Source organism: Pollachius pollachius (assembly GCF_949987615.1).
Source record: "Pollachius pollachius genome assembly, chromosome: 2".
NCBI classification, from domain to species: Eukaryota; Metazoa; Chordata; class Actinopteri; order Gadiformes; family Gadidae; genus Pollachius; species Pollachius pollachius.
Window position 1 is genome coordinate 37,226,875 of NC_136935.1, and position 137,500 is coordinate 37,364,374.

At 43.3% G+C, this 137,500-nt stretch overlaps 6 protein-coding genes across 9 annotated transcripts; 3 read left to right on the forward strand and 3 right to left on the reverse strand.

Annotated features, from left to right (window-relative positions):
- Positions 1–15,262: 15,262 nt before the first annotated feature.
- Positions 15,263–29,632, reverse strand: gtpbp1l (GTP binding protein 1, like). The gene is made up of 14 exons (XM_079730543.1): positions 29,563–29,632; positions 29,135–29,329; positions 28,590–28,701; positions 25,105–25,285; positions 24,679–24,862; positions 24,055–24,219; positions 23,507–23,630; positions 23,071–23,185; positions 22,228–22,372; positions 21,204–21,386; positions 20,344–20,479; positions 19,860–20,038; positions 19,592–19,726; positions 15,263–17,599 (listed from the first exon to the last, which is right to left on the reverse strand). The coding sequence occupies exons 1-14, from the start codon at positions 29,620–29,622 to the stop codon at positions 17,489–17,491; spliced, it is 2,025 nt and encodes a 674-aa protein (XP_079586669.1). The 5' UTR covers positions 29,623–29,632; the 3' UTR covers positions 15,263–17,488.
- A 3,651-nt stretch (positions 29,633–33,283) lies between these two features.
- On the forward strand, positions 33,284–36,756 carry lgals2b (lectin, galactoside-binding, soluble, 2b; the record flags this gene model as incomplete). The annotated part of the gene is made up of 4 exons (XM_079730334.1): positions 33,284–33,301; positions 35,016–35,089; positions 35,510–35,669; positions 36,610–36,756. 4 exons carry the CDS (start codon positions 33,284–33,286, stop codon positions 36,754–36,756), a joined length of 399 nt encoding a protein of 132 aa, XP_079586460.1.
- A 1,012-nt stretch (positions 36,757–37,768) lies between these two features.
- uts2r4 (urotensin-2 receptor 4) lies at positions 37,769–38,908 on the reverse strand (the record flags this gene model as incomplete). Its single annotated transcript, XM_079730544.1, has 1 exon — positions 37,769–38,908. The coding sequence occupies one exon, from the start codon at positions 38,906–38,908 to the stop codon at positions 37,769–37,771; it is 1,140 nt and encodes a 379-aa protein (XP_079586670.1).
- Positions 38,909–40,708: 1,800 nt separating this feature from the next.
- LOC307071534 (arf-GAP with dual PH domain-containing protein 1) lies at positions 40,709–50,768 on the reverse strand. Its single transcript, XM_079730545.1, has 11 exons — positions 50,347–50,768; positions 49,551–49,681; positions 48,611–48,702; positions 47,156–47,238; positions 46,794–46,906; positions 46,142–46,288; positions 45,746–45,829; positions 45,509–45,571; positions 42,623–42,694; positions 41,957–42,188; positions 40,709–41,606 (listed from the first exon to the last, which is right to left on the reverse strand). The coding sequence occupies exons 1-11, from the start codon at positions 50,432–50,434 to the stop codon at positions 41,578–41,580; spliced, it is 1,134 nt and encodes a 377-aa protein (XP_079586671.1). The 5' UTR covers positions 50,435–50,768; the 3' UTR covers positions 40,709–41,577.
- Positions 50,769–63,970: 13,202 nt separating this feature from the next.
- LOC307071529 (uncharacterized protein) lies at positions 63,971–95,518 on the forward strand. Of its 4 annotated transcripts, XM_079730537.1 has the most exons (26): positions 64,446–64,530; positions 65,124–65,145; positions 65,284–65,413; positions 68,404–68,568; positions 76,198–76,335; positions 76,551–76,702; positions 76,854–76,957; positions 77,073–77,268; positions 77,441–77,572; positions 77,742–77,885; positions 78,063–78,198; positions 78,732–78,882; positions 79,441–79,577; positions 82,073–82,184; positions 82,728–82,791; positions 82,911–83,114; positions 86,007–86,152; positions 90,991–91,109; positions 91,205–91,329; positions 91,454–91,551; positions 91,659–91,795; positions 92,906–93,030; positions 93,128–93,273; positions 93,519–93,621; positions 93,880–94,022; positions 94,237–95,518. In XM_079730537.1, exons 2-26 carry the CDS (start codon positions 65,131–65,133, stop codon positions 94,349–94,351), a joined length of 3,237 nt encoding a protein of 1,078 aa, XP_079586663.1. In that variant the 5' UTR covers positions 64,446–64,530; positions 65,124–65,130; the 3' UTR covers positions 94,352–95,518. The 4 variants fall into 4 exon arrangements, with proteins under 4 accessions (XP_079586665.1, XP_079586664.1, XP_079586663.1 ...); XM_079730539.1 differs by lacking the exons at positions 65,124–65,145; positions 65,284–65,413 and adding an exon at positions 63,971–64,284 and having other exon boundaries at positions 64,406–64,530; XM_079730538.1 differs by lacking the exon at positions 65,124–65,145 and having other exon boundaries at positions 64,403–64,530.
- A 21,220-nt stretch (positions 95,519–116,738) lies between these two features.
- LOC307071531 (uncharacterized protein) lies at positions 116,739–134,350 on the forward strand. The gene is made up of 25 exons (XM_079730542.1): positions 116,739–116,896; positions 117,281–117,410; positions 119,122–119,292; positions 119,658–119,795; positions 120,037–120,188; positions 120,339–120,442; positions 120,590–120,785; positions 120,993–121,124; positions 121,232–121,375; positions 121,560–121,695; positions 122,962–123,112; positions 123,887–124,023; positions 124,171–124,282; positions 124,666–124,729; positions 124,868–125,071; positions 125,392–125,537; positions 125,806–125,924; positions 126,020–126,144; positions 126,250–126,347; positions 126,472–126,608; positions 127,227–127,351; positions 127,459–127,604; positions 127,803–127,905; positions 131,573–131,715; positions 131,934–134,350. The coding sequence occupies exons 2-25, from the start codon at positions 117,281–117,283 to the stop codon at positions 132,046–132,048; spliced, it is 3,228 nt and encodes a 1,075-aa protein (XP_079586668.1). The 5' UTR covers positions 116,739–116,896; the 3' UTR covers positions 132,049–134,350.
- The last annotated feature ends 3,150 nt before the right edge of the window (positions 134,351–137,500 follow it).

The window sequence follows — 137,500 nt, forward strand, 5'->3', positions numbered from 1 at the left end:
TGTTTCCAGTCTTTTTTGGGATCGTAGACACCCAATCGGAATGCAACCCTGGCGTCCGGACATGAAGTTTGAATTGCTGTAATCCCCCCAACACCTCAACGCCCTTCACCTTAAAACGATACAGCATCCCAATGCTCAAAATTTTCCATCCTAACAGAAAGTACATCAAATACAAACTAAGCATATATTCTCTCTCTGTGGTAAGTTAATGCATCCTCAAATGCACAGTACATCTGCCTTTTTCTCTTTTGGAAGATTCCCCAACCCCTATCCCAAATCTGTGGCTCGGCTTTCAAATCAGCACCTCACTTTCGGGGTGAATTCAATCAGGAAATGAAGCCAGTAACTCTACTGCGAATGGTCAACGATCCCAGTTATGAGGAGCACTGAATTGCTCTCTATTTCAAACCCCACTGGGGAATGTACTGAAATGACACACCTGTGAAGCACAAAAAAAAACATTTGTGGGAGGAAACCTTAACCAGAAAGACAAGAAAGTGAAGAGTTGAAGTGAGGCCCAGAAGAGGTGTTTACCGCCTGCTCGGCGGGCATCTGGCGGTGGCTCAGCATGGGAGCTAGCTGTGATCCTAACAGGTATCCCACGGTGTTTGTTTTCATTTCTGGTTCAATCTCCGCTCAATCCGACACTCGCTGCTGGCAGAAGCGGCAGTTAGTGTTTTTATTGGTTTAATAACGCCAGTAACATCTCTGTCTCTCCAAGCCGGTGTTTCGCCAAGATACCGGCCTGTTTGTCCGTTTGTATTTTAAGCGTTTGCTTCTCTGCTTGTCTCATGGATGATAGTCAGAGAGGGCAGCCATAGAAACCTATTTTCATTAATACCCGGGGTTTTATCTACATACGCCAAATTCACAATTTCAACAAAGAGCAAAAGCCTAACTTCAATCGCCACGTTTTATGACTCAGATAATAAAAAGTGTGCGAACATGTAATGATACCATGTGGATGCCATGTCATCAGCTTCACAGTAAAACATAATGACCTAAGAAAACTATTCTGTTTGTTTCTTATGTTACTTGAGAACAACCCTACTGAACTGCACCGCACTGGCCTCTGAAGAAGCAAACAACAGGAGGAACACAGGTCTTGGGGCCTTGGTGGATCTGAAGGGGCCCAAAGGGACTACAACAGGGTATTTATACAGTGCTTCTCTAATCCCTACCACTCCTGGAAGTGCTTTACAATGATTGCTTCGCATTCATCCAGTCATACATCCACACTCAATCACACTTCTGTAAACCCTGCCTGTTCTATGGTGATCAGGGTTTTTGTGTGCCTGTGTGGAAGTTGACTCACCCAGAAAAACCTAATTAAAACCCATCCCTTTGATTCACTTCATCCTCTCGTTCTCTCCCTCCCTCTCTCTCTCTCTCTCTCTCTCTCTCTCTCTCTCTCTCTCTCTCTCTCTCTCTCTCTCTCTCTTTCCTGCCTCTTCACCCTCCTCTATCTCTTCATCTCTCATTTCCTATTTAATCTCTTCTCCTTTCCATAAATATTCTCCCCCTTGTCGCTCTCTGTCCCGCATGCTCTCTCTCTCTCTCCCCTCCATCTCTCATTTTCTTTTCATCTCTTTTCCATAAACTCCTTATTTCATCCTACGTTCTCTCTCCCTCTCCCTTTCTCTCCCTCTCTCCCCTTCCTATACCTCCTGGCTTCACCATCAATAATTCACCACCTTCTGGAGCAATGGAGGCCTGATGGACTGATTAAACATCTGACAGAGAGAGAGCAAGAGGGAGAGAGGCTAGAGAGATTGGGAGAAGGGGGAGGTAGAGAGGGAGAGAGATGTTACAAGAGGGGGTAGGAGAGTAGAACAGATGTAGACAAAAGACGACAAGAAGCGGACAAGAATTGTAATGATTGGTATGGGAGTCTGTGGACGGTGTTTCCAACACTGCCAATGCTGTGCACACTTTTGCATCAGGCGCCCAGATATGCACTTCCTGGCAGCTGGCAAGGATTGCCTGTTCATCTCATGTTTTAGGTCAGCGTCCCCCAGGTGAATATATGTGATGTGGTTCAGATTCTCAAGCAGATTGAGTGGAATGCTTCAAATTCCACTGTTTTGCTGTACGTTTTGAAGGCGTAGATTGTGTGTAAGTGGGCGTGTGCCTGCATGCGTGCGTTTGTGTGGGCCCGTGTGCATGCGCGTGTTGGTGAGGGTGTGCGTGCAAGTGCACACCAGGTGGATACAATGTAGCGTGATAGTGTTAATATTAGGATTGTGATCCACAGTTCACACACCATAACTCAACATGCCCCGCATTTAAAGGGGCACTATGCTGATGATGTGCCTTCCTAACGAGACGATAAATTAATAATAACATCCCCTCTCCTTAAATCTGTCAGCACAACTCTGTGCCCTTCCTTCACAGATAGAGGACAAAGCCAGGGTCAGGGACTCTGGCTTTAAATCTACCGTTGCCATAGAAACTCATCAAGTCAGCCTGATACTTGCCATGCTAGGAACAGGCAAGGAAAATGCTGGCAACAGGCTAGAAACAGGGCAGCAACCGGTTAGCAACAGGATATGAACAGGCTACTAACATAACTGGCTGGTAACAGGATGCTAAGAAGCTTATACAGGCTAGTAACTGGCTAGTAACAGGATAGCAAAAGGATAGTAACAGGCTGTTTAAAGGATAGTAACTGGCTGGCTACAGGATAGTAACAGACTAGTTACTGCCAGACCATCCAAAGCTCAACCACAAAATTAAGCACCAAACCGTATTTACTAAACTAAACTATCCCAGGAGAAGGAAATGCCTAGTGGTTGAGGTGTCTGACTGCAAGCAAATGAAAGGTTCTGGGTTCAAACCCCAGAGTCTACCTTCAGACCTCCTTGAGCACCTGCGCGATGATGATGTCAATCCAAACACAACACCTCCACCGTACGTCGCTCTGGATAAAAGTCTGTGCAAAACTAATTTATGAATACTGTCAGTACCGCATCTACTGCGGCATCACACCGCCGAGTGTTGCTAGAGGAGCTACATTTAGCTGCGGGCTACAGCATCTCATATGCTCCAAACAAAATAAATGTTGCTAGCCTTTTGGTGGCTCTGTGACAGATATATAGCTTGTAATGGTTGTGTAACTTACTCTGGCATGGTTCGGCAGGTGGAAGTGCCACTAATGAGGTATTTAACACCTCCAGGATGGAATATTTATCTCCAGCGCCCAGCTATCTGCACTACATGATAAAGAGTAATGGTTCCTCTTACCTCGTCCTGTTCCGGCAATGTGACGGTTAATAATTCAGCATACACACCTACATAATATTTGAAACACACACACGCACAAACACACACACACACACACACACACACACACACACACACACACACACAAACACACACAAACACACACACACAAGCATATCTCAAACACACACACATACATAGCGCCATTTGAAAAAATCACAAGCTGAAATACACACACAAACTCATGCTCACTCTCTTAAATGCATAAACACATACAGACACACTCCCACACTTACTCACACATACACAACACACAGCTACTAACCGTTTCTCCTGGTAATCCATTTCCCTTTGCTTTCATGTTGGCTGCAAATCACTTCACACCAGGCACCGCATTGTGCTTCTCACACACACACACACACCACACACACACACACACGCAAACACACACACACACACATACACACACACACACACACACACACACACAAACACACACACAAACACACACAAACACACACACACACTCACACACACACACACACACAAACACACACACACAAACACCCACACATACACTCAAACACACACACACACACACACACACACACACACACACACACACACACACACACACACAGCAGCAGCAACCATAGGCTGCAGAAGTTGTGGACTTAGCACCCTTGAGGTTACCATAGTGGTTCACACACTGCGCTATGACGGTGGACATTAGCGTTTTACAGACCCTGGCAATTCTTTGCAACCATTATGGGAACTGATCCATACTGGACACTGTGTACACAGGTCCTACTGCAACCACCTCAAGGCCATCAGAGGAACTAGGTGCTGGTCGCCTACACATGAGCCTCACAAACACTCCCAATCTCTTTCTTTCTCTCTCTGCCGGCCCTCAGAGACCTGTAGTACTCTCCTCTGTAATACTGTCACCCCGGAGCGCCACTAATTATGACCATCAGCACCGGGTAGACCCTTTCACATGTGATGCACAAGGCGCGCCACCCAACTGTTTATCTGCACATTTACACAATCCATGTGCAGAGGTTGATGTCAAAGTTGTGTGTGTATCTAGTGAAAACCAAGAGCTTATCAGCTATCCATATGATAAATGGAGGTGTGTGTGTGAATGTGTGTGTGAGTGTGTGTGAGAATGTGCATGTGCGTGTGTGTATTTAAGAATTTGTGTGTGTGTGCATGTGATTTGTGTGTGTGTATTTGCGTGTGTATAGTTACGGCGAAACCAAGAGTTGAAGATAGCTGATGCTTCAGCTGTCAGCATCTATGGGTGCAGGTGTGTGTGTGCCTGTGTGTGTTCATTTGTGTGTGTGTGTGTGTGTGTGTGTGTGTGTGTGTGTGTGTGTGTGTGTCTGAGAATGTACAAGTGTGCACACGTGTGTGTGTGTGTTTGTCGAGAAAGTCTGTGTGTGTTTGTCTAGAGAGCTGATGATAGCTGGTGCTTCAGCTGTCAATATTTATAGGTGTGGTGGGTGCGTGCATGCGTTGGAGCGTGTATGTGCCTGAGAGAGAGGGATGTGTTCTACCTTGACACGTGTTCAGGTAACATGTTTATTCTGAGTGTGTCCCCTGCAGGGCCTTCTCAGTATCGACCGCCTCTCAGTCCTCGTCAGCGATGAGCAGAGTGGGTTGCTGGTCGTCATGAGAGGACCCCCACGCGAGGGGGTATTGATCCACGGCCTTGGAGGGGGTTAAGAAGGGGTGATCAGGGAGGAGGGCTGATTAAAAAAAGAGGGTGATTAACAGTAATTAATACAAATAGTCATAATATTGTGGCTGATAATGCTATTTATATAAACAGTATACAAGTGTGAAAAGTCCTATGGAAATAGTCATAGACCTACTAAATAGGAAATAGGAAATAACAAAAAAATTGCTAAATTTAATCAAAAAAAAAAAAAACTTATTATAGAGAGCAAAATAATTAAGCTTATAAAAATGTCATGTGCGTATGTGGACTGGTGAACTGGTTATTTTATATATGGTCATTATTTTCATGGTTTCACTGGAATATATGTTCTGTGTGTCCTTTCATAAAACATGTAAGCCTTTCTAATGAGGTTTCTTTCCCTGACTGCCGACATTACCCATAGAACACCACTGTTCCCTATTGGAAGGTGAATTTATTTGACGTTATTAAGCATGTGGTGTTTGTTATACCCTTGCTCAGGGATTGGGTACTGCGGAGTAAAGGGTCAAAACCAAGAACCTTTTGGCAACGACTCAAATGCGCTGACCGCTGGCCTATCTTGCCCGCATGATTATTGGATAAGGGTTGTTTGTGTAGTTCTTGATGTTGGCTGGCCAGACCAACCGTATTCTGTATGGTTTTCAATGTAAAGTCACACTCAACTCTCAACAACTGAAATAATTTCACTCTATTTCTCTCCCAAAGTTTCCCTTGTTACCTCTTTTCTGACGTCCTTGTTGTATTTTAACACCAACAGCCGAGAAATTTACTCATGACTCAGACACAGACAAGAGATCAAAAGAAGATATCATCTCACTCTATCAGCCGCCTCTAGATCTTGTTTCCGAAAGCTCCAACACGCCACCTGGCAGCTGAAAGGCAGCCTGGGCTCAGAACAAACAACCTACGAAGAAGTCTATCAAACATGAAACCCTAACCCTAATCCTAACCCTACCCTACCCAAACCCCAAATCTAACCCTAACCTCCTTTTCTAATCGATTTGCCACACATACAGTAGGTTATTTCCCTCTTTAGATGTCGCTGAATGTGTCCGGCCGTCCTGATTCCACCTGCTACCTGAGGGTCTGGACCACACCCAGGTTTTCTACACCCCTCGTCTAGTGACACCACGCTGCCTCATTAACGGGCTGCGGGCCGCCCGGCCCATTTGGAAAGACATTCATATTTCAGACTTTCATCCCTAGATTATTCACATGGACAGAGACAGTAAGTAGTTGGATCAAATTGTACGCGTCAGTCTCTCTGCTTGGTGAAAGCTCATCTACTTTTGAAAATATTTTCTAGCCCCAACCCCTAATTTAGACCTGAAGTTAAAACCATCTTTTATATTCAAACCTTTTCTCAACCTCAACTGGCTTGTTTAAAAATCGAAGCATTTTGAAAGCATTTTATAAACACCTAATCTGAGCGGCATGAACACATTTCCTTTGTTTTCTTCTTTGTTTCTTTGTAATGGTGTGCGTAGCCTTATTGTGTATGTATCTGGGTCCTGGTTTATGAACATGCGAAAGAAAAGTCTTGTTATCTGACCAGCCCTCTGTCACAATGATGATAATCTGAGGGCAACAGCACTCCTCCACTGGGCTTCTGAGGACGGCCCCTCCACTGGACCCCACTGCGCTTGACTGCATGCTGATGTGAGTGTGTGTGTGTGTGTGTGTGTGTGTGTGTGTGTTGTGTGTGTGTGTGTGTGTGTGTGTGTGTGTGTGTGTGTGTGTGTGTGTGTGTGTGTGTGTGTGTGTGTGTGTGTGTGTGTGTGTATGTGTGTTTGTGTGTGTGTGTGTGTGTGTGTGTGTGTGTGTGTGTTTGTGTGTGTGTTTGTGTGTGTGTGTGTGCGTGTGTGTGTGTAGCAGGGGGGTGTTTATGTGTGTGTGTGTGTGTGTGTGTGTGTGTGTGTGTGTTTCTGTGTGTGTGTGCATGAACGTGTGTGTGATGGTGTGTTGGTGTGTGTGTGTGTGTCTGTGTGTGCAGATGCGGTCTGTGTGCATATGGGGATGATAAGTGCTGAATCAGGAGAAGCAGAGCCAGCAGAGGATGCTGGGCCTGGTCTAATGAAGCCCAATAAACACACACACACACACACACACACACACACACACACACACACACACACACACACAGACAAACACACACTCACACACACACACACACACACACACACACACACACACACACTATACCATAACCCCTTTCACACATTGTCCCATGGCCCTCAGACATACTTACAGTCCCATTACCCCCCCCCTCCAACACACACACAAACACCTTCCCATAACCCTTCCACACACACACACACACACACACACACACACACACACACACACACACACACACACACAAACTGTGCCAACCCCCCCCCCCCACACACACACACACACAGATACACTGTCCCATAAACCCACACACACACTGTCCCATAACACATGCACAGTCACATAAAACCACACACACACTCTCCAATCTCTCAATAACTCTCTCTCCCTCACTGTTCCATTGCTTTCAATGTCCCATAGCCGACTATAGCTCACTCTCTTTCATCTCTCTTTCTATATAGCTCTGTTTCACAGCCAACTATATCTCTCTCTTTACCTCTCTCTCTCTGCCTGTTCCATAGCAAACTATATCTATATCCCACTCTCTTTCTCTCCCTCTGTATCCAACCAATTTTTTCTATATCTTTCTTTCCTTCTCCATCCCTCTCTCTCTAGCTCTGGCTGGCTCTCTTGTATCTCGTCTCCGACTATCTCTCTTTTTCTCCTCTCTCTCTCTCTCTCTCTCTCTCTCTCTCTCTCTCTCTCTCTCTTCTTATGTAATGGTCTTGACTGCAAGGCAAAATATTTGTTTGAAATCCTCATCAACACCCAAACATACATTTGATGTTCAGGGAAAAACCTATGGATGGAGAGAGCGATCACATATTCAAAAGCTTGAAGATAATACTATTGAATGGCGATGTGCCAAACTACCATCTTCTCATGAAACCACACTAGTGGTAAATATGAATGGCTCGTAACCGGACCGCCTTCTCTGCTCATTCCTACACAACAGCGACTCCTGGTGGAACAAAGACATCCGGGCGAAGATCATCTTGAAAAGCGAGTTTGGGTTGCGGTTCACCCATAGCCTTCTAATGAATGTATGTACGCATATTGTAAGACGCTTCTATGGGCAAATGTAGCAAGTCATTTTTTACTGAGTGACAGATGGTTGTGTTTTCTCTGTGTGTCAGCCAGGGACTCAATGTATTCACTGTCCATTTAAACCAAAGCCCCAATTTCGTTTTGCTTTAGCGCTCTACGACATCTTTGTCAATCTCTAGCATAATGTAATAATAAGCATGAAGGCATGAAGGCATCCAAGCTGGAAGCAAGAGTTGTTTATAGCATACAACTAATGTCAAAAAAATTGTTGTTGTTTTTAACATTGCTTAGGCTATAAATATCTTCCTGTGGGAGTAAAGCACAGCAGATAATATATGGTCCACCTTGGCCTCTGACTCACTGCAGCGACTCAATGCAGTGCTTTTAGATTATATGTTAAAATGACAAAATGCCAGCAATTTAGTCTGTATGGAAACCGTTCGTTTCCACGGTGTATCTCAATTTAAATGAATCGTATGCCGTTGACAGCTCCTGGACTCAAGCTCCGTCTCTTTTAATTAGGATGAAGTGTTCACATCCGTTCAGACTCACCGGAGAGAAAAGAGAGAAAAAAACACGCATTTCGGAAGGCAGTCAGTTAACCACAGAGACGTAGGAATCGGTGCTCTTGGTCGCTCATCCATATCCTCGACAACTCTCAAGAAAGTTTTTCTCGACCAAAGTTACCCCGGGAGTTTCTTAGCGACTGGCTATAGCTCCCAGCCTCGCCTTCATCTCCCCCACCATGTGTCCCAGGGGTCGGCTTCAGCTCTTGCTCCCTTTGCGTCCCCCCACACATCCCCGGCTAATTATCGCCTTCCCAGTTTCATTCCCCTGAAACCCTTAAACTGGTCTATATTTGTACTTAATAATGAGTGGTTCAGCATATGGTATGACTACTATTTTTCTTTCTTTCGTTTTGAGCGTTTAGCCCGAATGATTCATTTGTTCTGTGATGTGCCTTTCTATCATGTACGGGCTACTTTTAATGAGCACTGTGATTTAGATCTGATTGACACTGTTTTTGTTACACTTTGTTGCCTCATCCTTGTCGAGAAAACTACTCGGGTCGACTATTTTATAACCACCATTCATGTCTCGCTTATTTTAATTATCCTGTCTTTGTTTTTACACCCTCTTGCATAAGGCACAAAGTGTTCGCTCAAAGTACAAATGTTCATTGATGTCAAATTAACAATTTAAACTCTTTCTCTCCCTCCCTTTCTCTCTCTCTACCACTCTCGCTCTCAAGGTGTGTGTGTAGGTGTAAGAATGGCTAGTAAGAATCTGAACACTTTAGACCCGGTAGGTCAGCTGGAGCAAGTCCGGTCCATATTTCACACATATAGGTCTGGTAGACAGACAATCAGACAGAGAAGAAGACTAGTAATGGGAAAGAGAAGTGATGGGAGAATAAAGTGATGTGATGAGAGAGTGACTACATGAGAGGGTGATGTGATGAGAGAGTGATGTGATGAGAGTGATGTTCTGGGATGAGAGGGTGATGATTGAGCAATCTGATGAGAAAATGACTTGATGAGAGGGTGATGTGATGAGAGAGTGATGTGACGGGGTGAGAGGGATGTGATGAGAGTGACTTGATGAGAGAGTGATGTTATGTGATGAGAGAGTGATGTTATTGGATGAGAGAGTGATGTTATTGGATGAGAGAGTGCGGCGGCTTGCCTCTCCGTCATTACGAGGGGGGCCCAGCTGGTGATCCCCAGCCACATCAGGAGAGCTGAAACCCATCTTCCGTCTCAGACGGAAAACTCTTCTGCTCAGACTACATCTTGGCCTATGAAATTATCCTAAAATAAAATAAATAAAATTAAAACAAATGTAAAATAAATAAGATACTTTCTTGTGTTTCCATACAGAGTGATGTAATAAGAGTGATGTGATGGTCCAAGAGAGTGATGTAATCAGAGAGATGTGAAGGTACAACAGAGTGATGTAATGAGAGTGGTGTTAGGGTACAACAGAGTGATGTAATCAGAGTGATGTGAAGGTACAACAGAGTGATGTAATGAGAGTGGTGTTAGGGTACAACAGAGTGATGTAATCAGAGTGATGTGATGGTACAACAGAGTGATGTAATCAGAGTGATGTGATGGTACAACAGAGTGATGTAATGGGAATGATGTGATGGGCCAAGAGAGTGATGTAATGAGTGATGTGATGGTACAACAGAGTGATGTAATGAGTGATGTGATGGTACAACAGAGTTATGTAATGAGTGATGTGATGGTACAACATAGGGATGTAATGAGAGTGATCTGATGGCACAACAGAGTGATGTAATGAGAGTGATGTGATGGTACAACAGAGTGATGTTGTGAGAGTGATGGTACAACAGAGTGACGTAATGAGATCGATGTAATGAACAAGATGTGATGGTATAAGTGTGCGGCATAATGAGGGTAATGTGATAGTACAAGAAAGTGATGTTCCATTTTGCAGGAACACCCATACTAATTAACAGCACTCATTAATAACAGTGTTTTTGTTTGTTAGTGTGTGTGTGTGTGTGTGTGTGTGTGTGTGTGTGCGTGCGTGCGTGCGTGCGTGCGTGCGTGCGTGCGTGCGTGCGTGCGTGCGTGCGTGCGTGCGTGCGTGTGTGTGTGTGTGTTGATGAGAGACATACAAATGTTTCTGGTTCTTGTATTTGGTTTTAGAGTAAAGTTCTAGGTTAGGGTTTGAATTAATACAAAGGTATAATGTTTGATTCTTAATGTCTTCGCAAGTCTAATTCCATTCTACCTATGAAGTGCAGTTCAAATGAGTCCACTCAAATTTGAAGTGCACTTAAGTAAAAGTAACACGATAGGGCACCTTAATAAGTAGAATCGAGTTTGACTTCTGAAGACTCCTTTGTACCTTCCTGCCGGCAGTCAAATGCCTTATAGCGACTTGGCTATCAAGTCTGTTCCAGCCTCTTTTTAGTATGCTACTTCATCTATTATTTATAGATCACTTTATGAGAAAAATGCTTTTACGAGTACTATGAAAAAAAACATGGGACCCGAGTGTTTACGTGGCTTCAGAGTGACTTATATTCAAAACAATGACAAAGTACAGATACTTTTTAAAATGCAATATGTTTCAGGAGACAAAAACTTTCCAATATTGCCAGCCATTCATATCATTATTAAGTGCTAAAGCCAATCGAAGTTCTTCTGTTAGCATAAACCACTTTTCACAGCAGTCACCAAGTCAAAGATCTGTCAAACTGTGAGTAGTGTTAGCAGTGTGCGACTATACAGTCCCCAGCCCGATGTGTGTTTCATTAAGTTATAACAGGCAGAGGGGGCAGCCGGTAATGACTTGGGTGTCGAGTCCTAAAATGACAAACTTCTACTCAGCACTATCGCATGTCAATCACAGGCTACCATACAGTGGCAGGCTCGTCCAGGCAAATCACAAACACATGATTCTGACAGTTAGACAGAGACAGAGGGAGAGGGAGAGGGGGGGAGAGGGATAGAGCGAGAGATAGAGCAGCAGATCTTGTGGAACTGATACTGTGGAACAAAAGTATGGAGATACAAATATAATAAAGTAGTCATCTTTTAATAAAAGTTTTTATTTTTCATCACAAAAGAGCAAACTCGTCACTTTGCTGCATTGAAGGGAAGCAAAGTATCTATCTAGTGATAGAAAACTAGCACGATGGTGCAAACAAATCATCTTACAAACAATCATAAGAGACAGGGAAAATAATGGGACCTCATTTCACCAGGGGCAACATGAATACAAGAGACATATTGGATTGTGGCGCAGTTTTGATTCTTAAAAGATAAACTGCTGTCAACGTGGGTTATCGGTCAAATGTGGCTTACACTTACTCATAATCAGACAGCTAAATAAATATGTCTAAAAACAGACAAGCAAAGGTGTCAACAAGACAAGCAGTGAGCATGATCCAATTTCAATTCTGTGATGTAAGTGTCTTCTAAGAAGCGTTAGGTGGCTATTAGCATGGTGGCTGTTTCCACACGCCACCTACCGCACCCTGCCCGTATCGGCCCGCCAGCTGGACAGCTGTTCTGCACATCTGCCCTGCCGGACTCATCGTGCTGCATCAACATCCAGGGTCCTTCCACCCCTGCTGCGCTATATCTCCACTACCATCAGCCATACAGGATGTAGGCCTGGGATATGGTGACTTATGGATGATACATGTACAGCATATGAGCCTGGTTGAATATAGATCAATTAATGAATTTCACAGTATCTCAGGATGCTGTTAATGCAGTGATATATCGCCTTATACAGTTGTATGATGTCTTCCAACACAATCTTACGACAAACCTTTTTAGTTGAGCTTTCTTCAGAGGAAGTAGCGTGTCATCTCTGGTTTGAATCTCCCCCCCACTCCCTCCCTCTGTGACTGAATTTTTAACTACATTTCTTGTTGATTTGTTGGATTTAGTTGTTTCCATTGATAAGCACATTTAAATGCTTATTTGCATGAAAAGTGCCATATCAATAAAATTGTATTGACTCATTGGGTTGATGGGCCTTACTATAAGATAAATACAGAAAAAATAGTTATTGAAACCTGAGGTACTCTGAGGTTGAACCAGGGGAGTGTACTTGGGTTTGGAGTCTTGGTTAGCAATAAGGGTGGAAGGATTACTTTTTCATATGAGGATACGACGGTGTTTGCTCCACAAACCCTTAAATTAACATTTCAGGTGAAAAAAAACCCTGCGTTAATCTCATGCTTTTACTGCCGCCTGCCAGCAGCTCTTGTTTTTCCCCCTTCCTACAATTAAAGTGGAATATTCCATCATTGTGTTCTATCTATGCGCTGTGTTTCACCGAGAATACACTGGGTCTCGGTAGCTATTCAAGACCGTGTGAGTCTTGAATTCTGATCAGTGTTTTGACCAGTCTTTTTAATGAGCAATCATTGAGTGAAATATGCGTAGGCATACTTGCGCATGAGGAGCAGAACATGAACGATGAGAAGGTCAAGACGGCGTCCCACGCACACTTCCTGTTAATGTTTACTGACTGTCTGGGGACAGGTTTATCGTCATATGCACATTAATGGAATAGTCACTAATGGCAACCACAGGCTTCCACAATGGTGCAATCACATAAAAACAGTACGTAAAACCTTTTAAAATATTAAAAAACATCATTATTTACAAGCACTGCGAGGTATAACGTCTGTCCACAGACAAAGCTGGTCTCGGTTAAAGACTTATATTGGAGAGGACAGTTGGTTTCATTCTCCAGAGGGCAAGCCGGTACACTCTGGGTGAATGGATACGGTCTTGTAACCTATGGTACCTCTCATTATACCGTTTTTGTATCCAAAATGGTTATACTGTAATAGTTATCACATCAATGCATCCTTACTGGGGGTCTGAAGTTAAGGGAGGATTGAAAATGAAAATCATATTTTCTTCCGATGATGTTCGCCTTAGTGAAAAGCGATTTGCATTCTCATTCAGGAGAAGGGGGCTGTAACAAGCTAAACATGCTAATATAAAAAGCATATTTATAAAGGCCAAATTTCACCTGCTGCCAAGAACGCATGCTGCGTTGTGTATGGCGATGGACTGAGGCAAGAACTGTGCAATAGCTTTGACGCTTATAACAGCAAAATATTACAGGAATTGACCGGTTTTAAAAGAATAAAGAATACAAAAGAAGAAGATGTTTTGAAACATTTGGAAGAACCTATTTGACGCGGTGACTAAGCGTTGCTTAACGCATGTCTGGAAACAGATGTTTGCACCGGTGACAGAGGCCTCACATCTGTCGTCTGCAGAGAGAGGCAGGCAAAATAAATATGCTGTGGAGCTCTGCAATTGATCATCATCTGTCAGATTCGGACATGACATTGACCAAACAACAACAGCTCTGCTCCTTTGAGTACTCCGTCTTCCGTCTCGTATCTCCCATCTCTTGTAGGTAGTTAAATAGGATTGAGCGACCATTTTGTCATTTGTGTGAAATATCACGAGGACCTCGATGGATGCCGTCTCTGACCTCGACTTTAGTTCATCTACGGGATGATTGAGAGGCAGGGTGTTTCCCTTTGTGAAAAATGAAGAAATACGATTCAGGTCACTTGAGGGGCACAAATAGTGAAGGAAAAACAAAAGGGGCATGCTAGAAAAGGGGTACAAAATAGATTGTTGGCAGGAGAAAGATGGAAATAGATGCAAAAATGCAAAAATGTGGCTTCCTCATGACTGCCTCAAACCCCAGACGCTGCATCAAAGAACGCTTACGGGGGTTCCGTTCACCATGTGTGAACGCCATGGCTTTGAAAAGGGAGGTAGCACCGACGGAGACTTTGACTGGAGCAAAGCCAGAGGAGTTAGAGCAGAATATAATATAACAAAAAGCTCTGGTATTTATTGAGGCTGGGAGGGTCATCTGTTGCTCGCTCAGATTTCGAGTACATTTGATTTGAAGCATGTGTCAATATCTGACGTCACATAAAAAATGCTTGTTCAAAGCATCTTCTGTATAAAATAGGATTCAGGTGGGTTGCCCTGAAGTCGTAAATGTAGACCTTAGACCATGGCCTGGGTGAGTTTGATAATCATTTGCTTAAGGGGTGTTGGTTGACTTTCGATAACTGCACTTAACTAACTTGTTATTCAATGCATCAACATCTATAAAAAGAAAATCCTGCTATGAGTAGATTTATCTTTTAATTTGTATACTTATATTCACTTCATCTTTTTCACTTAATTGGCTCTGTAATATCACTCATTGTCCTTGTCAAACACATTTACACAATTTATGGCTGCATCCTTATGCATGCTGCTCTGCTATTGGTCACCAGATGGTTTTCTGTACTACTATTGGACACTTGCTATTGGACACAACTGAAAGCATGCGTCCTCTTCTCATTGGAGATTGAGATTCTAATTGCTCCAAATGTTCAATGAGCTTTTATTAACTTTTAAGTTTTTACATACCATTAACCTAACATTTGATTCAAAGCCGTTTACAATCATAACCGTGTTGAAGATTATATTACATATTACCCAATTCAAACCCTTCATCCCCATGGTGGAGGTGACATAGGTGTTGTTGCTGTACCTCAGACAGTAGGACTAATCTACTGAACCTTTGCTATGAGTGGGGAATGACTCTCAATACACACACACAAACACAATGCATATTCTCAAAGTCTTTATTTTAACATTTTGTAACAACACAAACTGGCACCACTTCAGGTTAAATGGCCTCTTTTCTTCTTACTTCTTTTGTACAGTTGAACTTTCTGTACATACAATAACAAAGCAAAAAAAAAAAAAGTCGCTTCAAAAATGAAATAATTGACTATTAGTATATCTTCGAAATAACAAAATGAGGCGGGGGGTGAAGCCAGTTACTCTACAGACGCACTGACTGTTTCCAAGGAGGATAAATTCCTCACAGGTGAAGCATCGGATGGCCTTAAGTTCCAACCTCACCGTGGACGTGGGAATCAACGACCGATTGATTTCACGTTTAGGGAGAACAGGACCAAGGAGGGCTCTTGGAGCAACCACACGGCCGAGATAAAGGGGTCTTTAAGAGATGGTACAGCGCCTCCAAACCGCGCGGGCAACCCACCGCATTCAGGACAAATGGGGGCTTTAGTACCGTAGCTTATTAAGTTTGAGAACCAGAGTGTGAGACGAAGCCACAGCATAGAGTCTTAATTAGCTGGAACTCGTGCCAAAAATCACAGACCTTTGAAGAAAACAGTGAAAATACACCATTTCAGAAACCACTTAACGATTGCAGGGACTGAAGTGTTTGTCCGAGATTACTTTGTCACGACAAAACATGACTTCCTTATTGCAAATTCAATAGTTTAACTTCTGCTGGAGCAGACGGCACCCTCAAAAAAAGTATTTTGAATAGATTTACTCTGATGCCACACAAACACGTGGCATATGGTTATCTTCAACGACTCCAAATTTTCTATCCGAATTCAGTTTTCTTTTCACAGAGTGTTGGAGCACACCGACATAAGGAGTCATGCGTGTGCAGTAAGCAGTAGATGCAAAGTAATTTGGGTTAAAAAAAGGTACCTTGGGTTGATTTACTAAACTGACTGCTCCCCTTTACCCAGTAAAAGAATGCGCTGTGGAAGACATTCAGTGCTAAAGCATTGTGTTTCGTTTAAAGAGACGACAAAGACTACGGAGAAGTACACACACAAACACACCAAGCAGGAAAGGCCCCTGCTGTAATAGTCTGAAAAATAAATAAAAACCAACCTCCACCAATGATGGTAGCCGGTGCCTCAAGAGATTTCAACCAATCAAACGCAGACCTCTTGAGATCCCAGCCAATCAAGAGAGTACTGCGCCCTCGCCATAATCACACACCGATCTGTGTTCCACCCCGCTGGGTTTGCTTGCACTGGTGTTCATGGGGTGGGGGGGGGGGTGGCCAGGGCGACGGTTCAACTGATAGCGGTTGGAGATCAGATAGCCGAGCCCTTCTCGTTCAGCGATCCACGCGGGAGGTTCATTTAACCCGACCACCCGTCAATGCAGGGAGGGGGCCGCAACCAATGCTTAGTGCCAAGTTCTGGCTGCGGCCCCCGTAATCATGGTGCTCCGCCTCCGCGGCTCCCCCGGGTAAGGGCCACATTAAGCCCTTGAGATTGCCTTGGTCTGGATGGATAAGACTGCTGAGCCGAGCCTGCAGGCCGCCAGCGTCAGCGTGGATGGGAAACAGCAACACAACCCATGGTGGTTAATCAGACGCGGCAATAGGCCAGAGAACGAGCCGGGGAGAGACGGAAAAATAAGAGAAGGAGAAAGGTTGTGTTCTCCAAAGGGAAAAACAAAAAGTCCCATTAGCAAATCTTAAATTCTGAGGGAATAATTGAATGCATGAACTTGGGGCGGCCTGCTGTTTTCCCTTTCTCATTTTTTGCTGAAACAGGAACAAATCTGTGGTGGGTTGGAATTTGAACGGCCCATAAACGCACGGGTCTGGTGACAAGAGGCCGCCATGGAGACACTCTATGTATCATTCATCAGCGCCGAGGACAATCCCTTTATTATCTATCAACACATACTTTTGGACTTCCTTATACATAACTGGGAGGTCTACCCCCCCCCGCACCTCCTAGCTGCTTGGAACGCCGTTAACTCGCCAAAGGGGAAAAAGTCAAATGAAAAAATTAAAACTAATGAAAGCTTTAAAATGGAAAATAACAGGTCCTTCACTGCCGCCGTTGCCTTTTTGTTTTGTGTTTCGACACCAAACCCACCAGAGGGAGCCAGAGGGTTTAACGTGTGCTCCTCATATGGTGGAGTTCAGAGTTCATCAGCGCGTGCGTCTCCGCTGCCGGGAGTAGGGTCGGCTTGGTGGAGGGGGGGGAGGATTATGGCGTTGCTAGGCGGTTCCTGCCGCTGCTGGGGGAGTGGTTGCCGTAGGGATGGTGGCATTGAGACCCTTGCCACGGTGTCGCTGGCCGCCTCTTCTCCGACCGCTGCCAGTCTTGGGCTGAGGGTGGGGAGAAACATTCAACTTACTATTCATTAACGATTCAACAACCTTTCAACTCCAGTCATTGACGATGTAACAAATATTTACCTTTAGGACATTGACTCTTAGTCATTGACAAAGTAACAAACATTTATCTTTAGGACATAAACAATGTTACAAACATGAAACTTCCGTAACTTATGATGTAACATGCAGTTCTCATGCAACAGAATAATTAACTTTTTGTAATTCATGATGTAATAGAAACATTAACTTTTTGTCATTTACGATGGGACAGACTGGTTCACACTTTAAGTTTTTTATCTAAAATGACTTCCATGAGAGGCTGAGGACAATCAAAGCGTACAATGAATAGTAGAGTAGCTACAAAAAAAGTCTTAAAACTACACAATTAAAAGTGGGTAGTCAACGATAAGAATAGCACAATAAGGGACTCAATGTTTTCCCTCCAGGCCATGTGGGAAGCAGCAAAAAATAAAGATATGTTGCACAGATTCACAAAAGCAAGTAAAATAAATTCTATATGTTATACATACATATATATAAAAATATATATCGGCACTTTCCATTACCTTGGTCTCATTGTTGCCATCTTTACAATGCACCTCCTTATCCCCCTCTGCCCCAGTCTAACGCAGCATGTGGGAATAGAGGAGGGAGGAGAAAGGAGGGAGGAGAGAGGAGAGAGGAAGGAGAAGAAAGGAGAGAGAAGAGAGGAGGGAGGAGAGAGGAGGTGAGGAGGGAGGAGAGAAGAGGGAGAAGAGAGGATGCAAGGAGGGAGAAGAGAGGAGGTGAGGAGGGAGAAGGGGGGAGAAGAGAGAAGGGGAGGGAGAAGAGAGGAGGCGAGGAGGGAGAAGGGGGGAGAAGAGAGAAGGGGAGAGAAGAGAGAAGGGGAGGGAGAAAAGAGGAGGCGAGGAGGGAGAAGGGGAGAGAAGAGAGAAGGGGAGGGAGAAGAGAGGAGGTGAGGAGGGAGAAGGGGGGAGAAGAGAGAAGGGGAGGGAGAAGGGAGGAGGCAGAAGAGAGGAGGGAGAAGAGAGGTGGTGAGGAGGGAGAAGAGAGAAGGGGAGGGAGAAGAGAGGAGGTGAGGAGGGAGAAGGGGGGAGAAGAGAGAAGGGGAGGGAGAAGAGAGGAGGCGAGGAGGGAGAAGATAGGAGGCGAGGAGGGAGAAGAGAGGAGGCGAGGAGGGAGAAAAGAGGAGGGAGAAAAGAGGAGAAGAGAGGAGGTGAGGAGGGAGAAGGGGGGAGAAGAGAGTAGGGAGAAGGAGGGAGAAGAGAGGAGGCGAGGGGGGATAAGAGAGGAGGGAGAAGAGAGGAGGTGAGGAGGGAGAAGAGAGGAGAGGAGGAGGGAGAGGAGGAGAGGGGGGATAAGAGAGGAGGGAGAAGAGAGGAGGTGAGGAGGGAGAAGAGAGGAGATGAGGAGGGAGAGGAGGAGAGGCGAGGGGGCAGAAGAGAGGAGGCAAGGAGGGAGAGGAGAGGCGAGGAGGGAGAAGAGAGAATGAAGAAGAAAGGAGGCATGGAGCGAGAAGGGACCGTTGGAACAGAAAGGTATGTGATGGGAATTAAGTGAATGGTATTCAAAAATAATAGTGTATGTATGAATGAAATGTGTTTGGACCAGGGATTATACCAGGGAGAGAATGAATATTATTTGGTTAGGGCAGAGGGAGGGTGTGAGGTAGGACAGGAGAGAGATAGGAGTTAGCTGGAATATTTGGTAGCATGAGTTAGCAAGCGTAAGCTGTAAGCATTAGTTAGCTATTAGCCATAGATGGCGGTTAGCCGGAGTAAGACATCTCTTGGCCAGAATTGCCAATGGCCATAATGGCCAAGAGAATGTTTTCTTCCTGTATTACCGTTGAAAATCAGTCCCTGACATTTGTGAAAAGACTTGAATAAACTGAACTAACTTGAGTTTCTGTTTGTAGTCATGCATTGTGGAACTGAAACCACAGCTGTCCATCAACAACAAATCAACCAATCCGAAGCCTACCTGTGAGGAGGAGGGGCTTCCTGGTCTTGCCACGGTCCCGGTCTCGTCCGGTGTTGCTGTGCCCTCCTTCTTCTTCAGGGCAAGCATCTTGGCCTGCTGGGCCCGGGCCGCTTGCGTGTTCACCGCTTGGAGCAGCTGAAACACAACCGCCAATCAGAATTCAGAGTGAGCAACGGAACAGCCAATCAGAGTTGAGGGTGGGCTGATGATGATAATGATGCCATACATTCCAACGGGTACGACGACAGCGAAGGTGGGAGGGGGTTACCTTGGTGACGGTGCCCACAGCCTTGGTGCGGCCCTCCCTGAACACCAGCCGCTGGTCACAGTGCATGTACTCGGGGGTCTTGATGAAGCGGAAGTGGACCGTGGCCTTGTCGCCGGTACGCAGACAGTCCCTGTTCATGGTCAGGATGGTGGCCGTCTGCCTGATGCTCCCACAATGCACTGGGCCACACACAAACACACACACATAAACACACGTAAGTCAGTTATACACCTCCTGCTAGCCACCAATGTTGAAGCAGTAACATTCATAAACATTCCTTTTCTAATAAAATAATAAAATAAAACATAATAAGTGTTTAATATGCATGATTTAGATTAATTCAGATAAGATAATTGGTCGGATGAGTACTGTGATAAATGATAAACATTTAAATTAAGAATAAATACAGAAAAGAAAAAGACACAGAAACACTTGCGACTTAGTAGGTGGTGGCCTACATAAATTAAATGGACTTAGCACTCACCCATGGCCTGGTAGCGGGGGGAGATGGTGGTGGGATGGTGCAGCACCAGGATCTCAGCCTCAAACTCCCAGGTGGCCTGGGGGGTCAGCTTAGGAGAGATCATCACCATGCCCTTCCTTATCGACGAACGCTTGATCTGAGAGAGACAGAGACAGAAAGAGAGAGGGAGACACACAGAGAGAGAAAGCCAGAGACACACAGAGACAGAAAGAGAGAGGGAGACACACAGAGAGAAAGACAGAGACACACAGAGACAGAAAGAGACACACAGATAGAGAGAGAGAGAGAGAGAGAGAGAGACAGAGACAGAGACAGAGAGAGAGAGAGAGAGAGAGAGAGAGAGAGAGAGAGAGAGAGAGAGAGAGAGAGAGAGAGAGAGAGAGACAAAGAGAGACAGCGACAGAGACAGAGAGCGATACGAGAGAGAGAGAGAGGGACAAAGAAACAGATTAAATTGAGACTATACAATTAGACGCTGGATTAAATCCCATGTTTTCCCCTGCCTCTGACTCCCTCTACCTGCCCTACTCACCATTACACACTGCTCATGTCCTTTATAGCAGAGGTCCCCAACCTTGAGGTCGGGACCTGGTACCGGGTCGAATAATTAACGTCTTTTTTTTTTTATTTTGAAATGTGACTCAAAACCAAATCATTGATTAAGCTAGCCTTTTCAGAAAACGGTCATTGGTTTAATTAATTCAAAATAGAACGAGCATTGACATTGGCGCCTGGTAACCAATCGCACTGTATGCCTGCCACAACACATCTCAGCGCACGCTACAGCGAGGAACCATTTTGTCCGATAGTTCTACGATTCAGCGAGGGCACATTGTGATGGACCCCGGGCGGCGTCTGACCTTCTTGAGGGCGAAGGAGGCGGTCTGTCCAGCACGGACCTCGCGGACCGGCATGCGCTTGCGGTGGATGGACTTGACGGCTATGGGGATGAAGGTGCCCAGGGGGTCCGGGCCCAGCAGCAGGGTGTCGTTGAGGCGGATCAGGCCCCGTAACGTGGTGCCCGACACCACCGTGCCCACACCCTGAGACGGAGAGAGAGAGAGAGAGAGAGACATAGAGACATATAGAGAGACACAGAAACATAGAGGGGAGACAGAGAGACAGAGAGATACAGACACAGAGAGTTAAAAAACATCAGTTCCGGCTTCCAGCTCTGCCACAAATGCTACTTCTCCCCCGTCTCTGGAGGCCACTGTCACGGCAACGTCCACGGGGGCCAGTTGGTCAGTACATAAGCCTATCTAAAGTTCACATTTTGATAGATCAGCCACTCAGGTTCATAGCGTACTAGAGCATCACATAAACAGGTCCACGCAAAACTTGGCTGTTTTATAGAGTCATATACGTATTTAACTACCATAAAGGTGGCCCTATCTAAATCGCTGCCCAAAACAGGCCTCGTAATAATATAGGTGTTTTCTTGCGTGTCTGTGCGTGTGTTCAGCGAGAGGACCTGCACATGCATCAGGTATCAAATCGTCTGATGTGAGGTAGCTACAGGGATCTCGGTTAATTGCTGCGACTCTGTAGAGGCGCATAGAAATTCGATTTTGAACGGGTGAATCAGCTAGTCAGGCGGAACGCAACACAACATTCCCGGCCCCTTTCCTTTTACAGTGGATGAACAATCAAGACATGCGCAGGTTTGCACACGTTTCTGCAAAGACGTGCAATAGTGTCACATCTATCCATCCAAGGGCTTGGATCACCACAGATCAGGAACTCTACCTTCACAAATTCACATTGACACTCGCTGACCCACTGGAAGGATGGAGGGAATGAGTAACTATCCATCTGTGTTATCCTAGCGGTACAGAGTAGGTGTGTGTATATACAGGTGCGTGCGTGCGAGTGGTATCCTACCGGTACGGAGTAGGTGTCGTCTATCTGGAACTCGGCGGGCTCATCGTCGCTGTAGGCCGTCCTACATGACAGCAGGTTGAGGAACATCTTGAGCAGCTCCATGTTCTCCCCGGTCACATTGGAGATCTGGAAGATGGGACACATCCTGCACAAAGGAGGAAAAGGAGGAGGAGTGTAAATGCATTTATTCCTTTACTTCGTTCCTTTTCCTTCCTCCTAAATGTATCTTTATTCACATTCACATATATTCATTGTTATTCTTCAACTTTGCAGCTTCCCTTTCCGTTCTGGTATTGCACAAAAAGCAAGATATAATTAAAGTTTGATTGATTTACTCTTTTTCTCTCTTTCTCTCAAGTCCTACTTCTTCCCCTACATATTAATCCTTCCACTCTTTCTCTCTCTCTCCCTCCCTCCTCCTCCTCCTATCCCTCCTCTCGCCCTCTCTCTCTCTCTCTCTCCTCTCATCCCCGTCTCTCCACTCTTGATCTCTCTGTGCATCGTATGCATCGTCTCTCTGGACACGATGCACAGCAACGCTGCTTGCATTTGAAGAATGGCGTAAATGTGCACGGCTAGCATAAGCACCTCAACACTCAGTTTCACCCGTCATTATTGTTGACAAACAACGCACATGTCATACGTCACATAAGACGCTGCCGCTGTTGTATTACATGTCATGCTTCTGATGCCAGTGTCATGCTATGTAAAAGCACACACGGTGGCACCATATTGCGCCTTTGTTTAGTTCTGTGTGAAGAGACAAAGCCAGGGTACTGCCCAATCTTCTTTAGGGCGATATTGTTGGATCTCTGTGTAGTGGGGGTTTGATCTCTCCCTCACCTCTCAGAGCTGAAGTTGGATGCGGTGACGATGACGTCGTCTTTGTTCTGGACCAGGACGGGGATTTTCCTGCAGCCCGGTGACTTCAGTAGTCTCTGTAATAGCTTTAGCGTCTCTGGAAGAAACCAAACAAACAACGCACCAACATTAAACAAACCACAAGTATGCACAATGAAAACGCCTATAATCAGGCAATAGTTTGAGGAGAGCCATTATAATCCAACAACATTGTTTAGCTTTGTGATAAAACTTTTGCTGATGTCAAGACAGGCTCGCATAAACCCTGCAGCTACATCGCTGAGGCGTGCGTCACCTTGTGGTAAGGTCAATATACCGGTACATTCCTGTGTTTGACCAATTATCAAACCTGTGAACAGGGTGACACCAGCCCCACCCTATTGTGAATGGGTTGGTATGTGTAGGTGTTTGGGTGTACCTTGGAGAATGTTGGCGGGGCACATGTCTATCTTGGTGACCACCACGAACACAGGCACGTTGAGGGCCAGCGCCAGGCCCAGGTGCTCCTTGGTCATCCCCACGATGCCTGCATTACTGCCCACCTGGGGGAGGGCGACAGAGAGAGGGGGGGGGGTTCAAGTATTGTTTACCTCCACATTGACCTCTCCGAAACCAACCTATCACATTGTAGTCTGATTTTGACTGGGTTTTGATTTTTGACTGTGAGAATAATATGATGATAATATGAAGTAGACTGCTTGATTGCGGAATAATTCCTAAACATACATGCTACCACTCTGCCAGACGGAAATAGAAAAAAAAACAATGGGAGATAACGTAGTTATGCTTCTTCGAACATCCAGAACTATTGAGATTCTGGCAATTACGTTGTGACGATTCTACCTGGCGACTCAGGCCAGCCTAGTGCCAGGCGGCCTCCAACGCAAAACACAGCTCTACAGCCGAGGCAGACGGGTGGTACGGACAGGATGGAAACAGAGAACACAACACAAGGCCAGGGCTCACCATGAGCATGCAGAAGTCGGGCATGTGTCCCGTCATGCCGAACACGGTGGTCTTCAGGTACTTCTCGTGGCCCGCCAGGTCAATGAAGGTGATCACCTTGGAGGACCGCTCGCAGATCTTGGTCCAGTCTAGACTCCCCCCATGGCTGTCGGGTTTGTTCACCACCTGGAACAACACCAGAAATATTGATACACTGTCGGGGATTCCTGTGTTTGTGTTTCGGTGTAGTGCGGTGTGTATGTGTATAAAAACAGTACAGTTTCTGAAGTTAAGTAATTCAGTTTTATTAAGTACATTTTATCTTAACACTTCCTACTCTGGTGGTCTTAATGTATTCCTGTTGATACTCTGGTTGCTTTGTGTTTGAGAGCCCTACCTGTCCATCACCATCTTCTCTGCTTGGTATTTTCTACTCTGCTTGGTTGTTTCTTCACCAGCCCTAACTGTCCACCCTATCCTCTCTCTGGCATCTTCTACTCTGCCTGGTTCTGTGTTCAATACCCCTACGTGTCCTGCATATCTTCTCCTCTGGTATCTTCTAGTCTGCCTGGTTCTGTGTTCAGCACCCCTATCTGACCCTCATGTGTCTTGTACCCTTGGTGGTGCTGCCTCCGAGACCCCTACCTGTCCCTCCTGGTCGAAGCCCAGGATGTCGTTGCCCACGCTGCTGGTCCTGCCGCTCTCCATCTCGTGTTTGTGCCTGAAGAGCTTCTGCCGCGCAAAGCCACGGCCGTTGTCCAGCTCCCCGTGGGTCAGCACCCCCAGCAGGGTGCTCTTACCTGCGTCCACGTTGCCCACCACCGCCACCCTGAAGGCGGGAATGAGAGGCGCAGAATGAGAGTCAGAGAAAGAGGTATAGACGGAATACACAGAGAGAGAGATATGGACGAGAGGACAGACACACACAGAGACGGACACAGAGACAGAGACGGAGAGAGACAAAAACAAGACGATAGCGAGAAAATAATGTGGTTGCCTTTGCATGTATCTGTTGCCTTGGCAACTACAATAGTTGCGTTTGTGGGCGGACCCTCCGAAGATAGAGCGTACCTGACTTCCAGGAAGTCCAGCTCGCCGACACGCCGCCGTATGAGGTAGTCGCGGATCCTGCCGCCGGCCTCGGTGCGCTCCCGCAGGAAGATGAGGTCGGCCTCGATCTGCTCGCACAGCGACCTCACCGTAGCCGCCGAGGCCTCCATGTCCTTCTCATCCAGGCCGTAGTCTCCCCCGTCTGGGAGAGAGGGAGGGGAGGAGAGGGTTAATGAATGCTCTGGCATATCACACATGTCATGACAGGCTAGCATAAGCTCTGCAGCTACATCGCTGACTTGTGCGTCATCTTGTGGTAAGGTCAATATACCGGTATATTCCTGTGTTTGACCAAATTATCAAACCTGTGAACAGGGTGACACCAGCCCCACCCTATTGTGAATGGGTTGGTATGTGTAGGGAGGGGAGGAGAGAGGGTTAATGAATGCTCTGGCATATCACACATATTTAGTCCCAACACACCTACTGTTGATCAATGCGGCACGTAAACATTTAGTTGTACAGCACTTAATCACAGTTTTGGTTCCGAAGGGCTTCACAGGCGTACATTATACCCCTCTAAAACGCTTGAAGTAAAAACTCCCCCCGAAACCGAGAGGGAAGAAACCTTGAGAAGGAACCTAGAAGGGGAAGCCTCCTTTCAGGGATGGATAACGAGTGCTATAGGTGCCAAATGGGCAGACACAATGGAAGCATAAAAAGCCAAAGCAAAGGTCAGTAATACAACGTTGTCAGAAAATAATATGATGTGATAGATGTGAAGTGGTTGTGTGTGCTAGTTGGCCATCAAACTGTCATGCTTGACATTTCATCTGTGTGTGTGGGGTGCGGGGTTCCTTTTCAGGTAGTAAGGTATTAGGACGGCTGCCCGTCCCTAGAAGTGCAACCTGGGTGACATTCTGAACTCCATCCCCTCATTCCAGTCCCGCATTAAAACCATAACCGAATCTGCATTCTACCGACTCCAAACCATCCCCAGACGATGGCCATCACTCTCAGACTCGTGGGCAGAGACCCTCATCTTTGCCTCCTCCTATCACCGCAACAGAGTTCTGTATGGGGTTCCCAGAAGAACCAAGGACAGGCTTCAGTGAATGATGAAAAAGACTGTTGTACTAATGAAGGAGGAGATTATCAAAAGAGGCTGAGTGACTTGTGTGAATTATTTATCATTCAAGTCATTATCCAGAGACTTCCAGTGATTCCAGTCAATGACTTCCAGTCAATGACTTCCAGTCAATTTAGCAGGTATTTCAAATCCTTGGGCATCTTGCTCAAGGATGACTATACTACTTCCCTTTGAACGGTCATGCATATGGTCTATGTCATGTGTGTACTATGCACTGGCTTCTAGTTTGCCATTTTAGAGATTGGTAACATTTAGTTTATATCGTTGCAAATATTGAGTGCATGGTGGAATAACTGCCCATTCACCTAGCAGCGGTTTCCTGTTTCCAGTGTGAGAACATTAGGTCAGCAGCACTAGTGTGTGCCAGGGGTGATGACATCTGGGCTTGTCTGTCCAATCAGGCCGGCAACGACAGTACAAAACTAAGCCAGCATGCAAAGTCTGCTATTGAGCGTGCTAGAACTACCAGCCCAAAACTCATTTTCCTTGTAGTGTTTGAATTTAAGCTGAAACAAGGGGGTCACTTAAACTTTAAAACAACTCATATTTGTTATATACAAGTTAATGTCTGCGTTTTTGGCACCTACAACATCCATCCCTGGATGGAGAGGGAATAAGTCCTTCTAAATGTTTCTCCCACTCCTTTCCAGACTAAATTATATGCTGGGTTAGGGGCCTAGGGCTCAGAGGTTAGGTTGCTTGAAGTTGGCCTATGTGAACTGGAGTCCTTTAAGACCGAAACTGCGGTAATAATCCGTACAAATAATCCTCCACCCGGCGATGGAAGAGCAAGCTAGCAGTTAACTAACAGTTACTGCGTGGAGGAGGACTTCAATCAGAGACTCTTTTCAAAAGTGACATTTGACCCCGGCCACGCCACGCTATGGTCAGACAAGCTGCTGAGCAGGGCAGAAAATAACCCCAGCTGTCAACAAAGGCCCTAGGGTGGGGGTGTATGTGGGCCGTTGTAAATCGGGTCAGGCTACGTCGCTTTTCACACTAAAAAGCAGACAAATAGACCCGGTGGACACAGAGAATCACTGGGGCGACAGCGGGGTGAAATACAGCCCTTTGACTGCTACGCACAACTGTGGTCCTGTCATGTTAACATGTAAAGTCATGTCAACTCTGGACTGCTTTTATCATGGCCAATAAACAGGCCACAGTCAAGATTATAATTTTTATTTTCACGCCCAAATAGACTTGAGTCCTTTCAGAAGCAAACGAAAAAGATTCTGCCCTGCTGCATTCCTCGCTCTGTGTGCTTTGTTCCATTGAAACAGTACGATTCCATTTATGTTTTTGAGTCACGCTACAAATATGAAGCCAAATTCTGTTTTCCGTTTAGGTTCGGGGTGTTGTACAGTTTGACCCTGTAAGGCCCAAATGAGACTGAAACAGTGATTAAGTTCTATACATAGAAAATGTACTTTACTAGAATATATTGGACATGTACAACAACTTAAAACTGATTTGGAAGTCGTTTGAGTCGTCAAAGACAGAAATATTTAGAATCAACCCGTGTAGGAGACTCTGAGGAAGGTTTGACTATGGGGCTGCTGGGGTCATATGACCTTTGTTTATACTGGGGGGCATGCAGTCACCAAATCCACCCAAATCATGTGAATTCCATTCCTTTTAACAGCGCACTCTTAAAATATAACTATATATTATATACTATAAAACTAACAAAAACAATACTGACTTTATAGTTTGTGGTTTGTAATGTGCCCCGTAATGTATTGTATTTATTTTTTCAATTAGAAGTGGCAGAATAAAATGGGCTCAAAAACCTCTAATATTGTGATACGAAAAAATCAATAATAAAATATTGGTTTCATATCAATCTCAGAAGGATAGCGCAGTCAATACACATACCAAAGGTAACAACAGGAGCTTATCAACACCAGATATTCAAATATATTCACAGATAAGCATGGAAAGGTTATCATAATATATTATATCAAAATTAGGGATTGTCAATCTATCATAATTAGGGATTGGCCAATAAAATATATTCCATATCAATCTCAAAAGGATGCGCAGCCAATAAAAATACCAACGGTAACAACAGTAGCTTATGAACACCAGAGATTAACATATATTCACAGATAAGCATGTAAAGGATTGGGTGTCAAACTTTTATCCAAAGAGACATACAGTGATGTTTTAGGGATAAATGCGGCGCAGGTAGGAGTAATGGCATCTGGCCCCAGGCCTTTTACAGGGCGACTGCATACACTGTAATCTAACCCAGAGCCTTTTGAAGGGAGGTCAAACATTCTATCCAGTGGAAGACCTTTCCTGTGCCCCCCTGGCACAGGAAAGATAGCAGGTGAAAAGTTAACGTCCTCACCTGAACCCATTCCGACCACGTAGATGGTTTCCCCGCATCCTTCATCCATCCGCTCCCTGAGTTGACGTAGTAACGAGTCATACTGGTCCCCCGACGGACTGACCAAGACTAACTGAATGATAAACAAATAGGAGAAGAATAAACAATGATAGTACAAATTCAAACCCTGTACAATTCGTCTTTTGAAAATCACAAAACAATAATCAGGCAAGTTGTTGTGGGTTACTGTGGACTAAAGGGGAGGTCAACTATGAAGGGGTCATATTAAACTGAAGACTCCTTTTAAGTGAACAGGGATAAAAGGTTTTAACCTCAGTGGCAGGTGAGGCAGTGTTGTGTTGACCACAGCTGCCACTGTAGCTGCATCGACATACGTGTCACTTTTTGATCATTTGCAGACACTGCAAAATGCAACGTGTCAATGCATCTTCCATACAATGCATTTCCAAAGCCATTGCAGCGCATTCAACGTGTGCAATTTAGATTTTTCTTAATAGCAGCGGAATGTCTGGGGATGTCAATCTAAACCAAAAGCAGGGGCCTACCTTACTACTGAAATTTAAATGATCCCCGGACTCGCCGTTGGTCCCCTCGCCGTCTTCGAAGCCCTCTCCGTCGGGCAGGTCGTCCCCAAACCCTGGGTCTGGTGCGAACATGCAGGCGGGTACTATGGACTCCACCGGCATGGCGTCTGGGTCGATCCCTGGTTCTTTCGCAGTTAATAACGACATTTCCCGGACCTTGATAGTATAAACCATGCAAAATGAAACCAAAAAAAATACAATTTACACACCACTATTAGCACACGGCCATTAGCCGAGAGGTTCCACAGCAAATAGCTAAAATGCTAACTTAGCCACCAGATTGCCTTGCTTCAGTTAAAGCACAGGCTTATCTGAAAATAACGTCATTTTTGTAATAAGCTGAATGTTATTATCAATACTAATAAAGGTCATAATTCATATTGCCATACCAGTTTGCACAGGCTAACTTTGGTTGTTTGGTTGTGAGCGACGATGTGTTTGTGTTTCATGTAGGACACGCCCACCACAAAGCGGTGACATTTGATTGGCTTGAGTCGCAAAAGTCCAGCCACCTTTTTCCCAAGCTTTAGAAATGACTCCTACTTCTAGACAGAGTTACAGACAATACTAAAGTACATATGGATCTACTTGACTGAGTCATTCAACATCAGACGACTTTAGACTTAATTACTGCTTTAAATATATCTTCAATATATCCTGTAGTTTAAAAAAAGGTAGCATTGACTAGAGACTTGAAGGATAACTTTGGAATATTTTAACCTGGACCTTATTTCCAATCATTTTGGGTCTAAGGGATGAATGAGGAAAACAATTTTTGAAATTGTTTTATGAAAAAGGGTTTGGAAAAGGGCTGCAATGTAATCCCGTGGGGCAAACGCGTCCTGTCAATGCACAGTTTGTTCTGTTAAAGTGCTTGTTTCTGGCACTGAATTAATCAGATTGCATTATTACATAATGGAAAGGATCCCTACAGGGAAATACTACTTTAGAACATTCCTTTAGTTTGAGTTTTTGCATGAAGAGTTAGAACGGGAGTAATGGCTGGAAGAGGAGAGTTGAAGTCGATTTGAGATTATAATGACAAGACACTGCAACAACGAGATTTCAGAGTGAGACTTCTCCTTGTGTGAGACTTGGTTTGCCACAATAACAGATGCACAATATAATAATAATAGTAATGAAAAAAATGAATGCAATAAAAAGAACACAATGCCATCTTGACGTGATGCGAGTGCCATTGCTAACAGAGTCCCTTTAAATTACTGAAGAGTGAGAGCGTGCATGCGCTCTCACTCCAAGAGAGTGCATTTATGCCATAAATAAATGTTTATTGGTAGAATTCCCTCCAGTGGACAGAACGTTTAATAGTTGCATTGGCAATGCAGCCTGTGTGTACTATAGAATGGCCAAGTCACGCCCCTTCCGGTAGAGCCCATGGGACCTATGAGATCGAAAAATATGAATGGGTTTCAATGGAGAGAAAGTAATTATTTTCTGGTCCCAGTCATTATATGCCCTGGATTACACATATGTTGTTTTTGGATTTAAATGATAATTTTTCATGTCAAGAGTTTGACCGTTTATTGTGTAATTGTTCAGTTAAAGGCTGTAGAGAGAACACAATGAGAAAGACTACACGTCTCGTATGTGACGTCACGCTCCCTGCGACTGGCGTGGAGCGTCAAGACCGACAATCTCGCCATCGGCATAACTGAAACTTACTTATTTTAAGCACATGGGCTACCATACATAGCCACTAGGAAGTAGGATCAAACACATAAACTGTAATTACTATACATAGCCACAGGGGGGGGGGCAGGACCCGACATATAAGCTGCAATAACTATTCCAGCCACAGATGGCAGCACCTTTAGACAGGTGAGGAGGGCGGAACCAATATGACACATTGGACACGCCTACTCGGTATTAAAAAAGGGCCTGGCGCCAACGAAATCAGAAACATCCGGCAGTCCATACTAGGGAGTTAGGTACAGAGGGCTGCTGTTTGTCGCTCACACGCGTGTCCATACAATTCCCCTCCTTTTGCTTCATAGTTACCATACCGAAATACTTATCGAAACAAATAAAGTGAGTTAAAAGTGATCCGGATTAGACTACTTTCTTCAAGAACGCAACAAAACTTATAATGTTTTTCAACTCTTTCGATGCTGTTATCCTCCCCTTGAAAAAAAGCGGTGAAGTGGAGCAGAGAGATCGCCATGTCTGTACCAGAGTGGTGTGATGTATGTCATTCGCGTCGAGAGCAGCAAGGGGCTGTAGTTCACGAAGCGGCCTCACACAAAACCTAACATTATCAAACTTCTTCGCGAATTGCTTTAGTTTTCTTTGCAGAAAAAATGATCATTTAAATCCACAAACAACATATGTGTAATCCGGGGCATATAAAGACTGGGACCAGATAATAATTACTTTCTCTCCACTGAAACCCATTTATATTTTACGATCTCTTAGGTCCCATAGGCTCTACCGGAAGGGGCGTGACTTCGCCACTCTATATATCGCAACAGTATGGTTCCGGAAGTAAAAATCCCATTAATTTTCTCTCCATAGAGGGTTTGATTAAGAGCCATATTTTCGTAACCATCCAAAGTATACTTACCACTTACCGTTATATTGTGAAACAATTGTAAATGCTCCTACAGAAGCCACATTTTAAAGACTTGAACATGTAGTTTTTCGAAAAACATGTTTTGTTCGCGATGCCATTTGAAACCACCTACTACTACTACACTACCAACAACCCTTAAGTGTGACACGACGTCTTTGATTGGTGGACCATGCTGTTAGCATGGAAAATTAACCCACAGCTTCAAAGTCAGGCTGTCGATGATTGCTTGTGATCACTTCACACTAGTATTGATATACAAAGTGAACAAACATTTCAACACAAATATAAATCCAGACCGCCTGCTGCGGCCATCTGACCGACGCAGACTCCTATCATTTGTATACACTAATACATTGAGTTTATTAATAAGTTACGTTTTATATTTGCTACTGCTGAAGTGCAAATAATTAAGTTAATTATTAAATTGGATTTTTGGTGTTTGTTTCCCTTGTGTCATCTAAAAGTACTAAAAAAGGATCACAGAATTGGGGAAATGACTTAAACAAATGACATCAGGTTTATAACTGACTTTATGTGGAGGTGTTCTAAGTTCCCTGGACGATTGTGAAACGAAGCCAAGCTTCCAACTTTCCTGATTGGTCGTTTTTACAACCCCTCACCGATTGGTTGCGTCCACCCTGACTGCACCGTATAACACCCCTCACCTGTGGCCAGATAGTTTCCTCTCATCATCTCCAAGTGAAGACAGCAAAAATGGTGAGTGATTTACATAACATATGTACATACAAAGTGTATATTGACAATATATACTAATTGATCAACGAGCCTCTAGGTGGAGCCTATGTTTTATGCACACTTTAACTTATTTTCATGGTTGCTATACATATTTTATGTCTATTTTCCTTTGTAGCTAATGGTATACCATAATGACAAATGTCTGACTGTTATAATGGTAGGTTATGCCTGTTTATATTGTTTTGGAGTTATTTTACAATCAGAAAAAAATAAGTTAAAAAGAGCTATAAGAAGTTAGGTAGCAGTTAATTTCTCTAATTCCATTGTTTATTTAATATTATATAAAAAATAATCAGAGTTTCTAAAGCTTATTAGGAATAATGGAAAGCAAAGCAAATTCCAATGAGGTAAATTACGTTATTGTATATCCGCTGTGTCTCAATTATCTTATCTTCTCACGTCGCTTCTGATAGTGCAAGTCCAAACGTCTGCTTACTACAGATATGACCCTGGAACCCTGCTACAGAATTCTCAGTGTCTTTCGCTATTGGTAACTGCAAATGTATCCCTGTCTATCTCTTTTAATATTGGTCACCACAGAGTTGACTGAAAAGTTGCTGTTAACCATTACCCACTTGTAAAAAAAAAAAAGATCAAATAGCATTGATCCGAGTAAGAGCGGAAGACAGTTGGATCTTATCTCTGCCTAAACATCTGACAATCTGAAGATCCCCAAATGAATGAAGCCAGTGTTCTAAGCAGCATCTGTGTAAATGATTAAACAAGAATCGTTCCAGTAACGACCACCCAGCATAAAAGACACCATGGTGAACATGAAGACAGTATGGCTACTTATCTATGTTGGCCCGCGCACATGTGTGTGGACACACACACATGCAAACACACTTTAATTTACACAAACATGGATACACACACATACGATTATGCTCGACCTTCACCTTCACACAGTTATACGCACACATGCACTCAAACATATGCAAATACACTCCCATATTCAAAAGCACTTATACATAAACACACACACACACACACACAAACACAGTGCTACACATGAAGTGATACGCACACTCATAAACACACACCGACATATATACACACATCTAGGTATAGATTTTATTGTTTTACTGTGTACTCATGATAACCATGCCTCAACCATCAAACATTTACAGGCTTTACTGTTGTAATCCCCCCAACCCTGAATCCTAAAATGTAGATATTGGTAACTCTTCAGTAATAAAAAAGGGTTTAAGGTGGCAGTGAATCCAAAAGCCTTGGTAGTCAAGGCTGATCCTGATATATCAGTGTTGACTGTTAGGAATGATAGGTAGGTAACTCGGGCGGAAGGTAGCCCACAGGTTATAGAAACAAACTTGAGTAACCCAAAGATTGATGGTTCAATTCCCTAGCCAGATGGATGATCTGGCAGAAGGACATCTTCTTAGAGTCAATATCAGACACAAGCTCCTTCCATAGTGGTCGCTGTGCTCTTTCACATGGTTTGGATTTTGGGTATGGGATTGGTTGTGTGCAGGATTAATAAGGGAGTATTATATTTATTTCACATTTATAAAGATCCATTTGAAGCAGGGACATAGCAGCATTTCTACATTTTTCTGATATGATTTGAGTCAGGGGAGGGCAGAATGATTTAATCTAAAAGAAAAAAAATCCTTCATCCAGATTTCAACCATAACATTTATTTTCTTGGATGACTTTAGTTCTCAACTAAAGTTAATCCTCTGAGACCTTTCAGCATACAAACCATTTACAAAACTTAAAGTTAGTTTTATTCAAACCCAAACTGAAAAGTGACAAAGGAAACAACAAAATCAACTCGTCAAGCCTTCCCGAACTTCTATGTATCTAGTGAATCTAGTTTTACTGCTCAGAATAAGGGTCTGGCAGACACAGATCATTCAAGTCTGTCCTACTCTATTAATATAATACATTTGATTTGATGCAATTGAAATTCTGATGGAAATTCAGTAGCTTAATCGGGTTCAAAGCATCTCTTCTCTCTGAGAATACTTTTGGAAATTATCCATGACAAAATCAAGCGGAAATAATCAGAAAAGTTACTAAAGTTCAACTCACTTTCAGACAGAACACTAACTGTTCCAATCCGTCCATGAGCAGTGGGACAGTGTGTGCGATTGTACTTACTTTACAATCTGGGATCAAAGATCAAAAATATGTGTTTTTTTCTTTTTGGGTTCACTGCCGCTTTAACTTTTGAATGATAACTGTAAACTCCAACCTTGGTGTAAGGCGTAAGTGACCTTGTAACTGACACACACACACACACACACACACACACACACACACACACACACACACACACACACACACACACACACACACACACACACACACACACACACACACACACACACACACACACACACGCATACACACAGATGTTGAAATTCTGCCCGACACTCTGTCGCTCATGTTACCTGACAGCAGATGTCTATACGCAATTGAAGGAGCATATCAAATAAATTAAAAGGACATTCATGTCACCTGTCATTTCAGAAAGTCTCGGACATGACCTTCAAGGAGGGGGCGGAGTTTAAGATCCGGTTGAAGCCTAATGATGATGGAAACAGGTGATTGAGGATGCAGCTACAATATAAATAGGCCCTACATGTTAAAATGTGTATAAGTAACAATAACATTAAATAACATCATACATTCATTAATTATTAACTGTGAACAGCGTATTAGGCTACTAATATTTAAATTAGGCTTTTAAGCTAATATCAATACACAAGTGATATTATTTTTGTATTAGAACATCGTGCTATTAATTAAAACACTTATGAACGGGGGGCACCCTTTGGATTATGCTAAAAACAGTATTACAGAAAAAGTGATGCTATAAAAGTTATGCTATAAGACGTTATTATAGTGAAACTATTTTCTCCATAGGCCATTTGTATAACATATTGTGGCACACGCCCCATACTTTGCAGGCTATCGTCTATCCAGCCTGTTCTCCTTCACTGTCCCCCTTTATACCCCTGTAGGTTCTCCATCAATGTTGGTCACGATTCGAACAACATCGCACTGCACTTCAACCCGCGGTTCGACGAGAGTGTGATCGTCTGCAATTCCTTGTCGGGCGGCAGCTGGGGGGAGGAGTACCGGGAGGATTCCCTGTCCTTCAACCGCGGAGAGGAGTGCAAGGTGTGTACAGTGTGTGTGTTTACAATGTGTGGATACACAGGGTGTTTTTACAATGCATGTGTGTTTGTGTGTGTGTGTGTGTTTGGTTGTCCCATTGCTTGTAAGGGTTTACCGCCCACTTCTCTATGAGCAGAATGATTAAAATGGCCTATTTTTCAATAGTACACTCATACATTTCAGTTTAAATATTGATGTATCAATATTGTCCAGAATCTATCTGTAAATGCCTTAGAGACGAGATAGCTCATTTCCTTCTTGTTCACCACAACCAATAATAAGCCATTAAAATGTCCTGTTGGTAGGCCAAGCTATAAAATGACATCAGCGTGTAAACATAGTTTAGTAGACACCAGGGCCTATTAGGCTGGTACACTTGTTTACTTTATCATATGGTAGGCCTACATCCTTCTTTAGCTATTTAATCTGTTTGTGGCTGTTGCCTGAAGGATATGGGCTGGGTAAAGTTTGTCTAGTAAACACTGCCCTATGCTTCCTCTTTACGCGACACATATCCACTATCACTCTACCTATAGTCATTACATTGAGGTGAGGGTTAGGTTTATGAGCTCATAAAGTAGTATGAGCTGGGAACCAGATGTAGCCTTTATCTGCCAGATATATGTTGGATGTCAAGATGGGTTGATAATATTTCTTTCTTTCTACATACCTTATCAATCCCTTCCTTCTTTTCCTTTGCCCTCTCTCCTTCATTCCTTCCTTCCATCCTTCCCTCCTTGTCTTCTTAACTTTGGTCACTTGTTAATATTTAATTTATTCCTTTTCATTCTCCCTCCCTCTCCTTCATCCCTCCCTCCCATACCTCCTTACCTCCCACCGTTCCTTCCTTCGTGCCTCTCTCCCACTTTTCCTTCCATTCATCTGTCCCTTATCCCTCCCTCGATCCCTCCCTTCCATCCATCCTCCCTTCCTCCCTCCTCAGTTCTACATCAACTTCACCATGGAGTACTTCTTCATCAAGCTTCCGGACGGTTCCACCATCAGCTTCCCCAACCGCCTCGGAGACATAAAGTACAAGTTCTTTGAAGTCGACGGTGATGCTAGGATCGTTGGAATCAAGATCAAGTAGTGGATCACCCTCCCATCGGCCCTGTTTCATTAATAAAGTCTCTATACATATTTTCCAGTCTTACATTGTAGTTAACAGAGTCTGCCTGAAGGGGGCACTGCGCTGATAATCTCACACAAACACTATCTACACTACAGCAACTCAGTTACCATAACGACAGGCCGCCAAGTCTGGAACCTTAACTTGTGTTGATATCAAACAGAGGTCATTCTGGGAAAACAGCCATGTAAGTAAACATGGGACTATCTATAAAAACACACTATAAAATGAATATGATAGAACAGAGTAAAGAGGAGGATTTGTGAGTGTAGTGCAATGAGGTCCATGTATCTACAAGGGTAATTTGCATGTGGACTCAAAGTGGCCTGACCCAGGACTGAGAAATGTACCACTACTCAACTACATTCCCTGTAAGGTGATTGGAATCATTGAGTATGTGTGTGTGTGTGTGTGGCACGTGAGGGCACATGTGTCTGCATTTGTGAAGCACTGTCAGTGGCAATAGGATCGCTTTCCACGCAAGAAAACAAACACATGCAACACAACATTTGGTTTAAGATTTTAACGGGCAAGCCTGTGTTCATAAAAAGAAAGTCGACATCATAAAATAAAGTAAATAAGTAGTATTATCAGGGGGGGGTAATATTACCAAACTCTTAAAATAACAATATAGTTCAAAAAATCAGTGGTTCAAGTGCATTACTTGTGAAAACAAATCCATTTCTACTATTTTTGTCAACAAAATGGTTGAAATGAGTGGTCCAATATGTGCCTCAGCATTTCCTTACGGCAAAGTTCGAAAGTCCAACCAGATTGTGTCATTTTTGCACTTCTGCATTCCACATTATCTTGTGTTCGGCCCTTGAGAAGACACTTTAACCAAAGCCCTTTACATTGAATCCAGATACACTTGATTGAAGAGCAGGTAGGGGGTTAGGGCATCTCGCCGTACGACGCCTCAACTGCTGCAGACATTGGGCAATTGTCAAAACCCCCCCACCCGCTGACCGGGTCATCCGCAGGAGGCTCCTCGCAAGGCTATGCAAGGGGCGCTGACGGCCGAGCCGCCCTCCACCCTGCTGGAGCCCGTGGTCTGCCCCTTCTGGGCCAGGTAGTCCTTGTAGTTCCGTGTCAGCAGGGTGTACAGCAGCGGGTTGACGCAGCTGTTGCCGTACGTCAGGCACGTGACCGAGAAGTTGACGTAGTTGTGCGTGGCGGCCGACAGTGGCCTGAGGCTCTCGGGCGAGAAGAGCTTGGTCAGCTGCCACACCCAGAAGGGCAGGAAGCAGGCCCAGTACGCCACCACGATGGAGAAGATCATACTGGCCACCTTCTGCTTGAGGCCCCTCCTGCGCGCCGAGCGCCCGCGGCTGCTGCTGCTGCTGCTGCTGCTGCTGCTGCTGCCTCCCAGGCTGGCCTGCGCCGCCCAGTAGTGCCTGGCCAGCCCCGCGTACAGCGCCACCATCAGCAGCCCCGGCACCAGCACGCTGGTCAGGAACATGACGGTCAGGTACGCCTTGAAGGCCTCGGGGGTCCAGGTGGGGAAGCAGATCCGCTTGACGGCGCCGGCGGCGCTGACCTTGCTGCCCTGGCGCTGCCGGATCATCACCATCATGGGCAGCGTGAGCACCACGGCCGCCGCCCAGATGAAGGCGGCGGCCACCTTGCGGCCGCGTGCCTGAGAGCGGCGGGCGCTGAAGGGGCGTGCCACGGCGCGGTAGCGCTCCAGCGTCATGGCGACCAGCACGAAGACGCTGGCGTGCATGGTGAGCAGGTCCAGGCTGAGCAGGAGGCGGCAGCCCGCCTCGCCGAACAGCCAGTCGTGGGCGAAGTAGGTGCACACCACGAAGGGGATGGTGGACAGGTAGAGCAGGTCGGCGAGGGCCAGGTTCAGGATGTACACGTACATGGAGCCCGTGCGGCGCAGCGCCGCCGAGCGCATGATGAACAGCGTGTACACGTTGCCCGCCACCCCCAGGGCGCACATGGTCAGGAGCATGGCGCCGAGGACCGATGTCACCCAAAGGCCGCCGCCGCCGCCACCGCCAGAAGCAGAGGTAGACCCTGGCCCTTCCCCTGCCCCGCCCCCAGAGCCCAGGTTCAGGATTTGACCCCCCTGGGGGTTCACGGTGGAGTTGGGGGTGCAGTTCATCGTGGACCGGGCGTCATCGCTGGGATAGCTGGTGATTGACTTATATGAGAACTAGAAACAGCCGCTCATATTTACCCGCCGCACAAGGGTCAGGAGACACGCTTCAATTGATTTGCGAACTTGAAAAAGGAGGTTCACTCATTTTAAGAGCAGAATTCTGAAAGTTCCCTTTTAAAGGTGGCATTAAAACATCCTGTCTGCTTTAATCCATATCCATGCATTTGCTCTTAATCCAGGTACTTATAGTGTCGTTCAGCTGGACGTAAGAGGCAGTTTCCATTCAAAGACCAATAGAAGAGGAAAATTAGATCCTGTTGCCGTAAGATATGAGCATGTCTTTTTCACTGTTCTTAGGGTGGAGAAGATGGAGGTGGTACTGATGTTGCTTGGCTGTTGTGGATCCCTAGCTCTCCACCACGTCCAAAAAAAATCAACCAGAGTCCTGTCCTCTGTTCTGCATGCCACAGAACAGAACAGTAGGAGCTTGCGAGGAAACCAGCTCCCAATCCAATGTTTAAAAAGACCGTCTATCTCCGCAAAAATCTAGAAACTTCTAGTGACCTCCGTTCACAGGTCTCCACTTTTGTCTGATTAAGACTGTTCCTATTACCTCTGTTCGCTGGAGAGCCCTTACTGTACTTCTACTTTTTCTTTCTTCCTCCCCTGCTCCCTTTCTCCTCATCCACCCCTCTCTCACCTATGTGAGAGCTAGCACGACCCTACAGATTGAAGAGGAATTTCTCTCGGCCCCTGAGGACCGGCTCTGATCACTAGGGTGTCGCTTTAGACACCCTCCCACCATTAGCATTCAGGGTACACAATTTGATATTATATTGTTTGCATACACCTGTGCATGTATAACCCTTTTTCTATATGTCTTTTAGCAAGCACTTTTATGTAAAGCAACCTATAGTGAATGAGTTCATGGGTCATTAAGGGTAACTAAGGTTCATTAAGGTTCATTAAAGTCAAGTAAGGCACAGGTCGAGTTCCGGAGTCATCTTGCTTAAGGATGAAGACATTGAGGTTAGACCCTGGAACTAAACCATAAAGCCCACTTGATAAATACAGCTGTCCCAGTGAACTTCCAGGCGTATGGGTTTGAATCCCACTGGGGTCCAACCTTGCTAAAAGGTGTGTTCACACCAAAAAAGAAGGCGCGGCACGAATCCATACAAAGTCAATGCAAAGACGAGTGTAAAGTGAATTGAAAGTGAATTTTCTGCCAGAAAAACCTGCGGCGTGATTTGATGAATGGTGCGGCGCGAACAACCAGGCTCACTCAGATTTTGCGTGATTCTACTTAAGCTAACACTTCTTTTGATGCTTGGTCAGGACAGCATATCAGCATTGACTCCCTGAAGTCCAGAGTGAACCGCAACTTGGAGGAGAAAGTGATTGTTGCCATTTGTGTACTACCAGAACTCTATATCTATATAATATAATATATAATATCATGGCCGAAAGCTGTGTGCGCCACCGGATGATATTTTGTATATGTGTGACCAGCAAAAACATTAACATGTTCTTACAAATGTGTGTTAAATGTATCCTAAGATAGGAAATATATTGCACCATAGTCCAATTCAATTCACCATATAATTTTAACAATTGAGGATGTAGCCAAACAATATTACTTACACAACTCCTACCATCAGTGGGCAGTAGACACAGATTCAAACAGACAGGAAGACAAGACAAGTCCTTGCCAGGAACTATGGAACCTAGCTAGGTGACACATATCCCTCAATGAGTATTTTCGAACCTGTCTTACAAAAGACTAAGAAAAAGGGCCCGAACTGAAATGCCATATATATAGCTTTATTAGAAATTATAATGTAAAGATACAGTACAGTTGTAAAGCAAAAATTGTGATGTAAAACGTCAAAATGGGAAAGATGTTTCAAAAACTTGGCACGTTATCGTGATTTTCCACCAGAAGGTGGTGCTGTTGGAACAAACATTATTTCTCTGACCCAAGAACATTAATATCTTAATATATTTAATAATTTCCCTCAAAATATCCAGTAAAAACGAGTGGGGGAACCATAGATAGGTAAAAAATAAACCAAAACTCAACTTTAAAATATAGATTTTTAAAATGATATAGAAAATACCGAATTCACATTTAACATGCATAAGAAACGCAATGGTAGTGTCTGTAAATATCGCAATACATCTAGTTTAGATTTTTGATTCAGAACCAGGGGTATGTGTTCCCTAGGGGGAACATGAACAGGGGCGAAATGTACCAATAAAGTCATGTCCACGTACAATATTGACCAAGAGGCGAAATGATAATATTATAATATAGGTCTAAAGGGAAACAGTTCTAGGTTGGTGATGAGGATGGAGGGTTACCTGGGCCGTACTGCTGTGAGGGTACAGGAGACTGAAAGGTTGGGGAACACTATGTTAAAATAAACAGACACAACTTAAACAAGATATAGGAGCGATTGAGGATGACTCATGGCCTGGTGTAGTGTTTCTGCTGCTAAGGAGAGAGAGAAAGAGACGGCTACCTGATGGTCTCCATGCATACTATATTTGGAGCCTAGCAACAGACCTAGCAACGACACCGCCCTGGTGATTAGATGATGTCACTCCCTGAATGCGCTGAGTTAGTGCTGGTGATGTCGCGGTGGCTGTGGATTGGTTGGCCACGTCCATCAGTGTCTATGCTTGAAGAGCGCCTCCACTGTAACAAGAAAAGCAACAGTTCAAAGGTGAGATACCTGGTCTCGGCTTTCTGTGTGGCGGTTGATGTCACCGGCGGCTGTAGCTAGCGTTGGGCTACCAGCTAACATAATATATGTAAGCTAGTAACAAGCTATCATTTAACAATCAGCTAACAGCGATCAGCCCACTGTAAGCTATCACAAGCTACTATTAAAACATTATGCTAACAGCCAGCACCCAACTACCAGCTTGCACCCAGTGACCAGGTAACACCACCTCAAACCGAAAAAAAACACATAAACAAATAATTAATAATAATCAAAACATAAATATAATAACAAAGGGCGAGGTGAAGGAAAGCGTTCCTACTGGTGTACTCCTGGGGCGACATGACGGCGCTGAGCACGGCGGCGAACTGCCGCAGCCAGTCCTGCTGGTCGCTCTCCGTCTCGCAGGTGAACAGGAAGCAGCGCTCCGGCGTTACTATGGTGATGCCGTGTTGCCAGGCGCCGTTACAGTGGGCAGTGGCGGGCAGGCCGGCTGTGGCACTGTAGCCGTGGTCCTTGTTGCCGAGGAACACCTCGCCCTTCGCAAAGGCGTCCTGCGGGTGAGGAGGTGAAAGGTAACGTTTGGGGTTTGTTTGTCGGTGCTGCGTCTGCGTTTCAAGCTCTTAAAATTGGTGTTGTTTTTTTTACATCCATGACTCCACCTCTCCTTTTGGTCACTCAGAATGCACCCTTTTAAAAATCGCTTTTAAAGTCTTCACCCTCCTCACTTCTCTGTTGCTCTTTCTGCTACTGTATGCTCTTAAATGTTTTGGTAACTTTATAATATTCAATCTTTTTGTACTGCCTTTATTGTGAGTGTTTAGAGAAGCTCAATATAATATAGATGTGTTCTGATTAGTTTGTATCAAACACAGACTCTTCAATAACTAGAAAGAATAAACTAATTAAAGCCAGTTCCAGTCTTGAGAATAACTTTATAATATTTGTTATATATAATGTGTTAACGGTGAGTGCTTGTGTGACCTACTAGGGGATCTTTGAAGTACATGAGCCTCCTGTGATCCAGGGTAAACCAGCGCTTCCTAAAGCCTTCCGTTTGCTTGATGGAGAGAGACAGAGAGGGAGACAGACAGACAGACAGACAGACAGACAGACAGACAGACAGACAGAGAGGGACAAAGTTAGAGAGTGACAGAGAGACACACAGTTGAAAATAACCACTTCATTAACTTTAATCATCTGATTTGATCCATTTATTTTTTCTACACCATATATTTATTGATTTGTATTTTCTTGATCCGTTTTTTTATTCTTTCTTACTTTGTATGTCACTGAGCAATACTGTTCGAGTAGCTTTCATGCCAATACAGCATTTTGAATTTGAATTCCAAGAGAGACATTGGTCTCCCTGTAGGTTCTCTCGCTCTTCCACAGTGAATTATTCCGAAACAAGTCAAGTAAAGCGTATCTATAAAGCCCTTCATTGGAGTGACAGTCTCAAACGATGAATCCTTAGCCCTCTAAAGCCCAAATTATGCATTGAACAGCCGCCATAACTACGTCCTGGGTCTCTACGTCCTGGGAGTCTTTGCCCCAGGTCTCTAGGTGGTGGGTCTCTAGGTGGTGGGTCTCTACGTGGTGTGTCTCTACGTGGTGGGTCTCTACGTGGTGGGTCTCTAGGTGGTGTGTCTCTACGTGGTGGGTCTCTACGTGGTGGGTCTCTAGGTGGTGTGTCTCTACGTGGTGGGTCTCTACGTGGTGTGTCTCTACGTGGTGGGTCTCTACCTGGTGTGTCTCTACGTGGTGTGTCTCTAGGTGGTGGGTCTCTAGGTGGTGTGTCTCTACGTGGTGGGTCTCTAGGTGGTGGGTCTCTACGTGGTGTGTCTCTACGTGGTGTGTCTCTACGTGGTGTGTCTCTACGTGGTGTGTCTCTACGTGGTGCGTCTCTACGTGGTGGGTCTCTACGTGGTGGGTCTCTAGGTGGTGGGTCTCTACGTGGTGTGTCTCTACGTGGTGTGTCACTAAGTGGTGTGTCTCTACGTGGTGGGTCTCTACATCGTTAGTTTCTACATCGTGGGTCTTTACGTCGTGGGTCTCTACATCATGGGATTGCAGTGATGTATCTCCAGATATACCATATATGCAGACCTCCTCGACTGGTCTTTCGTGAAAAAAACAAAAAGCAAAGCAGGAAAGATGAAGCAGTTGTACGTAACCTACGACGGTGGCCTCAGTGGGAGACGGTGACGTAGCAAAGAACCTTTATATGTAGGTGTCGTGTGTATGTAAGTGGCAGAGGTATAGTTTGGTCCCAAAGGAGGATAGGAAAAACTCCCTCAAACCCAAAAGGAGGAAACGTTGAGAAGAAGCGGGATCCGTCTTTCTAGGGACGGAGAGTAGAGATGAGGAGGAAGGAAATTAATGTGACATGCAGGGAAGAGATGAACAACACACAGCTGGTCACTGCTGCATCTCCCTGCCTGACACAGATTAAACCAGACCTGTGTGTGTGTGTGTGTGTGTGTGTGTGTGTGTGTGTGTGTGTGTGTGTGTGTGTGTGTGTGTGTGTGTGTGTGTGTGTGTGTGTGTGTGTGTTGACACCAATGGCTACTCAACATATGTGGATATGTGTGTGTGAGAAAGTAGTGTAAGTGGGTTACCCCGAGGATTATGGGACGGGGAGAATGGAGAGATAGCAAGAGAAAAAAAGGAAAGGAAGGAAGTGAGAGGAATGGACAGATGGGGTAGATAAAGAGAGATTAAAAGAGTGATAGATAGAGAGATCGATAGAAAGAGTGAAACAAAGGGCGATAGACAGAGAGAGTGATATAGAGAGAGGGATTCATTTCAGAGCTGCTGAGCTGTCAGCAGGCCTGACAGAGAGATTTGACAGCTTACTTATCCACCATACTTCACCACCTCCACCCTCTATTAAACCAGGAGGGAATCGGATAAAGGATCTCTGGTCTAGGACAGCGAAAGGGTTGTGCCAGTGTTCAGTACAGTTTTGATACATCAACAAAATAAATGCCAAAAATTGTCCACGTTGAATGAGAACAGTAAACAACATGGATAAATGGGCATACAGAAACAGAAACCAACCAGTGAACATAACTTCAGAGAAAATAATAAGGAAGTCATTGATCAGCAGCATAGGGCAAAGTGTGACTGGTCTTTTAAACTCCCAGGTTTGCGCAAGATAAGGCTTTTCTGGCCTCATGTCAATGTGTTATTTTTTTGTTGTATAAGGCAGCTAAAACTTTCGGGGCAAAATGTTTGTGGGAAGTAATAGTGTATCGCGGCTCAAGCACTTTCTACTTGTTCTCTACCACAGAGAAGGGTCTCGCATCGGCTGTGGTGGCCTCTCTATTTCTTTAACGGAATTTTCTGGTTGTGACCAATGAGGGACCTTGAATCAAGGCAGTCACACACATTCATGATTAGGTTCTGTCAATGATGTCGAACAACAAGGCGAGGGAGCGTTGCGCATCAATGATTGATGCATGCTTCTACGCACATGCCACACACATATTTCAAGCACCTATGTATGCCGTAAAGGAAATTATGTGAATGAAATCTGAACGAGTGGTTTAGAAAAAGCAGGGGAAGTTGAAGTTTAAAGAAGTTTTTGGATGGCACTGGAGAACTTTCGGTCTTGTGTGACCACATATTTAGGGAATGCTTTCAACTAGCAACATCGGACAATGAGGAACAATCCAAGCAGCTTTGGCAAGGAAAGCTACATCGCTAGCTTATACTGCAATATTTCTAACACCCCTAGAATATAATAAGGAAACAACCCATTGGCTGTGACAGACAATTTGCACGTGTGTGTGTGTGTGTGTGTGTGTGTGTGTGTGTGTGTGTGTGTGTGTGTGTGTCTGTGTGTGTGTGTGTGTGTGTGTGTTCTTACCTTGGGTCCAGTCTTCTCCATGTAGCCCTCCTTCAGGAAGTTGCGTGTGAGTTTGGGCATCAGCTAAAGAACAACAAACCCAAACTCAGGTCCTGAAACGTCCACTGGCGTGCATCTCGGGATGGTGTGTGTGTGTGTGTGTGTGTGCATGGTATGCGTGTACAAAGTATGCGTGCGTGTTTGTGCGTGGTGATTGTGTTTTTGTGCGTGTATGTGTGTGTGCGTGTGTGTACAGACCTCTACATCTGTGGCCCCAGGGAAGGCTACTTTTAAATAGTGCAGCTGAATCGCTCTGATGGAATTGAACCAGTCGACGATCTCCTGCAGAAGGAAAATCATTAAAACTCTTACACCTGTGGTGGGTTTCTTTAACATCATTTAACACAATCAGAGGAAACACACAGATAGAGGAACGAGACAAGATGCAGTGACACGGGGAGGGGGAGAATGATAAGAGATTGGTAAAAGCTCAGTGAAGTAAAAACATAAACACTCAAATTATAGGAACACTCACACATACATATCTCTCTCTCTCTCTCTTCACACAAATGCCTTACAGAAACACATACCAACACACGTATCCCGAATCACAAACACACACATGCACGTGATGGTGGCGGGTAATGTGGGAACCTTGCCGCTGTCATGGTAGAGGAAGATGTTTCTTGTGCTGTAGTCTTTCAGGTAGGTGATCTGCAGGCCGTTCAGGTGGCCAATCTTTGCCGGCTGGAAGCTGGCGTTGATGGAGTCCACCTTGATCAGCGCCTTTGGCTCCTTGCCCTGCGTGAAAGTCCAGGAAAACAGTTTTGCTTTGTGTGTGTGAGCGAGTGTGGATGCACGGGCATACAGCCCAATACACAATGGCCTGAAGTTTGTTGCATTAATTTGGCCATTCCCCCCATGACAGAGTTAATATTCCTGTTTGAGTCAGTTAAACCTCTTTACATTTGGTAAAACACTGATAGATCCCGTTACATTTGGTTAAATACAGAAAAAAAGTGTAGAATTTTTCAAAAGTTGATGAGTTTGAGGTATTCATTTAATCAATGTTGATTTGAATAAATATATTTTCTTGATTAGTTGTATGGTGTCCAGATTTAAGAGGAAAACAAACACAACAATTCTATATGGAGGTGTACATGGAGGTCATAGAAGCAGTTAACAGTTAACTCAATGCAAAGAAAACTACAGGAATCACTAGTGGTTGTCATGTGCTACTATCTGACTTGTCCAGGCCTGCCTAGATAAGGTGATCTGCCGGGAGACATACACAGCTCCTACTCACGTCAGACTTAATGAAGTACTTCAGAGTCCCCTCCCTCTCTGACAGGACGAATCGTCTGTTGAGGAACTGCCCATTGTCCCGCCCCCTTTTCATCAGCATTCCATCTCTCGTTTCTGTCGAGAAGCTTAAAGTTTTCATGTCTCTGTATGTGTAGGTGTGTGGTTTGACTTTCATGCTTCAATTACAAGGGACAAAAGCTGAAAACAGTCAACAGAAATACAAAAAATCTTAAATACGTCATTGTGCGTGTTTAAGAAATGATGTGCCAGTATGTAAAACTGAAGAGAAAGGCCAAATCATCGTCATGCTAACAGGAAGTGAGTACAGGAAGTGAGGTACGGGAAGTGGTCTTTGCGGCTCACCTTCCTCATATGTTAGCTTGGTCCCAGGGTCGCAGAACTCCCTCCTCTGATACTTGGCTCTTATCCACTGCTCCCTCAGCACCCTGCACACACACACACACACACACACACCCCCCCCCCCCACACACACACACACACACACACACACACACACACACACACACACACACAGTGAATGAGATCGACAAACAGACAGTGAATGAAAGAGCCTCATAAAAACCATGTAACTTTCTCTACGTTCCCCCCTACTGTCTGAAGATTAAAACCCTTCTGCCCAGGGATGTTTCCTCTTCGAATCTTTCAGTCTGATGGGCGAGAAGACAAGGACATAATCTAGTTCTGAACAGAAAAGATGGCTGCACATGAAAAGTTTGCAGATTTAAAAATGATGAACAACTTTTTATCGCTTGCAAAATAATCCCCAGAAAATCGAATCTCACAAACACACACACACACCCACACACACACACACACACACGCACACACACACACACACACACACACACACACACACACACACACACACACACAAACAATGTAAAATTTGCAAAATGATGCAGACAATGTTTACCCAGGACTAAAGTGCTTGTGCCTGTCCAAATGCACAACTCCCAGTTGAAATGTGTGCATACCTTATTTGAACTATTTGAACTTTGACATCCTTGTTGCTGACCCACCCACAGCAACACTGAAACAATTCAATGACCTATTTATACGTTATATATTAACAGAATAACAAGATAACATATTGCAGCCTCACTAAAGTACTTGTTCTCTTTCTCAAAAGTAATGTCTTGTGAGTCCAATAGACGCATCAATGAAAGTCCAGTGTCTATCTGTATTCACTAGGTCTCACTGGACTGGCTTACACCACTCTTCCTTCTCCCATTGGTCAGTTAAATAGGGATGAGGAAAACTGGAAGCACAACGTGGAAGCAATGGGCTTTAAGACCCTGGGACGAGCTCTCTCCCTCGCAACAGGGTGGCTTTACGCTGCCTATTGCGCTGGTGGTACGGCCACATGCAAATGAAGGATAGCCTTATGTTAACAGTAGCCAATTATCAGGAAGCTGCTTCTTGTCCTACTAAGAGCAACATATAGAGCACTATAGAGCAAAAATCAATTACTTTTTAAGGAGTTCAACCACACCAGGAAGTTGTTGACTCAGACTCCCTCAATCTGAACACATGCTGCTGATGTGTGTGCAAGATCAGGGAGGGGCAAGGAAAGGACACCAGGGCCCCCCTCATGGTGGAGGACGCTGTGACAGACACAACCTCCTCCACCATGAGATAGGAACCTAGCAATGTCTCCTAAGCACCTTGCTAATTTAAACCCACCCTCTACCTACTGTTTGTGTAACTGTGACTAACAGAGCAACTTAAGGCCATAGATAAAAGTGTGTGTGCGCGCACCTGTCCCATGCGTGCAGGGGCATTGCCATGGCTACTCACTGGCAGTCTTTGTAGTTGGGTTTGTAGTAGTACACTGGAACTGCCGCTTCGTATTTGGCCCTCATTAGCTCGTTGCCACCCTCTGACATGAACTAACACACACACACACACACACACACACACACACACACACACACACACACACACACACACACACACACACACACACACACACACACACACACAGCAAAAGGGTCAGCCAACTCTTCAGTAGATTTGAAATATGAATCATCACAATAAGAAATAGCACATATCCCAGCCACAGTAAAGCGTGGGATATGAATGGAATAATAACATAACTTTGATTGTAGAAAACACTCACACTGACCGACACCCAAGCAGGGGGGCTGACAGAAAGGTACGGTATAGAACATATAACAATACTATAATTACACTCTGGCCACTGGTCTAAACGTACAATTACATTCAATCATCTGCTCGACCGCACCAGGCTTAAGATCATTATATGACTTTCTGGATATATTATCCGTATAATATGTGGATATAGCACACTTTTATCCAAAGAAACTTCCCACTGAGGCTGAGAACAATTATGGTATATAATCAAAATTGGAGCCAGGTCAAAATAGAAAAGGCCAGGTTAGCAAGGGCCATATATCTCCTTCTACACGTCTGTCCTTCAATTATGGAATGTAAAGTAGAAGAACCAATAACCAGGCGAAATATGAATATGGTTACATGGCTTACATCAACTTCAAACTGATCAATGTCAAACTGTTTATCAGTCATCTCCTCCGTAACATAGACCTGACACAAACGTTGCTAACCCCTCAACAGCTTAATCAACCTAGCTAGGTAGCAAGGTAGCAGGGTAGTGGGGGGCTGTATAGGCAAATGTCCTGTGGTCACATTGGTCTGGCTAGGTGCTATATTAGCCTAGCTCGGTACCAAGGTAGCAGGGTAGTGGGGGTCATCTCACCTCCACCTCGTGGTCCTCCCAGCGCGACAGGCTGAGGGACTTGACCTTCCCGATGTCGGGAAGGTTGCGGTGGACCCCCGAGCAGTCCAGACAGATGAACACCCCCAGGAAGCAGGACCCCCACTCTGGGTCTGGGGAGGGAGAGGATGGTTGGATGGAGGAACACAGCAAGGAATGGATGGACGACGGATGGATGGAATGAAATATAGATGGATGGATGGAGGGAGGGATAAGGTATAAATATGACTGGAATATGAATGGATGAATGATAAAATGCATAATATTATAACAGTCTAACAATAATACAGTCATACACAATTACATGAATATATAAATACATACCATACCTGTATACAAACAGACATATGTACATAGTACTGTGATATTAATACCCATATGGTGTAGACTTGGTGTGTTTATGGAATTGCCTTTTGAAATGTCAAAGTCAACAGAAGTTTGAATGTTATAAAAATAATAATAGTTATAATTCTGGCCGACAAGCTTATGCGTGCCGAATCGATGCCAATCCTATCCTTTCACACAGTTTGTGTGTGTGTGTGTGTGTGTGTGTGAGAGAGTGTGTGTGCGCTCGCGCGTGCGTGCGTGTGTGTGTGTATGCTATATGAGGTGTTAAGTGTTTTAAGTCTTGACAGACTTAAGCGTTCAGTTTTTGTGCACAGGTTAAAACACTTCTAGCAGGGTCGGTGCGTCTGAAGCAGGCCAGCTACTCCCCAAACAGGCCTCACACACACCCACACGTAAAACAAACCAGGTCCTACTCAGTGTTCAAACTCACCTGGCGCCCCGCAGTCTGCACAGGTATCGTTCCCCGGCTTGTGGAGCAGCTCCCGCAGCTCCCGAACCGACCTCTCGTTCGACGACATTATCAGCTTCAGATAGCTGGATCCCGCCACGCCGCAATGAGCTTATAGTTAAAGGTGTGTCTACTGGGCACCTTGAGTTTCTTTCCCCCCCTCCCTTTGACCGCGCCGAAGACGTACGGGGTGTGGGCAAGTCCTCACAGGTAGGCTGTGAGCTGCGAGGGGGAGGGATGCCTTGAAGGAAAAATAAGGAAAGAAGTGGGTTCGCGTCAAAGGTTTCTTAACACATACCAGACTCCGTTGCTTTCGCTTGTCAATCTTGCGTTGATAGGCGTCCAATATAACAACTTAACAACGCATCCTAAAATAGGATCGTGTCGGCCGGAGTTGGGTTAAATCACTGCCAGCCCCACGTGAGGGAAAGAAATCTCCACTCGGAAGTAAAAGCTATAGATTTGTCCAAACTTGCTTTTCCGCATTGTTGATGGTTAGACTGATCGTTACTTTTACTTTACCAACAAAAGGTTGTAGCGCAAGACTTGGCCAACGGTGATAATAATTGTGGTTTTACGGCCTTGTGGAGCTTGATATGTCCCAGTAGGCTATTTATTGTTTGAGGTGTATAAGAGGTAGCATTCAAGTTGACCTATACATTAATCAAATTTCAAAATTTGTCAACCGCTGGGGTTGCAAATACACATACAAAAAACGGTGAATTACACTTAAAAAAAGAGAAAGTGATTTAACCTTTAGACGCACTACTAGATTGAGTGGCTGAATTTAAATCGGTATATGTGGTCGCGCCTGTCTTGGTGCGGGACTACCGTGTTTGGCCGCTAGGTGGTGCTAGTTCATCATTGTTTTCAAGAGGACTTGCCGGTAAACCGTAACCTTCCCCCTCCTTCCCCTTTCATGTCCACTCAGCATTGAACATCTTTTGTGCGTCTGATTTATTGAATTAAAACCGAAAAAAAAGCGACAAACCCTTTAGGCTCTGACATTATGGCGCTGCTTTACTATCCCATTTCTTAGGATCGTAAGCAACGGAACTACAGATCATGACTATTTCACAAAAATGATTCACCCCCGAATGCTGTTACGGTCAACGCATAGGGCCCACGTCTAGATTCCCTGGCCCATGGACATGTGATAGTTTTGGACGACAATATAATTAGGTTCACCAAGGGAAGGGCAGAGAGACTCGTAGTTAGATAATGGCCGGGTGTCACCCGCTGCCTGACGTGGATTTACTTGACGCGTCACCTCACTCCCCCGTTCGCCAGCTTATTTGTCCAAATCAGTGGTGGGGACGGTAGATTGTCCTCCTCCTCGCTCTCCTCTCCCCTCCTCCTCCGACGCAGGAGAAGGACTTGTTTGTTTAAAGCACAACGCAGTCAGTAACGTGCAATACTTTAGATAACAAACAGGAATACAACATAGTATAGAAATGCAAGAGACTAGAGACATGCCATAGCCTACTTGAATAGGCAATCAAATCAAATTTGCTCTCTCAGTGTGTGGCAGGGCCGGGTCCTGGTGTCTCTGGCGCACGGTGCTCCCTGCTGGGCTAAGGAAACACGTCAAGATCACTTTCATGTGGGAGAGAGGGAGGTAAGAGATGATGATGGAAAAAAGAGGGACAGAGAGAGAGAGAGGGGGGGGGGGGGGGGGGGGGGGGGGGGGGGGGGTTTGGAGGAGGAAGGTCAGGGAGGTGAGTGTGAGGACCAGCTCTTTATTAGCTGAGGCAGGGCAGGTTATGGAGTTAATGGTCTGGGGTCGGCCCCTGTCCTCACTGCATAGAGTGAGGACAGGGGCCACACACACACACTCATACGCTCACACACACTTACACACTCATACACAGCTTCGTTATTACATAATGGAGGCGGCGCCCAGAGAGAACCTCTTTATTTTGAATATTTTTAATGGGGTCTCGTGTTTTTGGAGGATTTCATCTTCATGTCAGGCACTCAGTCGAGACTCACTGGAAAATAACTTTTTTTTTGTTTTTTTATATACACCTCCCAAACACACACACGCAAACGCACACGCTCAGCCATGATACTACAGGTTGTGGTGTTCCTTCACAGTTGCCCTTGTACGGCCTTGGTTAGGTTGAGTTGGGTAACACTCCAATACAAACTAAAACCTCACCAGTAGAGTGTAAACTCCAAACTCTCCGATCTTTCAAAGTACTACTCCACTGCTACTGAGAAAAGTTGAGGGGGGGTTAAGGCGTAGCAAACGATTATTTGCTTGGACGCTCCGATCGTGTCCCTCAGCTGAAACATGCTGAAGCGAGCTAAGAGGGTCATGGATCAAACCTGCATCCATCTTCTACCCCCCACCCCATCCCTCCGCAGGGGGGAGGAGGAGGGGGGCGGGGGGGTGACAGTGATGGGTGGTCAGTGGCAGACAGGCTGAACTCTTCCTGGGTAACCAGGTGGATAAATGGAAGCTCTTAAAGAAGAGATAGAGGGGAGAGGGGTGTGATGGAGGAGGAGTGAGAGGGGGGGAAAGAGGGGTGAGGGAGGGAAATGGCTTCAAATGGGTGTGTGAGATAGTGAGGTTGGATGGAGGGACTGAGAAAGGTAGAGAGGGATGAGAGAGGGGTGTCAGAGAGAAGAAGACAGAGGGGTGAGAGTAGATAAGAGTGAGAGTGGGAAAGGGGGGAGACACCCGGCCTTTTATTCTGCTTTAAGACATATGTCCTGTTTCTGCCCCATTTCAGTGGGGCAGAAACTACTGGCGCATGACCACACCCACATTTTTTTTTTTAACATGTATATATTATACACATACATGCACACATATATATATACATACATATCTATATATATATATATACATATACACATATACATATAAATATATACACATATACATATTTATACAAACATATATATGTATATATATATATATATATATACAAACATATATATGTATATATATATATATATATTTACATATTGCCTTTATCACCTTTTCAAGTTCAACCAGAGGAATTGCCTGAGCAACCACATAGCCATTTTTTCTTTTCATACCGTGCTCGGGAGCAGTGGTGTGCACAGATAGACCCAAGGTGATGCTAGAGCACCTCCCCTTTGCCCCTTTTTTAAAAAAAAAGAAAGAATCTGAAAGTTTTATTTTTTGTGTGGTTTTTTTTAAAGTTCCCATGGCATGCCACCAGGTGTATTGTGATTAGCCGCTACAAGCCGTTTTGGAAATCTGCCCCTTATGACATCACAGGTGGGCGTGTCCACCTAGATGTGTGACGGATAGATGAGCGGCGTTTGCTACAGTCCACTGGGTAGGCTGGTAGACTGATCTATCCACCAAAAAATGTCATTCCAGAAACAATGGTTTTATGGGAATGTGTGGCTGGAATACCCTCCCACTGCTAATTCAATCCATTGTTTTAGTTGTCGGCTTTTCCATTCTGAAGAAAAGTATAAAAACAGAACAGCGTGGACAACTTATGGCATAAGAAAGTGGAACGCTGCTCTTGAAAAAATCAAGCAACACTCCATCACAGAGATGCACATGACAAGCATGGGTAGACGGACCAATTTCCAAAAAAATTCCCTCCAGTCTGCATTTGATGTTTCAGATGTAAAGGGGGTGGAAGTTAGAGAGCGAGAGAGGCAGACAAATAGAGAAATCCTGACAAGATTAATTGATCTTACAGTATATCTTGCACGTCAGGGACAAGCATTCCGAGGTCATGATGAGAGCGAGTCCAGTAACAACCGTGGAAACTTCCTTGAACTGGTGGATGTGTTTTCCCGGTATGACAGTGCTGAATATACATATGGAAAAAGTTGCCAAAGTTAAAGTCTCCAAGATAAGGCCCCAGGTGTCACTGCTTTTTAACAGAAGCCAAAATGACATAATTGCAGCACTTGGTACTTACACCAGGAGGGAGATACAAAGTGAAATAAAAGAGGCTGAACTGTACTCCATCCTACTTGATAAAACCTCTGATGTTTCACACAAAGAACAAGTGTCGTTCGTAGTGCGATATTTTCATCATATGCAAATAAAGGAGAGAATCATTGAGGTCTGCAGTGTAGAACTAAAGGCCAGGAGCTGGAGAAAACTCTGTTCTCGCTTCTGCAGAAGAACGGCCTGGAGCTGAAGAATATGTATGGCCAAGGATATGATGGAGCAGCCAATATGAGTGGTATGTATAAAGGTCTTTAAGCCAGAATACGTGCACACAATGAGAAGGCCCTCTATGTGCACTGCAAGGCACACTTTCTCAATCTGGTCCTACTGGAAGCGTCAAAGTCCAACAAGCATTTCGTGACATTTGTCAACCTTGTGGAGAAATTGTATGCCTTTTGCACAGGCTCCCCAAAGCGCCATGCTGCCTTGTTGAAATGGCAGCAGTCTCTGTATCCTGGACAGCGTGTTATGGAGCTCCAGCAGCTGTCAGATACTCGATGGGCTTGCAGGGAGAAAGCACTGAAGGCCCTTCAGAGAAATCTGAAAGCTATTTTGAAGCTCCTTGATGACATCAGTGACAGCGACCCACCTAACCTGGCCAGAGGAGATGCTCAGATGTACAGAAATGCCACCAACCTCATGTTTATTCTCTGCCTGGAAATTGCCACCCCAGTGTTCGAAGTCACTGCTGTGGCATCCGATTCTCTGCAGGAAGAACACTTGCACCACTCCACTGCCTACAAGGTAATTGATGGTGTGCTTCACACATTGCAAACCATGAGGTCTGAGGAGAAGTTTGGGGAAATATTTGGATGTGCATCAGAGAAGGCAGAGAGTCTCAACATCCCAGTACCTACTGTAGTGCCCTAACCCGTTTACAACAAAGCCCAATAGTGTCTCAAGTAGGTGCTCAGTTTGAGTCTGTGGAGTTATACTTCAGGAGTAGTGTGTTTTTCACCTTTCTGGATACTATGACTGAGGAGCTAAACAGGAGATTCAACACTGGAAGTCCCACTGCAAGAATCATTCGGTTCTTCCACCCCTTAACGGTACATGCCAACTGGGTAAGCACGCCAAACACAGAAGCCAAGGAAGCTGTCCACATCCTCTGTAATTTCCATGGAGAAGACGAGTACCAGCTGAAGACAGAACTAAAGGTGTTCCTGCCTTTGTGAAGATGATAAGAATCTATGCAACATTGCCAGTGACATCTGCTTCTGTGGAGAGATCATTTTCAAAGCTGAAAATTATCAAAACTAAACTAAGAAGTCTGTGTGGAGAAGAACGGCCCTCTGACCTTATAAGGCAGCCGGCAGTTCCACATGCTACATGTTTCATTCCCATGTGTTCTAATGTGCTTTTGTGTATGCTGCCTTTAGCTCGAGACCCTTGGCTCCACCCCCTCAGCTCCACCTCTAGACTGTGCACACCTGGAGTCCTGCCGCTGTCTGCTGTCGCCTGCTGCCCGGTATCCCTGTCCCGTCAACTGTTTAGCAGCTCTTTTGTTACTTTTTTGTTTCCACTTTTCGCCTGGTTCTGTGTTGCTAGGGAGGATTAGAACATGTACTTTTCTTTAATTTAAAAAAGTTGTCTTTTGCTTCTAGTCAGGGATAGGCTACGTTTTGTTTGTTGTTTTTGCCCGTGGATCTCCCTGAAGACAAGCACTTGAGTTTGGCAATAAACACCCTTAACTTGGACTACATGACTCCTACTGTTTTTAACATGGTACAATGTTATTTCCCTTACCCCTAGCCCACTTAGGGGACGTAACACCGCACAAACTGCCCTTATTTTTCACTGAGCACCTGCCCCCCAAAATGTCTGTGCACGCCACTGCTCGGGAGTCAGTTCTTTTGTAAGTTTTCCCCCTATCCTTTGTTTGTTGGATAATGTTTATGTCCGGTCTGTCTGGACCAAGTTGTTTGATGACTAACTTCTCTTCTAATTTTAACCTCTTTTTTTTTAACACAAACTTAACACTGTTAACACTGTTAACACACTGTCACAGGTGCAACACCACTCGCCATATCTGCATCTGAAATAGAAACGACGAAAGATACTGGCAGAATAATTTGAGTTAAAACAACAACAGTTCTAGAATATGACCAATGGGCAGACTACTCTACGGCCTTACAGGCGTCTTTTAGCGCGGAATACAATTTTTATTGCAGTCTGCAGGGTTATGCGATAAACATACGGAGGAACGCGATTTGGCTTTGTTAACAACCTGGAACTCTAATATTAGATAAGTGACCCTCCCCCCCTCCCCCTCCCCCATTTTGCGCTCAGACCCCCCTGGGCACGTGCCCAGATTGCCATGCCGGATTTAACTGCCAAATATTATTTGTCATTAGTTAATGTTTTTTTTGTTTATATTTATGTATTCAATTTGTTTAATATATTGAGTTCGCCACATTAGGTAGGAACCAAAGTTTCCGACATATGTACCCTAACAACCAGTTAAGATGTAACAGCCAATTGACCAGTAAAAAACGTGCTCAGATGCCTTGTGTGTTGAAGTGAAGTAACAAGTTATGAAGTTAAGCAGAACAGTTAAGATGTTTTTCTTTGGGATATTTTTGAAACAAGCATTTTTGCGGAAGAAATCTCATTCCCTCATGGTTATGTGCAGCCAGCGAGTTCGACGGTGGATATTGCAATGGATGATTGTGGACGGAGAGATGGCAAGGAGCAGCAATAAATCCATCAGTAACGAGAACCACGGTGTCGTTAATTTCCTGGAGGGAGTGATAGTCGAACTCGGACCTGCGTGAACGTTCAAGAACCTGCGCCATGCCCAGACCTGCTCGCGCCCACTCGTGCCCGACAATTTATCAAGACGAGAAGCTCAGATAAGCCCACGTTTGCATTAAGGACACTCACGTTCATCCGTTTTTCATTAAGACGTCCATAAGTCAGACACTGAAGTTTGTGTTCTGAAAGGAGACAATAAGTTGAAAACCGACAAGGAACTGTGTGAAGCCTTTATAATAATAACTGTGGTTTAAAGTGTATAAAGAGGCATTTATTGAGTTTGTCAATTAAAGAAAAATAAGTGACAACATTTTGAAGTTCTTTTGAAATTATAATAATTAATAATTGCTATGTGATATTACCAAGCTTTTACAACGGTTCTCTTTGAAAGGTTAGTCTGAAGGATGTTAACCTAATTTATTTTGACTAACTTATTTTGTTATTTTGTGTTACCTACACTGTTCTGACAATTGCATATAGGCATTAATAAATAATCTAAGATGTCAGAAACAAGTGAAAAAACACAGGTAGAAGAGGTAAAGCAGACCGAAGAGTCTAACGTTGTACGACAAGCAGTACAGCCTGAAGAGCCTCGTCAAAGTCAGAGAGCTAGAACATTAACAGGAAAGGGTAGGGAATTCCACCAAGAAAAAATGAAAGGATTGTCACTTCGTTTCGACAGCATTTATGACCGCTGGAAAGTTCTGACTAAAGTAGCTAAGAAGTCTGTAATCAAACAAGACCCAAGTTATATCCTACAAGAACACATTGAAGGTATTCAAAGAGAAGAATCTGAGCTGAACAGTGTTTATGATGAATACAGAAAGATTGACAGCCATCAGTCACCAAGATTGTCTTACAGAATGCACTGTCTCTAGCTCTATATTTGCATCTTCAACCTCCAGTGTTTTATTTCCTGCCTTTAACGGTTCTAAAACTAATTCCAATCGCTCTGGTGTATCCTCATCCAAAATTCAAGAAGCTGCTGCAGAGTATGCACACACACGTGCTGTATTGAAGATTATGGCTGAGCAAGACAGCCAACAGGCAGAGCTGCAGAGACTTGAAGCTGAGGATAAATGTATGGTTGCAGACCAAGAAGCAGCTGCAGTAACTTGCCGTCTTCAAAGTGAAAAGGAAGAAATCGAGCGCAAGATAGAAAAAAAAAACTAGAAGCTGCTCTTTTAAAGAGACAGTATGAAGAAAACGCTGCAAGAAGAAAGTCAGTTGAAAATCTGAAAAGAGAGCTTGCTCGTTTGGAAGAGCTAAAGAGGCTAAACGCAGCCAAAGCAAAGCTTGAAGTGTATGATGCAAATGAGCTCTATCCAGCCCAAGACTTTGTTCCACAGAATACTGAGGCTGAGCTGCCTACAGGTGTGCATGCAATAAATCAGGTGAATACTGCTGACCAGCATCCGCCACCATTCAGAGATGCGACTCCAAGAAGTGTGCTCCCAAACGATATGGGAGACCTGGTGAAAGTTTTAGCTGAGGCTATATCAGCAAACAGGCTCCCAATTCCAGAGCCAACAACATTTAGTGGAGATCCACTCAAGTTCAATCATTGGAAATCATCCTTTCAGATACTCATTGAGAAAAAGAACATTCCAACCTCAGAGAAAGTGTTCTTCCTTCAAAGGTATGGAGGAGCTGCAAGAGAAGCCTTAGAAGGTCATTTTCTGATTGGTTCAGAAGATTCATACCATGCAGCATGGGACCTACTCAATGACAGATATGGCCAACCCTTCGTCATTGCCAAGGCTTTCCGAGACAAACTACATGCATGGCCAAAAGTAGCTTCACGAGAAAGTGCTGATTTGAGGAAATTCGTTGACTTTTTACGTAGCTGTCAAAGTGCTATGTCTAACAATGAGAGTCTTCATGTTCTTAATGATGGAATTGAGAATCAGAAACTTGCAGCCAAGCTACCTGACTGGCTAAGTCCTAGATGGAACCGAAGAGCCACACAATATCAACTTGAATATGGTAGGTTCCCAAACTTTAGTTATTTTGTGACGTTCCTCTCAATGGAGGCTAGCATTGCTTGCAATCCCATTACATCGTTCCATGCATTACGGCAAAGTGAGTCTGAAAGGGCAAGGTTCAAGAATCAGAACGTGATGGCTTCCAAGAACCAAATGGCAGATGCCAACATCTTCACAACAAACATCAGTGAAAGGAAAATAGTTACATGTGTGTTTTGTAAGAAACCAGGACACGGCATACACAAGTGCTACAAGTTAAGTGAGAAGCCAGTCGCTGAACGCGTCAGATTTATTCAAAGTGAAAGACGGCTGTTTGAGTTATTCAAAGTGAAAGAAGTGCTTCGGCTGTTTGAGTCCTGGCCACCAATCCAAGAGTTGAAGTAACCGGCTGGTCTGCGATACGTGTTCAAAGAGGCATCCCACGTGCCTGCACGAAGAACGTTCTAAAAGAGAACAAGAACTAAAGAAAGAACAACCTAAGGAAATGGTTCATGCCAAAGAAATAACTCAATCACAAGACATCACTAAGGAAACAACTTCTAACAGAGTTGTACAAGATGGTAATAGTACACAGACGTCAGCAATTGTACCTGTCTACGTGTCAACGCCAAGTGATCCAAGCAAGGAAGTTCTCGTTTACGCTCTGTTAGATTCACAGAGTGACTCTTCATTCATTCTTGAAGAAGTGGCAGACGTTCTTGATACAAGCACAGAACGAGTGAAATTAAAGCTATCGACAATGTCGTCAAAGGGGACAGTTGTACATTGTAATAGACTTAATAGCCTACAAATAAGGGGTCTATTTTCCTCCAAGAAGATTACAGTGCCAACAGTTTATACACGCGACTTCATCCCTGCCAATCGCACACACATCCCAGTGCCTGAGACTGCAAAGGCATGGCCTCACTTGGAGCATCTTGCAGAGCACATCTCGCCTCAAAAGGAGTGTGAAATCGATCTTTTGATTGGGTACAATTGCCCACAAGCACTCATGCCACGAGAAGTCGTCTGTGGAGAGGAGAACCAGCCATTTGCCCAGAAGACTGATTTAGGTTGGAGCATAGTGAGTTACGGCGCACCAAGTGAGCACTACGGTGATGCCTTTGGAGTAAGTCATCGCATCATTGTGAAACAAGTTGTGCCTGAAACACCATCAATAGTCAAGCTTAAAGGTGAAGTCCACTATGTTTGTAATACAGAGGTCAGTGAAATGGTCACTCCAGACGACGTGATTAAGATGCTGGAATCCGATTTCAATGAAAGAGGCTGTGAAGAGACAACCTTCTCCCAGGAAGATCTTCAGTTCTTGGCTAAGCTGAAAGATGGAATCAGGCAGAAGCAAGATGGTCATTTTGAAATGCCTTTACCTTTCAAACAAAATCAACCAACTCTTCCAAATAACAAAGCATGTGCGTTTCAATGCCTAGTGTCTTTGGAACGAAGGCTCAGAAGAGACCAGCAATACTGCGCTGACTACGTGGGCTTTATGAAGGATATCATTGCCCGTGTTGATGCAGAAAAGGTCCCTGAAGAGGAACTTGACAATCAACCTGTCTGGTATATTCCTCACCACGGCGTATACCACCCCCAAAAGCCTGGGAAGATATGCGTGGTCTTTGATTGCTCAGCAAGATTCAAAGAAACGTCACTAAATGACCACCTGCTCACTGGTCCAGAGCTCACGAACACATTGGTGGGAGTCCTTTGTAGGTTTCGCAAAGGCCCGATTGCCATCATGTGTGACATGGAAAAAATGTTCCACCAGTTCCACGTAAGGCCTAAACACCAAGATTACCTTAGGTTCTTATGGTGGGAGAACGGCGATCTAAAGTCTCCACCCTCAATTTTTCGGATGAAAGTTCACCTATTTGGGGCAGCCTCCTCACCTGGCTGTGCCAATTTTGGACTTAAGCATCTAGCCGCTCAAGGTCAGGGTAAATTTAACCCAAGCACTGTTAAGTTCATCCAAAGGAATTTTTATGTCGACGATGGACTAGTGTGTGCAACGTCTGATGAGGAAGCAATCCAGCTAATCAAGGAAGCTAGAGAGCTTTGCAGCACAGGCAACCTCAGACTACACAAGTTCGTCTCCAACAGCAAGGAGGTGCTGAAGTCAATACCGAAGGGAGAGTGTGCTGAAAGTGTCAAGGACATGGATATGGCCTTGGGAGAGCCGCTCATGGAAAGAGCTCTTGGCGTTCAATGGTGTGTATCCTCCGATGACTTCCAGTTCAGAGTGACTGTCAAGGAGAACCCAACTACCAGAAGAGGAGTGCTTTCCACAGTAGCTTCAATCTACGATCCGTTGGGGTTTGTATCACCCTTTATCCTCTGTGGAAAGCAGATCTTAAAACATCTGTGCCGAGACAAAGTAGCTTGGGATGAGCCACTCCCTGAAGAGCTAAGAGCGAAGTGGGAAATATGGCTACAAGATCTTCGAAACTTGTCTAATGTAAGGATCAGAAGGTGCTATATACCAGCTAGCTTCACAGATGTCAAGCAGTATGAACTTCACCACTTTGCAGACGCCAGTGTCACTGGTTATGGGGAATGTACTTACCTCAGAGTAGTCGCTGTCAATGGAGATGTTCATTGCTCGCTTGTCATGGGAAAAGCACGCGTTGCTCCTACCAAGGTAACTACAGTGCCACGCCTTGAGTTATCTGCAGCAGTGGTTGCAGCCAGGATGAGTGTTATGCTCAGAAACGAGCTCGAAATAGAGGATCTTCAAGAACATTTTTGGACTGACTCAAAAGTTGTCCTCGGATATATAAACAATGATGCCAGACGGTTTCATGTGTTCGTCGCAAACAGAGTCCAAAGAATCAAGTCCACCACAGATCCCAAACAATGGCACTTCGTTCCAACAGAAGATAATCCGGCAGATCATGCTTCAAGAGGTCTGTTGGTGAATCAGCTCGTTGCTTCAAATTGGTTGACTGGCCCCGATTTTCTGTGGAAAAGCGAGCTACCAAGAGGAGGAGGAGATGTTATAGTGGGAGAAGTCAAGGAGGATGATATAGAGCTTCGAAAGGTCCAGGTGCTCAACACCAAGATGAAGGATGAGAGGTCATTGTTAGACCGCCGAATAAAGTTCTCTGACTGGAAAAGAGCTGTCAAGGCTATTGCTCGTCTGAAGCGCCATGCTAAGCAAATCAAGGGCAACAAACCTAAAGAAAGTGAAGCCACAAGTATTGAAGAAAGACAGGAAGCAGAACTGTTCATCATCAAGTTGGTTCAAAGAGACGCTTTCAGCAGTGAAATCAAAGGATTAAAGCAAGGGAAGGAAGTAAAACCCAAAGACAAAGTCAACAAGCTACACAAACTAAGTCCATTTGTCGATGAGCATGGTGTTCTCAGGGTCGGAGGACGTTTGACAGGGTCTGTTCTTCACCCACATGTCAAGCATCCTGCCATCGTGCCGAAGAAAAGTCATGTGTCTTTGTTGCTTATAAAGCACTTCCATTAAAAGGTGCATCACCAAGGAAGAGGAATAACTACCAATGAGTTGCGATCCAATGGAATTTGGATCATCGCATGCAGCGGTGCAGTTGCCTCACATATTTACAAGTGCACAACATGCAGAAAGTACAGAAAGAACACACAGGATCCTAAAATGGCAGATTTGCCGGAAGACATAATGGAAATGACTCCACCATTCACATATTGTGGTATAGACTGCTTCGGACCGTTCTATGTAAAAGAAGCAAGAAAGGAACTGAAGAAGTATGGTCTTCTCTTTACCTGTATGTGTGCTAGAGCCATACATATTGAGATGCTTGATGACCTTACTACAGATGCATTTATCAATGCATTGCGTGCATTCATTGCTTTACGCGGACATGTAAGACAGTTGAGATGTGATCAAGGCACAAACTTTGTAGGTGCAAAAGGAGAGTTCATGAAGGCTATGAAGGATTTGGATCATGATCAGATTAAGGAACATGGATGTGAGTTCATAATGAACTTCCCATCATCGAGCCACATGGGAGGTGTATGGGAGAGGCAAATACGGACGATCAGAAGTGTCTTAACTGCAATCCTTGACCAATCAGCTAAGAGACTGTACAGTACCTCACTCAGAACCTTCTTCTATGAAATTATGGCTATTATAAATAGCAGACCTCTCACAACAGAGCACTTAAATGACCCAACAAGCCTTGAACCCCTAACGCCCAATCACATTCTTATGATGAAGTCTCACATAATATTCCCGCCGCCTGGTGAGTTTGTGAATCAGGATCTCTACCTGCGCAAAAGATGGCGCCAAGTCCAGTTTTTGGCAAACGATTTTTGGAAAAGGTGGAAGAAGGAGTATCTTCTTAACCTTCAGCAAAGACAAATATGGCAAAAGGACAAGAGAGATACAAAGGTTAACGACATTGTTATCGTTCAGGAGGACAGTTCTCCGCGTTATAAATGGAGATTAGCAAGAGTGACAGAAGTGTATCCAAGCACTGATGGAAAGGTTAGGAAAGTGAAACTGTTAGTCAGTGACCCAACCTTAGACAGCCAGGGAAGACGTACTTCTAAGCCTATCTACCTAGATAGACCTGTACATAAGACTGTTCTACTGCTTGAAGCAGACTCAATTTAAAGGTTTCCATTTCATTCATCCTTTTCATTTCAAGTACAATATTTTGGTATACTTTAAGGTTCATAGTATACTATAAGGTTGAAATAAAAGTGTGAAAATGTTTATATTGTGAAGTAAAATGACAGTTGTCATTTGGTGGGAGTTTAACTGCCAAATATTATTTGTCATTAGTTAATGTTTTTTTTGTTTATATTTATGTATTCAATTTGTTTAATATATTGAGTTCGCCACATTAGGTAGGAACCAAAGTTTCCGACATATGTACCCTAACAACCAGTTAAGATGTAACAGCCAATTGACCAGTAAAAAACGAGCTCAGATGCCTCGTGTGTTGAAGTGAAGTAACAAGTTTAAAGTTAAGCAGAACAGTTAAGATGTTTTTCTTTGGGATATTTTGAAACAAGCATTTTTGCGGAAGAAACCTCATTCCCTCATGGTTATGTGCAGCCAGCGAGTTTGACGGTGGATATTGCAATGGATGATTGTGGACGGAGAAATGGCAAGGAGCAGCAATAAATCCATCAGTAACGAGAACCACGGTGTCGTTTATTTCCTGGAGGGAGTGATACCGGATCTATGGTAGATTGGTCTGGGGAATCTCCCCAACCAAGAATTCTCAAGGAACAAAGGTGAGGGAGGGGGCGGGCTGGCTCAAATTTGCATGCCATGTAGGCCTTAATAAAATATGCTGATGATGATCTGAAGTACACCAATGGCAACGCGATCAGAACTGAATATCTTGTTTCTCAGGTAGGACCTGTCACGTGAATTGGAGAGGAACTGCTTAGCGCTCAGTGTTTCCAACCAGGTGAAGAGAAAACGTCTTTGTGGCTGCAGCTGTGGTTTCACATCTATAGTAATGCAAAGTCGCCAAGGTATGCTTTTTCTTTTTTTTAATCAGAATCTTGAAGTCACTGATTCAACTTTTTCCTTCTAAGCAAACTAATTGGTCTAGCCTATTGGTACCATCAGCTAAAATTTAATGGAAACATACGTTTGGTTTCTTTCGGTTTAAGCAACATTTAATATGCTAATTTAAATGTATCAAATGTATTCAATTTGGCTATACCTTCATTGATACAGAATATAAACGTGTAACCAAAGGCAGATATATATAGTCATCGATAACGAGACGATTTACTCGAAAAAAGTTTAGTTTCACTTACATTTACATTTACATTTAGGGCATTTAGCAGACGCTTTTATCCAAAGCGACTTACAATAAGTGCATTTGTTACAATAAGTACATTTGTCATAAGAAGTGAAACAATATATCGCTGTCGGTACAGTAAAGACGTTCATAGAACCAAGTGCAAGTATTACAATCGCTAGGCTAACCCATTCCCCGTGTAAAGCAGCGATAGCAGCTACTGTAGATGCTACACAATTAAGTACCTTGAATAAGTGCAATGTACAAGTGCCAGGACGTACAACATTCAATGGTGGCTGTGTATTGGTTTCTATGCAGAGTCGAGATGAGCTCTGAACAGGTGAGTTTTCACTTTCAGTGAAACAGAAACAGAAACTTATCTGTCGCCTTTATTTTGTTAATTCGGCTAAACTTTAATGTACAGTTATCGTAATTTGTAGATCTATTAATGTAACATGATTATGTTTTTATAATTTAGATGAATGCAATCTACGACCTGCTTGATGAATTCAGACTGCAGTCCTACTATAAAGGATTTTGTGACATCGGTGTAAACGATGAGAGGGACTTCCTCGACAGTGTGACAGAAGAGAATCTAGAACAATTGGGTAAGACAATATATAGCATACATTTAATACATAGCATGTAGTTAATCTTAGCATCTAAGTCAAAGCTGCTTGGCTGCAAGTCCTAAGCCTACTGCGAGGCCTACATTATTGTAAAGCGAAACCAAACACCCCTTGGCGCTATCCAAGTAGGCTTAGCCGCCGAGTTGCTTTGAGTGAGCAGGATTAAACGACTAATGGGCTGGACGATTGTCAATCACTATTTGGTCCGACCAATCAGAAGGCTTGAGTGATGTGTCAATCAAATATAAACCCAACCAATCACGGTCTAGAGTCAACTGTCAATCACTTTTTAACCAGGCAAATAGTTTGCCTGCCTCCTTTCACAAAGAAGGCAGGTTTGCAAAGTGATTCCTACTCATGGATTTGTCTTTACTTTTGTCTAGAGCGTGCAGGGTCTGACTATATTTGAATCAGAACATGGCATACTCTGCAAAATTGCGCTTTACTTTATGTGTAAAATGTACAGGATATGTAAAGGTGGTTCATAACAATTTTTGTATATTTTTTGTATTTACCTTACTTTTCAATAGCTTCACAGCCATTTGATATACTATTTGCTAGGGTTGCTTATTTGCAACACAAATACAGGCTAATATTTTTTTTTAATCACACCTTATGACTTCATGCATTTACTAACCTTCTCGAGACGGTTGTTCCCAAAGATTGACCTTAGGTTTACCCCTTACCCCTATAATTCAACGCATAATCAGCAAAAGTCTGCATATTCATGCGGGGGCCGCATTTTTTCAAATATGCCGCACTTTCACGCATTAATTGCAGATTTCCGCGCAAAATATGCAGGGCTTGCATGATTTCATAATCCCCGCATTTTCGTTGCAAAAAAGTCACATATATTTTAGCAGAAAGTTGAAAAATGTTGCGTTTACGTTACACAAGGGCAGCCATTTCCCCCTGTTGCCATGGGAATGTTATGAAGTGACGTAATTACGCGACGTGAACGTCATCGAAAAGCTACATTATTCGCAAGTTCCTGCATTTTTTCGCAAGTTCCCGCAATTTCATCGCATAAATATGCCGCATATTTCATCGCATTTTTTAAGAAAGCGTGCCGCATAATCAAGGATTTTTTGCCGCAACAATCACAAAAAAATACTGCATTTTTGGTTATTGGTCATAAGACTCTTCTTGGACCAGCTCATAGGAAAACCATGTAAAACAGATAAATACACATGCAGTTGCTGAGCAAAGAGTGCCAGCGCCCCCTTTTGTACACAATGATTACTGCACGAAGGCCATGGCCAGTTGGAAACATTTGAGAGAAAATGTTGGTTGGTTCTCTGGTATAGGACTGGGAAAAGGGCTTAATTTGATATCATACAATTTGTCATGAATTTGTTAACCCTCCAAGTCCCAGAGGTAATTTAGTAATTTTAAGAGGCCAATGTTCTCATTCACCTGAAGCTCCTTCAGTTGTTGTCCTCCAATATTTAATGTATTTATTTTTATTTATTTAAATATTTAAATTGTACATTGAGTTTTTACTTTATTGTGTATAAACACAGTTTTATACAAATTGTTTTTTTTCCCCATAAATCTTTATCTTTCTTAATATTTTACACATATATATATATATATATATATATATATATATATATATATATATATATATATATATATATATATATATATATATATATATATTCCCAGTTCCACTTTTTGTAGTGCTTAAGGGCCTCCAACCTTTCACAGTTATTCATAGTCGTTGGATTACCGACCGGCATGGTCCCTCACTTCTGTCGATTCTTCTGGGCCATCATTGATCATCTGATAGAATACATGATCAACCACTGTGGGGCAGAATGTTAATTGTCCTGCAGGAGGAGATTCAGAGAACCACTCACAGCAAACAGGCTACCTGATCCGTGGCTGCCAAATCTCTGTGGTTGGATAGGGAGCCAGAACCCAGGTCTTCGATCAGCAACAAAAACGCTATAACAGATGCTCCCTTGACAGAGTTAAAGGGTCACAGACGTAGTCCTGGGCTTGACCCGGCTCACTACCCTGGTAGTTGGGGAAAAAAAGTGGACACGTTCTGGCCCGTTGCTCCCTGTCAGGCAGTGGCAGACTTTGGTAGCCCAATTTCTGCGGTGAACAAGACACCATAGACAACATAGTTTTCAGGCTCACCCATAACCTGTTGAAGGAATGTTGCTAAGGACACCACTGTGTAGTAGTACTATGATACTGACAGTATTGTGTTAAGGCCAATCCTTAGAAAGAATGCGACGAGACAAAATGTCTGGTGTGTTGTTTAATGCAGCGGCCCGCGAAGCCTGCATGGGCGGTGCTTTTGTCATCCTGACCCTGTTGATCTTCGCTTACTTCAGGGTCTATTGGATGCAGGTAGAGTCACAAGGGCCATCATCTATAATGTCTTTGCACTGTCCCTCTTTTTAGGAGATGATGTATTGCATCCTTTAGAATAGGTAACAATACCTAGGTTGCTCCTTCCCTGCAGCTTTGGGGCACCACCTTTGGACCTTCTCTTAGTGTTGAGCTCCCCGACACGCCCATTATGAACCTATGGGGCAGTCTGACCTGAGATCCCAGTCTCTCAAGGCTGCTTTCCTTCTGCACTCTGTTCAGCAAGAGATTTGGAGAACCTCACCTCTTCTCAGTTGGCAAGGAATGCTTGCTGTGGAAAGCCAATGGCACAAGTGTTTCCCTAAAGGTGGTAAGCAACAGGCTGTGAACTACTTAGTGGAAATAGGGTTATTCTGCCCTACTCCAGATCACTTAGGAGGTGAGGAAGGCCTCCAGACCTGTGCAGACTTGTGTTAGGGAACCCCAAAATAATGTTGAGCGCAATCCGTAAAGGCAACACACACTGCGCTTTGTCTGCTTTGCTAAAGGTAGACTAGGGCTTCCCTTCTCCAAGCAGTCCCTTTTCCACTGGGTGGGGGAAGGAATTTCTCAAATCTGGATGTGTATCACAAATTCCAAAACAGGCTTGAGTCAAGTGGAGAGGAATCGCTTTGAAAAACTGAAGAACGAGGTGGCAAGGCTCAGAGCCAGGCCAGATCCAGGCCATGGACCAGGATTCTTTAAGAAGATGGAGGAATTCAGCCTTCAATACACATACCCGCAGTGTCCTGAGCCAAGAAATATCCCAGGTAAGAGTGACGTGTCTGTATATTAATAGCTGTTTTGTACAAGCACACACTTTTTGCATAAATAGTTGAAAAAATTACAGAAACTAGCCACTGAGATCCTAACAGAACGAAGAAAAATAATTATTGCACAAAGCCTTGCTACAGGTTTACATTGAAGAATAGGGGCCCAGACATTTAGTTGAGGTCGTAATTTTTTCCCCATTAAATAATATTTTGAATAATGTTTCAAACGAAAATATGATGTATGATACGATATGATATTACTTTATTGTCAGAGCAAGTCTGCAATTTGTCTTGCATCCCAAGCAGCTCTATTTACAAACATCACAAACACAAGCGCAGGTTAGAACACACAAGCACACACCGCAGCGACACTCGCCCAGGTAAGCCGTTATGTTTTTAAACAAAACTGCTCCGCCATCGACACACGCGCCCAGGTAAGAACACACACCCATATACCACTACGACACACTTGCCCAGGTAAGATGTTATCTTTTTAAAAATAACGGCTCCGCCGTCGACAAACTCTCCCAGGTAGCACGTTCTGTCTATAGACTGTAGAAATTGCGATAAAAGAAGGGAAGGTACAATTCTCACCTCGACAAGCAACGGCGGGTCGTTCATTTTGTCATATAAAAACCGTTAAATTCAAACATCCCACCGACCTCTTTAAGATCACGTGACACATAAGTCACTTGATCTTAAAGAAACACAGAACGAAAACGTGTCAATAACACAGTATGGTGAATTATGTCTATAGAGTCCACCACAAGACTACACTTTGTAGCTCAAATGTAATATTACTCACCTCCTTGGGCCTCCCGGAATGTCTTTAAAATTTGTTGCTCAAACTTAATATTACTCCACTCCTTGAGCCTCCCGAAATGTCTTGCGATATTAATATCCCCCCCTCCCCCCTGCGGACTGTTTCAGTTGTTTTATTTTTCTTATGTTTTGTGTGTATGCTATGTGTGACTGTAGGATACTGCTGCCTGTCTTGGCCAGGACACTAGAAGAGATGTTTAATCTCAATGATGATTATTATTTTCAACTAATCAATAGTAGTTGCCTTGCATTTTAAAATGTCAATGCACTTTTCAGCCCATAATAACAGTAAAAGCTATTTAATAATTGATTTGCATGCATAGTATACTACACTTTCCATTGAACAATTACCGCTGTTACCATAAATTGACAAATTTTATAATGGAATCTTAATGGAATTTTATAATGCAATCAAATGCTCACGCACTAGCTGCTTTCAGACACACGTGTAAGTCCTGATATTCTCCTGATGGGCCGTATGCGTGAAGAACATATCCTGACATTTGTATCCTGAAAATCTCCTGAATAATACTACCCCTGAGGTAGTATTTTCTCCGTAGAAAATGTAAATGACCATGTATGTGAATGAGGAGTAGAATTATATTTCTCACTTCACTTCAGTGAGCATGTTGATGACGGTTCTGCATGTCATTGAGTGGCCCCCTAAATTATAATCAGCCTGTTGCCTTTTGTTCGCTGAATGGTTAAAAAATATTTAAATGTTGGCACTGCTTATAAGAGTCATTTATGGTGAACGAATGTTATACGTTGCAAAATGTTATTATATTATGTGCTCAGAAATTTGTTACATTATCGACTGGGGTTTCCACATTATTGCTATGGGTTTAATTATAACTAGAGGTTGAAAACTCTAGTTAAGATGAGAATACATACATTCATCATGACATTACAGCAACAGACGACAGAATTGAAGGCCCATTAACGTGCATTCGGTCTGGGATATAGTGCCTGGTTCAGTTCTAGGATTGACTGGTGAACAAAATAGTCAGTCTAACCTTTTTGAATGTTGGAACCCTATATCTCCGGTTATATGGTAGTAGATTATACTCTGTGTTTAGGACTTGGTTTGGCAGTGGCGGTTCTACATTGAATTACGCCCCGGGCAAGACCTTCTCTGAGGAGACAGGGGGGGTTGAACTGTCCCCCGCGAGGTCTCGCCCTGTCTCCCCTTCTCACACAGCTTCTGCCCAAGGCACCTTCTCATCAAGCAGGGGCGCCTGCAGCCGGAGGGGGCGCCAATGTGCTAATTCCCCACACAGTGATATGATAGATCATAGAAAAAAACTTTGCGGCGCGGATGATCTATTATTTTTTTAAGTGCTCGTGCCGCCCCCCACGTGTCACGAAAAAATGCTGCTGTCACACCAAATTTGTACCGGGTGCCAAATTTGTACCGGGTACGTAATCCATGCGTAATCCATTCCAAACCTGCCTGGCAACAGATGATCGCGGACGATCGTGTCGATTGACGTAGGAAGGTTCAAGAACATTCACGGTTAAACACTCGGTTTACTACACATTAAACACAGAGGTTACTAGATAAATTCGATTAAACAATTAAATGCAATACAAATATTAACTTTAGGAACGCTAATAAATGTAATTTGTAAAGTTAGGGCTATCTGTCTTGTCGCGCTCAATGAACGACTTCGCGAATGTTCTTGAACCTTCCTACATCAATCGACGCGATCGTCCGCGATCATCTGTTGCCAGGCAGGTACAAATTTGGCACCCGGTACAAATTTGGTGACAAATTACATTTATTAGCGTTCCTAACTTTATATTTGTATTGCATTTAATTGTTTAATCGAATTTAGCTAGTAACCTCTGTGTTTAATGTGTAGTAAACCGAGTGTTTAACCGCGAATGTTCTTGAACCTTCCTACGTCAATCGACGCGATCGTCCGCGATCATCTGTTGCCAGGCAGGTTTGGAATGGATTACGTATGGATTACGTACCCGGTACAAATTTGGCACCCGGTACAAATTTGGTGTGACACTGCCCCGGGCGGCTGCCCGGTTTGCCCGTGTCCAAAACCGCCCCCGTGGTTGGGGTTGGAGGAAATGTTGTTAGCCGACCAAAGTATGTTTTTATGGTAGGCTGATTCATAAAGTTTCTGGAGGGGTTGACCTACTATCTTTGAGCAGATATTCAATTGGTGGAGCATTTTTGATTTTAAAGAGGCAGACAAACTCTTAGCTAGCTGATAGCTGATGGTCTATGGTTACCCCCAAGTATCTAAATGAGGACACCTGCTTGATTTTTTTTCTTGGTGGATAACAAGAGAATCAGAATGACAGTCTGGTGGTGAGCCAAACACAATCTCCTCGGTTTTCTTGGTGTTTATCAGAAGTGCATTATTGTCAGTCCACTCGACCAGTTTGTTCACGCCAAATTGGTGAACCTCAGGTTTTTCGGAGTTACTCAACAGAGATAATAATACAGTATCATCAGAGTATTTTATTATAAATTGATTTGCTGTGTCTGTATGACAATTATCTGTGTAGAAAGTATAGCTGAACTCACAGAACCCTGGGGGGGCCCAACATTGGTGGTAATGGCAGATGAAAGGGCTTTGTTTACCTTTACAAACAAGCAAATACCAATAGAAGCATACCAATGAATCAGGTATGGATTCAGTTCCTGCTGGACCATTTTTGCTACCAGAATGTCTGCTTGCATGGTATTGAAGGCTGATGAAAACTTTAAAAAGGGCTCTTGCATAGGTCTTGGGTTTGTCTAAATGTTTCGAAATAATATGAACTAAAGAGTTAACAGCGTCTTCAGTGCCACAGCCCTGTTCATAGGCAAATTGATATGGGTCGAGGTTATTGTCTGTTGTACAGATGAAATGCCGGAGCAGAATTCTTTTCTAAAGATTTCATAATTACTGAAGTAAGGGCTATGGGTCTGAAATCCTTATGTTCCTTTGAACATGGAATCTTCGGCAAAGGGTTAAAGGCCGTGTTGCAGGGTTTATTTTCCAACGAATTTGTGCAATTTGCTTGTTGGTAATAAAGATTTAAACTGTTATTTATTGTATTTAATGTTTTTAGGTATCACAACGGAATGTAATACGAAAAAGTAGGTACTATTTGAGCGGTTTGCTATTGATTCTCATTTCCCCCAGAATGCATTGCATGACATCACGTTGGGGAGACAAGGACCAAAGCCGGATTGAGACCCTTGAGAGTAGAGACTAGTAAGAGAGTGTTCAGCAGATTATACAGATACATAGATAAATACATAGATATTATATATAGTTAGTATATGCTACACGTGAACCTCCTAAGATGGCGCAATTTTATTGGTTCGGGATACTGGGCAATATCCTGTGATTGACATCTCAAACTCGATATTGTTTTCATCGCAAAATGTCCGCTAATAACAACAAATAAACTTTCGGTCTCGGGGGCTATTCCCCACTATTCAATTCGCCTTCGGCGAATAATTGTTGACTAATGGCCTAGATAGATAGCCTAGTCAAGTCATTATTAATACCAAACTACACAAATCGTCGGGAATTCATTTAGGTGATTCGGCTCATACAGATTAGCCTACAAGACCACACAGAACAAGGGAGACAACAAGTCTGACTGGACATGCACAAAATACATCACATTAAAACTAGAAACATGCGTTGGTAGATAGATAGATAGACATATAGAAAGATAGTTAAATATGTTCTGTGAAAGACTGGATGTGCCGAAATGTCCTTCAACTAAATGAGGACAAAACAGAGATAATTGCATTTGGTGCTAAAACGGAAAGGCTTAAAGTAACCCAACACCTTCACTCTCTGTCCCCTCAATCAAAGCCAGAAATCTAGGCGTTATCATGGATTCCAATTTACATTTGACAGTTACATCAAATCAGTTACAAAATCTGCATATTATCACCTTAAAAATGTAGCAAGACTTAGAGGGCTCATGTCCACCGAAGACTTACAAAAACTTGTACATGCCTTTATCACTAGTAAGCTTGATTACTGCAATGGTCTCCGTACAGGTCTCCCAAAACAAACTCTAAGGAAGCTTCAGCTTGTTCAGAATGCTGCTGCTAGAGTTCTAACAAAGACCAACAAATTTGAACATTACACCAATTCTTAAATCGTTACATTGGCTTCCTGTAGGTCAGAGAATTGATTTTATATTGATTTTATTGATTTTTTTTATTTTTTAGAATTGAAATCATGTTGCAAACCTATAAATCCCTACGTGGTTTAGGCCCAAAATATTTAACTGATATGCTTCCACTACATAAGCCTTCTAGACCACTAAGATCTTCTGAGACCAATCTGTTAATTATCCCCAGAGTAAACACGAAACATGGGAAAGCAGGATTTAGTTACTATGCAACAAATAGCTGGAATAAACTCCCTGAGGATTTAAGACTTGCCCCAACTCTGAGCACCTTTAAAACAAGACTGAAGACTTTTATGTTTGCTTTAGCTTTCTGCTAAATCTTAAATACATTGCACTTTCTAAAAAGCTTTTCTTAACTTTGCCTTTATTTTCTATTTTATTGCTAAAATGCCTTTTTAACTTTCCCTTTATTTTCTATTTTTACGAGAAAGATACATGTTCTGATACCAGAGAGAAAGGACAAGGGTTTGAGACCCAAGTTCTGTCTGGGTTAGAGTCCTAGAATCTGGGTTGGAATTCCAGAGAAAGGACCAAGTTCCTTTAGGTCGGGTTGGAGTCCCAGAGAAAGGACCAAGTTCCTTTAGGTCGACTTGGAGTCCCAGAGAAATGACTGAGTTCTGTCTCGGTTAGAGTCCCGACGTCTGTCTGGTTTGGAGTCCCAGAATAAGGCCTTTGGTTCGTGGTTAGAGTCCCAACGTGTGTCTGGGTTAGAGTCCTAGAATCTGGGTTAGAGTCCTAGAATAGAAATTGACTAGAATCCGTGTTGGAGTCCCAGAGAAAGGACCAAGTTCCTTTAGGTCGCGTTGGAGTTCCGATGTGGGTACCACCAGTAGAGCACATACTATTAAAGCTCAGGCCTTATTGCAGCGACCCGGGTTAGATTCCTGCCCAAGGTATTTTGCTGCACGTCCTTCCCTCTCTCTTTCCCATACCTTCTTGTCTATCTCACTGTATCCTCATGAATAAAGCAAAACAATAAATTATATTGCACTAGCTCTGTTAAAGAGCGTGCAAAGAAAAAGGATTGCCAGAAAGGAAAAAAAAAAATGTTGCCAGAGTCTATATCCTGATGATCAGGGGTGATTGGCCTAATAACGAGATAACAACTTATGCTATTATATCAGCATCATTTTTTTTGTGATCACAAATTAATTAATGTTTCACCTTAACAGCTACTAACTTCAATAATCTTGAAGAAATAATAATTTTCCCCAGGCTAATGACAAAAACAAGTAGGTTATGAACAGACATCAGTGCAGAATAAGTTATGATCTCAAAACCAAGACAAAAAGGGGAAGAATCCCCATTTTGAAAAAAAAAAAAGTTTTTTTATCTCCCTACCGTTGCTTTGCAGCGATCGCTTTGAAGTGGTTGAAGCATAGGCGGTTTAGAATAGTGTCGAAGACACAATGAGTAGGGATAATAGTATTATTGATAAGTAATCAACTGTTGTTTTTATGTTTATCCATGTTCAAGTCCGAAGCCGTTTTGAATGATACACAATGTTGTATTGTGACAACTGATACCTAAACGCTTTTATTCCGTGTCCAAACTGCCTGAATTACAATATGCTGAGATCTGACAATGTCCTAATTTTGCACCACATTTGTGTCATCTGATAGCCTTTGATGCAAACTCACTATGTGGGAGTCTATCTATGGACTTTATACCCAAGGCACCAAATTGATGACCTCTTGGTGAGGTCATCATCGAGAGGTCTTTTCATGAATTCCTTTTGGGGTATAGGCCTCAAATAATAATCTAGTATGTTTTTAAGCTCTCTATCATGCAAAAATAGACCCTAGGTCTTAAGTCACTCCCAAGTGTCCTTGATTCCTAGGTCAATTACAACCTCCTCATCCACGATTATTTCCCCATGTAGATATTTTCAGTAGCCTTTTGAAAATGTATTTTGTCTGCCTTTTACTTTATTTATCTTGTTAAACAAAAATAATATAATTAACCTTTGGAATTAACTTTTTGGTGAACCAATGGCAAACATAAAACATGCCTGTCTGTCCCAAAGAGGAACAATAAATATGTCATCCCTGGATCACAAGAAAATCTAAATTATTATTGAAAGTACTTAATCAAAGAGTTACATTAAATACACATAACAGCTCAGATAACACAACGCATCGACAATGATTCAAACAACATGCAGGCTATGTAGATCAGCAGAAGCAGCATCAATAGCAATCACCAAATAAATGATAGAAAACATTGCATTAACTAACTAATATTCATTCACTAAACAATGGATTTGAAAATAAAATGCACAATTCTCTCTAGAAATGTTATCGAAACACATTTTAATGCCAAGACCATCTGAAAATACTGCCTTTATTACTTAGAATGAAAGAAATGTTATCCATGTTGTTCAAGCAGACAGGAACTTGACATACGTGACTTAATGCAGACTCCTTCGAGGCTCTGGGCCAGCTAACACTCATATGGGTCGTTAGGGTTGAAGAACAGGCTGATTAATGTACTTGATGTGAATATCATGTGTCTGCCAATTCAGTTCTCCTATGGGAGTAATTGAGCCAAGTAGGTTACTAAACATACTGGGTTCTCCCTGGTTATCCATATGAGGTTTGCAATATAATGGCAATTCATAATTTGTTCCTCTTCTAGAAATGGATCCTGCACAGAACACAGTTGAACATTTAATGCGAAGGATTTGTCTTGCTGAAAATGTTGGCAACAGTAAAGGTGTTTGTCTGTACACGTTGGACGGAATGCCCCTAACTGATGACCCCTTCCTCAACACATGTAAGAACAGCATTTACCTTTTGTCTAAATCATGGATACAAAACTGTAGGTACTTCTATGAGCCCTAAACAACATTACACAATTATTTATATATTATAAATCCTTACACATTGATGTATTCAGCCAGTACTCTTCTGTTGATCTTAATTGCTTAACCCTAATCATATATGATGTACGATACATTCATAAACATTTATGTTTAACCCTTTCCCCAGGGTCCTTAAAAGACAGACATATCAAGAACAAAGATTTACTCTATGCCATATTTACACCCACTCAGAACCTACTAAGTAACATCGTGATTAAAAACAGTGGAGTTGGAGATACTCCAGGAGAGAATACTGTTCGATGTCACATAATGCTCAAGGTGGGTGTTTGATGCACAATATCTTGTTTTAAGATGACCCAATCAATTTATTCCTGATAGACACTTGTTTCATTCCTATTAGTTGCAATACAATATAAATTGTAAGTTAACATGTCATTCTTCTGTCACTCTCTCGGTCTTCCACCCCCAGGGAAACTTTGAAATCTCTGTAAACTTGACCACAGACACAATTAATGATTTGAAAAAGAAACTGTCATTTGAAAGTGGAGTCCCAGGTCATGCTCTACATTACCAGTAATCCAAAATCTAAATGTTTTTTCATTTTCAGTTGTTTTTTTGTATAAAAAATTTGAAATGCTGTCCTCACAGCTCGAATAATTTCTTATCAGACTCAACTTTATTTTGACAGAGGGAACCATGGTGTTGGCGAGATATTGGAAGATTGTGGCATCTCTGAAGACAGAAGTTCATCAGTTAACTTTTCATTGTCTACGTGTCACGACGAACCCCAAGACAATAGCACATTGTTCAGTAATGATGTTGACCCGTCTGTGCCTCAAACCACAAAAGGGCAGAGTGTGTTTCTCGCCTCACTGTATTCTGTTGTAAGCCACATTCAATTACATGCAATTTTAATTGAATAATATATAAATCATATTCAATAATACCTATGTTAGTAATTTCTATGTTACAAGTCATTCAAGCTGGATATGGCTTCCATTACAAACCTTTTATCAGTATTATTTCAAGAAACAAAATGCTTTTGCCCTCTTTTAGAAATCAGAAAAGTGTGGAGGGAATTTCCTAAAGGTCATTGCTTATATTCGCAAACTAACTGGCTGTAACCCTCTGGCACAAAGCTTGTACCAGCTCATCTGCAAGAATGACATTGTAACCAAAACTCAGAAGGTATGTGGTACTGTTAGCATTTAGCTATCTTTGTGCTCGTTGTACCACACCACTCTCATGAATGATACATGGATGAATGTTATTAATATTCCAGACTCAAAGTTCCATATAAGTTCCATATATCCACATGCATATGCATAATGTTTTTATTATCTTCCACCCTCTAAAGATAGCAATCTTTGAGGGACTGTATGTGCTGTTTAGAGAACTTTTGCCAAGGCCTGGACAACGCACTGAGGAAAAACCAATAGATGACATTGACGTCTTTGAGTTTTCAACACACTGTTGGGCATATCTCATAGCAGCATCAGAGGTACGTTTCATACTACTAGCTGTAGACCTTGTGTTGATATCAATTAGCTTGAACGTGTCGATTGGAATTCCAGAAAGTCATCACTATCAATTGTTATTAAACATATTCAGCCTAATTTTATTTAAAGATGATGTCCAATTTACTTAAAAAATAATGACCTTCCCCCTATTTAACCAGAATGAGTCTGAGGTGCATGAAAATTATGCACCAATCAAACTGACATCTGAGGAAGGACTTCGTTTTTGTGAACCAGTCAATGTACCTGGAACACCAGTTGTCTTTGAAAGAGCTCATGTTCTTCAAAAGATCAGAGGTAAATTGAAAAGTCTACAGCACCAGTTTGTACACATGTAACATACTAGTTAAGCGCTTTGCTAGTCAATAGATGCCATTCTTTAAGTGAAACTGCAACCTGATAATATATTGTAAATTTAATAAAAAATGATGCATGCATAAATCTGACCCGTCCCTTTAGTTAATTGTCGTTATCAAATAAACAAAGACCCACATCCATGCCATTTTTATATTCTTCTCTAAACACCCATTAATATGATAATTGGACATTGTTGGACAGCTGATTAGCCATGAATCCTTAATAATGAAAAATTATATAAGGAATTTAAAGAATTTTGGTTTGTGAAGTGTCAAACAGAAATATGTATTAAAGGTAAGGTACAAAGCAAACATGAAATCAATGTTATGTTGTAATCAACATCAATAAAACAATACTTTACAAAGGCCAGGGAGCTCATAGGATTGATCTACAATGAAAAGTATTTTTTGTGACCATATGTAATCATTTGCAATATTCTTAGCTTAATTCACATTGCCTTTATTCTTTCAAAGATGGAGAGAGAATTCCAAACTGCTATGAAGAAGACTTGCGGGAGAGCTCACTGAAGAGAGACATTGCTCTGGAGAAGATCTTGCTCAGCCTGCCTCCCTCCTTTAAAACATACTTCTTCTGGATATCTCATGCTGACATGCCTGGAGAGAAGTCTGTAGCCATTTAACAAAGATATACCATTTTGAATATAAAACTGACTTGATTAAGCCACCTCTGCTTGGCCTCTTAACACAGTATTTCTGCATTGTCAAGGAAATATCCGTTGGATAGTTATATTTGAGTGTTGTTTTTTAATATTCAAATTGTTGGGTACTTACTTACACAGAACTGTTAAAAGTAAGAGGTGCCCCATTTTGGAAAAAATAATGTAGACTATTGGAGTGCTATTGACCAATCCGGTTTTTTACAATGCTGATATTAAAAGTATTACCTCAGATTTTTATTATTTCAGCTGATTAATTAGCTGATTAAGAAGCTTATAAAAGACCAAATCTATATAGATCCAATATCTTATCATTATTGGCAACTGTTATTAGCAGAATCTGGGGTGTCCTGTTATTGATACATAATGTACGATGGTGATGCGGCCGAGGCAAGGCCAAGGTTTCTTACCACCACCAACAAGTTGTGGTTTATATCTTACAGAAAGTTGCCATGGAGCAAAGGCAGCAAAAGCTAAAGTGATAAAGTCCATGTTTCTGCTTAAAGCTTTCAGGTGAATATGAAGAAGACTTTTGCCCACATGACAGAGAAAGTGTCTAAGTTCCCCTTCCTACGAGTGACTCCTCCACTCCAACTCAAGGAAGCAGGCCAATCTGGGCCATTGCCTGTCCTTCTGAGTGAAGGTACTGCATTAAGTACAATAGATATACAATAGATAATAAAGAGAATTATGTTGTTATGTATGTATACACTAGGGATGAAATTGTAACAGGTTTTTCGATAAACCAGTAGATTCCCAACTCTCAGGACAACTGTTTCAAATATTGTATCATTGAAACCATGTTTGAAACCATTGAAACCATGCACTTTGAAAAATGCCCTCTCCAGCATCAACCACTAAGCAACATTCCGCCGGCATGTTTATTTTTTGCAACAATGAAAGAAATGCTGGAAGGCATGAGCCTAGTGAAAACAAGTTACTGCTCTGTCCTAACACCAAAATATCCATTGTATTTAGAGGATTCAATTATAATAGTTTGGCTTTTTAATCCAGGTGTTAAATTGTTTAGCGAATGGCAGTAAGCAGATAAGGGGGATTATGATCAGTTGGTGTGTCTCAGTTTAAATTTAAAGCATACTTAGTTTTTTCTAGGATTGTTGAGGGAAACTTAAAGGGATACTTCACCAGTGGAGTTATGAAGGTTATATGAAGTAAATAATTCTATGTATTATAAATGTGCAAACATTTTTGAAATCGGTTCATCCTAGCCTGAGAAAAGACGGAATGTGGTCTCTCTGGCTCAAAGTAGGAAATCTCCAACTACAACAGTGCATTGCGCTCGCTGTACCGCCCGCCTGTTTCCGTTTGGAGGGGACGGACCCATTATGCTAGCGTGTGTGGTAGTGCGAGCAGTATACAGTAGCTCAGCATAAGTATTTGTACTAAACCTTTTCTCCCCAGTTGAAATAAGTGTTTATCTTATACAATAGGCCTACTTTAGTATTACAGCACTTGGGTTAGTAACCAAATCACAACAACCAACATTAATTTGAAGTTTAATTCATGAAAAAATATGAAGTATTTACAAAAATAAAACGTGTAGGGTGCGTTTGCTAGAGTCAAAATAGTTACAGCTCATCTTGAGAATCTTCCGTCTCCTGGTAGCCAAGGTACTGCCCATCTGGTGCTGGGTAATTAGCTCTGATGGCCTGGACAACACAGGAAGCCGATTCTGTCTAAGAAAGAAAGAGAACAACATTGGCAAAGCAAGATATGCCTTGAGTAGCATACAGCATTACACAATGCTGTATGCTACTTACACACGACTTCAAGCTAACGTAATGTAGCCTATGCTCTGCCAATAAGATTGGCTACTTTCGGATAACTCCATTGTCACGTTCCCCGGGACTCAAAACTATTGTAGCCAATGTGTTAGTAAAAAAATCAAACACTACTCTATGCTCAGATGTCTGTTTCTCCTGGCGGGCTTTGGCTGGCCTTTCCAGTTCACTTTCTGGGTCGGGAAATATGTGTCCAATACCCAAATGTTCAGATGAGACGTAAAGCCTGGGTGAGAGGTTACACACATGGCCCCGTCCTCGCCAGATTCAACCATTTACTCTAGAAGAAACTGGCATCGCTGAAATTCGCTGCAGCACAGGGACTCTTTGTTAGTGTCCATAGGCAAACAGAGCAAACAGGTACACCACCAGTCCACTCCGGCACGCTCCGGCTCCTTGTCCTCGGCAACAGGCAAGGCTTGTTCAGCTGCAGCCGCAGCAGCCTCCACCTCTACTTGTCTCAATTCTTCCTGGCTGTATTCTGGCTCGTACAAATAGACCTGATTGTCAGAATCCAGCAAGATTTTCAAAATCCACTTTGGCTGTTTCTCATTGCAAATTTGCTTCTGCCATGGTCGCAGGTTTATGTCGGTCTAGTTCTTGAGCTAAGCTGTGAAGAAACATGGCGGACATTGTGTTTACACCTCGTACGCGAGCTCACGCCCCCCTCATTCCTTATTGGTGGGCTTACAAATTTGCGGTAGCAGTGTTTTGTAGTCCTTGGCCCTTCTAGCAGGCAAGCAAAGTTTTACTGAGATGACGTCAAACTCACCAATTGGCGTCATGTCAGGAGAACTTTAGATCAGGAAAGCTGGGCTAAGAGAAGACTGGGTTGCACTGAGGGATTTTTTTTTATTTTTTATGTTACAATAGCGATTTTACAATGATAGAACGCCGGTTCTGAAGCGGTGAAGTATTCCTTTAATTGAAGATGGTCAGCCTGTCTGCAGAAGATGCAGAAAAAAAATTGTTTCGAGGGCTCAACCTTCATTAATGTTAATGCACATTTCATATGGTTTTCATGTTTCCATAAACTATTGAATATATATTATTTTAATGTTTATGAAAACAAACTTGGGGAAAGGACTTTTTTGTCACAATGGACTTTTGGTCACTATACTAGTGGTATCAAATGTTCATACAGTTTGAACTCTAGTATACACACACACATGCAGACACACTTATATGATTAAATGATTTGTTGCCAGCTAGCATAACTACTTTCTTGTGCCACATTTAACAAAATAAGTCAATTATTTGATCAGTGCCATTGGATCAGCATACATAGTCTCTAGTGCATTAATGGTTCATTAACACGTATTTCTTCTTGTGGCAGATAATCTCGGTATTTGTCTGTGCAAAGATAAAATACAACCACAAGTGATTCATGTCTGGGATTTTCTCATTGGCAAAGAACACCATCTGAATTTGGAGGAACTGGCCGCCAGGTAAGAAAATCAGTTTCACTTCTTTACTAACAATACACACTCATGTGTGCACAACATATATATTGCCTTATGTGGAACATAAATGTACATTTATTTTATGTCAAATAAGCCAATTTGCTAAAATGTTACCATTTTGATGTTCTCAACTGAAAAGCTGCGGACCACTTTTCAACTGTTAAATTACATTATAATACATTAACATATTTGCCATTTTTGAAAGGAAATCTTAATAGTAAATTGAATGCTATTAAATAGCACTTTTGTAACCAGTGGCCATTCAAAGCACTTAACAATCTTGTCTAACATTCACCCATTCATACACTGACGGAGTAGTCAACCATGCAAGGCAACAGCCAGCTCAACGGGAGCAGTTATGGTTGGTGTCTTGCTCAGGGAGACCTCGACATTAAGATAGTGGGTGGATCCGGGGATTGGACTAGTAACCTTCTGGTTACTAGTCAACCTGCAAAAATATATTTTGCAGGAACAATTGTCGACTTGTAGAAATTCTGATTCTCCTGCTTTTCATTTTCTTTTACACAGAACTGGTAATCTTTCGGATGACCAGTCATTTATTACTTGCAGGACTCCGAAAGAAGCAATACTGGTAATAGTTTACTTTTATACTTGCATTATATGTCATGGCCATCTGCTAACTGAATATATAATAGTAGTATAGCAATGACTTTACATTGCAATACTGGTAGAATCTTTTTTTTTTTTTAGGTGCTGATGGATACCAGTTCCTCAATGGATGAGGAATGCTATGGTGAGCTGAAAATGAGGAAAATAGATGCTGTGAAGGAGCTATTTGACAGCTTTGCAACAAGGACCATGGCCTATGATTTTCATCACGTGATCGGCTTTGTGAGGTTCAGCTCGGACGTGAAACTCATCCATACATTTACAGAAACTCTGGAAAAATTCAAGGTAGGAAAAATTATTATTGAACATTATTATTTTGGAAAAAGGTAAAATATTTGCACTTTTCCATTAGCCCTTTAGGCCATGCTGAGCCGTATTGACATCGCTGTTGAATTTCCATTATTGGATTGCTGATATCGATATTTACCACGTTTTTTTCCTAATTGCGAGGACATCGTGTAACACTCTGAGAAATATGTGGGAAACTTTGTCTTATGTGTAAACAGGAATAATCTGAAATAATTTGACTTGCTATTGATATAAGTAAGCAAAAAAGGCGGAATATTTAACTTATATTATAGCCTTCCGATTTTAAGGTAGGTCTTTCTCCTCCCGAGTCAGAGTGAATCTGAGGCAGAGTAGGGGCACGGCTTTGCAGAATGTGGGAAGGAAAAAAATAAAATAACGCTCCACACACAGAGATGTGGTAAATGTCAGGCGCACCTGTGTGAGCAATGAAAATGTTAAGTCACACTGAACAGTTTCTTGGTTGCACTCTGGAGCCCTGAAAGACATGATAACTTCATGATAAATTCAAACTTAAATAAAAAATTCCAACTGAAATAAATGTCTAAGTTTTCATATCGGCAACATATACGCCGCTACGATATATCTGTGATAGGCCGATAAAATCAGCCAACTGATATATCGGTCGGGCTCTATAAGACACACCTTCAAGCCAGAAACCCGTTTGTTAATGGATTTGCAAATCACAGCCAGGCTGGGCTGCCAAGTTGAACAATGCCGAGCCAGTCCAATGTAGTATATTCGAAAAACAATTACTGCTGCTAGGGGTCCCTAAATCAAAACATTAAAGGTCCCAAGGCATGCTACTTTACTGATGCTTTAATATAGGTATTAGTGGGCCCCTAACACAGTATTTGAGGACGTTGCCGAAATTCAGCCGTGGTACAGAATTACAGCCACTAAGAGCCAGTTGCACATTGAGATTTCCCCAAACGCGCCGTTCTGGTGTTTGTAACTTTAATGCAAATGAGGAGGAGAGAGGCGGGTCAAGGAGCAGGGTGGGGGTGTGGCCCTGAGCAGCTTGTGGCCAAGGTATCATGTGCTCTGTTTACAGTGGATATATCGCAATGGCGAGGCGCACACAGCCTTTGGCTGTGATTTGTAAATATTATAGAACACTCCAAGTGCTCTGGTGGGAGTCCTGGAGCTCTATATCTAAATAAGATCATATTATACATAGATACCTATATCATATAATATATATTATCACGGCCAAAAGCTGTGTGCGCCTCCGATATTATGAATCTCAAACGACTGTGTCGGGTTCTCCGACGTCTCTGGTTCTTCCATTTCCTCATATATCTGAAGTAGACTAAATCACGACATGGAGGAGGAAGGGATTGTCGCCCGCGATTGACTACCGCCAGAGCCCCGCTGCCCGCTCACAATGGGAGACAATCATGGGCAACAATCCCTTTCTCCTCCATGTCGCAGGGCATGCACTTCAGGGAGCCAAAGCCAAACTTCCTTTCCCCCAATTCCTTCTCCACCATGGCTGAGATAACCCAATTACAATTAGGGCATTTAGCAGACGCTTTTATCCAAAGCGACTTACATCGGTTAATATACACATTGACACACCGACGGCAGAGTCAACCATGCAAGGCGACAGCCAGCTCGTCAGGAGCAGTTAGGGTTAAGTGTCTTGCTCAGAGACACATCAACAATCAGCAAGGAGGAGCTGGGGATCGAACTAGCGACCTTTCGGTTACAAGGCAACTGCTGTACCTCCTGAGCTAAGCCGACCCATAACCCCCACTACGAGTCTCGTTGTGGAAATACCAGAGACGTCAGAGAACCCAACGTGTTATGCGCCATAACACCAACAGCAGAACGGTTATCAAAATAACAAAGAAGTGTACAGTCATAGCTCATTGTCTCATTGGCCGGCAAATTCTCTGGGCGGGCAAAGCAGAGAAGGGGAGATAACTTGGTAACTTCCAAATTGGCGCGCCCGAGCTTTGTTTTTGCAAAGGCAGAGCAGGATACCTAGTTCTCGTTTTACACCTAACGCCATTTCTAGCTACTGGGGGACCATAGTCAGGCTAGGGGAACTCATATTAATGTTAGAAACCTGATAAAGAGATCTTTTTTCACGCCATGGGATCTTTTTCCGTCCTTCGGTGGAGACGTAAAACTGAGGTCCTGACTCACTGAGGTCATAAAAGATCCCAGGGCACTTATCACAAAGAGTAGGTGTTTCCCCGGTGTCCTGGCCCCGACCAGGCTCATTCAATCTGGCCCCCTAATCATCCTCCTGTATAATTGGCTGACTCATTAATTCCCTCACTCTCCACCTCAAGCTGGTGTGTGGTGGCGCAGATTGGCTGCCGTGCATCACCCAAGTGGGTGCTACTGGTTAGTGAGGTCCCCCCTTCACTGTAAACCGTCTTTGAGTGTCTAGAAAAGCGCTATATAAATAAAATCCATTATTATTATTGTTAACAAAAGACGTAGGTGATCAGACAGAAATGTTGTTCACGGACAAGTTAATGTATTCATGTGGATTATCGTTAGTAAATTATGTTTATTCAAATTATTTCATTAATGCTTCCAGTACTTTTAGAGTTTGTGTTAAAGGGGACATATTATACCACCAGGTGTGAGTGTGATTAGCCTTACAAGCCGTTTCCACCTAGATCTATGCTGGATAGGTCAGTCTACCAGCCTACCCAGTGGACTGAAGTAAACGTTGCTCATCTATCCGTATGGGGCAGATTTTCGAAACGGCTTGTAAGGCTCATCACACTCACACCCGGCGGTATAATATGTCCCCTTTAAGCTTGTCTGCCTTCAGATTTTAGATGTTAATCTAAAGCCAGATATGTGAGACTAATATTGTCCTAACTTCAGACCTGAATTAAATTACAGCAATATCTGCGTGACCTTGAACCGAAAGGCCGGACTGTTCTGTACGATGCCTTGCAGCATGGAGTGAAGGAAATGGAAGAAGTGAAGAAGAGATTCCCTGATTGTAGACTTCGCATCATATGTCTCACGGATGGAAACGATTTTGGGTAAGTTCATAATGGTTTTCAATCAAACAGAAATGTATTAAAAGGAATATACCAAGATATCTGTACATTGGCGTTTTCCTGGCGATTTAACCAGATTCAGACAAGTTGTTTAATTCCAAATTCATCATTGTGCGCCCAGAAGGGGAGTTCGCTGCGTTAGCATTTGCTTTCCGTTAGATGCTTCCATTTATTTTACAGTAGCCTAGCTCCTGTTTGAATAAGCAATTTTTTGATGGGGGAACAACTGGAAATCTTTGGAAAGTAATTAAACGTGTAGTCCGTCAGATCACGAGGAGCTAGGCTGCTGCAACTCAGCAGGTCAATAGAAGCAGCTAACAGAAGTCTAAACCAGCAAACTCCTTTTAGAAGCATAATGATAAATTTGGAATTATACAACTCGTCTGAATCGGGGTAAGACAAGCAAACGCCAATTTATAGATATCACTGCTCATTCGTTTAATTAGCATGCTCCTCCACAACCTTACACAAGGCCAAACATTAACCACAAATTTGCTGTATAATTTAAAAGCAAATCCATACACACACAAATGGAGGTTTATGCCATTTATTTATTATCTATGCTTCATATAGTTAATGGTATTCATATGTAGGGTATATAGATTTGTACAAGATATTTACGGAGTTTATGATTGTAACGAGTTCGATGAATGAGAGCAGGCGGGGTTGTCGTTCTCTCCGCAGGAGATCGATTTATTTGGCGATACAAAACTGAACAGAAATCTCAAAGGGTAACAAAAAGGTCCATTTAGCCGTCTCTCGGTGAATCTGGCTCAGCGTCACGCTCGCTCCGGACCTCCCTGGTCCGTTCGCTCCCGGGTCTCCTACTATAACAGAAAACAGGCACATAAGTACAGCCTCCCTGATTGACCTGACCCGGAGGCGGCCACCGCCGTGGTTTTAGCGACCTGTGGCCGGACCTCCCCCCCCCCCAGGTGGTACCCCAGATACTGGATCTCCCTCCGCCCGATTACGCACTTCTTCGGGTTGGCCGTGAGCCCCGCTCGTCTCAACGACTGAAGGACGGCCGCCACCTGCCGCACATGCTGCTCCCACGTTCCACTATAGGTGACCACGTCATCAATGTAGGCAGCAGCATACGCGGCGTGTGGCCGTAACACCCGGTCCATCAGTCGCTGAAACGTGGCCGGGGCCCCGAACAACCCGAACGGAAGCACCTTGAACTGGTATAAACCGAGCGGAGTGGAGAACGCCGTTTTTTCCCAGGCTGCTGGAGACAGCGGAATCTGCCAGTAGCCCTTCGTGCAGTCCAGAGTCGTATAATAGGTGGCCATGCCAAGCCGGTCCACGAGCTCGTCGATCCGAGGCATTGGGTAGGCGTCGAACTTTGAGACCGCGTTCACCCTACGATAGTCCACACAGAATCGGACCGACCCGTCCGGCTTCCCCACAAGCACGACGGGACTGCACCAGTCGCTGTGGGACTCCTCGACCACGCCCAACTCTAACATGGTTGCTAATTCGCGCCGTACCACATCTTGTTTGTGGACGGGCAGCCTATAGGGGCGTGTCCGCACCCTTAACCCTGGCTGCGTCTCGATGTCGTGAGTAATTAGCGGGGTGCGACCGGGCAGGGGCGAAAAGACGTCAGCGAACTGGAGTTGCAGGCCGGCAACGTCCCGCGCCTGACTCCGCGAGAGGTCCTCGCCCTGACCTACCGGAGGGGTGGGACCTGGGCCCGGGACTTCCGGCCCGAGCTCTTCTCCCTCCGGCAGCGTCGACGCAAACGCGACAGGGACCACGTTGTTCCACCTCTTCAGGAGGTTGATGTGGTACACCTGTTTGTTTTCGCCCCTGTCCGAACGCGCTACCTCGTAATCCACGTCCCCGACTCGCCGCGTGACCACGAAGGGCCCTTGCCACTTCGCGAGTAATTTGGTGTTAGAGGTGGGCAGCAGTACCAGGACCTTGTCCCCCGGGGTGAGATCGCGTAATCTAGTCCCTCTGTCGTACAGGCGTCTCTGACTCTCCTGGGCGCGGTGCAAATGCTCACGTGACAATACCCCTAGTGAGTGAAGCTTTGCACGCAGGTCCATGACGTACTGGATTTCGTTTTTGCTGTCACTGGACCCCGCCTCCCAGTTTTCTTTAATGAGGTCCAGGACGCCCCTGGGCTTGCGCCCATAGAGTAACTCAAATGGGGAAAACCCCGTGGAAGCCTGGGGCACTTCCCGCACTGCAAACAACAGAGGGTCTAGCCATTGATGCCAATTTCGAGCATCTTCATGTACGAACTTGCGGATCATGGACTTTAACGTCCGGTTAAACCTCTCACACAAGCCGTCCGTGGCTGGGTGATAGACGCTTGTGCGGACGGCCTTGACCTTCAACAACCCGTAAAGTTCTCTAATCGTGCGTGACATGAAATTGGTGCCCTGGTCAGTGAGAATCTCCTTCGGGATTCCCACCCGCGATACGACATGAAACAACGCCTGCGCAACACTCTTCGCGGAGATGTTGCGCAACGGAATTGCTTCCGGGTATCGGGTTGCGTAGTCGATCAGGACTAACACAAATCGATACCCTTGTGCAGAACGTTCTAATGGCCCGATAATGTCCATGCCAACGCGGTCGAAGGGGGCTTCCACCAGGGGGAGGGGCCGTAAGGGAGCCCTGGGGACGGCCGGGGGATTCACCAGCTGGCATTCGGGGCAGGATGCGCACCACCTGCGCACTTCCGCCCGAATCCCCGGCCAATAGAACCGGGCCATTATCCGGTTGAGTGTTTTCTCGTACCCCAAATGGCCCGCCATTGGGTTGTAATGCGCCGCCTGGAAGACCATTTCCCGGCGGCTCCTTGGCACCAACAACTGGGTGATCACCTCCTCACTCTGGGTGTCACGACTCACCCGAAATAGCCTGTCCCTAACCACCATGAAGTGTGGGTAAGTCAGCGCCGCGTCTGGCCGGACCCGACTCCCATCAATACTTATCACCTGGTCGTAGGCTGAGCTCAATGTGGCGTCACGAGACTGCTCGAGGGGGAAATCCTCCACCGGTGGGAATCTCGGCGCTGGGACCTCGGGGTGAGGACCCCCCCCTTCCCCCCGATTCCTGAGCAGCGTCGGGCGCCCCCGCCTCGGCGCAGAATACCGCACATGACTTACATATCCCTACCTGTCGTGTCCGCATCCCCGTAGTCCCCCTAACTGCCTGTGGGAACCCCGCCCAATCCAACCCAAGAATCAGGGGATGCGAGAGGCTCGAACTAACCGCCGCCTTCACCCTATATTTTCTACCCCCACAACGAATTTCGATGGGGACCAAAGGATACTCGTGCACATCCCCGTGTATACACCTCACCGAAACGTTCAACGCCTCCACCAATGCCTCGGACCGCACCAGGCGCTGGTGGATCATGGTCTGCATGCAGCCCGAGTCCAACAGCGCCTGGTGCGTCCCCCGCTGTATCCTCACCGGGATACGGTACGCCTCGCCGGGACCGTGGGGAGGAGACGGGGCCCCGGTGACGCGGACGACCTGACCCACCTCCATCATGGGGCACTCCCGCCGGAAGTGGCCAGGCCGCCCACACCGCCAACACCCCTCCCCTGCCGCCTGAGCGCCCGTCTGTGGAAGGGAGGTGGAAGGCGACTCATGTGCCCGCTCTGGACCGCCCCCCCCCCCCATCTCGCCCTCGGCGCCGGGGTTGGCCTCTCCCGCCGTGGGGCAGCCGCCCCGGTACGTGGGCCCGGTGTCGGCGGTCGCTGGCTCGCCGGTGGTGGCTGCAGGTGGCTCTCCGCCAGGTCGACCGCAGCAGCGAGGCTCTCGGGCCGGTGGTACCGGACCCAGGCGGAGGTCTGAGCCGGCAGCCCCTCCACGAATCTTTCCAAGACCACGTGCTCGACCACGTCTTCCGCCGTGTTCTGGTCTGGGACCAGCCACCTCTTGGCCTGGTCCCTCAGCTGCTGGGCGAAGGCGAAGGGTCGGTCCCCCTCGCTGAAGGCCAGCGCCCGGAATCGCCGCCGATGTTCCTCGGGGTAGAGACCCAGCCGGTCCCGGATGGCCCTGGTGATCGCGTCGTAGTCCCGCTGGGCCCCGGCCGGCAGGCTGTGGGCCGCGAGCTGCGCCTCTCCGATCAGGAGCGGTAGGAGCCGGTGCGCCCACTCCGGTCGAGGCCACCCCCTGGAAGGTTTCGAGGAAGGCTTCCGCGTCGTCGGCCTCCCCCATCTTCGGGACGTGAATCTGGGCTGCGGGTCCCGGCCCTCGGGGTCCTCCGCCGCGTCCGCCGGAGGTGAGGAGCTCATGGAGCATGGCCCGATCGGCGGCAAAGGACTGGGCCAGCTCCGTGAGCACCTCGTTCTGTGCCTGGTGGAGCTGGCCTTGCCTCTCGGCCATCTGGGCCAGGTGCCCGAGTACATTTCCCAACGGGGACTGGTCCATTTGTCTGCTCTCGCGGCCCCAGATTGGGCTCCAGTGTAACGAGTTCGATGAATGAGAGCAGGCGGGGTTGTCGTTCTCTCCGCAGGAGATCGATTTATTTGGCGATACAAAACTGAACAGAAATCTCAAAGGGTAACAAAAAGGTCCATTTAGCCGTCTCTCGGTGAATCTGGCTCAGCGTCACGCTCGCTCCGGACCTCCCTGGTCCGTTCGCTCCCGGGTCTCCTACTATAACAGAAAACAGGCACATAAGTACAGCCTCCCTGATTGACCTGAGTGCAGACACCTGCTCGTCACCAGGTTCAATCCCCCCCCCCGGCCAATCCCGTGCGCTCCCAACCTGTCCATACTCCCCCTGCAGGCCAGACGTTGCACGTCCCCCCACAATGATGCTTTGTGAATACTTGCCCACGCAGATCAACAGAAAAACCTGAAATCGTTGCAGTGAATCTGATCAAATCCAACATCATTGTGGATTCAATCCTGCTTGGAAAAGTAGATAACAACACACTTCACGGAATCAGCAATGCCACAGGTATAGCACCACTAGAACCGATAACTCAGTCACACATGGTCAAAATATAGCCTATATTCAATCTATTTTTATTTGACATCCAAAACTGGATTAAGGGGGTTGCTGTTTCAAGCCACAAACAAGCACAGATGGCCTCAAACTTTTTGAAAGTGAAACTGTTCTTTCATTGGAAATGAGGAAGCCCAAGAAAAAACTTGATCCAATGTCCATCAAAAGTGCGGTAAGTTACAATGGATCCGGTTTTAATCTATATTAAATTGTTGTCCTTTAAAATCAAGGACAACAAAAGACAAATCTGACTCATGCTGTAATCTTCTAAGTTGTACGTTGAATCTGTCCATCAGACCGTTTTAAGTTGCATCTTTGCACTACACGGCTACGATGACCTCCCCGAGACGTCTCTGCCAAGCAAGTTCAACAACAAAGTCACTGTGACAGAGAAGTTCGTGCAAACCAACTAACCACTGATCATTCGTGTTATGTTTTGTTTTTCCTCCCATGTCGAGTAACTTGTTATAACCCCCAACCCACGCACTTCTTTCTAAATAGTGCTTTTAAACAAAAGATCCAGGAATCTAAAAAAAAGCCCTTAATGGAGAAGGAAAAACGTATACTAGAGGAGTTGAGAAGCCTGCATTGTGACCCTCATCCCTACTTGACCATCTTCCCATCCGAGTCAGACTTCAGTAAGTGACAATCTTGGCCACATGTGACTGGTTTCGGGAATCATTGTTATCATTTATCTGAGGAGGGAGCTTGAGACCCGGAATTGCGTCAGTCGAGTAGCAAAAAGTAGGGACTTGAAAGCAAAAAGTCTGGCTGATTCTAAAGGCTATAATCATTAATCATTGAAAGCATTGTTTTTTTGTTGAGACGCTGCTGGACGCATACAACATTTCAATAGTATTATCTCAGCCTGATTTCCCTATAGCGACCAACAGAGTTTGCTACAGACTCGTATTGCTGGTGTGTGGCAGCCTCAGCTCTGAACCACGTCAAGCAGCTAGACACACTCGGCCCTGACCGGGGTTGGGTAGTGATTCTTTCGACAATCAAATCGCTCGAAAAAAGGATTGCTCGAAAAATGAAAATAAATCGTCCAATGAGATTTCTCGAAAAATTATATATTTTTTGACAAAATCTGATTTTATTCAAATGGTTGTTTTTCACACACTAACAACTCCGGATTGTTCCGGTTGGTTCCTGCTCGCGAGAAGCGGAGACGCGCAAGCAAACGTACACAAACACACACATGGATCTGCCCACTTCCTTAAATTCCATTTGTCCGAACCATATGGAAACAGAATTAAATTAGTTGACAGAATTGATTAGTTGAAGGAGCATGTGTAACACAAGTTGGGTAATTTGGGTTTACTTGTTAGTTTTCACGATTTCTTAAAGCTTTCAAAAACCTTCAATGTACAGCAAAATCGATCTAGACAGGGCACTTGAGGAAAATATTCAGCATGTCAAAAAGGGGCAAATAACACGGGGGCATTGCCATTTAAATTAGGCCGCACTTAAAGTGCCCCCCCCCCCCCCCCCCAACAAACATTTTGAAGACCTCCTTACTTCAGGTTTGCCCATGCCTATTTTAAAAAATATAAATAAATAAATCCCCTTTCCGTTAAATTTTTCCTTTGCGCCATTATATCGCGTTTTAAGAGTTCTGTGACTGTGAGTTCCAACTTTTATGTGGAATTTCTTAGTTATGTGTGAGTTCTAACTTCTATGTGTGATTTCTAACTTCTATGTGTGATTTATAACTGCTATGTGTGATTTATAACTGTCCATAGCGTTTTGGAAGATTTTGCTGCAGGGTCCCCCTGACACGCCTTATGAGAATGGCATCTTTGAGTTGTACTGTCAGTTTGGTCCGGATTATCCCGTGAAACCTCCAACACTCCGCTTTGTGACAGTCGTATCCTTCCATCTGTTTTCTCTGATTATTATCTTTGCAAAAGAGCCAATGGAGAAGTAAATTCAGCAGTTGTTACTCTGTCTTAACATAAGCAAAGATGTACCACTGCAATATCAACAGTTCTGGTCGGATATGTCACAACATATTTGACCGCGGCTACAACGCCCACATCACAATGAAGGAGATCCTAGAGGCCGTTTATGGACTGCTCATCGCGCCTGAGGCTGAAGATCCACTAGACAGGTTAGATCGTCAAGCATATTTTCAAACAAAACATTCAAAAGAAGAAACCGCAGCTATGACTTGTTTGAGTTTGAAATTATGCAGTCCTACTCCTCATTTATTAGCTTTTCTTATAATTATGTCATGGGATGTCAATATTTTAGTACTTTATAAAAATACCACTTATAGGAATCTTATTCATTCTTATTTACCTAAGTATAGGATAAAAATGATACTGTTCAAATAACTGTTTTCTCTTTTGGTAGTATTTTGGCTGAGAAATTCCAATCCAGCATGGATGAGTATGAACAAGAAGCCAAGGACCATACTGCGAAAACCGCAATCAAGTCCTTAATTGATAAGGAGAAGGTAAAGGTTTTGAGATACATTGAGGATTATCTGAATTATGGATTTTAAAGGATTATATGCATTGTGTGTGTGTGTGTGTGTGTGTGTGTGTGTATATATATCTGAGCGCTTTAACTATTTCCTGGGACTAAATTAGCATCAGAGTGCAATGGCACTAGCCACATAATATTATGTTCAGTACCATGTGTTGCTCATATTTAACAAACATGGGTTTGGCCTGTACTCCTTGAATCAATGTATTTTAAATCATCTTGAAAGGAATTGGTTGGTCGGGTTCCTGTTCCGAGGTACATACCCCTCCATCTGACATGTCCACTCACTGGGAGGATTTTTGTGGAGCCCGTTCAAACAAAGTATGAAACAGTCTACGAGCTAAAGGCCATCGAGAAACACCTTCAAAAGTAGGTTTTAAATGTATTTAATCACATTATTGTAATGTTTATATGATGATTTACTGATGCTGTACCCTGGTCAAGTCTGTCCTTTGTGGTCTATTTGGAAAGTCCATTTTTGACCTCCAGTCACCTTCACCAAAGGCAGCCTCAAGCCTTTCTATCTTTTAGGATGATAGCATTCTTGTGAACTCTCAAACCTACAAAAAAATATGTCTTTCAGATCAAAATTTGATCCAAAAATGGGGGAAGACCATCCGCTCACAGCAAGAGATCTCAAACCACATCGAGATATGAAGAAAATGGTGAAGAATTACAGACGTCACCAGCTTGAATAACCATTGTCTTCTTTGGCTTCATGAAAAGAATCCATGATGACACATCGGTACCGCAATGTGAACCGGCATTTAGGATTCCTTTTTATAGATTATTTAAACATTTTATAAGATCAAACATTAATCAGTCTTGTGAAAATGTTACATTGGCCAATACTTGGCTAACGCTTTCTCACGGTACCTTTTTTCTTTCAACAGCGACATGCTGTACAATTTAGCAAACATGCTGACCACCTCTGTTTAGCTTCATTCCAAAAAATCACTTTACTTATTACTATACATAATCATATCTTTTTTGAGTTATAACTGTATTAAATAGAATCCTTTAATTAAGGAGCTAAAATAGTATAAACTGTATTCTGGAACCATTGCTCAGGAGACCGAATACCACAATCATAGTATATTTTTTCTTGTCTCTCATCACAAAATTATATTGTCTATTTCACTTATTGCATCATCCCAAGTTAATTATGTAAGTACACAAACCATTTTTAGAATTTTTTTTAGAATGAAATATAATATAATAAACTATTACATATAGTACTTGGTTTTCAACTTATAGATTTGAGTTGAAAAATATATAGATGTTAGATGGATTGATTTATTTGTATGTGTAATACAATATCCTTTTCATTATAGCCATGCTTATTGGAAATTTATTGACCAGCATTTAACTTCAGAATTCTGTGACTATCTTCTTATTAGGACTAAATGTTTTTAATGTCAACATGACTATATTGCATGTTGACATTAAAACATTTAACATATTATCTTTATTAGGGCAGATCTGTTTTTGATCACCTATAGCTAGTACAGGCTACTGCATTTATTATATATTACAGTTATGGGGAAAAATATTAATTTAAACCTTAATTACAGCATATTGTGCACTAGTGATTGGTCAATATTGACTTAATCCAGAGTTCACATCATTTTGCGTTTAGTGTTTTTATTAAGGGTTAGAGGACTCCCAATGAAAATGTAGGATAAAACCTGAAGTTAACTTTGTTTTCTTGTATGATTCCAACCATGCCAAATAGTTGCCATTAAGTTAAAATTGTATTTGAAACATTAAATTGGATTGAGCAATTTATGAGAAAGGCCAAACAGAGTGTGACATGAAATATAAAAACTAATAAAGTCAACATTTGGAAACCAAGATAAAGAGCTACAGTTTCTAGGTACATGTCTGCATGTTCCTTTAATTATTGATATATTTGAATATATTTTACAAACATTCCTTACGTATAGTAATAATTGAATCTCAAACTAATCATGAATTCACTTTCCACTAGATAATGTATTGTCCTCTGTGCCATTAAATTTCTATTTGAAACTAGACCAACTACAAACTAGGTCACTAGCACAACTCAAATAAGGTAAGATTTATTCTGGCGTAGTTTAAAAGGAAAGAGAAACCAAAACAAACCATTTCCAATTTCAACTTATTTATTAAAAACATTGAAGTAAACCACAGACAAATCCAAAGCAGAAACAACTTTTACTAAAAATTACTCTCAAGGGACTGCAAATACTAACACAAAGTTGATACAATCTATAAATGCATACATGTATTTGTCATCATTTTTTTGGAAGTTTAACATGAATTCTAGGCGTCCATAATACACTGTTTGATATAATTTGACAGAACACTTGCTAGCTTAATTCATAAAAATAGACACAGGTAACATTATAAAATGTTACCTGTGCCCAGGGCCGTGTCTAACGAATGGGCTGACCGGGCTGTAGCCCCAGGCCTCGCCGCTAGGGGGGCCTCCGGTCGCTGAATGTCAAATGACAAAGATCCATAAAAAAAAAAGAGCGAAAATGCCGGGCCAAAGGAAACACGAGAGCGGAGCAAAAAAACGAAAATTAGATGAAATAAAAAAGGAAAGAGCGAAAGAATTATTACAGAAAACACCCAAATTAACCAACATGTGGAGGAGTAATCAGCCCGCTGTAGCAGCTACCACCAACAAAGATACAACTGTCAGTGACGGAGAGCAGCCAACCACCGCTAGCCAACTAACCAGCCCAACTAGCCAGTCTGCTAGCAATAGTGCTACAATCTCTGAGGAAACAAGGGATGGAGAAGAAGCAGTGGGTAATGTAGCAGATGAGCCTGTTGATTCTGAGGCTGGGGCGAAAACAGATATATCAACAGACATTGCCTGCTGGGGAGAAGTTAATGAGGAGACGCGAAGCTATTGGGTCGGAAAGGGAATTGAAGCACCTACACAATGTCAACATAAAGATGTCGATTTTTCGGCTTCTGAAAGGAGCTATAAAAATCAGAAGCGATGTCTGAGCAAAACATTGTTCTGTCGCTCGCTCAGAAATGGAGAGAAGGTGGCAAGAGAATGGGTGTCTTACTCCCCATCTACTGGAAATGTGTTTTGTTTTTTTTGCAAACTATTCAGTAACGATTCGTCCGCTTTCACGCACGGATTCTCTGATTGGAAACACTCAGTTGACCGAGTCGAGATGCACGAAGCGGGTCAGCCCCACAGAAAGGCTGTTCTTACTTGGCTTGCGCGCACCCAGGTGCGTGGGATCGACGCGGGCCTGCAGGATCAACTGAAAGATGAGGCGAATTACTGGAAGGAGGTATTGAGGAGAGTTGTGGCCGTGATAAAATTTCTGTCAGAGCGTGGGCTCGCTTTCAGGGGAGAAAATGAAACACTGGGCTCAGTGCACAACGGCAATTATTTGGGCATCTTAGAGTTGCTGGCCAAGTTTGACCCTTTTTTGGATGAACACTTAAAACGTTTTGGAAACAAGGGGCGGGGGACACCCTCATATTTGTCATCGACTGTATGCACTGAGTTTATTGCACTCATGGGCCAGCGAGTACAATCAGAGATAATAATGCAGCTTCGACACGCAAAGTATTTTTCACTTATTGTGGATTCTACACCGGATTTGAGTCACACTGACCAACTAACATTTGTGGTGCGTTACGTGTCTCAGGAGGGCAAGATCTTTGAGAGATTTTTGAAATTTCTGCCCATTTTTAGCCATACAGGCGAGTCCCTTCTTGACTCAGTCACAGGTGCGCTGCAGGACATGCACATAGACATTAAAAATTGCAGGGGACAGTGCTATGACAACGCGTCTAACATGGCAGGTGCATACAAGGGATTGCGTGCCCGAATTCAGGAAATAAACCCACTTGCTGATTGGATTCCATGCGCGGCCCACTCCCTGAACGTTGTTGGGGTCTGTAGTGTGGATTGTTGCCGTGACGCCAGCTCTTTTTTTAGGCTAGTTCAATCCATCTTCACTTTTTTCTCAGCTTCGCCTAGCCGCTGGAAAATATTAATGGATGGACTGGAGTCTAACGAGAACAAGCGCATGGAGATGGTCAAGGGACTTTCATCGACGCGATGGGCAGCACCCGCCCGGGCTACAAAAGCTCTCCGTTTAAATTTCAAAAATATCCACGACACTTTAAACGAGATAGCAGAAGACGACCATCAGAAATCAGCCGCACGAGATGAGGCGAAGTCTCTAGCAAAAAAATTGAATAGATTCGAGACAGCATTCCTCGCCATCATATGGGATACCATGCTGCAAAGATTTGACATCACAAGCAGGGCCCTGCAGAAGGTGGAGTTGGACCTAGTTACTGCTGTGGAATTGCTCCAGTCCCTCATAGACTTTGTGTCCAATTTACGCTCCCAGTACAAACACTTGGAATCCCAGGCCAAATCACTATCACTGTCACAGCAGTACACTGTGACTCGACAGGTGAAGCGCACCACCCCGGCTGATGACACAGACGAACCAACCCTTGTGTCCAATGCGGGAGAAAATCGCTTTCGGGAGACATTCTTTGTCATCATAGACAAACTGATCAGTGCATTACAACAGAGACACGCAGTGTACAAAGAAACGTCCACCTACTTCGGATTTCTAACGCAACTGGACACATTGTCTCTCAGTGAAATACGCGAGAAAAGCGTCAACCTGCAGGCAAAATACCACAAAGACCTGGCTGATGATTTCCCTGATGAACTAGGACAGTTTTTGCATTTCGCAAAAGTCTCCACTGTAAACAGGCAGCCGATGAACCTACTGTCATTCATTCAAGAAAGGAATCTACAACAAGTTTTTCCAAATGTCGACATAGCACTGCGGATCTACCTTACATTGCCTGTCAGCAATGCCAGCGGGGAGAGGTCATTTTCCAAACTTGGAATTATCAAGAACAGGCTGAGAACGACAATGTTGGAGGAGAAACTTAACAATCTGACTTTAATGTCAATTGAGCATGACATGCTGGCCCAAATGGACTTTGAGGAGCTCATTAATGATTTCGCACGGAAGAAGAGCAGTGGACGGACCTTCTGAAGTCCCTTGGTGAGTCATGTTTGCCGCGGCGGCCTCCTCTATATGACCCAGCCCCATTAATGTGTAAAATAGTTTTAGCTTGTTTGTGTGCACATTTCAAACAGTTCACCCCAAATATGTTGCATCGTACATTCCTGCCTGTCTTCTTGCTTGGGGTTTGTTGTGCGTAACCGGACATGTAGCCTACCAGGGCGTTACTCCCGGAGTAAATTAACCATTCAATGCCCAAACCGTTTGAGCCATAGCCGGGGCCTTCATTGACCTTTGTTTAATAGCCTACAATAGGCCCTACATTGTTTTATAGTTTTTGATGAGTTTACAAAAACAGGATGCATTTCTATAAATTAAGTAACTTTCAAAAAACAGTTCATTTATGTTGTCTGGGCCTAACTTGCTGTACTTGATAGCAAATGCATTGTAGGGCCTATTACTTTTTCTGTAATGATTTGCCAAAGTCACCGAATCACCAATTTCATACTTTCTTTTTTCCTACATTTTCAAGTAGGCCAATTCAGATACATTTTGTTTCCCCATCCTCATTCTGTCAGCTTTGTCAACACTACTGCAATTATAATAAAGCTACCCTTGAATTGAAATGAATTTAATTAAATTGAAATCATATTACCAGTTCACTTTAAATAGTCTGTCATAGATTGGTAGGCCTACTGTGTACGCTGATGTGTTAGTGGGTTTGTGTGAGGTCATGCGTCAGAACATCATGATATGAAGGGCCTCACCCGGGTAATTAGCCCCGGGCCTCAGAAAGTGTTAATCCGGCCCTGCCTGTGCCACGTTCCCCAAACGTGGCGTTTTTTAGTGGCAGGTCAAAGTGGAGGGTTGTGGTGACCCACAACAACAATAATAAAGACATTCACCAAGGGACTGTTCCTTTAAGGAAAAGGGTTTTGGGATAAAAGTTCCGGTTTACGACAGTTCGGTTTTACGGGTGTTCTGGTTTACGGCAGTTACGTTTTGAACTCATGCTGGAGTAACTTGTTTAATTTGAAGTGGAGAGTAAAGCCGACTCGACCCATCTCCGTCTCTTGTCTCGTCATTTACCGCACTCCACAATTGGTGACCCCCGACGCGAGTTGGATACGGCTGGATTATGTTGCACATCGACGGTGATAACAACGCGCCTGCTGTGGCACCGGCCGCGGCTGGCGGCGCGTCAACGACGCGGCTAACGTCGGCGCTATCTATGCTGCCACTGTCAAATTACCGGACATTTGGCAGCACAACCCACGGTCGTGGTTCCAACACATCGAAGCCCAGTTCCAGCTGAGAGGAATAACGCAAGACGTCCCAAAATATTTCCACGTGGTAGCAGCCTTAGATGCCGCGACGACGGCCAGGTCTATGGCGCGGTTGGAGGCTCCTCCAGCTGTCGGCAAGTACGACGCACTCAAGACGTTCCTCGTGGGCCTTTTTGAACTGGAGCTTTTTGAACTCGGAGCTGGAGAAGGCGGACCGCCTGCTTTCCCTGAACGGCCTGGGTGACGGCAAGCCGTCCGAGTTGATGGAGAGGATGCTGGCCGTGCTGGGCTCGGCGGATCCCTCTTCCTTTTCACCCACATCTTCCTGCGGCAGCTTCCAGCACCCGTGCGCACCGCACTGGCCAGCTCCCCCCTCTTTGCCTCCAAGGACTACCGGGCGTTGGCTGTGGAGGCCGACAGGATTTTCCCCGCCAGCAGGCAGCAGTTTGTCCATGCCCTGCTGCCCCCCCAGCACACGTCGGCCCCGCTTCCGCCCCCGGGGTACGACCCGGACACCGCAGCCGCTGTGACAGCCCGCCGACAGCGTGACGACGGGTGTTGTTACTACCATGCCAGGTTTGGGGCCAAGGCCAAGCAGTGTCGCCAGCCTTGCAGTTTTGGGGCTCCGGGAGAAGCCCGGGCCAGCGCTCGTTAACAGCTGTGTGCACTGGTCGGGACTGCAAGCTGTTCGTCACTGACGCCTTGTCCGGCCGGCGGCTGCTGGTCGATTCTGGGGCTCAGCGCAGCATCCTGCTGGCGACGCCTGTAGACACTGTGGCTGGCGGCCATGGCCCCCCGATGGACGCCGCCAACGGCACACCCATTCGTACCTATGGCACGAGGTATGTGGAGGTGTGTTTCGGCGGCCGACATTTCGGCTGGGATTTCGTCATGGCTGCCGTGTCTACGCCACTCCTGGGGGCGGATTTCCTCTGCGCCTTGAGGCTGCTGGTGGATGTAACGAACTGCCGCCTGATCGACGCCCTCTCTTTTGCTTCGTACCCCTGCATGTTGGGGGGGTGGGGGGGCTTTGTCTTGCGAACACGTTTGCCACCGGGGCCCTGTATCAACGCCTGCTGGCTGAGTTTCCAGACATCACCACGCCCACGTTTTCATCGGCTGTGGCTAAGCATGCGGTGGAGCACTACATCACCACGGTTGGCCCTCCGGTCTATGCACGGGCCCGGCGCCTCGACTCTGCCAAGCTCGCGATCGCCAGGGAGGAGTTCGCCACCATGGAGCGCCTCGGCATCGTACGCCGTTCCAACAGTCCGTGGGCCTCCCCCCTGCACATGGTGACCAAGGCTGATAGCGGTTGGCGGCCTTGTGGTGATTTCCGTCGCCTGAACAATGCCACCACCCCCGACCGGTACCTGGTACCGCACATTCAGGACTTCTCCGCCCACCTGGCCGGCGCCGCCATCTTTTCAAAGGTGGACCTGGTACGCGATTACAATCAGGTGCCCGTCTGCCCGCAGGATGTCCCCAAGACGGCGGTCATCACGCCCTTTGGACTTTTTGAATTTCTGAGGATGCCTTTCGGCCTCAAGGGCGCAGCACAGACGTTTCAGCGCCTCATGGACTCTGTGCTGCGGGACATGCCGTTCCTGTTCGTCTACTTGGACGACATTCTCGTTGCCAGTGCGTCTGCAGACGACCACCAGACGCATCTACGGAAGCTGTTCGGTCGGCTCAGTGAGCATGGTCTCATTGTCAACCCGGCCAAGTGCGAGTTTGGCCGGTCATCCATCACTTTCCTCGGCCACCACGTCACCCCGCAGGTGGCGGTTCCCCTCCCGGCCAAGGTGGACGCCATCGCCAGTTTCCCACGCCCGCGCACTGTGAAGTCCCTGCAGGAGTTCCTGGGGATGGTGAACTTCTACAACCGTTTCCTCCCCCATGCGGCCAACCTCATGCGACCCTTATACAACGCCTTGCGGGGCAGGAGGCCGGCAGACGTGTTGGATTGGTCCACAGAGATGACGGCTGCCTTCGATGCTGCCAAGACCGCGTTGGCCAACGCTGCTCTGCTGGCGCATCCGTCTCCGACCGCCCCTGTCGGTCTTACTACGGACGCCTCTGATTATGCCGTAGGGGCTGTGTGTGAGCAGTGGGTGGGCAGAGCCCAGCGGCCTGGCAGCCGCTGGCCTTTTTCAGCAGGAAGCTCCGTGACACTGAGAGGAAATACAGCGCCTTCGACAGGGAGCTCCTGGCTCTTTTCCTCGCCACCCGTCATTTCCGTTTCCTGTTGGAGGGCCGTCGGTTCACGGCTTTCGTTGACCACAAGCCGCTGACGTTCGCAATGGCCAAGTCTTCGGAGCCATGGTCTGGTCGGCAGCAGCGTCAGCTCTCCGCCATCTCGGAGTACACCTCGGACATTCAGCATGTGGCCGGCAAGGACAATTTTGTAGCCGACTGCCTCTCTTGGGTGGTTATTGGTTCCGTCCACTTGGGCCTCGACTACGCAGCTATGGCTGGGGATCAGGCTACGGACTCTGAGGTACAGGCCTACAGGGCGGCCCCCACGGCGCTCCTCATGGAGGATGTGGTATTTGGCACGGCTCCTCTGCGACGTCTCCACTGGCCAACCGCGCCCCATGGTGCCTGCTGGCTGGCGGCGTAAGGTCTTTGAGACAATCCACGGCCTTTCCCACCCGGGGGTGAAGGCCTCTGCCAAGCTGGTGGGGGCCAAGTTCGTCTGGCTGGGCCTGCGGAAGGACGTCAGGGCCTGGGCCGCTGTCTGTGTGGCCTGCCAGTGTGCAAAGGTGACTCGGCATACCAAAGCCCCCTTGGCTCTCTTCAAAGTGCCGGAGAGGCGTTTCGACCATGTGAATGTGGACCTGGTGGGCCCGCTTTCACCCGGATAGGTGGTTACACCTACCTCCTCACCATGGTGGACAGGACCACCAGGTTGCCAGAAGTGGTTCCCCTGTCTTCCACTACAGCAGCTGAGGTGGCCCGTTTCGGCACACCGTCCGACCTTTCCTCGGACCGGGGGCAACAGTTCACGTCGGAGCTTTGGACTGCGGTCGCCGAGGTCCTGGGGGTGAAGGTCCACCGTACCACAGCCTATAACCCACAGAGCAATGGGCTTTGCGAGCGGTTTCATCGGGACATGAAGGCCGCGCTCAGGGCCAGCCTTACGGGCAGCGACTGGGCTGACCGCCTCCCATGGGTTATGCTGGGCCTTCGCTCCGCCCTCAAGGACGATCTTCAGGCCTCGTCAGCAGAGCTGGTGTACGGCCAGCCCCTGCGCGTCCCTGGGGAGTTTCTTCCGGACGCCACGGCCCCGTGGTCGGCTGCCTCCCATCGTGCTGTGTCCCGGGACATTGCGGACGCTTTCGTTCCCATTCCAACGTCTCACCATGGTCTCCCCCGGTCCTACGTTCCCAGGGATTTACCGTCAGCCAAGTACGTTTTCGTCCGCCACGATGGCCACCGTACCCCGCTGCAGGCCCCCTACGATGGCCCCTTCCGCGTCTTGGAGGGTGGGCCTAAGAGCTTTGTAGTGGATATGGGGGGCAGGCCTGAGCGGGTGGCTATAGACCGGCTCAAGCATGCTCATGTGGATATTGGCGAACCGCTCCAGCTGGCTCAGCCCCCGCGGTGGGGGCGCCCACCTGTGGCAGCCTCGACACCTGGCCCTGCAGCGGCCTCGGCACCTGCTCCTACCTTTTGCCCTTCTCCTGTTAGGCGCAGCCATTCGGGCCGCCTGGTCCTCCCCCCTAGGCGTTGATTTTTCTGGGGACTGTTACGTGCTAGTATGTTCTGTTTAACACTAGTGGGTGTCCGATGTTCCCTGTTGGGTCTGGACCTGTTGGTTTGGGTGAATTCTGGGGGGGCCTGTGTGGTGACCCACAACAACAATAATAAAGACATTCACCAAGGGACTGTTCCTTTAAGGAAAAGGGTTTTGGGATAACAGTTCCGGTTTACGACAGTTCGGTTTTACGGGTGTTCTGGTTTACGGCAGTTACGTTTTGAACTCATGCTGGAGTAACTTGTTTAATTTGAAGTGGAGAGTAAAGCCGACTCGACCCATCTCCGTCTCTTGTCTCGTCATTTACCGCACTCCACAGGGTGGGTTTTTTTGGCCCTGAGCAGCTTGCGGCCACGGAACCATGCGCTAGTGTTTACAGTGGATGGGCTTGGATTCATAATATCATCCGGAGGCGCACACAGCTTTTGGCCCTGTTCTGTAAATGTTCTACAACACTCTGGGTGCTCCGGTGGGAGTCCTGAAGATCTGTATCTAAGGGCGTATTCACACCAGGAAAGTCCTTTAGTTTGCTCTCTTTGGTCCGGACAAAAATACAATATTTATTTTTTGGTTCGGTGCGGTTCCTTCTCACATTGCAATTTTCGCAACAGTCCCAGAATTTGACAACAAACCCACATGTGTGCAAAGATTGTTTAATCATTGGACAAAAAGGTATGTGGTGGGGTAAAGCGTTAATTTAAAAAAAGGGGGGCGAAAGCGCAGGTGAAAGTAAACAATCGTCAATCAAAGAGGAGACGTTATTTCGATTGGATATCGGTCCCAAATATCCAATAGGCTTTCCGTCTCCTCTTTGCTCCATGTTGAGCCACGACTCCTTTTCACTAGAGATGACTCGTTCGCGAACGAATCAGTTCGAATGAACGAATCTTTAAGACGAACGAACTGAACTGGTTCCTCTCTCTCGTTCGTCTCGTTCGTTCTCAGACTCGACTCCTCCCAGACCCACTAGTCGCTGACTCGCTGACAGTTCGTTCACTCACTGTGTGAGTGGTGAGGAGGGACCGACTGAGAGACGTCACGACTCACGAGAGCCAGCCAATCGTATGCTGTTCTAGGACTGAGTCTAGGACGCTCTCGTTGAATTTTAGCCAATGAGGCAGAAATCAACCGATTTCATGGGAAAAAAAACAAATCGGCTTAGTGAGCGAGCGTACGATAATACGATTAAATATCAGTGAAATGGTAAATGCATGTTGTCTTTATATTTTCTGTGTCATGCCAGATTAATAAAATATTTGAATGTCTCGTCAATTTGTTTCGTTCTTTCATGGTTCGTTCTGCCGCACGCGACCCGGCCGGGACCCCCACCATGGGGGATCTTGATCGATTCTTGAGTGGGGGTGGCCAATGCCATCTTCACAAGAGTGTTGTTACTGTTAACCCAATAATAGTCAAATATGCCCAGAATAAACACAACTGTACATAAATTACTTTTAAACTCCATCATTGCTAAATCAAGTCTATTATCTTGCTGATATGTTAAACATCCGATATTCAAGTACATCCCCCCACCCCCCGTTTGGTTTGTCTAAGCCAAACTTCACCTTGAATTGGGGGAAGGGGGCATTTTGATCCACAACCTATTAATTTAAGGACATTATGTTGTTATGCATACATTAAATAAAGCTGGTGAATAACTCAAAGGCCATTAAATACAGATGCTAACATATTTAACCAGACACAATGTTGTATTTGCTAGTTTCACACATTTATTAACACCCATCAACCCCCCCCCCACACCCCCACCAGTTGGTTGGTCTGTGTTGAACTGTAACTTGATCTCTGAACTGTAACTTTCTCTCAACTCGAGTCTTGACCTTCACCTGCAAAGATAAGGAAAGATGGCAGATCAACAAGCAATGACAGGACGAAAGAAGAGCGCTGTGTGGACTTATTTTACAACAACTGAGGGTTCAATAGGTACCTGTAATATTTGCAAGTCAAAGATTTCATTTAAAGGAGGGTCCACTGCCAATTTACACCAGCACATCAAGACAAGGCACCCTGGGGTCCGGCTTTGCGAGGTGAGGAGAGAGGAGGAGGCACCGTCTGAGGCACCATCTGCAGAGTCACATGCCGGATAATCCCAAGACACTTCCGGGGACTCCAGGGGCAGAGGCCAGACTATGCAATCTAGGCTGACCCAGTTCATGTCGCGGCCGATGACACCGCAACAGCAGAAAACCCTGGACGAACAACTGGTGAAAATGGTGGTCTGGGACCTACAGCCATTTTCATTTGTGGAGGACAGGGGCTTCAAGGCCTTTACCAAGGCCCTTAATCCCTCCTACATCCTACCAGGTAGGAAGACCGTCTCCAAGGTCCTGGTTCCTCAACTTTATGCCAGCTGCCATGCCGGTGTCAAGGAGAGAGTGGGACACGCTGCAGCTGTGTGTCTCACAACGGACTGTTGGACATCCAGGACGACCCACAGCTATATGTCCGTGACATGCCATTTCCTCCAAGATTATGACTTGGTCAGCTGTCTCCTGGACTGTTTTCAGTTCAGCGATCGTCACACAGCTGACAATTTGTCTGAACATCTGCTGAGGATCACGCGGGAGTGGGAGATCCAGGACAAGGTGGTCGCCTGCGTTACCGATGGAGCGTCCAACATCACCCTGGCGATTCAGAAGTGTCGATGGAAACACCTGCATTGTTTCGCCCATACGCTCAATTTGACTGTCAAGGGGGGGTTAAAAAAGCTGGCCGAAACCGTGGAAAAGGTCAAACATATAGTTGACCACTTCCATCGAAGCTCCTTGTCGGCAGAGAAGCTAAGGGCCACCCTCCTACAAATGGGTCTGCCAGACCTGAAGGTTCTGCAGGATTGCCCCACCCGGTGGAACTCAACCTTCTACATGCTGAAGCATTTTGTTAAGCTGAGGGATGCAATCATCACCACCCTGGCTTTGGTGATTCCAGCAGTAACCACCTTGACCCATGAGGAGTGGGAGGCCATTGAAGAGGCATGCGAGGTTCTGCAGCCATATGACGAGGTGACAGTGGAGATCAGTGGAGAAGGGTATGTATTTAATTAATTTATTTATTTAATTTATGCATTTCAATTTATTGGGGCATAATAAATGACATGACATACAGTGGGGCAAAAAAGTATTTAGTCAGCCACCAATTGTGCAAGTTCTCCCACTTAAAAAGACGAGAGAGGCCTGTAATTTTCATCATAGGTAAACCTCAGCTATGAGAGACAAAATGAAAAAACAAATCCAGAAAATCACTCTGATTTTTTAAGAATTTATTTGCAAATTATGGTGGAAAATAAGTATTTGGTCACCTACAAACCAGCAAGATTTCTGGCTGTCACAGACTTGTAACTTCTTTTTTAAGAGGCTCCTCTGTCCTCCACTCGTTACCTGTATTAATGGCAACTATTTGAACTCCTTATCAGTATAAAAGACACCTGTCCACAACCTCAAACAGTCACACTCCAAACTCCACTATGGCCAAGACCAAAGAGCTGTCAAAGGACACCAGAAACACAATTGTAGACCTGCACCAGGCTGGGAAGTCTGAATCTGCAATAGGTAAGCAGCTTGGTGTGAAGAAATCAACTGTGGGAGCAATTATTAGGAAATGGAATAAATACAAGACCACTGATAATCTCCCTCGATCTGGGGCTCCACGCAAGATCTCACCCTGTGGGGTCAAAATAATCACAAGAACAGTGAACAAAAATCCCAGAACCACACGAGGGGACCTAGTGAATGACCTCCAGAGAGCTGGGACCAAAGTAACAAAGGCTACCATCACTAACACACTACGCCGCCAGGGACAACAAATCCTGCAGTGCCAGATGTGTCCCCCTGCTAAAGCCAGTGCATGTCCGGGCCCGTTTGAAGTTTGCTAGAGAGCATTTGGATGATCCAGAACAGGATTGGGAGAATGTCGTATGGTCAGATGAAACCAAAATAGAACTTTTTGGTAAAAACTCAACTCGTCGTGTTTGGAGGAGAAAGAATGCTGAGTTGCATCCAAAGAACACCATGCCTACAGTGAAGCATGGGGGTGGAAACATCATGCTTTGGGGCTGTTTTTCTGCCAAGGGACCAGGACGTCTGATCCGTGTGACGGAAAGAATGTATGGGGCCATGTATCGTGAGATTTTGAGTGAAAACCTCCTTCCATCAGCAAGGGCACTGAAGATGAAACGTGGCTGGGTCTTTCAGCATGACAATGACCCCAAACACACCGCCCGGGCAACGAAGGAGTGGCTTCGTAAGAAGCATTTCAAGGTCCTGGAGTGGCCTAGCCAGTCTCCAGATCTCAACCCCATAGAAAATCTTTGGAGGGAGTTGAAAGTCTGTGTTGCCCAGCGAAGGCCCAAAAACATCACTGCTCTAGAGAAGATCTGCATGGAGGGATGGGCCAAAATACCAGCAGCATTGTGTGAAAACCTTGTAAAGACTTACAGAAAACGTTTGACCTCTGTCATTGCCAACAAAGGGCATGTAACAAAGTATTGAGATTACCTTTTGTTATTGACCAAATACTTATTTTCCACCATAATTTGCAAATAAATTCTTTAAAAATCAGACAATGTGATTTTCTAGATTTTTTTTTTTTCATTTTGTCTCTCATAGCTGAGGTATACCTATGAGGAAAATTACAGGCCTCTCTCATCTTTTTAAGGGGGAGAACTTGCGCAATTGGTGGCTGACTAAATACTTTTTTGCCCCACTGTATATTGCATGACAATACATGGTAAATAAATAGATAAATGTATTTCAATAAATAGATACATGGTCAATAGATAAAAACATGGTCAATGAATAGATAACAACATGGTCAATAAATAGATATACATAGTATTTAAATAAATAGATGAATACATGGTAAATAAATAGAGTAACAAATTCCTAAATATTTTATATATATAACACATTATATATTATTATATCACATTAACACATTTAAAAAAGGTTCCACATAACAAAGATGACCCACTGTAACTGTGTCCTTTCTGTATCCTATCTGTAGCTACGTGTCTGCCTCCAAAATAATTATTTTGGCACGGGGTCTGCAGAGGCTCAATGCAAATCACCTGAGGACCGGCCGCTTCAAGCAGCCTGTGGTGGTGTCCCTTTTGACTGCACTCAGCGCTGAGATGGCCAAGCGTTTCCACAGGATTGAGTTCAACTCCTTCCTGTCTGAATCATCAGTCCTTGACCCCAGATTCAAGAGGAAGACTTTCTCTGATGACCAGGCAGCTACCGAGGCCATCCAAAGGCTCACAAATGCTGCCACACAGGCGACCATCTCCAATCCATCCCAGCAGGAAGCTCTGGTGGAACAAGGAGCTGCGGGGGGACAACCCACAGAGGAGAGCATGATCTGGGGTGACTTTGACGAGCAGGTCTCAGGGCTCGTCAGTCACATCAGTGCAGGTGCGGAAGCGACCCTCGAGATCCGGTCCTTCCTGCAAGAGGCACTGATCCCTAGGTCCTCCAACCCGCTGACCTGGAGGAAAAGTAGATCGTTAATCTATCCGCGGCTCACTCAGCTGATGATGGAGAGATTGTGTGTGGTCGCCACGTCAGTGCCATCTGAACGCGTGTTCAGCAAAATGGGGCTGATCATTTCGGAGAGGCGCAGCCGTCTGTCTCCCTCCAAGGCGCAACAAGTGATGTTCCTGAATGCGAACCTGAAGTGAACATTCAGGCTTCTCCAGTTTCCCAGAGGTTACTGGGTTTTCTTTCTGCCATCACTGTTGGTCAAAGAACCAAAATGTTAAATTGCAATGTTCAGTTTTTTTTATTTTTCTATGGTTTGTGTGTGTGTGAATTATTTCATTATTTAGATATTATTAAAACATTTCTTTGTTCAAATCTATTTGATCTCAGAATGATTTCATAGTCAAAAAGAGATTTTAAAGTCTGTGTGTTCCACAGTTGACAGTAGCTCATTCAGTGTTGAGGGATAGGCCTATTGTAGCCTAAGGTTCAAAAGGAAAACTCAAATGTATTATATTGGCTTTGATAAAATAATAAACATACGCATACTATTACGTTCTTAATAGGGTAACTAACTTGTAACCTTATCGAATTAAATTTCCAAAGTAACCTTCCCATACTGGAGCTGAATAAATGGCACACACTGTTGCATGCACTGCACCAGGAGTAGGTTATATATTAGTTATTACCACTTATTTAGCTTCAACGATACACAAAGTCAACATAATTGGAACGTCCATGTAGGCCTACGCAGCAGCAATACGCGCAGGTGATGCCGCATGATATGCCGCATGGCATATCAGTATTAACTATCGTATTATCTCTGAGGTAAAGTAAAACGTCAGGTGGTTACATCGTTTCCACCAAGAACTACATTTTTGCAATAGGCCTACAGCTGGGCATTTTCTTGTCGAGTAGCCTGGTCTTAATACATTTTGGGGTTAGGGTTGACGCATTGTTCCTTTATCTCGGGTAATTTTCCATATATAAAATGAACGATAATGACTCAGCTTTCATGATAGTCAGCAGCTGACGTGCGGGGCCTGGGCAACAACTTCCCGATCCTGAACATGAAGCTCTCCTACTCAGCTAAAAGGAATTGAGTTGCAATGTTGTTATGTTGATGGCCGACTTCCACGATCGTTTGAGAGTCTGAGTCTGACTGACTCAGCTGAGAACCGTGCATTCCATGATTCCATTCACCGTTACCGGAAACTCGACTGAACGAACGAACGAACGAACGAACGAGGGAGGAGCTGAGTCCTACTAGCTCAAAGAACCGTAGATGATTCGATTCACTGCTACCGGAAACTCGACTGAACGAACGAACGAACGAACGATTCGCGAACGACTCCTCTTGGCGAACTGAATCACGCGAACTGGTTCGCGGAAACGAATCAATAAATCCATCTCTACTTTTCACCCAACGGTCCAACAATAGAGTGGCAAAGTCACGCCTCTTCCGGTAGAGCCCATGGGACCTACGAGATCGAAAAATATGAATGGGTTTCAATGGAGAGAAAGTAATTATTTTCTGGTGCCACTCTGTATATGCCCCGGATTACACATATGTTGTTTGTGGATTTAAATTATAATTTTTCATGTCAAGAGTTTGACAGTTAATTTTGCAATTGTTCAGTTAAAGGCTGTAGAGAAAACATAATGACAATCTCCCCATTGGCATTACTGAAACTCTCCACATGCCCCGACTTATAATGGTTTTCACCTCTTTTGATGCTTTTATCCTCCCCTGGGAAAAAAGCGGTGAAGTGGAGCAGTGAAATCGCCATATCTATACCAGAGTTCTAAGTGTGGGTGGTGACGATATCATTCGCGTCGAGAGCGGCGAAGAGCTGTAGTTCACAAAGCGGCCTCACACAAAGCCTAACATTATCAAACTTCTTCACAATTTTTTTTTGGTTTTCTTTGCATGAAAAACTATAATTTAAGTCCACAAACAACATATGTCCACAAACAACATATCCAGGGCATATAAAGACAAGGACCAGAAAATAATTACTTTCTCTCATATTTTTCGATCTCATAGGTCCCATGGGCTCTACCGGAAGGAACGTTACTTCGCCACTCTATTTGCTGCTAATCTTGGAGTTACCAATAATCAAACAATAATTCCCATAATGTGCGCAGCTGAGCGGGTGCCTGTTACGTCCAAAGCGTTGCATGATTTTTAGAACTGGATCCGACCGAGGTGCGTTCGCTTTCACATCACAAGCGAACCACATCAGGGTTCGTTTGGAAGCGAACTGAGACCACCTCTCCGGCTGGGTCTCGGTCCGACTGTTTGGTCCGCACCAGAGTTCGATGGTTTGTATCCCACCAGCCCAAAAGGTCTGCACCAGCGATTTTTTTGGTTTGGTTCAAACCAAAGAAGGTAGGTGTGAATACGCTCTTAATTATATTATATTACATATAGATATCTATATGATAGTATATATCTCAAACGACTGCGTCAGGTTCTCCAACATCTCTGGTTCTTCCACTCTCACATCAATGTGAAGTACAGACTGAACCAAGACATGGAGGAGAAGGGGATTGTTGCTGTTTGCGGACTCCTGGTACTTCCACAACGAGACTCGTAGTGGGGGTTATCTCGGCCATGGTTGAGAAGGAATTGGGGGAAATTAACTTTGGCTTTGACTCCCTGAGGTCCAGATAGTACTGCAACATGGAGGAGAAAGGGATTGTTGCCGGGATTGTCTCCTCCTTTGCTCCTCGGCAGCGGAGCTCCGGCGCCGAGGACAATACCGGTCAACCATCGCCGGCGACAATCCATTTCTCCGCCATGTCTCGGTTCAATCTGGAATTCAGGGAGTCAACGCCAAAGTTCCTTTCCCCCAATTCCTTCTCAACCATGGCCGAGATATCCCCCGCTACGGGTCTTGTGGAAGCAGGCTACCAAAGATGTCAGAGAACCCGACGCAGTCTAGTCTTTTCACCAAAGGGGAGCTTTACGCAAGCTTGCGTTATTGTGTTGCCTGTTACGTGCAATAACACCAACAGCAGGACGGTTATCCAAATAACAAAGAAATGTACAACACTTGCGTTACAGTAGGTGTATTCACAGAGACACACACATGTGGCGCTCGCACGGTCGTAGCTCATTGGCAGGCCAAATTCTCTGGGCGGGCAAAGCAGAGAAAGGGGAGGTAACCTGATTCCAAATCTGAGCTTTGTTTTTTCAAAGGCGGAGCAGGATAGCTAGTGCTCTTTTTACACCTAACGCCATTTCTAGCCACTGGGGGACCATAGGCGGGCTAGGGGTACTCATATTATTGTTAGAAAAAGGTCCCATGCCATGGGACCTTTAACATGAACACTATTGGACACCATCAGTAAATGATTACTGGCCCATTAGTTAACTGTTAATAAGCCGTAAGTTGATGCATATCACTGGTTAACTATGTTAATTAATGTACCCTTATTGTAATGTGTTATTGTAAGCAAAGCACCCAGCACTTGATCATTCATTACAAGGTGGAAAAATAGAAACCAGGATCAAACCCAAAATTGACATGGTCTGTTGGAGTGTCAAAATTATTATAATTAAGAATTTTGAGAATAAATCTGAATTTACAGATTCTGATATTATGAATTCTGATATTTCACGGTCCAACGCATCCAGCAAGGCGGTGGTGAGATTTTCTTCGTACGGAGTCTGAACTTGTCTGTCGGTTGGGACGGGCATCCCACCCTGGATCTTGAACACCTTCTGGGCGCAGTCCATCAGATCAGCCACTTTCTCGCCTTCTTGTTGTTTGACCTCGCGAATAGCGGTCCAGTCCCTAATCATGAGGAATGCCTCCCTGGCCCGATTGCAGAGTCGCTCCACCAGGAGGTGGTATACCGTATATGGATCCATGGTCCCAATTGAACATTACATCAGCTTGCTCTCCCATTACAGATGGGTCCGGGAGGCATTCTGCTATGTCCTTAATGTCACCGCGTCTCCATGCACGGAAAACGTATGCCGGACTGCCATCCTGGGGGTTCAGGACTCGATCATGGGAACAGTGCTTCCTCCCTGCCCTCGTATTGATGAGGTGGGGAGAACGCCATTCCCTGCCTGGTTCTTCAAGCGGCCGGCGACGGGTTCCCGCTTGGTCGGTGTGTGGCCGCCAGCTGCTGGAATGATCGTTGAGCTTGCGCCTGGCTCCGATAGATAACCCCCGTCGCGCTGTTAGCGGGTGCTTCCTCCTTTGTTGTGCAGTCAGGATAGAGGCTGACTGATGCAGCGGCGGCCTGGGCGTTGTCATATGATGGAGGTGGGGGGGGGGGATTCGCACGCGGTCCGCCGGTGCAGTCCAGGTCCGGGTCTACATCTCGGGTGACATTAAGATTAAAGATCCCTACACTTTTTACGCTCTCTGTCCCTAGCTGATTTTGTTTTATATCCTGGCCCTCTCTTTTCCATAAGTGAAATGAACATCAACATGTCTTATTTATTTATTTATTTGTGTATTTGATATTTGACAGGGACAATGCACAGCATATTAGCAGTACTAGAGTTAGCTATAAGCACATTTTCATCAGTAGTCCAAGGGAAGGAAACAGAGGATAACATCTCTGTCAAATTGGAAACCTAACACTGAAGTATAAAAACAATAACACACGATTTTACAACAGTAAAACACAACAACACAATACAAACAATAAAATCACAAGATTTAGAACACAACAATTACAACATCAGCACAACATTAGGACACCAAGACAACAGGACATCACAGCATCAAGACAACAGTCTATGCATGATGGGTACATGCTTAGGTTGATTTCAGCCATGATTTTGTCTTAAATATAAAAAAAGCAAAGGTGTTCCACTCTCTTTTCTTGCTTGGTACTTGCTTGGAGTTCCAAGCCTTTGTGGCTCTAACAGAGTGCGGAGCGCAGTGACACAAACTCATTTATGGACACTTTTCTTTTTGTTTTCTGACTCAAACAACCTTTCCTCTAACTTCTTTAACATTTTTAAACTAACCCTCCCCCTTCCAGGAAAGCCAAACTAATGCCAGTATTTTAAACCCACAGAAGCTGTTTCACCATGTTTCTCCAACATTACCTTTGCAGGCCCCGTTATTTCTATTTTTCCTGATTTATTCCCCATTTTCAGATCCGTACACACTATTAGTTACCATTTTACTATTATCTACTACTGTAACCTTCTTGTGACTACTAAAATGGATCTATTACCGTAACCTCCTTCTTCCTACTTTTTTATTTTTTTACCGTAACATATACACTACCAAAAAGGAGTTTCCTTACCGTAAAATATATACTACCCAAACTGATTTTTCTTTTCTTGGTAGTATTTATACTACCAAGAAAACTTCCAGCTAATGGAAAGAGAAAAATATTGTGAAATCGAAGGGCGAGATAAATAGAGAGCAACACAGATATGGGGAAAGAGAGAAACAGAGAGAAATGGAAAGAGAAGAGACCTAAAACAAGATATATAACCCTTCCCCTGTGTTTTCCTGTGTCAGCACACAATTGTTATTGTAAATAAATAGTTTGACACTTTCATTATTCATTTGTTGGAGATGTTAAAACATTGAGCCTGAATGCAGTAATACAATTAGTATTTCAGAGTTCAGTATATGTACTCCGTTGGTTTCATTGGTTGTCACAAGACAGGTTCATCAAGTGTTGGTCTGGTTGCAAGGTCTCGGCTTGTTAATGCTCCCAGTACACACCAATCCACGTATAGCGGATTTGGACTTGTTCTCTTAATGGGGAAACTTATGGTGTTCACTATAGGGATCAGTGTTATGATCGAACAAGGGGATTCAAGCACAGATGCAGACAATGGAGGTTGAATAAAAGTTAACCCTTATTGTAGGGAGAGTGAGAGCAGTAGGGAAAAATTTGGTGGTGGTGGAAAGGCAAGTGGATGACAGCGCAGGGCTGAGTAGTGGACGGAAAAGATGGACAGACAGACAGACAGCCCTACAGGCAGGTAGGGAGGCAGGGGAGCACACAGGAGGGCAGCCAGGCAGGTAGGTGTTTGACGATACTGGGGCGAAGAGAACACAGAGATTACAAACACGAAAAAACATGGAACGCGAAATGTATGTTGAAATACGTCATTCACAAACGCAGTGACTGGTTGTCTACCACTGTGGTTGAAACAGCGATCGGGCGATGAGTGGGTGAGGAACCGGGATGACGACCGGAGATGGAAGGCAGGAGTGCATCTTGAGCAGGTGAAGCCAGGGGAAATGAATGGAACGCCTCGCCTATTGCACAGACAGAAAAACACCAAGGGGGAGACAAAGCAAATAATCCGCTGAGTAGCCTACGACAATGGCAGTAACAATTAGGGATGAGGGCACAAGTGAAACCTGTCTAATAATTCATGTAATCCTCAACACATACAAGATACTTTGGTTAATACCAATGCACCATACCATAGCATAGCATAACAAACAGCTCGCCACTGTTATTTTTGCAGCACGGGAAAAAAATACAAAAGACTTCCGCAAGTGATGGAAGCACCAGATGGGAGCAAAGAATATGGTGTAAAACTTGCAAACACTTTAATTAAAATGTCAATGTTAAAATTGTCCACATCCAAACAATAAAAACCCTTTAATAAATTTAAATATAATCCCAAATCCAGCAAACCCAATCACAAAAATACAATTAACCCAAATGGTTTGTTATTTTCAGGCTAGCCACCGGGTAATTCAAGTCTTTGAAAGCTTTACGTGTGTTGATTAATGTGGGGAGGAAGACATTATTGTTTATAATATGTTTTTTATTATATGAATTATATATGAATGGACGAAACTCCAGCAAAACAGCCATTTGTGAATCCACTTATGAAGAAGCCTCAAAGCTTCCATCAAAAGTTCTCCACATCAATATAAAAAGATCCACACATTTGTGCCAGGTCCAGTCAACTTTATTTGTTTACCACTTAATCTGCAATTACAATCTCAAATGGCTACACAGTACCCATTATGCGGCCACCCCATATCCCTGGCCCTCTAAAGAACAAAGAAAAGCTGTGAACCACTCCAGAAACAAGGCAAGGAGGGCCTTCTGCACCATCAGAGGAAACTTAAAAGTGGACATCTGCTATGGCTGTGAGGTCTGGGGTCCGCTTGCCAACTAATACTTTACAACAGGGGTTATCAACCACCAGGCTGTGGACCGGTACCTGGCGCGGAGCATTGGCTACCGGGACATATTTTCTTTATATGCTTACTGCATACTTTTAACAAGCTCATCTTTGTTTTTATTGGCTTGATGTTTACACAGTATATCACAGTTGTGTTGTTAGACTGTTACTCTATAAATGAAAATGTGTTTTTATTCCTTATAATATACCTACATTATCTGTGTTCATTAGATTAGGTTAGGCAGGAATAGAATGGTTTGTGTCCTGGTGGCTGCATTTGCGCCCTCTACCGGTTCCACTGTGAGTGAGTGAGTGAGTGAGTGCGTGCGTGCGTGCGTGAGTGCGTGAGTGAGTGAGTGAGTGAGTGATTCATTGGGGAGTGATCATTTTCACTCGTTGGTCCCGAGGTCGGGGAGGACCTTAATTTCTTGTAAAAAACGGGGGAGGAACAACTCCACTTCTCAGTGCTTCCAGCCTGGGGAGAAGGTGACTTCAACTTGACTGAAGCCGTGGTTTCACGGGGCGGACCATTAGATCTACAAGGTAGTCTAACTTTTTTTGCTTAATTTTCAGAACGGAATGTACACTTTTAACCAAAATAATTGGCCTATGATATAAAATCCATTTAAATTTACTGAAAAGTCTTTCGATTTACAAAACATTTCATAGGCAATTTCTAATGCAACATTAATTCGGCTATACATTTACTGATATGCATACCGAACGTAAACTTGTATTGGCCTTATAGACCAATAGTTTTTGGTAACAAAGGTTTCAATTTCCTGGAATATAAATTATGTTTCGCTTTCACTTTGACAGATCTCTACTTGTAGCCTGTCCTTTAGTTATTCGTCTTAGGCACACTTTATAAATGTGTACATGCTATTTCTAGCCTAATTGTAACACTTAAATGTTTCAATTATTTAGATGGGTGCGATCTACAACCTGCTTGATCAATTTAGACTGGCTGAGTACTATAAAAGATTTCTTGACATCGGTGTGACCGATGAGAGGGACTTCAGCGACAGTTTGACAGAGGATGATCTAAACCAAATAGGTAAGGCAAGCCAGTATTACAAACAGCTAATCATGCTTAGACCCCTAATCAAAACGTCAAGGCCTATAAAGAATACATGTCAAGAGACACCATCAAACCAAACAGTGGGCGGCGCGGTGAAATTGGTTTTATATTCGACATTCGTCTATTTTCCGGGGTTGTAACTGTAATAGCTTCACGAAAACCGCACCAATTATCTCCAGGATGGTATTATTTTGCAAAGAAAATTAAGACTGACGTTTCACAGGCTTCATCAACTCACCATAATCAGCGAGTCTGGCGAAAGATCAAAGAAACCTTGCCGAATATATTTCTTAGTGCCATACGGCAGCGGAGTGCTTAGGGACCGTCAAAAAAGTGCAACGTCCTTTTTTTCGATTCTTAATAACTCACTGGAAATTCATCCTATCAACATCAAACCACTTCTGATGTGTTTATGAACTCGTTTTGTAGTTCCCACTACCCTTTGTTTTATAGAAAAACCTTTTAATGTTTTTTTTTTTTTTTTTAAAAAAGGCTAAAGTAGTCAGTGCATGTATTGCATCCATATTTAAGGCTTTTATTTTGTAATAGCTCACTTGTTTTTAGAGATATCAACACCAAACCACTTCTGATGTGTTCATGAACTCACTGTGGAGTTCCCACAACCCTTTATTTTAAAAGCCTTGAATATGAATTAGCCTAACTATACACAATGATTACGTATGCCTTTTAAAAAAAATTGAAAGGTTTTTCTTTAAAACAAAAGGTTGTGGGAACTCCACAATGAGTTCATAAACACATCAGACGTGGTTTGGTGTTGATATCTATAAAAACAAGTGAGCTATTACAAAATAAATGCCTTGAATATGAATTAGCCTAACTATACACAATGATTACGTATGCCTTTAAAAAAAAAGAAGATTTTTCTTTAAAACAAAGGGTTGTGGAAACTCCACAATGAGTTCATAAACACATCCGATGTGGTTGGTGTTGATATCTATAAAAACAAGTGAGCTATTAAAAAGAAAGAAAAAAAAGACGTTGCGCTTTTTTGATGGTCCCTAAGCACTCCGCTGCAGTATGGCACTAGGAAGTATATTCGGCTCGGTTTCTTTGATCTTTTGCCAGACTCGCTGATTTTGGTGAGTTGATCAAGCCTGTGAAATGTCAGTCTTAGTTTTCTGTACAAAATAATACCATCCTGGAGGAAATTGGTGCGGTTTTCGTGACGCTATTACAGATACAACCCCGGAAAATAGACGAATGTCGAATATAAAACCGATTTCACCCCGGTACAGTGGCCTCCGTTACTTACACTGCGCAGCTTTTGTTAGTTAGCAGATCACGCAAGCTGCGTCCTCAAGACTTGACGTATTTTTCTTTGTGTTATGTAAAATATTCCTGGTGTAATAGCATAGCGGACGGGACCATAAAAGTTTCATATTTAACGCTTATTTGTCGCTGTGAGACAAGGAGGAAACACAAGGCCAACATGGCGTCTACTAAAGACTTTATAGCTTCATTACACCTACTCTGTCATTCTTTTCCATGAGCTTGCTGGTTGGCATATGCTCACTGTAAATAAGAACGTAAAATACATGTTACTGAAGATGCTACTTAAATCAAGAAATCTCAATTGGCCGGCACAACGTCCCGATTAAATGGGTCCAAGACTAGTCCAGAAGCTTCAGCCTGTAAACACTCAATAAATCAACACATTCCAAAACAGGTTTGAGTCAAGTGGAGAGGAATCGCTTTCAAAACCTGAAGGACCATGTGAGAAGGCTCAGAGCCAGGCCAGACCCAGAGGGCCATGGACCAGGGGCCGTCAAGAAGATGCTGGAGGAATTCAGCCTTCAATATACATACCCACAGTGTTCTGAGCCAAGACATATCCAAGGTAAGAGTGACGCGTTTGTATATTAATGACTGTTGCACAAACACTCCAATCGTTTTTAAATAAAAAATTGTGTTAAAAAATTATAGAAAGTGTGAGACCAAGTAGGACGGTATGGAGGAAGTTATTATGGTTTGGACAAATACAATTGACGTAGCGTGACGTCCCTTATTGGTTTACAAACAGCCGTCATGAGGGTGCGGCTTTGCCTCTTACAGAGCAGGGCCATTCTGTTCAACCAGCAGCAGAAACTATTCATATTTCCATTGAGAGCCCACACCCGTCTATGACCCAAACTATTATTAAACAAACAATTCATTCAATATATATTCAATATAACATAAATAGATAATTGGTTCTCCTTGTAGACATGGACCCTGCACAGAACACGGTTGAAGATTTAATGCTGAGGATTTGTCATCTGGAAAATGTTGGCAACAGTAAAGGTGTCTGTCTGTACACGGTGGATGGAATGCCCCTAACCGATGACCCCTTCCTCAACACATGTAAGAGCAGCATTTACCTTTTGATGAAATCATGGATACAAAACTGTAGTTAACTACAGTAATATATATGTGTGTGTGTGTGTGTGTGTGTGTGTGTGTGTGTGTGTGTGTATGTACATGTGTGTATATATGTACATATGTATTTATTCAATTTTATTTGGTTGCTTAAACTATCCATTACGTTCAAATATGATATTTTGGAATTTTTACATTTGTGTTGTTGTTTTCTTGCTTTCGCTAGGGTCCTTAAAAGACAGACATATCAAAAACCAAGACATACTCTATGCCATATTTACACCCACCCAGAACCTTGACCAAAAAATTGTAATGAAAAACCCATCAGTTGAAGAAACTCCAGGAGAGCACAATGTTCGATGTCACATAATGCTCAAGGTGAGTGTTGAATATGCAAGTTCATGTTTTAAGAAGGCATAACACAATCGATCCCTGAGCCCCTTGTTTTGTTTAGTTTTAAAGCAATTTAAATGGTAAATGACCATGTATTTTTAATATCACTCTGTTTTCTCTGCCTTCGACCCCCAGGGAAACTTTGACATATCTGTCAACTTGACCACTGACACAATTAATGATTTGAGAAGAAAACTGGCGATTGAAAGTGGAATACCAGCACATGCTCTCCATTACCAGTAATCTCAAAACATATGTTGTTTTTGTTTGTTTTTTATTTATTCATTTTGATATATATATATATATATATATATATATATATATATATTCACAATTTATCTCGTCACTCAAATCATTAGTAATGAATCTCAACTTCATTTTGACAGAGGGGACCATGGTGCTTGTGACCTTTTGGAAGATTGTGGTATCTCTGAAGACAAAAGTTCAACAGTTAATTTCTCCTTGTCTACATGTCATGACGAACCCCAAGACAATGTTGCGATGTTCAGTAATGATGTTGACCCGTCTGTGAAACAAACAACATTAGGGCAGAGTGTGTTCCTCTCTTCACTGTATTCTGTGGTAAGCCACATTAAAGAATATACTATTTTAATAGACTAATATATTGGTATTTTTATATTAATCATAATTTAGATATTTAGTCTTTATCATATTAGTCATTTATATATTATGAGTTTTAAAAGTAGAATAAGGCTTCCCTAACAAATCCTTTAAATACTACATTGAGAGTATATTAAAACTTAAAGCAATGCTTATGTCCTCTTTCAGAGATCAGAAAGGTTTGGAGGAAATTTCAAAAAGGTGGTTGCTTACATTCGCCAACTAACTGGCTGTAACCCTCTTGCACAAAGTTTATACCAGCTGATCTGCAAGAATGAGATTGTAACCAGAATTCAGAAGGTATGTGGTACTGTAAGCATTTAGCCATCTTTAAAATGTGCTTTTTACACTGCACAACTATAATACATGCTATACATTATGGTTTTATTCTCTTCAAACCCCCATAGATAGCAATCTTTGAGGGACTGTATGTGCTGTTTAGAGAACTTTTGCCAAGGCCTGGACAACGCACTGATGAAAAACCAATAGAGGACATTGACGTCTTTGAGTATTCATCACACTGTTGGGCATATCTCATAAAAGCAGCGGAGGTACGTTTTGTACAACTAGCTGTAGACCTTGTCATGATATTGTTTAGCTCAAACCTGTCCATTGAAGTGCACGGAAAGCTACTCCTCTGTCTAACAATTTTGATTATATTGTGTTTCACTGCACTTTTATTTAATTATAGCTGTTTTCTTAGAAATAGTTAACTGTTTTCCCCCATTTTACCAGAATCAGTCGACGACGCATGAAAATTATGCACCGATAAAACTGACAACTGAACAAGGAGTTCCTTTCTGTGAACCAATCAATGTACCTGGAACCCCAGTTGTCTTTGAAAGGGCTTATGTCCTTCAAAAGATCAGAGGTAAATTGAGCAGTGTACAGTACAGATTAGCTTTGCATATCAGTGTTTCCCCCATGGTTAAGACAACCATAGGGCCCCGCCTTGACTACCAATGTATAAACAATATATCTATATAAAAATAAAATATATATTTTTTAATTATTATGCATTAACAAAGTAGAAAACTCTCTTAGGGAAAGAAAACATAAAGACAAAATAATGCATTAGTAACAGTGGTCGTGCCATAAAGCTTTTTGAATGGAATTGAAATGGAGACACCCCCCCGCATTGCAATCCCATAGGCAAAGGAATTTTGAATAATAAAATGTTAAAAAGAAAAAAGAAAGTGCTTTTTTATATATACTATAGTGTTATGTAAATATATTATTCAGAAAATCCTTCTCAGTACTCAGTAATTCACTCACTGACGAGTACAGTTCACTTACTGGCCAAAGTGGCCAGTAAGTGAACTGCAGTTGTCTCACACTTGGTCGTTCAGAGCACTAGTGTGCGAGCTTCGTGGGTTGATAGAATTACAATGATAAACTAATGTTACGTCCAATCATAAATGCCCATTCAAATTAAAAAAGTTATGAAAGTACAAACTTAATCAACCTAAGATATCACTTACTTCCCTTTTCCCAGCAAAACCATCCAAGTTGTACTATAACAGGCATTCTTACGGAATTCCTCACCAAACAAACATTGTTGACATTGTCCACCAGCATGAGTTCAATACACATTTGACCTTGATGGTGTTCACTAGATTGCTTGCTCATAACAGAATCCACATGAAAAGTGAAAAAAGAAATAAGCTAACTATTTGTCTCTTTCTATTCTTTCTACATTGTAGCACTTAAAACCAGTTGTGTTGCTTATTTTTGAGGTTGTATGCACTTGAGTATTTCTTGCACTTTCAGAGGTTTTTCTACGTTGTTGAATGCACTTAAGGTTTGTCGCTTTTGACAGAAGCGTCTGCTAAATAAATGTACTGTAATGTAACATGAAACCTTTAAAATATATATTTCTAAATCTAATAACTAAACTTAATTCAATTATTCAGTTCTGTGACTTGCAAAATATATATAATATAATATATATTAAAGGTAAGGCGTAAAGCAAACATGAAGGAATCAATGTTATAGTGATGTAATCATACATCCCAAAAATACAATGGACAAGGCGCTCTTAGAATTGATCTACAATGAAAAGTAAATTGTTGCGACCATATGTTATGGTTGACCATTTTGTTAGCTTCATTTACATTGGCTTGATTTGCTTTCTAAGATGGAGGGACAATTCCAAATTGCTCCGAAGTAGACTTGCAGGAAAGCTCACTGAAGAGGAACACTGATCTGGAGAAGATACTGCTCAGCCTGCCTCCCTTCATCAAAACATACCACTTATGGTTGTCTCACGCCGACATGACTGGAGAGAAGTATGTAGCAATTTAACACAGATATTCCATGTTGAATATCAAACTGACTTATCTATTTTTTTTATCCTTGAAAATCACATTCTTATTTAAATTATGTTGTGGACAGATTTTGAAAGTGGACTAGTGAGGAATAAGGCAAGGGGAGTTGTACTATGTAAGGAATAAACAAGGATGGGCTATCTCGTCACTTTGGTGATGGTAAACAACTTTGCCTAGGCCGCATCACCACCCCTGTCTAAATTTATTAGGCATTATTCTGTGGATACCATAGTTACCAGCAAGGAATATATATAAGTTACTTTTGTTAATTACTTAATATTTTATGTCGACTTAAGTCAGCAAAAATCTTGACATTCTTCAACCACATTCTGCAACCACATTGTTTCTGTGTTGTCAATGAAAAATTTGGTAGACCGACTGGTTCAGAATTTTTAACAGTAAGAGGTGTCCCGTTCTGGAAAAAATAATTCACACCCTTGGAACGTTAATGGCCAATTAGGATCAGATATTTAACTATGCTGTTAAATAAAAAGCATTATACCACAGTATTTTTAAATTTTGGCTAATTAAGTAGATGTCGTGTTAGTAGAATAAACCAGTCTTGGAGGTCCCTTTATTGGAAAATAATAACTAATGGTAATGCAGTCGAGGTTCCTTACCGCCACCAAAGTAGTTGTGGTGTATACCTTTTGTAAAGTTTCCATGAATCTTAAGTGCAACAAAAGCTAAAGTGATCAAGTTCATGCCATGGTTGGTCATTGTTTTTGCTTAAAGCTTTCAGGTGAATATGAAGGAGACTTTTGCCAACATGACAGAGAAACTGACAGAGTTCCCCTTCCTACGAGTGACTCCCCCGCTCCAACTCAAGGAAGCAGGGCAACCTGGGCCATTGCCTGTACTTCTGAGTGAAGGTAGTGCATATCACACACAAACACATACAGTACACACATTAATGTTATTTATGTTTGTTTTGTTGTCAGCTATTGGTTCCATTGGATCAGCATCCATAGCCTACAGTGCATTATTTGTTCATTAACACATGCATATTCTTTTTGCAGATAATCTCTGCATTTGTCTGTACAAAGATAAATTCAAGCCACAAGATATAAAAGTGTTAAATTTTCTCAGTGGCAAGGTCGAAACTGTGAATTTGGATGAACTGGCTGCAAGGTAATAAAATAAGTTTCCATTTTTTACAAACATTAAACACATTTATGTGTGCACAAAATATCATACTACATACACAACAGTAGTTTGCATCGCATATTATGTAAAATAAGCAAATTAATAAAAATATCTTTCTGTTAAATATATTGTTAAAAAGCCAGTGTCCTTATTGCTCTTCTCAACTGAAATGTATAGTACCGACTGTTATTGTATTAAATTATAATACATTCACTTATTTGCCATATTTTATGTTAAGGAAAAATTCATTATATATCGGAAAGAAAATGCAGATAATGAAACATAGATTGGTAGATGATCTATCTCTATCTACAATTGTCAATCTGTAGAAGTAATTAGTCTCCTTCTTTGCATTTTTCTTTATATAGAACTGGTAATCTTTCAGATGGCCAAACATTTATTACTTGCAGGACTCCAAAAGAAGCAATAATGGTACTGTTTACTTTTATACTTGCAGTTTATTTTATGGGCATCTGCTAAGTGAATAAATCAGAATATTATAGCAATTATATAACAGTACAAAGCATAGTTATTATATTGTTATTATTTAAAGTTCTATATTTTCTTTAGGTTCTGATTGATACCAGTACCTCCATGAGGGTGAATTGCTATGATGATCTGAAAATGAAAAAAATAGATGCTGCAAAGGAGCTATTTGACAGCTTTGCATCAAGGACCATGGCCTATGATTTCCGACACTTGATCAGCCTTGTGAGTTTCAGCTCAGACGTGAAACTCATCCATACATTCACAGAAACTCTGGAAATATTCAAGGTAGGTTTCTAACATTATCTCAAGAAAGTTGTAAAAAAATATGTTTTATGTCAAATTAGAAAATATGGAAATTAGAAAACAACATTTGATAGGCTATATATATATATATAAACAAAATTCATAACATGAAATCAATTAATTAAATAAATAATTAAAATAAATAAATTAATACATGTTAATCATTCCCATAAATAGCATATTTTTTTTCCATTAGATAACCTTGTTCAAAAAAAACGGCATCAACATTTTGACAGTGTACACTTGATTAAAGGATACAAAGATATATACAGCCCTAACCCTAGACCTACAATTAACAACAGGAACATCTGCGTGACCTTAAACTACAAAGGAACACTGTTCTGTACAATGCCCTGCAACATGGAGTTAATGAAATGGAAGCAGTGAAGAAGAGGTTCCCTGAATGTAGACTCCGTATCATTTGTCTCACAGATGGACAAGATTTTGGGTAAATTGTGTTTTTTCTAACAAAAAAGTATTCAATGGACATGCTCTCTCACAACCTTACACAAGGTCAAACAACCACAAAATTGCATTATAATTTCAAATCAAATCCAAACACATATACAGGGACGTGTATATTGTTTATCAAACACCCATACTTAGTTCATCTTGTGTTCAAATGTTGGTGATATAGATTTGTATGGACTTTTTACTACAAATTACATTTATTGATTTTTGAGTTTGTGATGTTATGTGAATATTTGCCCACACAGATCAACAACAAAACCTGAAACCGTGGCAGTGAGTCTGATCAAATCCAACATCATTGTGGATTGTATCCTGCTTGGAAACGTGGCTAACAAAACACTTCACGGAATCAGCAACGCCACAGGTATAGCATCACTAGAGCCGGTAACTCAGACACACATAGTCGAAACATAGCCTATACTCAATCTATTTTTACTTAACAACCTTTTCTTAATTTAGGGGGTTGCTGTTTCAAGCCACAAACAAGCACAGATGGCCTCAAACTTTTTGAAAGTGAGACTGTTCTTTCATTGGAAATGAGAAAACCCAAGAAGAAACTTGATCCGTCGTCCATCACGAGTGGGGTTAGTTTCATTGCATGGAATACTATATAGTTTTAAAATAATACTAACACAAAACAGTCAATTGTTATATTATTCTAAGTTGCATGCATTTCATCTGTCCACCAGACTGTTTTAAGAAGCATCTTTGCAAAACATGGCTATGATGTCCTCCCCGAGACCTCTCTACCAAGCGAGTTCAACAGCACAGTGACTGCTGCAGAGAAGTTTGTACAAACCAACTCACCATTCGTGTTGTGTTTTACCTTTCCTTCCATGTCGAGCGCTCTTGTTACAACCCCCCACCACCCACCCCCAGACTGAACCAAGCACGCACTTCTTTCCAAACAGTGCTTTGAAAAAGAAGATCCAGGAATCTAAGAAAAGACCCCTAATGGAGAAGGACAAACGTATACTAGAGGAGTTGAGAAGCCTACATTGTGACCCTCATCCCTACTTCAGCATCTTCCCATCCGAGTCAGACTTCAGTAAGTAAGAATCTTGGCCACAGGCAAGACTTGTTTCTGGGTTCACCGTCATCATTTATCAAACGTCTTTCATTGAGATTATATTGACACACTATGCATTAATTGTGATATACTGATGCAGTTTATGAATATGAGGAGAGCTGAAAAACTAGTGTCTTATTCTTAGATCATTGGAATCATTAAAGGATATTTGATTCATAGGAGGTAATTTTGACAGATATAGATACCCTATTTATATTCTTCTAGATTAGCCCCTTAATTCTGACGTTCGAACTGGATGATATGATAATTTATTTGTAGCTGTGTGTTCATTCCAGGATGCAAAGTTTGCACCCTTGAAAAAGGCGAAAGGCAAAGGGGAAGTTAACCTTTTCAATTTTAAATCTGGCATTCACATGGATCATGTAGATCCATTTGTTGGGCCTCAAATGTGTTTTGATTCATTACTCTTACATGTGATTCTAACTTGTGTATGGCTTGTAAAACTTATGTGTGTGATTTCTAACTGGTATATGTGATTTTTAACTGTCCTGTGTGCTATTTATAGAACTGTTATGTTTGTGATTTCTCAATGTTTTCAGACTTATAAATGTTAGTGTGATTTATAACTGTCCATAGCGTTTTGGAAGATTCTGATGCAGGGTCCCCCTGACACGCCTTATGAGAATGGCACCTTTGAGCTGTACTGTCAGTTTGGTCCGGATTATCCTGTGAAACCTCCAACACTCCGCTTTGTGACAGTCGTATCCTTCAATCTGTATCGCATTTTATATTATTGGTGCAAAAGATCCCATGTAGAAGTCAATACTGTTTATAATTCTGTGGTTACACTTTCCTAATATAAGCAAAGATGTACCACTGCAATATCAACAATTCTGGACGGATATGTCACAACATATTTGACCGTGGCTACAACGCACACATCCCCATGAAGGAGATCCTGGATGCCGTTTATGGACTGCTCATCGCCCCTGAGGCTGAAGATCCACTAGACAGGTTAGATCAACCAGCATAGTTTAAAAAAAACATTCAGAGGAAGAAACTGCAGCTATGACTTGCGATTAAGTTTGTAGTTATGCATTTTAGAATTGTATAATTCCACAACCTAAAATGAAACCTTAAACATACTAATTGAACTAAGCAAATTACTGATGCATAATACCATTCAATTCAAAAAAAATTCTCTGTTGGAAGCATTTTGGCTGAGCAATTCCAGTCAAGCAAGGAGGAGTATGACCAAAAAGCCAAGGACCATACAACGAAAACCGCAGCCAAGTCCTTCAATGACAAGGAGCAGGTGAAGTTTTTATGTTACATTCTTTATAATTCTTTTTTATGTTACATTCTTTATAATTCTTTATAAAGAAGAACACACACACACACACACACACACACACACACACACACAGTGGCGGAGCTAGAACATTTTTAGTGGGGTTTCCAGGGTGAGACCAGAGATCAATTTGGGGTTGCACATAAATCTAAAGATAAGCCATCTTGAAATTTAGGGAATTTTTAAGGCATGTACACACTGTAACACTACATCATAATATTGACTCATTTTAAATGTCACATTTCTAAAGGCCTTGTGTGTATAGATTGAACTCAGATACTTAGACAAGCAGTGTAGTTTGGTCTCAACTTTTCAGTTCTGTTTTAAAAAAAAACACAAACTCAACCTGGTCTAACAGTGTAAAAATATGAAGTCAAATTGCAGTGCATTTAGATGAAAATAACTTACACAATGGCAAAAACATTAATTTTTCTAACATTTGAATCCCTGCCTCTTACATATAAAAAATACATTATCTTGCCATATATTCATCTTACAACAGCCGTATTTTTGTGGTTTGTAGCAAAGCGATTCACAAAATCACCAAAATCCAGGCCTCTGCTCGCCTTTACTTTACACTTAAAATTCCTAGATTGCTGAGTCGAACATCATCCATGGTAGATTTAAGGTAGGTCTTGATCAGTTTGAGTGTGGAAATGCTTCGTTCAAAGGTAGCTGTATTCGCAGGTATGGTAATGGTCCCTTTGCATAACCTGCAAAAATGAAAAATTAAAAAAGACAAAAATTCCCCAAAAATGCAAATACGACAAGGTTGGCCAATGGGGTGGCGAGTTAGGTGGCCATTCAGTCTAGGGTGTTTTTTAGATTAAGGGTAAGCATTAATTTCCATATCAATATTTGCAGTTATTACATAGAATATATATATATATATATATATATATATATATATATATATATATATATATATATTGGGGAGAGTGGGGTAATAAGATGAGCCAGTGGGTAAGTTGACCAACCCCCTGTATTTAAGCAACTGTACATTTGTTGTAATTTGACCATCAATTCAGGAAGCATCCACAATTAGTGTCTGGCCCTTGAGAGAAGCACATGGTCAAGTTGCAAGTATGTTTTTTTTTTTTTACAATAAACAGTTTTTTGCTTGTCAAAGTAAGTTTTAAAAATCATGTATAATAGCTTTTTCCAAGCAAATGTATCCACAGTAAAAATAAATGTCATGTTGGTGATTTGCCAAGGTATAAAACCATGGGAATAATTTAGCTAAAGCTTTGTCTGAATTGTTAAACTAGGCAGTTTTTTTCCAAAATGATGGCTGTGGGGCCACCATTTTGAGCCACCCGCTGTGTTTTAAGTTGAGCCAGTCATTCAACTTATCCCACCTTCATGCACTGAAGTTAAGTTAATTCTCTAAAGTACGAAGTGGTATTTCAATGCAGTTTTACACAACTGATTTGGTTTTTCATATTTTAGACATTGTAGAAAAGCTATCATGCTAACAAAGAGAGAGAAAGGAGATGGAGAGAGCAGCCGCTGATGTCAAGGGTAAAAATCCATCAGAGAAGGGGCAAAATACGGAAATGTTGACAGGTTTTATACTCTTTAAACTTACCTTAAGCAGATAAGTAAGACTATTGGAAAAGTAAAATGCATTCAACTTGAAAACGTAAATTGGAAAATTACCCCCCCAGATGGATCAACTTACCCCTAAGCTGGGGCAGGTTCAGCCAAAACATAACTTTTTTTCACAGACCTATGTCATAGATGCATTGTTATCATTTTGATTGACAGGGGACATCCTGAAATAGGTACGAGGGCCGTCATTTTACTTCGGTCTTATTCTTTTGCATAGGGGGGACAACAGGAGTAAAAATGGTCTCATCTTACCCCACTCTCCCATATAAATATATTATTTATATATATATATATATTATTTGGACTTAGTCATTAATGCTCATGATTAATCTGGAAACCTTCAAAGTATGAGGTCATTTCTTCCGCTAGGGGAGTTGTCGTTTTCACCATTGCCTGATAAATCAAGTTCTTGTATTAATGTTTTATTGACTTTGAGTAAAGTCAAGTTTATTCATGTTATGTAATTTCATTCTAATGCAATTATCACACGTAACATAATGTTAACTTGCTAAAATACAATGAGATGACTGGGCTACCCAACCAGCTGTAGATATTGTTATATGAGGTAGCCCAATGCTGTTGTTAGTGATCAAAATAATCAAACTAAAAATAACTTTTTGAGCGAGTTCAATATTGTTGTATCTTAATAACTTTACTGTCCAGATTACATTGTTTTCACATTACATTGATTTGCTTTACGTAAATCAATCACTCGCTTTAAGTATATCGCACAATTGCTTTAAAGGGGACATATTATGAAAACAACACTTTCCATGGGATTTGGGGTGTTGTTTTGGGTCTCTGGTGCTCCCACGCGCATACAAACTATGAAATAAGTCTGTACATGATTTTTTGTGTGAGATATGCATTTCTCAAAGTACCACGCCTACAGATACCATACAAGCGAGTCAGTTTAGGGTTTGGCACCCCCTCCTACCTAGGAAGGGGGCAAATTTGAATATAACCACCAACTTTCCCACCCCCCCAATCAGAGAATAGATACGATTTTGTGGACCAGTGGACTTGCGCTGGGCGGAGATGTTGGCGCAATCCAGAAGCAGGGAGATTCCATACAAAAATAGATTTCTAATTTGTCTGTTCACCATGTGACTGCCTGGCAGGGAGTCCGGCGGAGCTGCCGGAGCTGCCAGACTGACACCGAAGCTCTCCCCCAGCAGTCCGGCAGCTCCGGCTTGGGGGGCTCGGTTCAAGCTGGACTTCAGAGAGTCAAATCCAAAGCTCCTTTCCCCCAACTCTTCTCAACCATGGCCGAGATAACCCCCACTACGAGTCTTTACTTGTTGTGGAAGTACCAGAGACATCAGACGCAGTCTTTATGATTCATAGTATCATCCGAGGCGCACATAGCTTTTGGCCGTGACATTAGATATTATATAATATAGATACCTATATTATATTATTATTATTATTATTTAATAATATAATAGCATAAAGATATAGAGCTCCGAATTGATTGTTGCCGTCCGCGAACGGCAACGATCACTTCACCTAAATGCTGTGGTTCACTTTGACATCTTATTTGTATGCAATGGGCAGCAGCTCGTTTGCATTAAAGCTACAGACACCGGAAACAGCACATTCTGAATGGATACAGAAACAGAGGGGAATAGCGGCAGGCAAGAAGTTTTTTCCCAAAAGCTATTTCCAGCAAACAGCTTCAAAAACATGTTTTCTGGAACTCATATACAATGTTTACTTGTTGGGAAAACAGCATAATATGTCTCCTTTAAGAATTGGGCGGGGGGAATTTTTGGCATGAGAGTGCAGTTATCTGGGCAGAATGTATCGCTGTTTCTCTGCTTGATGAATAAGAGCTGTACTTCAGCATATTCTACAAGGGTTTGGGCAAATTTTGATATTGTGATTTATCACTGATCAATCATAGCATATCATGAGATTTATCAGATACATTTTGTGATCGATTGACGTAAAATAACATACACACACACACAGACACACACAAACACTTTGAATTCATGTTTTTCTTATTATCTTGAAGGAATTGGTTGGTCGGGTTCCTGTTCCGAGGTACATACCCCTCCATCTGAAATGTCCACTCACCAAGAGGATTTTTGTGGATCCCGTTAAAACAAAGTATGAAACAGTCTACGAGCGAAAGGCCCTCGAGAAACATCTTAAAACGTAGGTTTTTAATGTACTCAATCCTGTTCAGATTATTGTAATGATGGTTTGAAGATATAGACTGATGTAGTACCCTGGTCAAATCTCTGCCTGTTGGTCTATTTGGAAAGTCTCCACTTTGAATTCAAGTCAACTTTACCCTAGAGAGCTGCTAGCCTTTCTGTCTTCTCTGAAGACAGTATTCCTGTGTACTCTTACAAAAAATACATATCTTTCAGGGAAATGTTTGATCCACAAATGGGGGAAGACCATCCGCTCAAGGCAAGTGGTCTCAAACCAGATCGAGATATGAAGAAAATGGTGAAGAAATTCAGACTTCGTGAACTTGAATAACCATGATCTCTTTGGCTTCTTTGGCCGGTACACATTGATTCCTCCATGTGTTCTGGCATCATGGATTATTTTTTAAGATTGTTTTTTACATTTTAAAGATCAAACATTAATCACTGTACATTCTTGTCGAGAGGGAATTGTCGAAAACTTTCCAGATATTCATTTGAATTATAACTATACTCAATTCAAGTTTTTTAATATAGATCTGTTTAATTAGACCATCTTTCAGATAAGGAGCTATAGATATATTTCCTAAACTCAGACTATACTTTGTGATACACCTGTCTCCTGCTATAGTTCCAATCATTTGTAGCACTGTTGATTGTCACAATTTCTTTTTTCTATTTTACACAACTATATCATTCCATGTGAATTATTTTGGTACGTAAACCATATTTTGAATGTGTGCTTGAAATATGCAGGAACCGCAATCTAATAATTATAGAAATTGGTCATCAGCTCATGTACCAAAGTAAAAGATCTTGCCCCATGTGGAACCTGGTTGTAATACAAGCTAGTCGTTGGTTTATTTTGGGATTATGTGTGTAATACAATGTTATTTTATTCTAGCAATGCTGAAGCTCAAAGAATTTAATTTCGGCATTTATAATCGATAACAGCCATGGGGAATAACAAGTATTTGTTAGTTTAAATATAACATTGCATATTTTGCAGGAGTGATTGGTCAATATTATTGGTTTAATCCAGAGTTCACATAATTAGATGTGTTTTATTGAATGTTAGGGGGTTAGACTCCCAATGAGACGGCATGATTAAACCTAAAATCGTGAACTTTATAAACGTTATTTTATATCATTCAAACCATGCCAAATGGTTGCAATTGTATTTGAAACATGAAATTGGATGAAGCAATTTATGAGAAAAACTAAAAACAGAGTGCATCATGTAACTAAATAAACCCTGATAAAGCCACAATTTGGAAACCAAGATAATATGCTGCAGTTTCTACGTAAAATGACTAAGGCTGAGGCTTCAGAGGGGTGGTGCAGGTCTTGTGCCCAGCCACCCACACTTGGTGGCAAACAACTGGGACTCAAAGTTCCTCCCCTTGTTGTGTATGCTCTCCGTCATTCCCAAGCGGCTGAACATGCCCTCTATAGCACACCTTCATCTAAGCAATATCACACAGAAGGAGTGCTGCTGTACTGAATATCAGCACGGCTGTGATTCTGTCATAGGTACAAGGCTGTAAGCCGAATGCCGAAGATAATCACAGCCGTGCTGTGATTATCAGCTTTGTAGAAAAAGGTTACACACGATTCAAGAAAATGAAGAAATTTACCCACCTTTATATAATTTGACAGAATACAAGCAAACAGCTTGACACTGGCAGGCCAGAGCAACTGTGGGCCAAAGTAGTCTAACAGCCCAACCAGATTGCTTCACCGCAAGGCGTCTGACGAAATGGTGCCCTCAAGTGGTTACCTTTGGTAATGTAGGAGATAGTTGCTAACCTTATCCATAAATATAGACTGTATAGAATAACACTTCACACTTTATGTGTGTAAATTAATTCACAACTAATTTAACGATGTAAAAAATTGACGTGGTCTGTCAAAATTAAGTTAAAATCTGAATTTTGAGAATAAATCGGAATATACAGATACGTCAGTACACTTTATTTTTGACTTCATCTCATTTTAAAGCCCCACTTTTTAACTTGCTTAATGTCCTCAGAATCAAAGCAATCAGTCTACGAATGAGCTCTGCAATTCATTTTGGTCTTTTATGAAAAACGGCGGGAAAATACAACGAGAGGACATGACATAACAAGTAATATTTAATTAAGTGGAAAATCAATAGATTTTCTTTGTGAGGGTGTCCATAAGAGAATCAAAGCAGTCTACGAATTAACTCTGCAATTCAATTTGGTCTTTTAGCTACGACCAACGGCGGAAATCACTGTCAAGCTGAATGTGCTATCGGTGCCTCTGTCGGCACTGGGTATCCTCAGTAACTGTTTTGACAAAGGAATCAACTCAAATTCTGGATGTTTCTCATGTGTATTTCAAGATTCTATATATCTACCGTAAACATCAGTGCATACATCATTTCAATACCACATGGCTTGAACAAATCCATATGCCAGCCTTAGGCTGGGGCCATACTACACATTTTGGTCAACCTGAAATCACTACAAAACCATCACTGCATCTTTGATGACTGCCACATGCATGCCATAGCATAACAAACCAACATGGATGTCAGACAGCTCACTACTTTGGTGATTTGTGCAGCACGGAAATTTAATGTAAAGATTTCCGCAAGTGATGGCAGCACCAGATGGGAATAAAGATTATGGGTTCAAACTTGTCATCAGTTTCATTCAATTGTCAATGTTACAATTTACCACATCCAAACTTAAAAACTACCCTCCAGCATACCGAAATATAATCCCTTTGAAACAGAAACAACAGAACCAAAAGGTCTGTTTATAAGTTTATTAGTAAGTGCACTTACTTGGTCTTGATATTTAACAAATCTAGCAAACAGTATTGTAAATATATATATATATATATATATAATTCCAAGCAGTCTTGTGCCGAGGGAGACAAACATTACACCTTAAAACATGCTGTATAGTTAGTAAGTAATTGCTAAACTATGAATTAATTACATTAATTAGTATGTGTAAATTAACTATATAATGAGAACACATTTTTAATTCAAATGGAATGGACTCTCTCAGGCACTCCAATTAACTATCACCTGATTAGTCAATTGACGACGCTAGTGTGAGTGTATATCTTTGTGTCTCCTGTTTCCTAGCATATCTCCTGTTTCCTCACACATCTGCTGTTCCTTTGCATAGCTCCTGTTTCCTTACATATCTCCTTTCCTAGTTTATCTCCTGTTTTCTATAGTATCTCCCGTTTCCTAGCATATCTCCTGTTTCCTAGCATATCTCCTATCTCCTAGCTCATTTTGTGTCTCCACCAGCCTTCTCCTCTGCTCTGCATGGTTTCTTATAATATTTACAAATGGTATGTGGTATAGGGTTTTCTTATACAAGATGTGTGTCTATATGTGCGCCTGTGCCTGTGTTAGTGTATACTATGACAATAGCAAACAGAGTTACAGCTTGTTTCCTGCTGTGCTTCCTAGCCTATCACCTGTTTCAAGCGGATCTCCCGTCTCCACCAGCCTACTTCTTTGGTCTGCATGAATTCTCAGGTGTAATTAGGTGTCAGGACCTCCACCAATCTCTCCTCCATGCCTCCTCATCCACCTTTCTCTCATTCACCCTAATTACCCTGTGTGTTCCCTTCCTCTGGTCTTCCCCCCCTTTCTCTCTCACTCTGTTTTCTGAACCTAATGAAACTTTACAGTTTAACGCTGTGTTTATCAGTGGATGTTTTGCTCGTTAATTGCTCGCTAACTAGATCTGTCAGCAGACAAGTTCTGCACTCCTCTCCTCAGACCAAGAGTTGAAATGTGGAAGCAGGAGAGACCCTATATCAAAGCACTTAAGAGATAAGAAGAGACTAAATAGATAATTTCTTACAGCCTACCTACTGAAACGCTCCCCGTTCTGTTATAATTGCTCTTCTCCTGTACTCTGTGCCTCCTCGTTGTCTCCCCCCCTACCCAATTCTTCTCCCCACCTCTATTCTCCTCTCCTGCCCGCCTTCCTCTCAACAGCTCCTCCATCTCTCCTCAACACTCCCTTCCTCTCTTTGCCCCCCTCTCTCCTCCCTCAGTGTTTAAACATCACAAAAGTGACTGCTCAGAAACGTAGTGCCCTGACACTCCTTCAATCTGTTTAAATAATCACCGCTCCTCTTTAATCACTTGCCTTGTAATATCTGCCAGGGCCAGAACGCGAGAGAGAGAGAGAGAGAGAGAGAGAGAGAGAGAGAGAGAGAGAGAGAGAGAGAGAGAGAGAGAGAGTCAATGGTTCTTTTATCACATCTCCATCTTCCCATTCAGAAGCTTAAATGCCATTCTGATTTCAAGGTTGAATATATATATATATATAGAGGCACATTGACCTTTGGATCTTATCTCAACAATGACACCATATTGGAAAGGCAAAGACTGGCCTGTAAACATAAAAAACTAAACGGTTAAGGTGCTGTTAATGGGTTAAAAACACTATAATGTTTACATTTCTCAACAGATTTCAAGTAGTCATTTTTATTTAGCGGGAGGAGTATATTCGGTGACGCAAACACAGAAAAACACATGCACATTATGCATGTTTGTGTGTGTTTGTTCCGTATTCCACAATATTGCTCATGCTGAACATTTTGGGACAAGAGATTAAATCCACAGAGCCAAAAAAACAGGTATACAATCAAAACAGAATAAATCAATCACACACACAAAGACAGACAGATCAGACAGACAGACAGACAGACAGACAGACAGACAGACAGACAGACAGACAGACAGACAGACAGACAGACAGACACACACACACAGCCCACAGACAGCTCAATTTGCTTTGCATAGCAGAATATGTTTTCCTGTTATGTTACAATTAAAAATAACATTTGATTGAGACATGAAACATGTGAGGCCGCATTTGGAGTGGTTGAATAACTTGAGACATGTTTTGAGGAACAAATTCTAAAAAGATGTAACATTTGAATATGCAGAACAAATTATTTGAGCATTTGAATTGGAAGGTGAGGAAATTTGAAAAATGTTTTTCAAATTTGAAAACATTTCAAGATCGTTGCAGAATATTTTAGGATTCGCAAGATAATTTCAAGATCGTTGAGGACCAATGTGATGAAACATTTGGAGAGATTTTGAAGATCAATTCAAGGTCTTTGTAAAAGCCGTTTGTTAGGATGTGGAGGAACATATGAAGAGTGGTGGGGAGGAATGCATAAGGAGATGGTGAGGAACACATAAAGAGATGGTGAGGAACATGAAGAGATGGTGAGGAACACATAAGGAGATGGTGAGGAACACATAAAGAGATGGTGAGGAACACATAAGGAGATGGTGAGGAACACATAAAGAGATGGTGAGGAACACATAAGGAGATGGTGAGGAACACATAAAGAGATCGTGAGGAACACATAAGGAGATGGTGAGGAACACATAAAGAGATGGTGAGGAACACAAGGAGATGATGAGGAACCTGAAGAGATGGTGAGGAACATGAAGAGATGATGAGGAACATGAAGAGATGATGAGGAACATGAAGAGATGATGAGGAACATGAAGAGATGGTAAGGAACATGAAGAAATGATGAGGAACACTAATGCATCAGCTAGATAATTTTCCTCAGAGGGTTCAATACAGTTATGGTTTATGAAATGGAGTAGGACGATGGGGATGCGAGAGGACAGGAAGCTGATGTGGGCAGCCCAGCAGAAACACAAAATATGTTTCCAAATTTGGTTATGATATTTTTTCATCATCTGTTGATGAGGGGTTACGATGGGAACAAACTTTGCGCCACATTCAACTACG

Excerpts from the sequence above, each read along its gene's own strand:
- LOC307071531 (XM_079730542.1), top strand. The coding sequence starts at position 117,281 with ATGGGTGCGATCTACAACCTGCTTGATCAATTTAGACTGGCTGAGTAC. Across the intron at positions 120,443-120,589 it reads GCACATGCTCTCCATTACCA|AGGGGACCATGGTGCTTGTG; the intron begins GTAATCTCAAAA and ends TCATTTTGACAG. Across the intron at positions 120,786-120,992 it reads TCTCTTCACTGTATTCTGTG|AGATCAGAAAGGTTTGGAGG; the intron begins GTAAGCCACATT and ends GTCCTCTTTCAG.
- LOC307071529 (XM_079730537.1), top strand. Across the intron at positions 86,153-90,990 it reads ACGGATGGAAACGATTTTGG|ATCAACAGAAAAACCTGAAA; the intron begins GTAAGTTCATAA and ends TTGCCCACGCAG. Across the intron at positions 93,274-93,518 it reads GCTGAAGATCCACTAGACAG|TATTTTGGCTGAGAAATTCC; the intron begins GTTAGATCGTCA and ends CTCTTTTGGTAG.
- LOC307071534 (XM_079730545.1), bottom strand. The coding sequence starts at position 50,434 with ATGTCGTCGAACGAGAGGTCGGTTCGGGAGCTGCGGGAGCTGCTCCAC. Across the intron at positions 46,907-47,155 it reads CAAGCTAACATATGAGGAAG|AAACGAGAGATGGAATGCTG; the intron begins GTGAGCCGCAAA and ends GCTTCTCGACAG. Across the intron at positions 45,572-45,745 it reads CTGGGGCCACAGATGTAGAG|CTGATGCCCAAACTCACACG; the intron begins GTCTGTACACAC and ends GTTGTTCTTTAG.
- gtpbp1l (XM_079730543.1), bottom strand. The coding sequence starts at position 29,622 with ATGAAACACAAACACATCGTCGCTCACAACCAAACAACCAAAGTTAGC. Across the intron at positions 23,186-23,506 it reads CCCCGCCAACATTCTCCAAG|AGACGCTAAAGCTATTACAG; the intron begins GTACACCCAAAC and ends GGTTTCTTCCAG. Across the intron at positions 22,373-23,070 it reads TCCAACTTCAGCTCTGAGAG|GATGTGTCCCATCTTCCAGA; the intron begins GTGAGGGAGAGA and ends TCCTTTGTGCAG.